Source organism: Gordionus sp. m RMFG-2023, chromosome 1, assembly GCF_954871325.1.
Source record: "Gordionus sp. m RMFG-2023 chromosome 1, tfGorSpeb1-WG-v2, whole genome shotgun sequence".
NCBI lineage: Eukaryota > Metazoa > Nematomorpha > Gordioida > Chordodea > Parachordodidae > Gordionus > Gordionus sp. m RMFG-2023.
Window position 1 is genome coordinate 84,887,622 of NC_088775.1, and position 136,123 is coordinate 85,023,744.

Consider the following 136,123-nt stretch of genomic DNA (forward strand, 5'->3'; position numbering starts at 1 on the left):
CGATTATGACAATTGTAACCTATCTATGATACATCCTCGCTGAATTTTTAATTTAACATGTTTAGAATATATATTTTTAGCTATTTCCTTTAAAAAAATTTGAAAAAGTTCAAAAATAGCGATTATGACAATTGTCACCTATCTATGATCCATCCTCACTGAATTTTTTATTTAACATGTTTAGAATATATGTTTTTAGATATTTCCTTTAAAAAAATTTGAAAAAGTTCAAAAATAGCGATTATGACAATTGTCACAGTTCAAAAATAGCGATTATGACAATTGTCACCTATCTATGATACATCCTCACTGAATTTTTAATTTAACATGTTTAGAATATATATTTTTAGCTATTTCCTTTAAAAAAATTTTAAAAAGTTCAAAAATAGCGATTATGACAATTGTCAAATATTAATGATACATCCTCACTGAATTTTTAATTTAACATGTTTAGAATATATATTTTTAGATATTTCCTTTAAAAAAATTTGAAAAAGTTGAAAAATAGCGATTATGACAATTGTCACCTATCTATGATACATCCTCACTGAATTTTTAATTTAACATGTTTAGAATATATATTTTTAGCAATTTGCTTTAAAAAAACTCAAAAAAGTTCAAAAATAGCGATTATGACAATTACCACTTACCTATGGTACATCATCACTGAAATTTTGATTTAACATGTCTACAATATATATTTTTATCTAATTCATTTAAAAAAGTTCAAAAATAACCATCATGACAAATGGCACTTTTCTATGGTGCATCTTCACTTAAAAATTTTAAAATATAACTATGATGAATAGTTAATCAGAGCATTATAATTTAAAGAAGCTTTAAGTAACTTTCCCGCCTATAATATTAATATATACTAAATGTTATTTGACTTTTGGTCGAAAAAAATGATCTAGATATTGGGTTAGGGGTGAAAAAAAGCAACCCTAACTTTAAGTCGTCTTTAAAAAAAAAGATCCATATTTTGGGTCGGATTGAATAAAACGACCCGATGTTTGAGTCTGAGTCAGAAAAACGACCCAAACTTTGAGTTCGAGTCGAAAAATACGATCTAAACTTCAAGTTTGAGTCGAAAAATACGATCTAAACTTCAAGTTTGAGTCGAAAAATACGACCCAAACTTCAAGTTTGAGTCGAAAAATACAACCCAAATTTCAAGTTTGAGTCGAAAAATACAACCCAAATTTTGAGTCGGAGTTGTAAAAAACGACCCATATTTTGGGTCGAGGTCGTTTTTTTCGGCTTGGACTTGGGTCGGAGTCGAAAAAAACGACCCATATTTTGGGTCGAAGTCGTTTTTTCGGCTTGAACTAGGGTCGAAGTCGAAAAAAACGACCTAAACATTGAGTCGGAGTCGAATAAAGCGAACCGAGCTTTGGGTCGGGGTCGCGACTCGCGGCGTTTTAACAACACTACATGAAAGCATGTATTTCGGCAATGGTTTTGGTCTTTTAAATAAGATTTCTTTTTTTTTCCATATTTAATAATCTTTTGCATAAAAGTAATTAATTCCAATGATATTTGCTTTACAAAAATTAAATAATATAATGTGTTTCATATTTGATTCTCATAATAGCATGAAGACTAGCTCTTGCCGCTAACCTTTTGGTAATGTTTGCCATGGGCTATTACGAAATACCATTTCAATTTGATTTCTAAAATTAAGTTCACGATGCCTTAGATTATAATTTTTAAGAAAAAAATAAATTCTTTTTGATAGATATTGATTTTAGAAATTCAATTATGTATAATAGTTTCAAATAAATAAAAGGCATGATTTGTGTTTCAAAACATGATGACAGCTTCTAGGTAATATGTTTGGCAATATTATTTTTTAACACACACTAATTCACCTACAGTAAAATTTTATTTTAATGAATTGTGAATTGCTTTTTTTAGCTAATATATAAATAAATGTGGGATTGACATATTTATTTTTTGCAAAAGCAAATCTATAAAATCTGGTGTTGACTTGCAAAATGTGTGAAGAGCTATACAAATCAAGAGATAATCATTGTTTGTAGGTTATATTATCCTTGAGCGGTAATTGGGGAAGTCTTCAATCTATCAATTTATAATTTGAATGAATAGTGTATATTTACTATGGTATGAGCTCCTGATCCACCAGCTGACGATTTTTTGGTCAGTTCATATCAATATAAATTTCTTTAAAATTAGAATGTAATTCCTTAAAATTTCATAAAATGAATCTTTTATTCAATTTCTCTCCCTTTTACTTAATTGAAATAAAATGGGTTTTACCAGGCATTTTACGATTGTAATCCGAATTATAAAATTATCCAGATATCTATAGTAGTGTCTCGAAAAACACACCCAGGCTTTATAATATTTGGATTGGATAAAAACACCTTGTTCATTGACCAATTTTTTTCCAAGTATAAATATATATCACATAAATTAGCAATACCCCACCAGTGACCCCTACACTTTTTGAGGGATAGAAGCAGAATACCCCCCTAAAGTACCCCCCCCCCCCCCACCCCCCCCCCTCTCATTTTAAATTATTTTTTGACACCAATTAATTTCAAAAATAATTTTTATTGCATCAATATTTATTATAATATAAATATAATGTAAAAAATATATGCTTTAAAAATATTATTTTTAAATTAATAATTTAGATAAATTAGGGGAAGAGAAAGCAAAAGAATTTATAATTTCATCAATATTTAATTGTTTAAATAAATTATTTTCCATTGATAAAATGGTTAAATCAATTAAGAAATGGATCTTTCATGACACTACGAAGTCTTGTTTTAATTTTACTCATGACCCTTTCGGCAGTACATGATGTAGTAGGAATAGTTAATAAATATTTTTATAAAATTGTTAAATTTGGGAAAGCAGAAAAATTTATAAGCAGACGATAAGGTAAAATAAATGAATAGTTTCTCCAGTCTGAATCATTCATCTCAGAATTATTATCATCATCAGAAGAAGCTAAATAATGTATTAATAAAAATATTTTAATTAAATAAATTTACAATTCTCAGAATCTGACAAATCTTCTTTAATCTCTAGGTCTCGAGTAATAATTACGTCCCCCGTTTTAGCCATTTTATAAATATTTCTAAACATCAACATTTCCTCAAAAACTTGACTTGTATTTAATTGATAAAATTCACAGATATCCTTGATATCATCTTTAACAATTGCCTTTTCCGCCATTCCCTCTGGAGTAAAAAATGATGTTTGACTCAAAAATTTTATCGATTCATCGTTAAATCTTTCACTAAACTGCATAATAATTAAATCAAGTGCAGCATAAAACACACTGATTTTAAAGCTAAAATAAAATATTATATTTAATGATGAAAGTTTATATATACCTCTCCTTTTTGGATTGTAATGTTTGAAGTCTTGAACTTTCAAAATCAAAAGGTAAATTTCTCTTCTTCATAAAATCTTGGGCCTTTGAAAAGACTTCCAAAAATTCAGTGTTATTATCAATTTTAGGATTATAAAATAATAAAAGATAATAATTTAAATTATACTTCTCATATTAATCAGGCAATCTTTTGCCAATTGAATTTGATTTATTGCAAACCCTATATCCTTCAAAATGGTTTGCAATTTTGTACAAGCCAAGCTTGTTATCAACAATATTTTATCCAAAACACATAGTGATAAAATAAAATCAAATTTTTCTATTCTATAGACTAGAGCACTAGCCATAGTGGAAGTGGCAGGATCTTCAGAATCCTTTAAATTTGCCAAAGCTGCCCTCAAAGCATCATAAAGTAGGAAAAAATTTACAATGGCCTTATATGATGTTAGCCAGTTTCTATAAATATAAAATAAACATTATATATCGAAACAATTAAGATAATATTACCGAGTGGTATTCTTGATGCGTAAAAATCTATGTGATTTTGTCAGTAAATCACACTGACATGTTTTGAGCACTTCATATCTTTTAACACCATTAAAATATAGGTAAATTTCGTCTAATATTCCCAAGACATTTCGCAGCTCTTTTACAGATTGACATAATTGAACAACTATTAAATTTAATCGATATAGCACCAAATAAAAGCTGCCTTTGGCGCCTCCGCTCTAATCAAAGCCTGCACTCCATTAATTCTTCCACTCATGTTTGAGGTGCCATCATAGCTTTGCCCCACTAGGAATTCGAGGGGTAGATTCATGGAGCCAAGCTTGGATATTATATTCTTTTTAATATCGAGGCCCGTTGTATTTCCCGTACAATAAATGTCTAATCAGCCTTTCAACGGGCTTAGGTGTCTCGCTATTTTCAACATATCTCACTATCAAAGCTATTGCTTCTGATTTCGATACATCATATGTGCCATCATCTATAATTGAATAGCACCTGTTGAATTCAATCTCCTTTTGAATTTTTTTATAACCATATTTTTCATGGTTTCAATAAGAATATTTATGTTATTATATGATAACAGATTTGAATATAATTTAGATTTTAATCCCTTAATTTTTTTCTCACTTCTTCTTTCTTCATTATCTTGTATATACATTTTAAGAACAGGCTAGAATCTGCAATAAGTTTAATAAGGCTCATCATATTGCCATCTTAATTTTTAATCAAGCATTTATATTTTTTTTGGTTAATATTTTTGGGCTTGACAATGATCTAGAAATTATAAATGATTATATATAAGATTAAATATTTAAATTTTTACTATTCCCTTTGATAAAATTTTAATTTTGCGCCAAATCTTGAAAGTGGAAAAATAATTTTATGATAAGAAATATCGGATAACAAACTAATTTGCTAAACATCGACCATAAAAATTTTTAAAAAAATAAATAAAAAAATTTAAAAAAAAAAAGTACCCCCATAGAAATTTATAGAAGCAGTTGCTTCAGACCCCCCCCCCCCCCGTTGTAGGGGTCACTGTACCCCACCATCTATCTCAATTTATTATTTAAATACATAAAATAATAAAATATTTAAATATCAATTAATGATTTATTAAATAATTATTAATTTTTTTTTACAAATGACTTATGTTTAAAATGCCATATCTCTTAAACCTGGGCTAGATCCCAACTTGAAATTTTCCCTATTTATTAATTAATCCTACAGCTATACACATTAAAAATATTTGAGAGAAAGAAAAAATGGTTATCTGATCATCTCCGATTTTCTATCTAATATGTGACAGTTAAATTATTTTAACATCAACAATTAGACTATATATATATAAATTTAAATAATGTTTCTAGTTAAATTATATCCAAAGATATCTAAAATTAAAGGAAATGCATTTTGCCCAAAATGCTCTATTATTGCGACCTTTAGAGTTTAGAGGTCCTTATCTCAGCCGCTGTTTTGAGTTGGAATCTTTACTCTATTTTTTTCTTCTTAGTTACAATACATGCAAACTTAGTAAAAAATTATAAAAATCTGAAAGGGTTGGATTGAAACTCATGTTGTGTGATGGAACTTACAGTATATATTAGTTATAATTAAGCAGTAATAAATTAAACCTTTGAAGGTAAGTGACGACTTCTTGTTCTTTAGTATTTATATATTTAATCTTCTTGTTTCGTAAATTCTACAATTTATTTTATTTTTTTGGGGAAAAAAATATTCGGATATATATTTATATGAGATTAGTAGGGAAGACCAGGGCTAGTCTTCGCAAGTAGTTATCGGTTCAGCGGTTGCTATTTAAAAACCAGAAATGTTTAGAATTCAATTTTAATTTTAAAATTCAATTTTTTATTAAAATTCATATAAAAATATGATAAAATATAATTATTTAAAAATTAACAATAAAATATAGAGAATATAATAAAATATGTCATATATAAATTTAAGTTAAAAAAAATACAAATGTATATTTTTATAAAAAGAAGAAAAGAAAAAAAACATTAAAAAAAGAAATATCAAATGGCGAGGTCGGGCCATGATGTTTTAAATATTTGATAATTAGATCTAATTATAGATACGGCGATTTTCTGCTTGAGTTTGTAAAATGGAGAAATGTATGATTTTTTTATTGATTTGGATATTGTTTTGAACAGATCTAAAGCTGCTTGTCCAAAAGAGCAGGTTGATGTAGCTGCTATTGGAACAAAGTGGTTTATCACACATCAGGTGTGAGTATTTTATATTTTTTAGAGATTCGGTTCTGTTAAGGGGATCTTGGGAATTATTAGATGGAGCCATGAGATCAATGCATGTAAAAACTCACATTAAAGGCTTTCCCATGGAAAAAGGTACGACGGTTTTGCCGTCAGGGCATTTTTTATCTGAAAAGGATGTAGGTTCTTAAATACAGGGAAAATTGGCTTTATTTAAAAAAGAAGCTATTATTACATTTATTTTATCATGTCGGCTGATTTTTGATATAAATTTACAGTGGAGAGCGTGTCTCCCATACGCGTCTGCCGATTGATTGCATTTATTGCAAATATAATGGTTTAGGAAAGGTACGCCCAAGCGTAAATTGATTGCATAACGAAAAGCGTCGTTATCTATTAGCTGGTTATTTAAAATACTGGGATATAAATCTAACCATTAATGGCCAGAGTTGTTGAAATTAAGAGATCTTAGGAGGGATTTATATTGGTGATCATCGCTCAAGTTGAGGTAAGATAAGGAACGAGATACCAATCCTTGATCCCAATCTTTTTGTTTCGTTGAATCTGGTGGGGCTGTGTTTGGTAAGACATTAATGTTCCAACATATTTTATTTATCTGGGAACAAAATAATCGGATATATATTTATATGAGATTAGTAGGGAAGACCAGGGCTAGTCTTCGCAAGGATTTATCGGTTCAGCGGATGCTATTTAAAAACCAGAAATGTTTAGAAATTCAATTTTAATTATGTAATAACATCGTATAGAAGAGAAAAATATTTAATACTCCTCGGTTATTTAAATATTTTTATGATAAAATGAGCTTTTAAGGTAAAAAATCAAAATGTTTTTACATCACACTTAGGTGGTATTATTGAAATTAACATTATAAGAAATTTAAAAGCCCTCTTTTCACATTTCAGATAGTTTCAAAGTCATATATTATGTTTAAATATATTTTTAGAAGTTATTAATAATAGTAACTAGGGGCTATTAGACTCAGGGCTAGTCGGATCTATCAAATTATGCTTACAAATATGACACAATGCAATAATATAAAATAAGTATTTTTTTGGCTACTATTATACCTTTAAATCAAATCTATATTAAAATGCAATAGAATTAAAAAAAAAAATAATTGAAAATTCTACACATTTTTTATAATTCAAATAATGTCTTATTTTGTAATTTTTATATGAATTATTTTTATGTAAATGTTATATTTATATCAATAAAGCATTGTGCATGAAAATAATGAAATAATAATATTAATTAGTTTATGGGAGGCTTAATAAAATAATTGAATCTACAAGCCCCAGGGTTGGAGCTTGTTGGCTCAAAAAATGACCTTTACTAGAATCAATTTTGAGAAAAAAGGAATACATATTTAAAAGATTTATAGATGTATAAGGTTAGATCATGATATTTTGTAAATTCAAATACAACAATTGTTTTCAGACCTATCATTATTTTGACAAAAATTGCGCTGACAAGTTCTGGCATCCTACCCACTTAACCCCTGGTGATACATGGAGACTTATACACTTAACTTTAAATTAATACATAACTACTACTCTTTCCCGATAAAAATTAAATTAAACCCCCAAAAATGTTACCTATTTCTAGCCCTCTCGAAGTTCTTGATCCTTATTAAAATAATATATTAGTTTTACACCAATTTTTAGAGATATTCATTTACCACTCTCCCCCTTTCCCTCCATTGACAAATATGTTTTGAATATAGGGTTTAGTCGGTATATACTCATATATATATAGAATTATAATAGTATATAAATAAAGACTTTGGCCACGGATTGGATCTTCCTGCAAATCAATCTCATTTCATCGTTGATGATAGGCTGTAAAGATAATTGTTAAAGTGTTGTAGTATTTAGTCGTTTACCTTTATAAAAAGGGGCAATGTGGTACCACATGTTCTCAACACCATAGTTATTTCGGCATTGACTGCCTAAATAAAATTTTGAAAAATAAAATTTTATTTAACAATGATGAGGATTGATGTCAAAATAGGATTAGCCTCATACCCCCCTACAAGGATGCCAATCATTGTCAATTTCTTAGTTACGTTGAGATTCTAAAATGAAAATAGGTTCAAAAAAATAACGAAGCCAAAAATTAATAATCATTGAAATAATAAATTAAAAGAGAAACCGAACCTCTTAGAGCCTACATTACGAAAAATATTTCTCGTGATATATAAGATTAATGTTGTATATCATTTCTTGGTAGAAAAAAAAATTATTAAGGTTTTTGAGATAGTTTTTTAAAAAAATAATAAGTCATCTAATTTGATAAAGAAAAATATATTGCCAAACTATAGGTATATATATCTGCTACTTTTAAGTGCAGTTAAATCAGCAATATATATCGAAAAAGGTGATTGTAGATTAATCTAGCATTTCAACCCATTTACTATTTCGCCTTTGCTGCCTGCCATAAAAATGGTATGATTTAAAGAGTAGAGTAAAAATATAATAAATAACAGTGAGGGATATAAATTTTTTTAAAAATAGAGGGGCGAGGCAAATTTGATTGATATAATTCATGCCTTAGATGACTTCCTATATTTGGGCCTGGTATTTAAAATGTTTACATATAATTATAAATGCAAAGTTGAGATTGTGCAAATTTAAATTCTAGAAGTCAATAAAATTTAATCAATTTTAGTTTAAAATTTATAAATTCGCGAAATTTTTAAGCAAAAAAAAGTAAGTAATATTAATTTATATTTTTCAAATTATAATAAAAAAAATGGACATAGTAATCAAAATGGAAAAATTTTAATTAAATGGTTTAAAAATAATTTGGTAATAATTATAGATTTAAAAATTTACAAAAATTTTAATGGAAGATTTTGGTCTTCATAATTTTATAACTCTAACAAATATTTATAAATTTTAAAGGTTTTTTAAGAAATCATTTAAGTCACAGCCTAAAAAATCAAAATAAATATTAAAATATTTAATTTAATTTAGAAAAAAAATAATTCTATACATCGGATATCTCATTTAAGACCGTTTGAGAAAGTAGACAATATTTTTCGTTAATAGTTACAGATTTATAGTTTTTGCAAAATCCAGTCCCATCCCAGTCTACCCAATACCTCAATTATCAGCTAACTATGTAAATTAAATTATTTGAATTATAAACTTGGTAAACTCGGGAATATTTGCTACATCTCTCATAAATATCGTTTTCCATGACCTTTTTAAATTAATAGGTAGCCTTTATAAAATCTAAGATTGTTTTTTTTAAATGATAAATGTTTGAATCGAGATTTTAAATTACTTCCCAAAAATTCGATTTATTTATATAAAAATAAATTTACTATCAAAGAATGATTGAGAATCGGTTTCACTACTTTTTCGGCATTAAAAATAATCTTCTCGATCATTCGGATCATCATACTACTGTTTAGATCCGCGCGTACTTTAGTACGATATCTATGATAAAGCGCAAAGCGTTCAAATGATAGTTGGTAAAGAAACAAGTAATATATGCTAGAAATGATTGAGATGATAGCCAAATATCGTTTTATAGTAATCATATTTTTTCATATTTTAAAAAAAATAAAATAAATTTTTATAATTAGTCAAATGGGGGACAAAATATTTGCTAATAAATTTTAACAAAAAAATATAAATCGTGAATGGTTGTTCACTTTGTTAGATTTTTTTTAAACAAAAATAATGGATAAAATGCGTTTTTTAACGATTACCTAAATTATCATCAAAGCTAGTTTAGTTTTAAAAAGGAATAAATATATCCTAAATTTTCTATTATATAATAATATATGAAAATATGAATGGAAGGATAAAATAATAATACAAAAAGCACAGTTTTTTTTAAAGGGGGAAGGTGGGAGAGAGAAATTACAAAAATTTTGGTTTAAAAACTTTAATTAAATCTAAATAAGTGATTTTAAAATAGGATATATTCACTAGTGATTTGCATCGGGCCTAATTTTTAAAAAATTTACCGGCCCTGCCAGGCCCGATTTTTTTTAAATATAGAAATTAATTTTTATAATTACTTAAAATAAAAGACATATGTTTATAGCGTTTAGTTTCAATAAATTAAATCAAAAATTTTTATTTTACATAAAAAATTCAATATAAAATTGATAAATTTATATATATTTAATAAATTTATATATATTTATATATATTTAATAAAATTTCCAAGATCCGACCTGACTGGGCCTAATATTTTTTGTTGGCATTAACCTAAAACCGAATATAAAAAGGATCATATTTTGATACTGGGCCATTATTTAATATTTATTTATGCTTTCATATTCTCCAAAAAGGATATTCGTACACTAACCATAATCGAATTAAACGTAATGATAGCGAAAAGACTTAAAGAAAGGCAGGTCATATGGTGCCTAAACAAATTAATTACCGAATTGAAATTAATGATCAGGCACTAAATAATGGCATTGTAATTCATGCTTTCGTGGGCCGCCATTTGTTGTTTATTTTTCACTTTCTTATTTTGCTTATAACTCACTATTTGATTTCGCTGGCGTCTGGTTTGAAGATCATTTAGGATCAATTAAGACTCTAAATTATGGGATAAATTTCAGATTTGATCATCAAGTCGTTTCGCCTGTCATAGCTACGTCATGTCATCGGTACGTATTTATTTTTATTTTTTTTATTTGTTGATTTTATTTATTTATTTTATACAAACAGATGATCCCACCAACAGTCTTAATTTATTTTTAAATAGATTATATTTTTTATTATTTTTAGCGATTATTACTTTTAGCGATTTAGAACTATAAATAATACTGCTTGGACGATGGTTCAACAAGTTAATCATTTTCCTTGTCCTGAAATCGGAGTGCCAGTTATTAAAAAAATTCTCTAAATAAGGGCACTCTAGGATTTTCATGTAAAACAGGTTGAAGGCTATGGATCATACAAGTATATTGTAAATTTTAAAATGGGAATAACTTTTAAAATAATGATAATAACTTAATCAAAGTTTCCTTTTCACTGATTTCATAAGTTAAATATTAGAAGAAGTAAGATTATTAAATTAAGCTAAATTCTTTCTAAAAAAAGAAAAGATATATACTCTTTTGACACTTACATATCACTTACACCTTTCACTCCCCTTTCAGGCAACTAATCCTTATAATTGCCTTATTCACTTATATCTGTTTGTTTTCTGAAGTTTAAATATTTAAATAAGATTATTAAATTAAGTTAATTATACTAAATGTTTTATCTACTTTATAAATTAAGAAAGAATCTTTAATTAGGTTAAAGCGTTGTGTAAATTTAATCAAGAAAGTGTTAATTAAAAAATATAAAATTTAAATGCAGGTTGATCATATGTGGTTCAAAAACATTATGACCAATGTAAACTGGGTTACTCTTTAACACTTACTTTCACTAAGTATCACTAAATATCACAAAATTTCAAGCAACTACTTCATATAAATTGCCTTTTCCTGCTTTGAAAATTTTAAATATTTGAAAAAGTTTATTAAATTATGTTAAATTAAACTGAATATGTGGTTCAAAAAACATTGTGACCAATGTAAACTGGGTGACTCTTTAACACTTACTTTCACTAAGTATCCCTAAATATCATAAAATTTCAAGCAACTACTTCATATAATTTGCCTTATTCAATCACATTTCCCTGTTTTGAAAATTTTGAATAAATTGTGTTAAATTAAACTGAATTTCTCTTCACATATAAGGGCAGACGTTATTTTGTCATGATTCTCTAATAAGTGCTTTGTTCAGGCTTTCTCAGTTTCCCTTATTACCAATTCACATGATTTTTTTTAAAATTAGTGCAAATGTAGGAAGCCATATTAAAATCAATTGTCAAAGTAATATTATTATATTATATAGAAATTCATAACTGAGTTAATTCAATAAATTTAATATCTCCAGGCTTGGGAAAATTTTTTCAAAATTATTATGTGTTGGACTGGGCTTAAAAAATATTTCTCAAAATTAATATTGGCTTGGTTTTCAAAAATTATTAGGGATTGAAATGGGCTTGAGAAAATCTTTTTAAATTATTTAGATCTTGGATGTTTGGAAATTTTTTCCAAATATTGTAGGCTTGAACCTATATTGGGATTTTTTAATGTTAAATGTTAGTCTTATGTTATTATTTTTATAAAGTAATATATTTTACCCGTAGACTAATTGGTAAATCAGAGATTTCCCCTTCATTAATTATAAATTTAATATCTCTGGGCTTGGTTTCAAAATTATTAGGGATTGAGATGGGCTTGAGAAAATCTTTTTTAATTATTAAGATCTTGGATGCTTGGATATTCTTTCCAGATATTATAGGCTTGAACCTATATTGGGATTTTTTAATGTTAAATGTTAGTCTTATGTTAATATTTTTATAAAGATATATATTTTAACTCAAAGAATAGTTTTCAGTAACATACAAAATGTAGACTGATTCTGCTATGCCGACAACATATGTATCCCTACTAAAGATATCACTAACATTCATTATTTTAACAATAGTCTCATATAATATGGGAAAAATCAAAATTTAAAAAATACTAAAATTCTCTTTTCCTTTCTTTCCCTTTTATTTTCTTTTATTATCTTCCCCTTTCTCATCATTTCCCTTTCCTATCTTCACTTTTTAATTTTCTTTTTCTTTATCTCTACCTTCCTTTCCCTTTTAATTTTCCTATTTTCTTTCCATTTAATTTTCTCTTATTTCCCTACCTCAGGTTACACACTCAAGCCCAAGGCTGGGCTTATCAAAAAATAAATATCATTCAATTCTTAATTCAACTCATATTCAAGCAAAAAAAATTATACTGGGTCATATGACGTGAAGCCCAATAAAATCTACCAAATGCAAAATAAAGTTATTCATCTATATATACTAAAAATGCTTATACTTTACATTTTAGAATACATCTATTTTAGCTTCTGATGGATGATATTCCCACTATTTCTAGAGAGGTTAACCTAATATTGACTCCTTTGGTTTAATACATTAATATGTTTTTTAATTATTCTTTTGTTTTTATTTTAGATAACAAGCCATGTCCTAACCTCACTTAATGATTGTACAGGTGGTATATTGACTCCTCATCAGGTTCAATGCATTTACTTTTTTTATTTATCCTTTTGTTTTTATTTTAGATAACAAGCCATGTCCTAACCTCAGTTAATGATTGTACAGGTGGTTTATCCGTCATTAATAAAAGAAAAAGATGGCAGGTCAATGAAAAAAAGAAACGCTCCAGGGATAGCGAGGCCCTACAAAATCTACTAACAACGCAAAATAAAGTTAGCCTTATATATATATTTTTTTTATACTCTTTTATATTATAGAATACATATATTTTAGCTTCTGATAATGTTCCCACTATTTCTAGGGAGTTGAACTAATATTGACTCCTCTTCAGGTTTATTGCATTTATATTTTATTATCTTATTCTTTCTCCGAGTTTGGGAAAAAATTTTGAAAATTAATATGGGTCGGACTGGGCTTGGAAAATATTCTTCAAGATTAATATTTGCTTGCACCTGACTTGGGAATATCTTTTACAAATTATTATGGGGGGCTATGAAAAAATTTTCAAAATTATTATGGGTTGAGCTAGGCTTGAGAAATTTTTTTATAAATAAGGTCTTGAACGCGTGGAAATTTTTTCCAAATATTATGAGCTTGGACCTGGCTTGAAATTTTTTAATGTTAAATGTTAGTCTTATGTAATCAATAATATATTTACAAAGAATTTTGATATTGGGTAAAAGCTCATTTAAATGTATTTTGACTCAAAAAATAGTTTCCACTCTTAGTCCTAATGGGTTGGACTTGACCTAAATGAGGAAGGGGGGGGGGTTAAAAATAATATAAATTGGATATGATTTAAGATAACATCTTTCTTAAAAAAACGAATAAAATTCTCATTCTCCGTCATTTTTGACGGGCTATCTACTAGTATTAATTAATAGCTGATATTTAAAATTCTGCCGTTTATTATCATACTAGCTGACGGTGTATGGTACTAAATATACTTTATTAATAAATTTTATATAAATATTTAGGAAAAAAGAGGTAAAATTGTTGCAATGTATACCGTTAGATATATCAAAATTTAAATTTGGGATGGAAATCATATTGGATAAAATTTAAATAGAGAAGCTTTAAGATTTTTGAATTTTAAATATATATGGGTTATACATTGGCCTGAAAATATTTTTTGCAGACATAGTCAGGCCTAATTAAAAAACCAAGTCCATGTAACATTCATAAAATTTTCCATTTATTTCTATATAACAATGTCTTAAATTTAATCTTATATTTAGAATAAAATTTAGATTTGTGTTAGAAATCATATTGTGTAAAATATAAAATAGTGCTTGAAAATTTGCTAGACAGTGGCCTGAAATTTTTTTTTTGCAGTTTTTTGCAGAAATCGCCAGGCCTGATTAAAAAACCAAGCCCATGTAAATTTCATATTCTGATTTTATTTTTAAATGAATTATGACTTTTATATATTTTATTTCAGTTCTCAACTAACAAAATTATTATGGTCTTTGGCGGGCTTGAGAAAATTTTCCCAACAATATGGTTTTCAGAGATTTACCTATCTCCAGGCTTGGGAAAAAATTATAAAATTATTATGGGTTGGCCAGGTTTGAGAAAAAAAAATTCAAGCCAATGTTTGGTCCATATTTAAAATTAAAAAATTTTCAAGCATATCTATTTTAAATTTTACCCAATATGATTTCTATCACAAATTTAAATTTTATTCTAAATATAAAATTAAATGTAAGATATTGTTATTAAATTACAATAGAAATAAATGGAATATAAAAATTATATTTAAGACATTGTTAAATTACAATAGAAATAAATGGCAAAATTTTTTGAAAGTTTTATGGGATTTGGTATTTTGATCTGTCCTAGCTATATCTGCAAAATAAAATTTATTTCAGGCCAATGTATACCCCATATTTAAAATTAAAAAATTTCCAAGCATCTCTATTTCAAATTTTATTCAATATGATTTCTATTACAAATTTAAATTTTATTCTAAATATAAAATTAAATTTAAGATATATGGCAAAATTTTGGGAAAGTTGCATCGGACGTGGTTTTTTGAACAGGCCTAGCTGTGTCTGTAAAATTTTGAGGCCAATGTCTAGCCCATATTTAAAATTCAAAAATTTTGAAGCACCTCTATTTTTAATTTTACCCAATATGATTCCTATCACAAATTTAAATTTTGATATTTCTAATACCCTTAATGTTCACGGGTTACATTGCAACAATTTTACCACTTTTTATTCTAAATTTTAATATAAAGCATATTTAGTACCATATACACAAACTAACTAATTACCTCTCTACCCCGTCATTCTTGATGGGTTATTAGCTAGTTAAATATAAGTATGAATATATTAAAATAAAAGATTGAATTTAAAGCAATGTATTTTCTTTTAAGGATGAAGGTTTTATTTTGAATTAATTACGATTTCAATTTTCAATAAATGATATAAACTATATAAAAATAAAAAATATATTTTTTCTAAAAAAATGTAATAAAAACTAGTGTTGTTAAACGGCGCAATTTTAGCCGATTTTTAAAAACAGCTAACTACACATTATAGCCAGGAAAATATTGGCCTAAGCGTCGAGATTTATCCAACGGATGTTCAATCCTATGTGCCATCTATGAGCAAAATTTTTAAGCTTGCAATATTTTTCTGGATAAAATATTGAGTTAGATGAAAACTTTTATTTTATTTTATAAATAAATAAAGTTATTAAAAAAGTAAACAAGTGTAAGAAGACAAAAATAAAAAATTTTTTATTTATAATTTAAAGCGAAAAGACCCCTGGTTTAGGAAAAATTAAGATATTTAGCTAAGATTAAAAAATAGACTGGTATTAAATGCAATATTAAAAATTTATATTATACAAATAAACGAAGTTAATCGAAGCGAATTAGCTTTATTAATTAATGATTAAAGAGTGGGTTTTATTGGCAAAAAAAAAATTAATATAAAATAAAACAGAAATTTAAAGTAAAATATGATGGAAAAAAGGTATATAAAGTAACAGAAATAAAAATAGGAATTTATATATTGACTTAAATAAAGTTTAACAAAAGTGGTAAAAGATTTTTTTTTTTTAAAAGAAAAGGAAAAAGAAGGGAACAAGTAGTGTTGTTAAACGGCTCGTTTTGAGCCGATTTTTAAAAACGGCCAACTCATTATTTTATCCGGAAAAATATTAAGCAAGCCTGATGATTTTGTTCATAGAAGGCAAAAAAGACTTGGCATATATTAGTAAAATTTTGAGGTTTAAGCTATATTTTTCTAGTGAAAGTATTGAGTTAGCCTTTTAAAAATCGGCTCAAAAAGAGCCGCTTAACAACACTAGAAATAATTATGTGAGTAGAAAAGTAATAAAAATTTAACGAAATAAAAATAAGAATTTAAATATGTTGAAATAAAATTCATAATGATAAAATTAATAATTATGTATAACGAAGATTGGTTAAAAAGGGAGAAGGTAAAGATAAATATTGATGTATTTAATCAGAATTAATATGACAAGGTTGTAAATATGTGTATTAAATAAAGAGATGTATATTTGGTAGAAATATATGCTAATAACTTTTAAAAATAACGAAACCAACAAAAATCATATTTATGATATCCAATAAAAACCGCAAACTTATGTGTACGATAACCAGTAACAACAACAACAAAGAAAAATCCAAACACATACGTCCGATAAACATAAACAATAAAAGAGAAACGTTAGATAACTGGCAGCACCAAGAGCACTATGATCATAGAGGCTATCATTGATCAATGGTTTATGAATATAAATTAAACAACATTGTGATATTTACCCTTAAAATTCTAATTGGAATTTTTAATTAAATTATCCTATATTATCTATGTAACTTTGTTATTATATGCTTAAATTTTCTCTATTTTCCGGGATTTGACTAAAGGAAAGGTTTATATTATGAATTACTGTATTAATATATTTGTATAATTTTTTCTCCCTTATTATTTTATTTATTTATAAAAATAATTCGGCGCTGTGAAAAAATGTGTAAATTATTTATTAATTTTTGTATGTTTATTTTATAGCAAATAAAATAAATTGTGGAATATAAAAATTAAGTTATCATATAAAATTTCTTTCTAAGATGATAATATATTACAAATATAAAAATATATATATAAGCCCCGTTTTCAACAGTTATAACAAGATCACATTACAAATTTATACATGGCGTAACATCGAGATATTAACGAAAGAAAAAGTGTAACAGCCGAACGAAAGGTTTTTATAAGAATCACAAATTACGTTTCCGCAAGAATAGAAGAGTCTCATGCCTAAATGGTGTAAATTATCGAAAATTTGTCTCACCTTGTCTAAAGTGGTTATAGATTCAGTGTTAATACCCTCAATGTGAATTTCAATTAACATTTGCCTGATATTTCTCAATTTAATCTGAGAAAAGCCTTTCGAGGTGCGAGTCCTTCTTTTAACAAACTTTAAGTCCCCACCAGAGTTGATAAATAAATATTTCCAATGCGGAACGTTGAGCAGGCTCGCCAGTATATTCCACTCATCTCCCTCTACATCTATTTTCAACAAATCGATTATGTTATCTTGATGACCGAGCATTGCTGTTATATTTGTGAAGGGTAAAAATTTCCATGTTGAATTCATTTTCCGGGTCTCTACGGACTGTATAGGGTTGATCACATATTTACCCTTATAGTTATTTTCGTTATCATCATCTCTTTCGGTCGAATGATTTAATTCACTAATAACACTTTTATTGAATTCCTTTTTTATAACCGGGTGAAACCATGCCTTTTTAACTTCAAAACTACCCAAACCCCACATGCTTTCATAATTGTCCACATTTATTATCTTTGAAATGTGCATATCTTGAGTCAAATTGTCAATTAATCGCTCTAAGACGAGTTTATTCTTCTCTATATGGTCATCTTCTTCTCTGATCCCCACGTTGTGGAATATATTAGATGGAAAACGAACAAAGCTCTTCATATTAATTGTAGGGTCAAACGAATTTATTTCACAACCGTGCATTATCAATGCGTTTTCTAATGACCAATCTTTTCCTATTCTAATCAATGGGGAAAAAATATTAATGAAATTAAAATAATTAAAAAGCATTCTTCAAATTAAAATTGCAAAATTTTGGGACTATTTTTAGAATATAAATATTGTCATAAATTAATTTACAAAAATGTTTTTTTTCTTTCTCCCCTCACATATATTTTGTATGAGTAAATTTCATCGCCAAATAGAAATGTTCTTGGACCTATGTAGTCCGACCTAGCAAATATTTTTTTAAAGATTGTTTTGATGCTTAATTCACTAGTAAAAAAAATTAAGTTCAATTATATTCAGCCCGACTCTGGAACGGCCAGACTTTCGCTATTTATCCAGAAAGGATTCTAATATAAAATATAGGGTCAACAATAATCCCAAATTAAAAGTTTTAAATATTTCCTGCAGACAATTCTATATTTCACCGATTCTATAAAACTATACCTTAAATATTTAGAAAATGGAAGTTAGAGCTCATTACATATCCAAATATGCTAATATAAAATATGAGGTCAACAATAATCTTTATTTAGTTTTAAATATTTCCGGCATAAAATTATGTATTCCACCGGTTCTATAAAAGATAACTCAAACATTTATAAAATGAAGCTTAGAACTCATTACAATTAATCCAATTATTGCATTTATTGATTATAGAAAGAAAGAAAGATAGAAAGAGAATAGAAAGAAAGAAAGAAAGAAAGAAAGAAAGAAAGAAAGAAAGAAAGAAAGAAAGAAAGAAAGAAAGAAAGAAAGAAAGAAAGAAAGAAAGAAAGAAAGAAAGAAAGAAAGAAAGAAAGAAAGAAAGAAAGAAAGAAAGAAAGAACGAACGAACGAAAGAAAGAAAATAATTATATCAATCTAAACTCAAAACTATTTTTAAAAATTAGATTTTAAAAATCAGATCCTGTCCTGTCTGGTAAAAAATAGGACTTCTGCAGGTCTCAATTAATTATTATCATATACAATAGATCTTATAGATTTCCTTTCTTATATATATTCTTAAAATATTTAATGATTCATTACCCGAAAGAATACACTAAACAAGGAGACCTTAACTCGTAGAATCTATCTTGACACGTTTGCCAACCCCCGTCACCCAGGTTTCCCATGTACACCATCCTTTTGCAGTCGTATTCAAAAGTGCGACTCAACCTATATAATTATATTAAATGAATAACCGATTTATTTTATACAAATTATTTTAACATTCTTTTATTTGTAAGGAACACAATTTTTATTCAAATTATCTTTGATTTATTAAAGTTTTTAATAATTTGGTATCCAAATTTGGCAAAAAATATTTATATTTTGATCTTTTAAAAACGAAACTGGCTAAGTTAAAAAGCCAAAAAAATCTGAGATTTTTACACCTTAAATGCTTCTACCAAATCCGATATATAAAGGGGTAGTGGGGAGGAAGGGGGAAATCAAAACAATGTTTCTTATTCATGAAATATTTTAAGTCTTAGAAAATTTTAAATCAAAAAACAAACTCGAACATAATCTTTTGTTAAAATTTTAGGACACCCTAAAAGGTATTTCAATATAAAGTGAATTCTGCTGAGGTGGTCAACATTATTAATATTAGTTTATAATAATTATAAGAATAATAAATTGCATTAATTTGATTGATTTTATACAATTAAAAGCCAATTAATGATTTATCAAATATTTATTACAAATTTGTACAAATGACTTATGATTAAAATGCCATATCCTAAACGTCGGCTAAGCCCAACTTGAAATTTTGCATATTTATTAATTAATTCTACAGAAATATGCATTAAAAATATTTGAGAGAAAGAAAAAATGGCTATTCGTTTTTATAATCATTCCCGATTTTCTATATCCAATATTTGACATTTAAATTTTTTTAAACAATATTTAACATTATAAAACCTTAAAGGCCTACTATTTGACTATATAAATAAATTTATGAGATTCTTCTAGCTCAATATATCCAAAGATAACCAAAATTAATGGGAGTGCATTCGACCCAAAATGCCCCATTTTTTAAACTTTAGAGGTCAGTTATCTCGGCCGCTGTTTGGAGTTGTAAGCTTACTTTAATTTTTTTCTTCTTAGTTACAATATTTGCAAACTATAGTAAATAATTTTAAAAAAAGTCTGGGAAGGTCGGATAGAAACTCATGTTGATTTATAGTGGAATTAACCGTACATATAAGTTATAATTAAATAAAAACACATTAAACCTTTGAAGGTAAGTAGAAACTTCTTGTCCTATAGTATTTAGATATTTAATCTTCTTGTTTCGTAATTTCTACAATTTATTTTATTTTTTCATGTAAAATATGTATGAAAATTATTTAATACTTCTCGGTTATTAAAATATTTTTAATGATATAATGTGCTTTTAAGGTAAAAATTAAAATTAACATTGTATGAAAATTAAAACCCTCTTCTCACATTTCAGAAAGTTTCATAATCATATATCATGTTTAAATATATTTTTAGAAGGTTTTAATTATATTAGTAACTAGGGGCTAGTAGACTCGGGGCTAATTGGATCAATCAAATTATGGTTGAAAATATGATACATTATAATATTTATGTAATAATTAATAATTATTTATTGGCTAGTATTTTACATTTACATCAAATCTATATTATAGTGCAATAGAATTGAGAAAAAATAATTAAATATTTAACACATTTTTTATAATTTAAATAATTGTATTTTGTCATTTTTATATGAATTATTTTTATATAAATGGTATATTTATATTAATAAAACTTTGTGCATGAAAATAATGAAATGAAAATACTAAATCTTGGAAGATTTAATAAAATAATTGGATATATAAGCCTCAGAGTCAGAACTTGTTGGCGCAAAAAATGGGTTTTACTAGAATCGATCCCGAGAAAAAAGTAATAAATATTTAAAAGATTTATCAATGTATAAGGTTAGGTAGGGGTTTAGGATATTTCATGGTAATTTGTAAATTCAAATAAATTATTTTGGACCTGTAATGATCTTGACGAAAATTGCGCCGACAAACTCTGGTCTCCAACCTATTTAACCCCTGGGAATACATGGAGATTAATTCACTTAACTTTAAACCCGATGAAATTAATTAAACCCAAAAAGTGTTACCTCTAGCCCTCCCGAGGTTCTTGATCTTTATTCGAATAATATATTCGTGTTACACCAATTTTTAGAGATATTCATTTACCACTCCCCCTTTCCCTCCACTGTCAAATGACAAATATGGTTAGAAATATAGGGTTTAGTAGGTATCTACTCATATATATATAGAATTATAATGGTATATAAAATAAAGACTTTAGCCACGGATTGGATCTCCCTGCAAATAAATCTCATTTCATCGTCGATGATAGGCTACAAAGAGAATTGTTAAAGTGTTGTAGTATTTAGTCGTTTACTTTTATAAAAAGGGGCAATGTGGTACCACATGTTCTCAACACCATAGTCGTTTTGGCATTGACCTCCTGAAAAATAAAATTATATTTATGATGAGAATTGATGTCAAAATAGGATTAGCCTCATACCCCCCTACAAGGATACCAATCATTGTCAATTTCTTAGTTAGGTGGAGATTCTAAAATGAAAATAGGTTCAAAAAAATAATCAAACCAAAAAATTAATAATCATTGAAATAATAAATTAAAAGAACTAGACCCTACATTACGAACAATATTTCGATATATAAGATTAACGTTGAATATCATTTCTTCGTAGAAAAAATATTATTAAGGTTTTTGATATAGTTTTTACAAGAATAATAAGTCATAGAATTTGATAAAAAATATATTGTTAAACTATAGCTATACATCTGAGTGCAGTTAAATTATAGCAATAAATATCGAAAAAAGGTGATTGTAGATTAAACCAACATTTCAGCCCAATTACTATTCCGCCTTGCTGCCCGCCTTAGAAATGGTATAATTTATAGAGCCGTTTAGAGTTAAAATATAATAAATAAATGATAACAGTAAGGTTTAATATTTTTTTAAATAAAGTGGGGCGAGCAAATTTGTTTGATATAATTTATGCCTTGGATGATTTCATATACTTGGAATTGGTATTTAAAATTTTTACATATAATATGAGATTGTGCAAACACTATCAAGAAATGACATCAAAGATTATATTTTAAGTTGTTAAAAGATACTTTTTAAATGGATCTAGATACAGATACATTGTCTAAAAAATTTATCTAGATACAGATATAACTTCCAAAAAGTTATCTTGATACAGATACAATTTTAAATGTATCTAGATACTGATACTTTTATTTTATTCTTAGATAAGGTTTGAATAAACCTAAATTAAGATTCTATTGTGAGAATTTATGAAATGAGCTAAAAAATTTATTGACTCAATATCACATTTATCAAAATATAACTAAAATAATGATTTTTAGATTTTAGTATAATAATTTGTTCGTAATTAAATTATTATACAAATTTAAATGTTGGCTATACCGGCGATAGGCACTTCAACAATCTGCTGTTGTGCATGTTAGTGATGGTTCTATTAGACCTTTTATGATTTCTTTCTTTTCATTTTCCCATCTTTGTGAAATTCTAGCAACGGCTGTCTGTCGGCAAATAATATTTTTTTGTGGAGCTAATGTTTTGATCATTTTTATAAATAAAGGATTTTTAACAATTGAAAATGGCTGAATGCTATCTATAATAAAATCAGTTATTAAATCATCTAAAGTGGTTTGGGTTAAAGTCTGAGGTCTCTTAGAAAAAATATCAATGGATGATGAGCCTAGTCCAATATTTTCTTTAATAGATTTCTTCTCCTTCCCCTATTTTGATTAAGAGTGTTTGATGTTTTCTCTTAAAATTTAAAATTACAATTGTAAACATTTATTTAGTATCTATACTCTTAAATGTTTTACAATGTTGCAAGTTGAGGTAATGCTAACTGAAATTTGTGTATTTTTTGGTAGACGTGGCAAACATTTTACTATCACTATCAGAGATTTGTTTTCTTTATTCTGAGATATTATTTTAAAATATGGTCTATAAATTGGCTATGGAAGAATGTCGTCATTGATTATATCATCTTCTTCATCAATATTAATCTAAAACAAAAATTAATATAATAAAATAAAATACCAATATATTTTTTATATAAGTTTTAATATTATATATATATAATTTTTTCATATGAAATAAAATAAATTTTGTATTTTTATTTATAATATAAAAAAGCGTTAAATAAAATATATCAAAATGTATCTTAAAAAGTATCTAAAAGATACAGATACCTCTAAAATAATATCTAGATACAGATACTTTAATGAAAAATCTATCTAGATAATACTCCATTTTTATATCTAGATACAGTATCTAGATACTTTAACAACTCTCTATTTTACAGAAATAGAATTAATTGATAAATAACATATTTATTAGTTACCGGATATATTGGTTACTATTATATTTTAAGTAAAATATAAAAGATTTTATCCAATTAAATTTTATTTTTTAAGTATAGTTTTTATAAAATAAATTTACTTTAACATAATATCTTAATAATTATTTGAAATACCAATAAATAGAATATCTTGTTTGATAATAGCGCCATCTATTAGATTGATTTTTATTGAAAAATAGTTTGTTCCATTTTTTTAAAAGGTGCATGTTGGTTTTTGATTTAAGAAATAACTAAAAAAAAATTATTGATTGACATGGCGATCAAAGAAAATCTGATTCGCGGATGAAAAAGTAATTTAATTACTATTAATTAAAACTATATGCATAATGTCAAAGATTTCTATAAACGCATGAAGAAAGCACAAATATGGGTATTCCAATTGGATATGGTAAGGAGTACAAACAAGTTGCTTACTACATTAATTTTCGATATTCAAAATAATTTTTTGTTAGTGTATGTACCCCAGGTGTATTATATATGTCCAGGTTTTTTTTTTACTTAAGGGTGTGGCCTAAATATCTTATAATAAATTAAATATAATAACTTTAACAAAATATAGAGACATACCCTATTTTTAATGCAAAATTGAAAATGAAAATACAAAAGTTCATTATTTTTTTTAATTCCAGAAGTTAATAAAATTTAATCAAATTTATAAACTCATAAAATTTTTACGAATAAAAAAAATGGAATCAAAATGGAAAATATTTAAATTAAATGAAAAGTATAAAAATAATTTGGTAATAATTATAAATTTCAAAATACGAAAGTTTTAATAGAAGATTTTGGTCATGTTTTATAATTTTATAACTTTAACAAAAATTTATAAATTTTGAGGTTTTTATGATACATTTAAGTCACAGCCTAAAAAATCAAGATAATTGTAAAAATATTTAATTTACTAAAAAAAAAATTTATACATTGGATGTATCATTTACGTTTGAGGTAGTTGACAATATTTTTTGTTAATATTTACAGATTTATAAGAGTTTTTGCAAAATCCAGTCCCACCCCAGTCTCCCCAATACTTCAATTATCAATCAAATATGTAAATTATATTATTATTATAAATTATAAACTTGGTAAACTCGGGAATATTTGCTACATCTCTCATATATATCGTTTTCCATAACCTTTTTAAATTAATAGGTTGCCTTTATAAATAGTATAATTATGTCGGTAATTCTAATAAGATGGGTTTTTTTCAATGATAAATATTTGAATCGAGATTTTAAATTACTTCCCGAAAATTAGATTTATTTATATAAAAGTAAATTTACTATCAAAGAATGATTGAGAATAGGTTTCACTACTTTTTCGTTGTTTAAAATAATTCTTTCGATCATTCGGATCATTATACTGCTGTTTAGATCCGCGCATACTTTAGTACGATATCTATGATAAAACGTAAGACGTTCAAGAGATAGTTGATAAAGAAACAAGTAATATATGCTAGAAATGATTAAGATGATAGCCAAATATCGTTTTTTATTAATCATATTTTTACATAATTTTATATAAATAAAATAAATTTTTATAATTAGTCAAATGGGGGACAAAATATTTGCAAATAAATTTTAATCAAAAAAATATAAATCGTGAATGGTTGTTCACTTTGTTAGATTTTTTTAAACAAAAATAATGAATAAAAGCGTTTTTTAATGATTGCCTAAATTATCTAAAGCTAGTTTAGTTTTAAAAAGGAATATATCCTAAATTTTATATTATATAATAGTGTATGAAAATATGAATGAAAGGATAAAATAATAATACAAATGCACAGTTTTTTTTTAAAGGGGGGAAGGTGGGAAAGAGAAATTACAAAAATTTTTGTTTAAAAACTTTAATTAAATTTAAATAAGTGATTTTAAAATAGGATATATGCACTATTGAAATTAAAAATATATATTAAAAAAACAAATGAGGATATATTAAAAAATTAAATTAAAAAATCTATGATGAAAAGCGTAAAAAAGAAGTAAAAGAAAAAAAAATATTAAAAAAGGGGTTCATATCACCCTAGAGAAGAGTGAATACTTAAAAAATTGGATCGGCATGACGAAGGTAAAATCCTTCATTGGGGTCCTCTGAGATCTGTTCTTATTTTTTTTCCTTTGATTTTAATGAAATTGAGGGCCTCACTTCCAAACTTGCCTAGGGTATTGGTAACGATTGGTTTGATCACAGTGGTGGTGAGGCCAGCGTATTTGTTTCTTTTAAGGGATTTCTGCCATCGATGACAGAAAATTTGAGGTTGGAATTTGCTGCAAAATCGACACAAATATGGTCCCAAGCGAGCAGGAGACCATTAGTCTAGGGAATGAGGGATATACCATCGGTATGGCGTTTTCGTTTGAGTGTTTTATTTTATCTATCCAATTCCTCCAATTTTTTAATTAAGGGTTATTTAATTTCTATTTTTTATACTTTAATGTAATTTTTGTTTTACTAAAATAAAGACTCATTAATTTAAATGACGAAAGAAGTAAAGGCTAAGATTTTTGAATAGCAGGCCTAAATACGATATACTATTACTGTATATCAAAGGGGTTTTAAAGGATGGACGAAAAATGTTATTAGTTTGATATACTTCACCAACACCAGACCTTTTTTACCCATATAAACCTAAAAAAAATTTTAATTTTGTAGGTATCTCCCTTATATAGCCGAAGAAATTACGAACCGGGCCTAAAAAATTATTTAAAAAATATTCATTGGCGATTTTGAGAAGAGAAAACAGATGAACTTATACATCATGCTTTGAACTTTGGAAATTTATTCCTAAAAATATAAAAATTAAATGTAAATTTTATTAAAATCGAGAATTTACCGACACCTTACGATATGTATAAATTCCATCCCAAAAAGAGTTTCAAGAAAAAGAAATCCCAAAAGAAAAATTATAAATTAATCTAGATACAACATATAAAAATACCTACCAAATTAAATCTCTATCATGGTTATAAGGAGAACTTAAATTTAAAAAAATGTTTGCTTAATTTTGTTCCTTACCAACTCCTACATCAAAATTTTACTCTTCAAATATATTTTAACATTCCATGATTATAATCGTATTATATGTAATTCGCACTTTATCAGAATATTTTTTTTTATTATTTTAAATTCAATCATTTATAATTATTTGATTTAAACTATCACAATTAAATAATTTAATTTAACTACTGTTGTTAAACGGCGTGATACAAGCTGATTTTTAAACTCAATAGTTTAGCCAGAAAAATATTGCGCAAGCCTCAAGTTTAAGCTAGTAGATGACCAAACCTTTGTGTCAATGAGAAAAATCTTCAGGGATTTAAAAATCGGCTCAAAACACTAAATTTGTATTTGAATTGAGATACTTATACTTATTGAGGTAACAAATGGGATCTTAAATATTTAAATATTTATTTAAAGAGTAATTATAATTTTGGAATACATATTTTTGACAAAGAAATTAATATTGCATTTTAATTAAAGTGATCTACTTCTAAAAATAATAAAGGTTAAAGTTATTTTATAGACTTATTTTATAATGATCTTTATGTAATTTGGTACTTTTTATTTTTGAGGTTAGCAAGATATTGTATTAATAGCGTTTATTTTTATTTTCAACTAAATTAATATGATCTCAGTTATAAACCGTTCTATAATTGTTCAAAATCATAATTGTTGAAATAATTACATTCGGACCCTACTATTATATAATAGCCGAAAAAGGAAGCCAAATATGGACTCTTACATCGTGATTTTATTGAGAAAGAGATTCAATTAATTTAGAGGCATTAATATCTCCCAAAATATCGATGATTGATGAGTTCCTATAAATATATTTATTTACAGGAAGCTCTGTTTAAATCGTTCGTCAAATACAATTTTTCCTTATTTTTGTATTTTTCACTCAAATTTCCTGTCTACATATTTTTTATCATAATAAAAAAAATTCAACATTAAATGCTATTTTATTTATTGGAAAAATATTACCCCAACATTTTACCATTTGTTGAATAAAATATTGTTTGCCTTTAGGAGGTTGCCGTTCGGGTTGAGCGTTTCAGCGCCTATATTTCAGCGGACTATGGCGGCCGTGTTTCAGTGTTTGGAGGGGGTATTTTATTACATGGATGATGTGTTGATAACAGAGATAACGCCGGAGCAGCACAATAGAAGGCTGGAGAGGTGTTTCAGAGGATACGAGAGAAGGGGTTGCGTGCAAGTAGAGAGAAAAGTGTATTTGGGGTAATGGAAGTTGTCTATTTGGGGCATCGAATAAATAGAGTGGAGGTACGGCCGTTGGATAAAAATATGGTGGGAATTGGAAGTATGGTAAAGCCTCGATGTAAGGCGGAGGTACAGTCCTTTGTAGGGATGGTAAATTACTATCATCGGTTTGTTAAGAATTTCGCTGAAATAGCAGCGCCGTTGTACAAGTTATTAAAAACGGGGGTAAAGTTTGAGTGGGGCGATGAACAGGATGCCGCGTTTGAGGGTCTGTAAAGGAAAATTGGGGAGGAGCCAATTTTGGTATGTTTCAACAACGAGATGGAGGTGATTCTCGCGGTAGATGCGTCCAGTAAAGGCGTGGGAGGGGCGTTATTACATGAGATAGATGGGATAGAGAAGCCAGCGTTATTTTTCTCCAGAGTGTTTCGGGATGCGGAAACGAGATATTCCGTCATAGAACAGGAGGCTTTGGCAGTGATTTTTTGGCTGACCAAGAGAGTATTTAATTGGGCGAAGGTTTGTGGTATATACAGATCACAAACCTTTGATACATTTGTTTAAAAAGGATAACAAGGAGCTGATAATGTCTCCGCGGTTGCAGCGGTGGTTTTTATTGGTGGGTAGCTGTGATTTAACGTTGAAGTATAGAAGGGGACGAGAAAACTACTTGCCGGACATTATGTCGAGATGTGGGGCAGGTGAGGAAGTTGAGGACAACAGTGAAATGGTGGAGGAAAAAAGAGAGATGGCTATGGTAAGGGCGATGTCGAGAATTTTAAAGGGTGGTCCCGTGAACTGGAAGGAAATTCGGGCTTCAACATTGAAAGACAGAGATCTGTGTCGAGTAAAGGTGTGTATAATGGGGCGTAGGCCATGGCGAGAGGAAGATAAAAGATACCAGAATGTAGGAAAAGAATTAACCGTATTGAATGATTGTGTAGTACGGGAAATAGAGCGGTTGTACCTATCAGGCTGAGAGAAGCCGTAATGGCAATGTTGCATGCGGGGCATCAAGAAGTAGAACGGATGAAACAATGGGGTCGCGAATATGTATGGTGGCCAGGAATAAATGAGGAAATAGAAAAGCTGGCTAAACAATGTGTAGTTTGTAATACCGGGGCCAGTATGCCTGCGAGGGATAAAAAGAGTACATGGCCGAAAGCTTCGGGTCCTTCTGAGGGTGCACGTGGACTTCTTTGAGTTTGACCTGAAAGAGTATTTCTTGGTAGTTGACGCATACTCCAAGTGGATAGAGATTGAGGTTGTAGGTGGATTAACAACGAAAATCGTGGTCAGAAAGTTGAAAATTTATGGGCGAAGTTTGGAGTGGCCAAAGTAATTGTGTCCGATAGAGGTCCGGCCTTTAGTAGCGAAGGGTTCGGGAGGTTTTGTGTGGAAAGTGGGGCGAAACATGTGCTGGCGCCGCCTTACCACCCGAGCTAGAATGGTCAGGCGGAGCGGATGGTAGGAATTTTAAAGAGTTGGTTGAGGAAGGCCAAATTTGGAGGAAGGGAAGTATGGGTATCGGTGGCTTATTATAATAAAGGCAGGATAGGGACGGAGTTGTCGCCGTCTGAGAAATTTTTGGGTCGGAGAACGTGGATTGGTTTGGATGCATTGAAACCAGGGAAAGAGAAGGAAGGGGAAAGGATTGAACAGGAAATTGGTGGAAAATTTGAGATAGGCCACACAGTGTAAGCAAGGTTGTATGGGAGTGAAAAGAAGTGGGAATCGGGAGTGGGGGTCGAAAAAATGGGTAGAATGCTGTGCCGTATAAGGTTCCCGGATGGAAGAATAGGGGTCCGATATGCTAGCTGAGGAAGGGAATTGAACCAGGGCAGTTGAGATCGGGGGAAGTCGAGCCTGGGCAGATGGAGTCTTAGGGGCAAGGACAGAAATAAAAAGGCAGTGAATGACCAAAAGTTTTTATTATTTTTTCCAGGGTCATTGCAAAATCAACGGGTTCCTCTTTTCCAGGAAAAAAAGAAGAGATATGGTATGCAATCTTATGCGTATTGATTTTATATATATAAATATATTCCTGCTTAAGAATTTTTTTTAATCGCTTATAAGTCATAAAAATATGGTATTTATTTTATATTTTTTTTATCCACCAATATTAATATTAGTGAATATGTTTCTACGTACATCAAAATTTTTGTAGATCTCATAAATATATAAGAAAAATATGATGATTATATCCTAAGCCTAATTAGTGCACTCATTTTTATTTCGCCAATCAATTTAATCTTAGTCAAAATTATATATTTATTTTATATAGTGTTGTATCGTTTTTATTTTATTGACGGATTTATTTTTGTAGAAACTTTCCAAGAAATAGGACCCAAATAAATGGTAAATAGTAGCACCCACGTATTGAAATAATTTGTTTGTAAATATAGTGGGAAGGGTGAGTAAGCTGTGAGGGTTGTAGGTAATTTTCTTTTTCTGATAGTTTTTGTAAAAGTAAAAAAAAAGGAAATAAGGTATTAATCATTAAGAGTAAGATTGATGGGTTTACGTAAGAAAAAAAATTACTTTATAGCGTTTTCTTTTTCTGATAATTCGTGTAAAAGCTTTAAAAAAAACTTAAATTAATCGTTAATACACAAAAGTTAAGAAAAACATACTTCATAGTAAAATGGTTTATGGTGGTTGAGAAAGAAAATTATTATTTTTTTATTTGGTTTATGTTTCGAAAATTTTTTTTTGTGAAGTTGTTTTATATGTTTGAAGATTGTTTTTCTATAAAGTGTAATGAGATGGGCGGAAGAGGGAGTAAATTTTAAGAAAATTTTATTAATATTAAGGAAATTGAATTAAATGGAGCAATATGTGATATATTAAAAAAAAGGGGGAACAAGAAAAGTTTAATTTTGAGGTAAAATTCTATGTTGAATTAGGATTTTTTTTTTCGTAAAGAATAATTCAGTTAGGATAATATCAAAGGAGTTAAATTTTTTTTTTAAAGGTGGCAATAACATACCTGTAATGAACAAGTTATTATGAATTATTTGAGATTTTTGTTTTGTGCATTAAATGGTTAAGGAGTCGTTTTTTTAGGTTGTAAGATATTTGAAATAATTTAAGGTAAATTTATTTGATCTAAAAGTAATTTGGTATATAAAATGGTGTAAATGGAAAGTGTTTACCATTGTTTTTAAAGTGAATGGGAATAGGTTTTTGAGAATAACCATGAGAATAGGATGTAAAAAAAAAGAAAATATAAACGAATATGTATGTTAATGTCTTGTATTTATGTTATAATAAATGAGATTGTTTTTTTGGGAAAGAGAAATATATTTGTTTTAAAATTTTTTTTAGAGAGGAATAGAAAAATGATTTATGGTAGGAGTGTGAGATAAAAAGGGAACGGGAATAGTTAGTTTGTAGTTGAGTTTGTCAAGGTTTCATATAAGGAATAAGATTGTTTCTTGATAAGGAAATAAGGGAAAATAGTGATGTAAGAATCAAGGTTTCTTATGAAAAAGAAAATTATTCTTTTCCGAAAATTATGGTTAGATAGCAAAATGATGTCTTAGAAAGAGGTGAGGGTTGGCAGAGGGAACGTAAATAATTTGTTTTGAGTTAAAAAAAATTTGTTTAAAAAAATAGTTAAAGATTATTTTTTTTTGGAAAATAGTTTGATAAGATCTAAAATTAAAAGAAAGAATTATAAAATCTAACAATTAGTAATAATCGAGATAATTTTTTTTGATAATTTATCCATTTTAAAATATCCTTATTAAATTAGTAATTAGCTAATATAAAATTGTTCATTGAATAATTTTTGATTTTTAGAATTATACAAATTCAATAATTCGATATATAATTTAAAAAAAATAATCCACTAAAAATATATAATTTATGATAATATAATATCCGATAGATGGTGTAATAGATTTTTAGTTTTTTTAATACTGATAAAAAAATTCTAATTTTTAATTATTTTTTCCATGAATAATTTAGTTTGTTTAAAATATATATCATATAATGTTTATTTGTTGATAAATAAAATATTTTCATTAAATATAAAAAAAAAATATTAAATTAACCATAACTTCTAGAATTATCTTTAGAAATGAAATATTAATATCAATTCTTAGTATTATCATTTTTTAAATATGAATATTATAATTAATATTTTTTTTCTACTCATCCTGTTGATGTTAAACAAAATAAATATAAAATGAGATAAAATTTGGAATTTTCGTCGCTAGTCAATTCTCAGATTAATTATTTTATTTTAATATTTTTAAAGTTTAAACATTTTTTATTTTCGCAACTTATTTTGTACTAAATTTATTTATCATTTTTTAGCCAATTTATTTTTAAATATCATATATTCATTTGTTTTTTCTTATAAAAAAATTAATTTTAGAATATCATTAAAAATATATATATATAAATAGTATCGTTTTATTGTAAAATAACTTAGGTTTTAAAATACCTTCTATCATTGTAAATATTGAACGTTGATGAGAAAACGGTAAAGAAAGATATTGGAAAATTATGATATTAAAATGCTGCTTTTTAAAAGGAAGATTAATGATAAATAACAAAAATGGGATCAAAATCAACAAACACCGTAATGTGTGTGCATTCTTCATTGCATTTAAATCAAGAACGATGTTACCGTGAATTAAAACAAACATAAGAGAGATGTCTCTGTTGATTAAAGATTAACTTCTTATTACCATGAACTAATGAACACCGGAGTTTTGTGGCGAGCAAAGTAACCTGAATGTTCAATCCATAGCTCAATAAATATCAGCACTAGATGGAATAATCTCCACCGGAATTTAGTCTTGCTCCATCTTCGGTTTCATTGCTTATAAATTATAAGTTGCTCGACACATCTTGATTCGCCTAAAGGTCTGACTTTTATCTATCTATGATTTTAACGCACAGATAACTTGGATATCATAAAATTTAGGTGTTCATTGGTCGATGGTGATAAGAAGTTGGCATTTAATTTACTCGGGCATCTCTCTAAAATAACATATATTAAGCCAATTCATTTATTTATTTTATTTATAAATTTGCTATTGGAAAATTTTGACATTATCAAGTTCGTGCTTTGGTGGTCTATATTTTATATGGTTCTTTTTAAAAAATTTTAATGTGAAAAACAATATTTTAGTGTTTTGCCTTACTATTTAGGTTCATTTAATATTGTCTTTTTCATAACTTCATTCAATAAATTATTTATATTTAATAATTGTGGGGATTTATCAATTATTAGTATCTTGAATCCATTTCCCATAAAAATATTTAATGCTTAAAAAAAATATATACCTTTTTTTTTACATATTGAGGAACATAGGTAAAAAAAAGCTTGAAAAACCCATGTTCTTAAAGTAACATTCGTAATTATGGATGACCACGATAATTCATTTATAATTCGTAGAAATTGTTTATTGTTTTCCCACTTTTCATTTGATTCTTTCCGTAATAAACTTTTATCTATTTCTTGTTCTATTTTTTTTCAACCTTCAAACCTTTAACTACTGTTTTTCATTCTGATTACAAGACTTCTGCAATTATTAGATCTGGCCCACTTTTTAAAATGTTACATTTATTTACTCATCAATTATCCACATCGCTACCTCTAGTTTAGAATGGCTCGATTTATCTAATTTAAATAAAGATTCTAGCTATAATGATATTAAGCAAGTCTGAGATTTTAATAGATGTGGAAATATTTCTGCTATCTATAAGAAAATCTTAAGGCTTACCTAATATTTTTTGGAGTTTAAAATATTATGTTAGCCGTTTTTAAAAATTAAACTGTTTAACATCACCAATTACCTCCTTTTTATATATACGTCACACAACCTAGTCGATGGTATCATAAAACTAAAATCAATGTGAAATTTCTCATGGCTTTCAAAAATTTCAAAAATATCCATTCAGATGTATGAGATGTAGTCACTAGTAATATTTTTAACCTATGAGGTAAGCCAGATATCAACGCAAACTTGACAACAAAAAATTTCATTAGTTTTTACCAACCAATGTGGCATAGTCCACTTTAACTATTCGACGATCACCCACACATACCATTGATATTCCCATGTTAGTTCATCGAATATCGCGATAACACTGTTGATATCCTCTGTTAGAACAAGCATCACATTACTCAGTTAATCACTAAACCTACAAGATAGGCATAATTACTCAGAAAATCGAATAGTTTTTAATTAAAATAATTTATAAAATTTTGTAATTATTATAATTATTGATTCCTTTCCTAAAAACTATGATTTGATTTATTAACAATGTAATTATGATTTTATAGAATAATTATAATTACATGATTACAACACTAATTCAAAATTATAATTTTTTTTATAGAGATTGAATAAAAAGTCGAATGTTAATCTTTAAGATGAGTAAGCACTTTAGGTTGAATATCATTAATTGGATTTGAGGTAGAAATAAAACTCTGGTTGGAATGATCATCATTATTGTTTTATCTCAGGCTATTTACTTTAAGAAATATTTATTGAAACAGCTTCTAATATTATTAAAAAGAGATTGTCGGTTATCCAAAAAAATTCTTACCATGTGGATTATCAATTTTTCAAAGAAAATTGCAAGTTTAAAATATTATTAATGGGCCAATAATATCTATTTTAGAGAAATTTCAATGGGTTGAGAGTCCTGCCGGCCTCATGAATTTCAAAATCTTTCTTCCCCAATGAATATAATTTTTATTAATTCTTGTTTTATATTGAAAATTTTTCTGATATTCATAAAAATTATTAAAATGAGAATAATCAAAATTTTTATTTTAGTTACAGTCAGACCCGGTTAAATGCGAAGTGTTTGAACTGAAAAATTTATTTTTTCGCACTTATCCGATTTCTCGCAATTATTAGATTAAATATATTTTTTGTTAATAGTATTATTTTTAATAATATATTATTTACATATATTCTAAGCATTAAAGCTATTAAATTAATATACACATATTGCATTATTTTAAAAAAATTTAAAATGATTAAAAATATTTTTCTCCAATTTAAAAAAAATTTCTTATAAATTTGATAAGTTTAAGATTATCCAAAATATACAAATCAATTCACAAAAAGATTTTTTTTCCAAATTTTATACAATCAATTCTTTTAGAGAAACATTTAATAAAATTATAAAAAATAAATATTGTCTTTGTTACATCTTACAACGTTGTGTATACTTTACAACACTTAAAAGTCTTAAATTTATTCTTGTAAATAATTACAACAAAATTTAATATAGAAAGCTAAGCAACTTAAAAGTTGTAACAAGAAATATAATATTTATACCTTACCTTAAAACATGCTAACTAATAATCCTTTAATTTATGTAAGTAGACCCTGCTAAATAAATCAATCAATGATGAATAAATCAAATGAGTGAATAGTAGATTATCTAATTCTACTAATTGAGAAATATTTTAAATTTCTATTTGAAAACACTTATAAATATTTAATTTATGAATTGAAAAATTAAAATTACACATATTTTATTAAGTATAACTTGCTAAATAAATCAGAATCAATCAATGATGAATAAATCAAATGTATGAAAATGAATAGTAGATAATCCAATTTTACTCACTGAGAAATGTTTTTAATTTATGAATTGAAAAATTAAATTCCTTTATTATATTGAATCAGATAAAATTTTAATAAAATTAATTAATTTGAGATAATTTGTAATGAATGTTTAAACAGGTCTTCTACATAGACTTATTAATGAATCATGGTACTTTAAGTTAGAATATGCTTAGTGGATAAAGATGCCATATCCATTCATAGCTTTGCTTTTATTAGGTAAATAATCAGGTTCGGATATCTCGTTTATACAGGCGCGTACGCAGGAATTTAGTCTGGGGGGGGGGGGGGATAATAAAATTTTTTAAGAAATATTATTGTTTTTTAAAAATATCAAGCATAAATTTATTAGGACTAATAACTATTTCTATTACACAATTTTAAATTTATGTGAATTATAAAAAAATTATATGTAAAGAATCATTTAAATGACCCAAAATAGAAATTTGAATATTTTGAGCCTTTACACAAAAAGTTTCTTGGGAATATTTTATATGTTATATATTTACAATGTAAAATCCAATCTTCGTTGTGATTGAGCTAATTTTTCAATTATCTCATCCTTGCTAGTCGTCAAATGCCTATGAATATTCAAAAGATCCAAACCTTTCAATCTACTTTCAGATGTTGTACCTTTTCAGAGACCTGCAGGCCCGGCCTCAGGCTGGACAGTATTTTAATTTTTTTAAATATATCCGGGCCGGGCCCAAAATTTTTTTAAAAAAACACCCAAGCTGGGCTTGTAAATTTTTTTAAAAAAACTCAGGCCGGGCCGTAAAAAATCTTTAAAAAAAATCCGGGCCGTGCCCTGCAAATGGTATGGGAAGAGTTTATAAACCCTTTTAATACATTTGGAATTTAATCTAAAATGTGTTTGAAATAATGCAGACCATCCATAGCATTTTTTGGGACTATATCAACTATTGTTAATCTTATAAACATATTTATTCAGCTAGTAAGGCATCATAAGATACTTTAACATCTTGATAATAAAAATCTAACAAATATTTTGTTTTCTATCACTATCTGAAAAAGGTTGGGAAGGCTTTTGTGGAAGTAATATTTGCAGATTAATAAGTGCTGCATGATGAATTAAAAATTCATTTATTTGGGTTATAAATGTATCTGTATTTAAGATATACTCTTCTACTGCTCCTATATTAATGTTTTAACGATGAGCTTGCCTTGCTACAAGTCGAGTCTTCATCAACATTAACCTTAATTTCCTTAAGTTCTGATAAAATGCTCTCCGCTATTCTCATCTTCTTAATCAAGTCAATGTCATGTTTTTGAAAAGAAATACTTAAAATAGTTGTATAATTAAATAATACATTCTAATGAGAAATAAAATTTGGAATAAGCATTGAATCCAATAATTTTCTTGCTTCTGAGGAAATATTTCTTTCAGGCCATTGTGATATTTCAGTAATAGCAAATAATTGGCTCATCTAACTCCTTAAAAGCTGTTACTGCTTGATGGCAGAGATTCTATCTCGTTGGACAATGTTGCAATTTCTTTTTCCTGTTGGACAAGAAGTTTCAGAAATAATAATTATTTGACTAGAAATTTGAAAATGGTAGATAAATATTACGCCACTAAAAATTTGAAAGTAATAAGTAAATATTACGCCGGAAAACTTGAAATAGAAATTAATTGATAAAATAACTTAGTAGATAAATGTGATAATAAATATAATTAAATATATATTTAATATGAGATACGAATAAATATTAACAAATATAAATTAATATAAACAATAATATTTTTGAAAAATATATCCGGCATCTGCATTTTGTGGCTTGGAGAGGGAGGGATTTGTCCCCCTGCCCTCCCCCACTGAGTACGCCTATGCGTTTATAACATTTAAGTAATCACTTTCTGCACTATCATGCCTTTCTAGAAAATTAAATAAATCTTATTATTTAAAAAAAAGTAAACTTTCCAAGATCGGTGCTCCCTCTTCCATTGCAGACTGTGTGTAAAATATTTTTTCTTTTTCTAAATCATGCTACAAAAATTATAGATATTTTATTCTAGCATTACAAGGCCATTCTGGCTGTAATTTATGCTCCGTATCTGTGCTAGCCAAATTAATAATGCTGCCAGTGTGTTCGGAAAGCTAATTTTCTTAATTGCTGGTGGTTTATTTATAAGACGAGATGATAATTTCGATTCTAAAAATTAAATTTTCTAATAACAATTTAAGCATAAAATAATAATTACGTGATAATTTGGCCTCAAATAAAAAAAAACTATCAGATTGGGTATTAAGAATTTAAGGGGTTGACGTAAAGTCAAAAATAATTTTTTATTTAGTGCTAAGCTAATCTCCAATTTAAAAATCACCACTTCGCAATTATCCGATAATGATAGCGTTAAGATATAAATGGGACCGCATTTAACCAATAGTTGTCAATTATCCGATTTTCGTTTAAAAAAATATTTTTACATTGTGCCATTGTAGATTTTAACAAAATGGCAGATCTTTTTCCCTTTAAAAATATTTACACTTATACGATATACAATTAAGCGGGTTTGACTATAATAATGAGATATAAAATAAAAAAAACTTTTCCTCTTACAAATTTTTGACTAATTATTTAACATTTTTTAGCAGGGGAGTTCACCCCCTTCAAAATTTAGAAAGATCCCCTTAGCCCACCTCGCAATTTAACAAAATAATGGATCCTCTTAAATATAAGATATTTATAAAATAATTAATAAATAAAAAAATTATAATAAAGGTTATCAATACTTTTAGAAGCGGCAAATTACACAAAAATATTATCCATTGTCCATTCAAGGCTTCAGAATTTTAATATAATAAAAGTTAATTATATCCATACTCTATAAATCTGTTCTATTTTAATGTTATCACACAAAATTTTACAATTAATTATATAAATTAATTAACGCAGTTATAAGATATTAATAAAATTATATTACAATGATATCTAATATTATTTATATTTTTAATTAGTAAATACTAAAATTATATATTATATCCTTATAATATATGCCTATAAAATATTATCTTTTGAATTCAGTATAAATAAGATTTTTATTAATATTTACCTCTCTTTTACTCGAGTTATTAAAAATTAAATAGAAATTTATTATATTGATTATCTAGTCTTTTTTGAATCTCATCTTCACCAAATGTCTTTTTCTACACAGGTAATTTTATTTTACACCTTTTTATTTTTCCGAATTATTTAAAGATTCTTATGTTTAATTGATTATTAATTTTATTTGAAACCATTTAATTGTTAAAATTCTTCTTCATGTCATGAATGCTTATTGTGAATATCTTTATACAAATAATATACACTTTACAAAATAATATTTAATATGTTATATTAATTTGCCATTTAACTATTCTTATGTTTAAAGAAATTTGTGTATTTTAATTATTAACATACCACATTTTTTAATAAAACTTAATTTTCAGTGAAATAATTAAGCAATTTCAAATTATACATTTTACTTGATTATAAAAAAGTATTTAATAATAACATGGTATAAATATTTTAAATATATATATCTTAATCAGTATAATATGTTCATTAGTGTATCTACATTAGTTTTATATCTTTTGAGAGGAAGAATACAAAATTAGAATACCATATATTTATTTGTAAAAAAAATCTCTGTAAATCATGAGTGGGATAACTTTAAATACTTTAAGAATCTTAGGGCAAATATATTCTACAAAAGTTTTCAGTATAAAATAACTTAAATAGATTGATTTAACAAAATATATATTCCACATAAATATTATAATTATAAACTACATTGTTAATATTGACCTCAAATTTATTTTCTTATTGAAAATATAATAAATCAGGGTTAAATAATTGATATATTTTATTTAAATTAAATCAAATTTTTTAAAGGTGGAATTTTATATGGGCAAATAGTTGCCTTTTATCTTATAATCAGTGATCATTAATAAAAAATTGATACCATTTAAATATATATTAACATATTATTTATGATTCAATAAATGTTTGATTTTTAAAATAAATATATAAAATTTATGTTAAATGCTTAGATTTTATAATTCACGATATTTGGAATAATTAGAGTTATAAGTTTTGTTTTTAATTATGCTAAAATTTAAATTGATTTTGGGCAAAAATATTTCTTATTCCTTCATCATGGAATAAAAAGAGATTACTTGGAATTCTGTTAAGATTAAATTTAAATATTATCAAGCAGCCCTGTCTGTACATCTAATATTTTGATGATGCCTGCAAAAATTTGTCAATATATTAACATATTATTTATGATTCAATAAATGTTTGATTTTTAAAATAAATATATAAAATTTATGTTAAATGCTTAGATTTTATAATTCACGATATTTGGAATAATTAGAGTTATAAGTTTTGTTTTTAATTATGCTAAAATTTAAATTGATTTTGGGCAAAAATATTTCTTATTCCTTCATCATGGAATAAAAAGAGATTACTTGGAATTCTGTTAAGATTAAATTTAAATATTATCAAGCAGCCCTGTCTGTACATCTAATATTTTGATGATGCCTGCAAAAATTTGTCAAAAAATGTAAACACCTCTGGGGTCAGAATTTGTACAAGTATCAATTTAGTATTATAAATTTCAGAGGAGAAAGTTTTAAATCTCAATTTTTTTAAGTGCACATTGGGGTTGTTAAAAAACCCGATTAAAATTTTAGCCAAAATAATATTATGTAAGTCTAGAGATTTTGTTCATAGATAGCAGAAAGGTTTGGAACTCTATTTGCAATTATTGAGGCTTACATAAATTATTTTGGGCCAAAATCTCAACAGGTTATTTTAAAAAATTAACCTGAATTTGTCAAAAAATGTAAACACCTCTGGGGTCAGAATTTGTACAAGTATCAATTTATTATTATAAATTTAGGAGAAAGTTTTAAATCTCAATTTTTTTAAGTGCACACTGGGGTTGTTAAAAAACCCGATTAAAATTTTAGCCAAAATAATATTATGTAAGTCTAGAGATTTTGTTCATAGCAGAAAGATTTGGAACTCTATTTGCAATTATTGAGGCTTACATAAATTATTTTGGGCCAAAATCTAAACAGGTTATTTTTAAAAATCAACCTGAGTCAAGCTTTTTAACAACCCTACATAATACACAATTTGATCAACCCCCCTTCCCCCCCCCCCACGAACCAATGCTAAATAAAAGACAAAAAAAGACAAACAGAACATTACTTTAAAAATTCTATTTGTTTACTTGAGCATTTTTTTTTAAACTTTATTATCCAAAAGATCTAACATCAGATAATTGAAATCTAATTTTAACAATCTTTAAATGTGTTTGTAATTTTTTTTTTATCTTCATTTAATTTTTATTTTATTTGACTTAATATTTTTTTGCAATTAAAAATTTTGAGCCAAGCATTGTCCATTCATAGATTGGTCTTGCTCTACCCACGTTTCGATATATTATTATTTTTGTCTAATTTGATCATATAATACGTATAGTAATCCAAAAATTAATAGAGCATGTGACAATATTTTAGGATAGCCTCTTGTAAATATGTGTATGGTTGTATTAGGATATAGAAACCACGGGGATTCCGGAATCTCGATTTCAAATCATTCATGGACGACGAAACTTTTGAACTATTCTAATTTATATAAATTAAATAATACACAAAGATTATTGGTCAAAATGTTTGGGCTTACAGTTAGATGCCGGAATAAACATCCGATAGAACTGCCATCAGTAAATGATAGAAAATCGAGAGATAGTGTTGTTAAACGGCTCGATTTTTAAAATTAAAAACGGCTAACCCAATATTTTAGCCAAAAAAGATATAACGCGAACCCGGAGATTTTGCTCATAAATGGCAGATCGGAACATCTAAACGAAATCTTGGGATTTACTTAATATTTTATGGCTAAAATATTGGGTTAGACATTGTTAAAAATGGATGTCGTTTTCGTTAAACAGTACTTACCATATCCCAATACGACATATATAAAACCGTTTCTCTTTTAATAATTAAAAGTTTCTTTCTCATTTTTTTAAAAAAAACTTATAAATCATCTTATCAATATATATTATATAATATTTTTAAAAATATAATATAATATATAATTCTTTGATACCAAAACAAATCGAAATGTAGGTCGAAATTTTTGTGTAAATATAGAAGGTACTTTGTTTTTTTATTTCTTACAAAACTTCCAAATAATGTAAGAACAAGTTGTTTTTTTTTCAATTTATTTAAGAGTTCCTTTTTAAATTTATTTTAATTTTATTTTCCTCGTTGATAAATGAAAGCAATATAATATTGGACAAATATGGTATTAGTTTAGATTAATTAGATCGCAACCAACTCACAATGTTATTATTTATTAGTATAAAAAACTTTTTTTTTCAATTTTTTTATATTACATCTTATGGAAAAGATTCCTAATTTTTATCACAATCATATCTCATTTTTTTTAAAATATTTAAATTTCTTTATTAATTAAGCATCAAATTTAGAACACTAATATTAAAACACTATAAAATTAAAACTACAATTTCATAATTGTGTTCACAAAAAGGAACCATAATTATATCTAAAAATTTTTTGAATATTAAAAACCTTGATTTTTGGGCTCTGTCCAAGTATGCAAATAAAAATTTCCAAGGTTTTACAACTTTCAAGACTTTCTTCTTCCATTAAAATATTCAATATGTTTGACTGGGATGAAATGTTTATTTATGATCAATATTTGATAACTATTGAACGTAGAGTGTTGAATACCCGTGAATCTATCAAAGAATTACTAGCACAGAAATAAATTTAATGTAACTAAGTATATTTTTTTTCGAATAATGTAACTAAGTATTTATTTTTTCGAATAGCATCTTAAAAAATAATAACAATATTAAATCGAATCAGAGGCCCTATAATCTTGAAGCATTTTAAACATCTGTTCCAGAAACTTGGCCATTCGCCTTGGGATTATTTTTTTGATTGGCCGAACAAATGGAATTCTCATGATATGAATTTTGGATCGTTATCCGAAATAATTTGCCTTGGTACCCCAAATCTTGCATACCACCCCGTTAACCTTCTTATTATGTCGGAGTGGTGATCTTCAAACTAGCTACCTCCATTTATTTTGAACACGAAGCAACTTAAGCTAACAAAACGAAATTCAAATGGTCCTGCTAAGTCTATATATAATTTCCAAGGTTCATGGCTTACATTCCACAGAGGTACTTGAGTTATTTTAGGCCTGTGTGTCTTACACCCGGCACAACCAATAATATACTGCTCCATATTCTCAAAACCCGGTCACCATCTCTATCCGCTGTTAGTCATTCCGTCGATTAAAATAATTTATTAGATCAAGCTCACAACTTTTTGTCCTTCAACTTTGTTGAATTTGACTAGTAAACGTTTATTTTACCTTAATCTATCCTCTGACAACATCTGTTATCTAGATCAATGAGACAAATATGGTAGGTTAACATCGATTTGTTGCATCTTCCTTGATCGGCAATCTAAATAAAATGTCAGCTATGACATTCTCCCTGCTGACCCTACAGGTAATATCAAAATCGTTTTGATTCATCTTCCAAGCCCCACCTTTTTAATTAACATTGGGTCTTCCAACGGAAATGATAAGATCCTCATATTTAGGATTATTAAGGAAGTTTGCGAGAAAACCTACAAGACCACACAAAATGTTTATGGATTTTAATATTAAAATGGCCGAAGGAGATCTTTTTAGTGGAATTTGTTAATAAACTTGCATCAATGGGTTTAATGTAATTATGGGTAGAGATGTCACTGATATATTGAGGGATCAAATAATGTCTGGCATGGATTTATCTAATCTCGAAAGGGATCTTTCTTAGAGGGTTTAGATAAAGATGGGAAATATATTACCATCGAATTTATTCTCAATCTAGCGCTTTACGTCGGATTTAGAAAAGGAAAAAGATAAATAATAAAGAATAAAATAGGTCGGAGCAAGTTCTCCAATATATATATAGCAATGTATAATAAAAATCATAACGAAAAAAATAAACAGATTCTGATTGGCCGATACAAAATGTTTTTTTTGTCAACATAGAATATATAATTTATTCAAAGAATATTATAAATTTACATAAATATAATTCAAACCTTTAGGATCATTTAGACGTTAATCTCAAATAATTATGACGTGACTTAAATTGAACAATCACAATTTTTTTTTTCATTTAAACTCTGCTCGAACCATATTATAAACCATTTTATGAGCAAGTTGAATTGACATAAATGACGAAAATAATATTTATTTCTATTCATATTAGATCCTATAAAATCGAATGCGAAAAATTAATGTTGTTAAACGGCTCATTTTGAACCGATTTTTAAAAACGGCTAACTCAATATTTTATTAGAAAAAATATTATGCAAGTCTTAAGATTTTGCTCATAGGTGGTACAAAGGTTTGAACATTTACTAATGAAATCTCGAGGCTTAGACAATATTTTTCTGGCTAAAATATTGATTGAGTTAGCCGTTTTTAAAAATCGGCTCAAATCGAGCCGTTTAACAACACTACGAAAAACGAATTTGTTGTAGGGCCTCACCCTACCATACACTAGCTCTTGATAATATATGGCCATTTCGAGTAATCATTTTACTCTAGTATTTTTCTAAACCGCCTAAACAACTATCGATTTTTACATCATCTTGATATCTTACATCTGGTCTGGTATTAAAAGGTTATTATCATGTTAAGAGCAAAAAAAAATAATTAAGTTTCGAAATTAATTATTTAATCCATTTTTAAAGAAAACAAGGAAATAATATGACAATTATTTTTTTTTATAAGAAAAAAAAATTCCATATTTTAAAATGTGATATATGATATTTTTTTGGCTAAAATCTTGAGTTTGTCACTTTTTAAAAACATTTTTAGCCTAAAAAGAGGTAGCAATTTTTTTTCTCTTTCTCTTCGTAAAAAATGAATTTAGATTTTTTATCTTATCTGCCTTAATATTTTTTTATTTTGGAAAATATTAATTATCACGTCGAAAAAAAAAATAAATTAACGATTACATTGCCAAAATGCTCTGCATATTCGAAATTATAAAGCAGTAATTTTAACTTTAAAAATTCAAGGTTTAATGATAACAATTAAATGTGAATGTAAATGTCACAATTATTATTGACTATTTATCCTTATTAAACTCATTTTTTTCATTTATATGTTGTAATATATAATATTATGCATATTATATAATGTGATATTTTGATAGTTATGCAAATTAGATGGTCCTTTTGTGGCGTCCTTAATTTTTTTAAAATAAATTTCCGATATTTAAAATTTCTGATTTCAAATGATGACTTTTTTTAAACGTGGTAAACTTAATCATAATTATTTTTTTAAAAATTGATTATCGTCCTCATAATATATATTGCCATCCTAACATTTTATAATCATAGACATGAACACACAAAAACGATTATATTTTAAGCCAGATAGCCACCTGTCACATTACGAAATAAGGAGGAGAAATAGGCATCAATAACTTATACGCTGAGCATAAACTAATATTATACCTTGAAGAACTACCTTTCATTTTTTATTGGGTAATGGCTAAATGTCTCCTATTTCCGGCCGGATCTACAGGCGCGAAAATTCGTTAACATTATGGCCGTTTTTATTTTATATTAGTTTATTTCAAATTTGATCTGCTATATTTTTTAAAACTCTATAATAATTACCCAACTATAGTCCTCATTAACCTTATTCGTTTTCAATATATTTAGATAATTAATCTATTTTTAGGCTGAGTAAAAAAACGGCTAAACCTGATATTTTTAGCTAAAAATTATCATCCTTAGCCTGATTTAAAAAAAAGTATATCTACTTTGATGATAGCATATATAAATTAACTTTTTCAATGCTTGAGGGTTGTAGATTTAGGGGATTCAGCCCCTTTTTAGCTATTACCCAACTATGCTTTTCGTTTTCACCCTTGTTTCTTATTATTTTTTTGTTAACGTCCTCTTTGGTTTTTAATTTTCATACAATCTCTTTCACATTATAATATCATTATTAGTGGATTGTGTGTGGTCCGGACCGGCCCGTCGAATTTTTTTACAATGTTTTTTGGCTCAGACTGTTTCGATGCCACTCTTAATATAAGTTTTAATAGGAAAAAAGATATAAATTTGTCTAATTTTTAAGTTTTATAAATAAAAATATATAACCTGTGGTCCGACTAAGGTTGGCCAATTTAAATCAGTTTGTTTTAAATGATTTAAATCAAAAATGAAAGATAAGGACTTGGATAAGCAAAATCTAAATTAAATAAAAATTGCACTTATAATTTTCTTAATTCTTATTACCTTACTAAAATGTATATCTTAATTCTATATATCTTAATCTTGTATTAACTATATTTAAAAAAACTAATTTTTATGCATTTTATTTTATGTTCCTAACCGATTCCTAAGCTTCTAGTAAACAACTCCAAACGATACCATTCATTTGGGTCTACTTTACTATATTATCCGAAAACATAATTTTAATAAATGGCTCTGATCTTGCTTAAAACTTTACAAAGATAGATGAAATGTCAGTGGATACAGAAAGCCCTCTGTATTCCATTGCCTTTTCCATTTCATTGATTGTTAAATTTGAACGATATTTCAGGTTTAAAAGGTAGGATAAGAAGTGTGCAGGAGTTTAAGCTTGATTGTATCATTTATTAAAGGATAGTTGATTATTTCTTATTTTTTTATTAGCATGTAAGGTGTGAAAAACTTTTGTAAATTCTTCCGACCATTAAGAGTTTTAAATTGGGTTAATTCTTATCCGGTTGAGATTAAGCAATAGCATTTTAGTTTGAAAAATTAAATTTCATTTGGCATTTTTATTTGAATCAGAAAATTCTACAATAAATTTATTTTGGCAAACAATTGATAGATAAATTTTTAAAAAATAATTGTATTATATCTATTGAAAAAAAACAAAAGTGCCCCTTACTCTCAACCCTTCCCTCTCAAAAATATAACTTAACAATCCAAAACGATCCTTTTAATAATATTAAATAAATAAAATACACATTACTACAAATCCTCTTTATTAGTCAAATATATAACATTCTATTTCAAAAACATATTAAATCTTCCCAATCAATCCCGTCTTCATCCAATATCATGTCTTCTTCACTCCAAATCGCAAACAAAGAAACATTTATTGTTCTTTTCTAAAAACCACCCATGTGATCATTTCGTTTTCCTCCCATCCACCAGGAAATCTAATTCCCCTGTCAGAAAATAACTGACATTTGATGTATTATATTAAATTTATTTCTTCTTTTTTTCAACAGCTACAACAATATCATCAACTCTTTATTTGAAAAAATATCAAATTACAACATATCATTATTTAATTTTTTAACAATTTCCTGACTTGTTCCCTTGAACATTATTCCTTTACCTACAAGATAATATTAATCTTAAATTAAAAACTATATTTTACAATCTTAGCCTATAATTCTTTAATTAAAATTTGAATTATTTTTATTTGGTTTAAATCGCGATTTAAAATTAAAAAATCACGATTTTTACCAACCCTATGTCCTACCCGTTGTTTGGCCTGGCCCGAACTTTTTTGCCCCGGGCCGCGCCGATCTCTAATCATTACACCATATCATATAATATGCATAATATACTATAATATCGAATTTTGTACAATATATTGAAACGATTAACATCGATAATAAATGAAAACGATTTCTCTCCTCGCTTAATTACCTACATTTAAAAAAATATAATAAATATAAAAAAATAGCTAAAATGTTATAAAAATAATAGCAGTTCCTTAGCCAAAATTACATCGTTAAAAATATTGATTGCCTTTTTTTAAAAAAAAGTTATAATAAATTATGATTTGATTTCCAATATGCGGTAAAAACAAAGATTAATTTTATTTAAAGTTTTTTTTATAGTGACCACCTGCAAAATGTCAAAAGAAAGGTTCCTCGCAGGGGTCTCAAAACAGGTGTCAATAAGCTTGATTAGTGCAACAAAATCTCTCCATTTGAGCCGATTTTTTAAAAACGGCTAACTAATATTTTAGCCAGGAAAAATATTTGCCTAAGGTTCGAGATTTTGCTAATAGATGTCCTAAAACTTTGTGCCATCTTTGAAGCTTGCGTAATATTTTTCAGGATAAAATACTGAGTTAACCGTTTTTAAAATATTTTTATTTTACCATGCTTTAGTTATTTTGCTATTAAGACTTTTTAAATTAGCTGGGGTTTTTTAAAAATTTTATTATTTTGAATAGTTTTCAGGGTTTGGTTTATTATTCAACTAGGTTCTGATTTTTTAAAATTATACCATTTTAGGAGCCAAGTTTCAGGCTTGGCCTACGGGTCTCTAGCTCCTCATTTTTTTTTATCCATATGCATTTTATACTAATAGGTACGGATCTCAGCTCATATAATAAGGTTGAATTAAAAGTTAGTTTTCAAAAGTAACTACATTTAAAAAGTATCAAGTTACATTGCAAGTTGCTTTTATAAATAATTTATTTGACCCATCATTTTTTAATACAATTATTTTATTATACAAAATTTTAATCAAATAAATTAGAATAGAAATAATAACTTAATTAGAGAAATAATTTCACTGATAAAATGTACAGCGCAATTATTATTAAAAATATATATTTAGGACCTACGATATATATATAAATATCACAATATAAAATTTATATATCATAAAAAATTTTTATAAATTTTTATTTGACTTTTATCAATATTGCTTTTCTCCAAAATATTAGCTTCTTTAGACTAAACAAATTTTTTTACAGGAGCGCTTTATGTAACCCTGATATTATATGTAATTTGGGAAATGATCATATATATATAGGGTTGACCTTGGCACGATTAAATCAATTCTTTTTTAAAAAAACTTTATCCATTAGTTTTAATTTGAAAATAAAAAACATTTTATCACATATACCTCATTAATTACTTCAGCAAATAAGTTTTTTTTTATTAAAGAGATTGAAAATTTATTTTTTGAAGATTGAGGATCACATTGAAGATTTTTAAAGATCGAAATCATTTTTATTTGTGATTTCATCATGAAGATATTTTTATGCATAAACATCACAAAAAATTTTAGGCAAAATTTGATCAAATACTTGTTTAAGAATTCTCAAAAAGATATTCAGATGAAATTTTATTTTATTTTGAAGAGCATTATAAACTCTGGTTTTCATTAATTGTTAAATTTTATTATAATAAATGATTTTATCCTGAAATTATTTTATTATTCTATAAAATTTATTTTTAATCAAAATTCTTGTAATTATTGCTGCTCTGTTTAATTAATATTTATTATATATTCTGTTGATACAAATACTAAGAGGTTAATTCAGATGCAGTTTATAAATATGAATTTAATTCTAGTTTAAGTAAAAAAAAAAATTTAATTTAATTTTAAATAATTCAAACATTTTTAATTATATAAATATCGGGGGCCTGCAGTAGTAGCATTTGCACGGCCCGGCCCGGATTTTTTTCAAAGAAAATTTTCAAGCCCGGCCTGATTCTTTAAAAATATATTATATTTATTTTTAATTTTCATAGGTAATAAGAGCGATTTAAAATATTTAGTTTTAAAATATACGACCCGGCCCGGGTATTTAAAAAAAATTTCCCGAACCGGGCCTGCAGGTCTCTGATAAGTATACTCCACAGATTATATTAAATTATCTTAAAATGGGTAAATATATAATACTCTTTATTTTGGATCAATTCAATATTGCTAATTTAACATAACAAATTATAAAATAGATGTAAGTATATAATAAGATTAACTCATGTTCCATATTAATAATTTAGCCTCGGGAGATTTTTTTTGGAAGGATTTTTTTTTAAAAAATAATGATTTTAGCACCCATCATATAAAGATAATAATTTTAAAAAATATATAATCTAATCTCGGTCGGAGCAAAAAAAACAATTTAAAAATTTTCTTGAAATATGAATTCGAAAGAAGAATTTCCATATTTTTAATATCATTTCTTACTATTAAACGGCTTGATTTGAACCAAAATTTCTAATTTAATATTTTATCCACTAAAATATTACATAATCTCGAAGTTTTTTTCTCTTAGGTGGCACAAATGTTTGGACATCTATTAGCGAAATCTTGAGGCTTAGGTAATATTTTTCTTGCTAAAATATTGAGTTAGCAGTTTTTTAAAAATCGGCTCAATAACATCACTAATCTTTTTCCTTAAATACTAAAAATGTCAACCGAGCAATTTTGAATGGCATAAAAAAAATAAATAACTTTTTAAATATAAATAATCAGAATATTCTGTTCCTTTGAAAAAAATAAGAGAAGAAAATATTATTATTGATAAATTTTTATTTGTTTCTATCGACATCAGATCGATCATTTCTATAAATATTGTTCTTTAATCCTAATCCCACTTTAAAATTTTTTTTAACAACTAACTACAATACAAAACGCAAGGTTTTCAATAGATACATATTTTATTAGTTATGCCAAATGTCGAAATATGCTCTCATAATTTAGCTAGCTCGAAACTAAATAATTTTTATTTAAAAATATAATCTATTTTATTTTTATCATCTTTTCTCTAAAGGACAAACGTGGTATTCATTTTTTTTTGAAAAAAAAAATATATAACGATTTGATTTGACGAAATATAAATTTTCAAATTAATAAATCTCTTTCATTCGTTCATCCAAGGAACAGTTGTGGCTAATTGTTAGGCGGCTTGATTTGAGATGATTTATAAAAACGTCTAACTCAAAATGTTACGCAAGGCCAAGGTTTGGGCATCTATAAGTGAAAGAAATATCAATGCTTATGCAAATATTTTTCTGGCTAAAATATTAAGTTATCCATTTTTAAAAATCGAGTCGTTTAGCAACACTATTGGCCTTTGGTTAAAGAATTGCTTACATTCAGTCTTTAGGGTTGGTTAAATCACTCAAAAAATTATGTCTGCTCAACTCAGAGGTTTTAAGACCATTTTTTAGGTTAAAAGCTCGGCTAAACCGTAAATGGATTAGTCAAAGTTACTTGATTAAATAAAAAGTACTAGGGACATTGATCAGTCACCTCATTCCTCCTCTTTACATTCTACTAGGATTCGAAATGCGTGGTAGGATAATCTTCGCAGGAAACTATTTTACCAACCCCATTGAACAAAGAAAGAAAGAAACACTATGCATTAAAGATCAGATATAACTCTTCTTTTTTGTTTTAAAAAGAAATATAACTACTGGTCGACGCCATTTTTGTCATTTTTTTCCCCCATTCATTTCAATTTATACACACACAAATTTGAATTCCTTGGGGAAATAGAAGAAATAATTAACGATGATGAGAACAAATATTACTTACCTTAATTATCTTTCTTATATCAAAAAAAAAATTCATAAAATTTTTCATGGTGCGATGTTTGTGTGATTTTTTTTATTACTTTATTACACATTTTATAAAAGTATTTATTTTACATTTTATTTACTATATAATATTTTATATTTTTTGAAAAGTAAAAAAAAAAAATATTATGCAAAAGGTCAGAATCCTCGTTTATTTTTGTAACATTGATAAAAATATTTTAAAAAAAAATAAGATAAAATATTATGCCTCTCTTTTCCCTTTTCCTATATATTTTTTCAGCAAATATATATAATTTTTTAATGTAATAATTAACTCGTTTTTGAAAATTAAATTTTTAACTTCTTAATTTTAAATATGTTTTATGTTTATTTTATTTTTTGGAAATAATGTTTATTAGTAATTGGTTTTATAAGTAGAGGGAGCATCGATTGAAAACGTTGGTAATTTTTTTTCTAGCGCCTCGAAATAAACCCGACAGACATTTAAGTTTGAACTCGATAAAACTGCGATTAGAACCCCGGTTAAATAAACCTTCTTAGACATCAACACGATTAAATCTAGAAATTATGTTTGTACTTTAATCTATTTTGCCCCACATGTGATTTACCCTCTCAGCCAATTTCATTTTCTTTTGCCGATCATCATGGCGTACGTATGCCTATCTAAATAAATATGAAAATCTGAATTTTTTACATTTAAAATCAACCGATTTGTCCCCGTAACATGTCAAAATCTAGATTTTTTTTAATTGAAACGTCAAAATTATTATTTTTTTTTAAAAAATTAAAGGGTCCGAAGGATCCGGAGACCATATTCACGAAACAGGAGAAAATCGGGAAGGGTTCTTTTGGGGAAGTTTACAAGGGCATAGACAAGCGCACTCAACAAGTGGTGGCCATAAAGATTATCGATTTGGAGGAAGCCGAGGATGAGATCGAAGACATTCAGCAAGAGATCACCGTGCTATCCCAGTGCGACAGTCCCTTCGTGACCAAATATTATGGGTCCTATCTCAAGGTTTTTATTAATAACGTTTATGTTTATATATATTTTTTTTTTCATATCGGGCTCAGACCATGACCGATATCTGATAGTTAAACCCGTATTAACTTGCATTCATTTTTGTATCTTCGTGAATTCGCGCAAACTGCTAATGTAGGGTTTGACCGTGACTATTTACTGAACCCAACGACAAGCTTTTGCTATTATTTTTGTTATACTGCTAGTTGACTGTATTCCATCCAATTTAGCCAATAGAAGTATTTTCCCGAACTAGAATCTATTTTTTCACCTTAAATCCGCGAAAGATTGAAAATCCTAATTGGGATTGTAATTTAAAAATCCCGATCAGAATATTACACCAATTAATCGGTGGGAAAATATTGGAGATTCTTATAATGTGGATCGTTTTAAATATTCATTTACTTCTCATAATTTTCATTTTTCCCCTTTGAAACGATTTACAAAATACAGCTGATCGTGATCACGAATAAAAAAAAATCTCTAGCAAACTTGAAAATGAAAATAAAAAAAAATATACTAACCCTGGGCTTGAAAGCCAGGTTTTAAAGGTTAAAACCGGAGCGATAGTATTTTTTTACGAACCTATCGCGAACCAACATTTTATAAATGGTTCGGATTTGCGAATCAATTTATATTATAGCTAGCTTAATTTTTTTACAACCTTATTAATCTCTAATTATCTATATATATATATTTTGTGTATTTTTGTAAGAAGAAATCTCAAAAATTATAACGAACTTATCTTTATACGATATGATAATCACATTTATCGATTGGTTTTGCTACTCAAAAGAAGTTACTTTATCTTTTTTTTAGCATCGGATTAACTTAAAAATAAATAGTATTATTATTTTTTCTTTTCCAATTTCGTGATTAGTTCTTTATTCTTTTATTTTGCTTAATTTTTGGTTGTCGATGTATTATTTATAGTATCCGTAAAGTTACTCATTTTGCAGTGGTCAATATTTTGTTGGACGGAGTATTTTAATTGGTTCATTTTTATTTCGCCTAGGAATCGGTTTGAATGCTCGTCACATAAAGGGAAATTGAGATGGGGGGAGGGGGGTGGGCGAAAGAATAAGAAAATATTCTTTCGGGAATTCGTAATAATTAAGTTTATATTCGAACAATTACAATTTAGATTTATTTGTTTAGTGGAGTCCGGTGACACTTTAAATTGAGACCCGGGCCTTGATCTTAAAATAATTTTTTATAAACCTAGCCCTGCCTGGTTTTTTTTCAAGAATCCGCTGATTTGGAGTTTATACTTACAAATTCGGACCGAGCACATAAAGAGTTAACTATATAATAAGGGGTAATGATGTATATCGAACGTTATTGATTTTTTTTAATGCATTTTTATTAAAATATTATATATAGCTTGTAATTTTTAGCATTATTAACAAAAAAAATTGTTCATTTTAATAAAAATTTTGTTGTTTAACAAATTTGTTTATAAATAACCAACGCTATATATCATTACCCATATAATTATTATTATTTTTCGTGATATAAGGTGTTTTGAATAAAAAAAAAATATTTTTTTAATTATTTACAAATATAATCTTGACTTCTTTTATACGATTTGACCGCTTTCGTGCCCAGAATCAAATTTACATTTTTTTTTCTTTTATAAACATATGTGACAAATAACATTATCATTCGTTCATTCAACCCCGGCTCACTTTTAGCACATCAACGATTTCTTATACCTTCCAAAAGCAAAAAAAAATTATTGGATGACGAATAAAAATGTAATTCTTCAAAAAAGTATTGTGAACAAATTAAAAGTCTGCCAAATAATTAAGCTAATACCTTACAGGCTTACTTAAATTATGTTATAAATTTATCAACATTAATAAACTTACGCGTTTATTTTTATTTGCTACAATAATATTTCTTAAAGCATTTAAAATGCATAATATAAATATAATATATTTTAAAAATTGTAAAAGATAGAAAAATAATTTTGTTATTTCATACCTTTTAATTTATATATATATATATTTTTTTAATCACGACGGCATCTTCAACACGTTTTACATTTTTTTTATTTTGTCATTTTAAAATATCTAATAATAAATTTAAAATAAAGTAACAACTTCTTTAATTTGAAGCGCCAAAAACTTGAAGATTTAAAACCGTCTTTCGCCCAACTGTGTTCCATAATGAACGCGGTTTGGTTTGAAGGTCGGGAATGCGTTCTTATATCTATTTCTAAAAAGGAGATAGCTATCGAATGAATACTACTATAGTTTATTCTTTTCTCCCTTTTTTTCGTTTTGACTTTAATCTTTAACCATCAGCCCTAACCCCCCCCCCCCACTCACTCCCGATAACTATTTATCAGAGCTGTTAAGAGTTACTTTTTAAAGAGTATCGGCTTAGCTACTATCTTTAAATTTATAATTTACACTTTAAAAAAATATATATTATCTCTATAGTCTAGAACGGCTGTCATTTAGTAAATCACTTTTACCCTTATATAAACAATGTACAACAATCGCGCCTCAGGGTAAATGGGAGGATAATAAGAATTCCATTTTTTTTAAAAAAATTTGGTTTTGATTCCATTTCTTGAAATTAAAAAAAACGAACTTCCGTTTCTTAGATTTGACCATATGGTTCCCTTTCCAAATTCTGTTAATAAACTATGAAAAAAATTAAACATTATACGAAAAATTTTTTTCCCAAGTGAGCCCCAAGCTTAGTATCAAACCAGGGTCTAAATAACTTTGCCGCATTTCAGCCTAGGTGTAAAATCTATTAACCACACCTGCCACGTTTACATCTTTTATGGAAATTAACTCAGAAAACCTATACCTATCGTTCGATGGGTGAAGTCACATATCTATTTTTGAAGCATTTCATTTTTCTTTATTTTTCGGCGGTAAAGGACTGGCGCTCAGATCGATCGGTAGACAATTTTTCACTCACATAAATAAAAAACAAACCTATTTTTTAAAATTTATTTGTACTCGAAATCAAAAGGGAAGCAAACTTTGGATCATAATGGAATACCTTGGTGGGGGTTCGGCCCTTGATCTGATAAAGCCCGGCCCCATCGACGAGGCCTACATCGCCATAATGCTCAGGGAAATTCTCAAGGGTCTCGAGTACTTGCATGGCGAGAAAAAGCTGCACCGAGATATTAAAGGTTAACAAAATAAACAACAACAATTTTTTTAAAATCTTCTTTAGTGTGTGGCATACATAATCTTAATTTTAAACTATATTCCCTAGTCTATTTGAGTCGTTATACCCACACCGTCATATATTATTTATTATGTTTTACGTTTCTGATTTTTACTTATCCACCATTTCAACATTTTATCCCATTCAGTTCCATTATATAAAACTACTTTAGATGATTTGATTTAAAAAATTTTTTTAATTATAATGATTACTTTTAGAAAATCAATTTATTTTAAATAATGCTAAGTTTTATAGTTTTTGTTGTTTTGGCATTTGAGATTTTAATTGAGGAAGAAATAAAAATTAAAAAAATGGTTTTCATTTTATTTTTCATTTCAAAAAAACTTTTTATTTCAGCTAAGCCTGATAAGCCATAAATTATAATCGCTAATTATGAATTTTTAAATGAAATAATAAAATTTTAAATAATTAATTATTACACGAATCGAATGGTTCATTAACATTTAAATATACATATATCACTACTAATTACATAAATGAAATTATTACTAATCTTTTATTAGCCTATTTTGTTACATCTTAGTTGCGCCTATTCTTTTTTTTAATATTTTCAATTTCTTAATATTCCATAGCCATTTCTGACTCCACTTTGATAATCATTACACTAGACCTAGAGCGATTTTTTTTTAAAAAAAACATATTACACTGTGATTAAATATATTTTAATTAAGCAAGTAGTATCATTTCATTCAATTTAAAGATCAAAGCATTAAACGATATATATATTATATATAAGAAGGAGGGTTTAACAAAAAATCTTCAAATGAGCTATTCAATCGAAAATTATTTTTAAAATAGATCAAGTTAACTTCTTTTTTTTAATCGTAAAAAAACAAATTTATGCATAAAAATTACAAAAAATTTGGGTAAAATTTCAACAAAAATTCTGCTTGAGAATTTTCAAAAAAATTTTATCAGTTTCCTTCTCTGAAAGAAAGAGAAAGAGTGAAGGACACCCATATTTCTAATCCGATTTTTTTTTGTCTATTTTAAACCACCTCCTTCTAATTTTTCCAAAAAAAATTTCGTTCCCAAAAGTTACCCAAAGTAAATGCTAATTAATGGGATAAAATTATGATTTGAAAGAGAGTTTTTTTTTTAGTTTTTGCAATTTCTGTGGGACGATTATTATTATTCGATGCGGCGAATATACATGAGAGTCCCAAGCTAATTGAATGTAGCTTTTTGCCCCTGTTAAGGCCTGCCGAATTATAAAACTCGGGGCAGACGGGTTCGTGGGCCTTTTCTCGGACCCGGTTGCATTCAGACACTGAGTCTAAATATAAATAAATATCGGACCTGGAAAATTATTTTATTTTCCTGACATATTCAGTTCTTTACATCCTCCTCTTTCCATTAAAATATCCTACTTTTTTCAACAGTCTGAACTTGAATTAGCGTCTTCATCATGTTTTAATCCCAAGATAGTTTTGGGTCTTTAAGACGAGTCCTTATCCCTCCTTATAGCTCGGATTTGGGCCATGCCAGCTGTCAATTTTCTTTATTTAACATCTCTTTGCCTATTTGAGAAGTTCAAGTTAGTCATGACCTTCCTCTGGTTCGTTGACCCTTCACTTCGAGATCGTAAAATAAAATTCTGAATGGAACTTGAATCTTTATCTTCTTCATCATGTTAATCCCAAAATAGATTGGGCCTTTGTGGCAAGTCCTATCTTTCTATATAGCTCGGTTTTGGGTTATGTCAGCTGTCAATTTTCTTATCCAACATGTCCTTGCCGATTTGAGAAGCCTAAGTTAGTCATGGCTTTCCTTCAGTTCCTTGGCCCATCACTTCTAGATCGTATGAAATAAAATTTTGGATGGGATTTGGATCTTCGAAAAACTAATAATAGACGGAGCAGATCGATCGATAAATTTTTTTTGCTAGGATCGAGTCGGACCTGAAAATAATTTGGCTTCGAATTTTAGCAATACATACAAACTGTTTATTTTTAAAAACTTGAAATATTTATCTAAATTTAAGCTAAAAATTAAAAATTGAGAAGATCTGAGAACGTGTTAATTTTTTTTGAAAAAAATATAATCCCAACTCCAAATATTTATCAATTTTGGTAAAAGTTTCAAGACCAATTCAAAAAAAAAATAATTCTGCCCGAATAATTGGTTATCACAGTAGAGCCTTGCATATTCAATTTTTTTTTCTGCCTGAATCCGGACCCAAATTTTTATAAATTTTCTAGCCCGGTCGCTGCAAAATAACGCACGTTATAAAGTAACGGCGTTCCCACTCGCAGAAATCAGGTTACGGCGCTAATATTCTAAAAAAAAGTGACCTATGACACTTTTTACGTTATTTATGTTTTATTATATTATATTTTAATCATTTTTGTTATTGCTCGGATCTAATCCCTTAATATTCATATATAAAAAATTTTATAAATTTTATAAAAAAAACAATATATAAAAACTGAGTTTTTAAAGAGAACATTGTTAGTAAGGATATTATTATGCTTTATCTTCCTACATTACCTTAAAGAAGTAGAGAAAATATTTATAACCTAAGGGAAGAAATGAATCATTTCCAAAAATCAAAACCCTTAAAGCACATATTGAACGGGTGTTTAACTCAGTGCAACAAAAAGCGGTACTGAGAGTATCTCAAAAATACTTAATTAATCGTCAGTTATATTTATAGTATAATAAATTTTTTAAAAATTCTGTCCACTATTTATTACTTTGTATATTATAATTTGGGATTAGAATGCCACTTTTTTTAAAAAAAACAAAACCAACGTGAATGTTACGAGTTACTATTTTACAATATAACGCCAAATGTAACGATGTTGAGTAACGTCTACAGTATAACGCCATTTCAAAATTGATTAATCTATTTTGTTAAAAAAAATACCTAAAAAGCCGCGAACGTACTTTTGGCCGAAAATGGCGATGTAAAATTAGCTGATTTTGGAGTGGCTGGACAATTGACCAATACAACTAGTAAACGGAACACTTTTGTAGGTACGCCCTTTTGGATGGCCCCCGAAGTTATCAAACAGTCTTCCTATGATTCAAAGGTTTTATATTCATTGATTAAAACATGTAGCATTAATTGATATTTAAATACCCATATCGGAATATCACTAAGAACTTGGGCTCAGAGCGTAAATCCCATTTTAAGATTAATCTATTTCTTTATTTAAATGATATCATTTTTTTACGTACTAATTTTAGTCTCCTAACCCTGCATTCACGGTTTGCGCGAATTCGCGACGAAATGCACAAAATATGGTGTATTTTTGTATCATTCGTCGTGAATTTTGTTTTACTTAGCCGCAAATTCGCGCTAACTGTGAATGAGTGGTAACACTTATATTAATAGTAAGGAAACTTATTTTTATCTTTATTGTCCAACATTCAATTGGTGATTTGCTAAAAGTTTTAAAGAAAAAGGATCAGTGCCCGAAATACGGTTTCATTATATGAAAACAAATAAAAAGGAATTTTCCTCTATTGTTTCTTATACTTGATCACTTTGTAAGCGAAAAATCAATAAAATATAAATAATAAAACCTGTGTCAACTAAAAATGAAATTTTATCAGATAATATTATAACTTCGCGATATAAAATTATTTTCCCCACAATAATAACATATATATTTTTTTTAAAAGATTAATTAAACGCGTTAAATGAAGGTTTCTCCCCCTAGTTTTGTTAAACGGCGCGATTTTTTAAAAAACGGCTATCCCATTTATTTTAGCCAAAAAGTATTACGCAAGTCTATAGATTTTGCTTATTGATTGCAGTAAGGTTTGGACATCTATTAACCAATTTTCTAGGTTTGCATATTATTTATTTTGGCGACAATTTTAATTTAGAATCCGCGAAATCTAGCCGTTTATCAACACCAAGTTTCACTTTTTTGAATATACCAATTTTGTCCAGAATCTTGCATTAATTTTTTGGGATCATATTAGCAACATATGTTATTTATATTCCAATTTTTTAATAAAAATCACTCACTTTTAAAATATTTAAATCTCCTATTAGAAATAGTCGCGTCTAACTTTTTTAGCGGCGATCGTATAGCTGTTACTACCAGCAGCATTTAACGTTAAAATTACTATTAAAATGAGATTTTGATAAATAAAGAGCATCTTCTTTTTTTGGAGGTATGGAAGTATTAATATAGCTGCAAAAATTAAAGTTCATATTCAAATCGCAAATCGCTTTATTTAGACATAATATTTTTAATGTGAAATGAAACAATGCATTTCATAAAATTTTAGATTCTTCATCAACTAGAATTAGGTCACAGTTAGGTGATCTTGTTATTAAACGAATATATTTTCCATTACAGACCAACATCACTTACTAGCAGTTCAATTGAAAATGCCGGAATATTATTTTTCCCCCTGTTTTTATATTATGAGAAAATAATTTCGCAAATTAATTCAAAATGCACCAACTAGCGGTGAGAATTTTATTTTCATATAAAAAAAATCTCCCCCCGAAAAATATTGGTTTCCAAATAAACTTTTGCCAAATTCCCAATCAACGGGTCTGAATAAAAGGTGATTTATAGTGATGTTTGCCCAAATAATTTATAAATATTTTTTATAATAATGTTTTTTTGGATTTTGTACAATGGATGGATGCTATGACCGTAATTTAAAAATAGTTTGTTAAAAATCTAAATATCTGCCATTATATTTTGACATTTGTGGTCTAGAATGTTTTTTTTAGTAAATCATTAATTAAATGAAAAAACCAATCAATATTGGTAAAAATCTCGGCAAAATTCGGCCGGGCCGTATAATTTCCACAAAATATATTTTATGGGTCTGGCAAAAAAATCAAATAGAAAATCAAATTTTACATAATTTTTTTAAAGAATACTATTTTTTTTTTAAATTTTAGGCCGATATATGGAGTCTTGGTATAACTGCTATAGAACTAGCCAAAGGTGAACCTCCATATTCTGACCTGCATCCCATGAAAGTATTGTTCCTGATCCCCAAAAATAATCCTCCTATATTGACCGGCGATTACACGAAGTGTTTTAAGGAATTCATCGAAGCTTGCCTCAACAAAAATCCCGAAGACGTATAAACATGCATGATCACATATATTTTTAAAATTATATTAGATTATCCCTTTTGGCTACGGCCTATCGCATCTTATTTCTTTATTAAAAATCTAGGACCAATCACTTAGGACACCCTTCTTTCTTATTTTTATTTATAATTTTTTTAGAACTAGGACACATTGGTGCTTATTAAATCAAGAATCTTTGGAAGGAAATATTTCTTTCTTTCACGTTTTCGGGAATTATTTTACTAATATTAAGCATATAGGACGCCGCATCGGATCATTTTATCACGGTTCGGTCCGACACGTGATAAAAATTTTAAAATTAAGTTTAGCCCCCACAAATCCGTCGAATGGAGCTGATTCCTACTTGTCTACATATTTTTTTTATAAACAAAGAAGCATATTAAATTAACCTTAATCGTGACTGCCTATTTTTAAAGACCGGATATTGATGGCTGATAATTTTAAGATTTAAAAAAAATATATAAATCGATATGTTTGTAACTATATACTTTTTTGATGCGCGCTAATTTATATATTTAACCTAAAGGAAGCCCATGGTATACATTTTTCCCATATCCATATCCATATTATTAAATTTTAGTTTTTGCATTTAAAGGGTATTAAAAAGTTTTTAATACGTTATAAATGGTTATACTGTTTATTATTAGTCGCCAAAGGTCACTTCAATGCTTAAAACTTCTATAAACGTTTTAAAAATTAGTGCAATTGTCAATTCTATACACACAACTTGTATTATGTTTAAAAAAAGCGTCCGGACGCCACATCGCTGCTCAAGCACACCTTCGTACGCCGGGCTAAAAAGACCGCTTACCTAATGGAGCTCATTGACCGTTTCCAGCTCTGGAAGCGCGCTCACGCTCAGAGGCGCGCTCATAACCGCTTACTTAACGACGCAGAACACGAGCACGAGGATGACAACGGAGAAGACGAAAGCGATGACTATAGGCAAGGAGGTACTCTTTTTGACTCACTGTGATTATTACTCTCTATACAGTTAGATTATTTCATATTTTCGGTATATTAAGCCCCGTCATTTTTATGTAATTTTTAGGGCTAAACATTTGTTTTAACGATTATGCTTACTCACAGGCGAACTCAGGCTTATTTCACTTATTAAAGTCACGTCTAAGTTTTTATTAATTTTAAATATATTGGATACATTCTAATTCTCATGAACATATTTTTTTAATAGAGAAACTTAATGTTTTTAAAACACTGTTATTTTTTTATTAAAAAAACATAAAATTTATTATTATTATATTATTAAATGGCAGATTATAGCAGCAACAATTCACAATCTTCATCATCTAGCAATTCTAGTAAAGGTACCTCATCCCTCACAGACGAGGAAAGCAATAATAATAATGGGCGTAAGGCAGAATTTGGCAGAGATGGGTCAGGGGGGAGACAGAACAAAAAGAAAAAGAAGGCGAAAATCAAGGTGGGTGTTAACGTTGCGCGTAAGGAAGGAGTTGATATGTTAGAAAATGGGTTAGGAGACCCAACGATACATCAAGCAGACGTTAACAATAATAAAAGGTTCAATTTTTTTTCTTAATCACCACGAGGAAAACATGAATTTTTTATTTTTTTAAAAATGTTACCAACTATTTTAGTAAATCCAAGTTAAAGAACCATATCGATGAACCCTGGAATTACGAAACGGTTCGAGGCTTCGCCAATCTTCATATTCATGATACTCATAATTTGGAAAGGGTAAATTTAATAAACTATTTTTAAACATTTGTTTTTTTATATTAAATTGTCACAATATCGTCTGCTGAGGTGTAGTTTTGTTAAACGGCAATTTGAGCTGATTTTTAAAAACGGCTAACTAGATATTTTATCCAGAAAAATAGCATAGAGATTTTGCTCATAGATGGCACATAGGATTGAACATCTATTGGCAAAATCTCGAAGCATAGGCAATATTTTCCTGGCTATAATGTTGAGTTAGCCGTTTTTAAAAATCGGCTCAAATCGAGCCGTTTAACAACACTATTGAGGTGTTATATATCCATATTAAAAAATTTATCGATTGATCATTATTAAAAAAGTATAATTTTTGTATTTTCAATAGCAAACACAATGTAATGATGCGAATAAAGGATTATTCTAAAATTATATTTTAAGACTTTCCTTCTGGAAATGTCGTGGATATGAAAGAATTTAGCACTAAAGAATTCATTAATCGAATTTTAAAAAAATGCATTTTGGAAAAAAGTGGAGATAGAACACTGATTCTCATTCGACGATATACTTCTAATATCGTTATTGATTTTTTTGAAAAATATATGTAGATATATATAGAACCTTCCATCTTTAAATGATCAAGCTACAGTTTGTTATTAATCATTCTTAATTTATTAATTATTTTTTATAATGTAAATTAAATGATATTTAATTTTATGCAATATTATTCTAGTAAACTAATGTTTTATATTATATTTTTTTTGAATAACATTCTAAAAACTATATAGAAAAAACAATTTAAAAAAGTAAACTTAATAAATATAAAAATCTTATTATTAACGGTTAAAATATCAAGGCCAAACTATTTTTTAGTTGGGTTCCCAAAAAGGAGACAGTTATTTTTTAAACATATCTATACGCATTTTTTTTGCGTGGAAAGAGAAATTCTCTTGGTGCATTAGTAAATGTCTTGATTTTTTTAATATAATAGTTTTAAAATTTGTATGATAAGGGAGATTGTAATATATGAGATTGTTAGTCTAGTACAACTATTCCCCAAACTGCACTGTGTATGGTATGATCAAGAACGGATTTATAGAACTAAGAAAATATATTGATAAAATATCATACTTCAGGGGCAACCACAATTGTGATAAAAAAATTTAAGATATGACTATTTACAGATCTACTTAAAGGCAAACTTTATTAAGATTGGATTAGAAGAGATGTTCTCTATGATAAAATGATGGGCCATAATCAAAGGCCGTTGCAAAATAGAGCAATACATATAGGTTAAGTCACCAGGAAGATTAACAAATAATACTACAATAAATATATTCGATATTTATAAATAAAATATTTAGGAAATTTGCTACTGTTAAAAGCAAATAAAATAATAACTTATAATAATAACACTTGCACATTAAATTCATTATTATTCATGTCTAATTTATAATCTACTTGCTATTCTTCATCCTTTTGACATCTTCCAGACGACACACTTTTAAACGCCATGATCTTAATGTTCCCGTCATAAAGTAACCCATTGTCTTTTCAATGAAACTGCTAATTTATAAGATGCGGGGGGAGGGGGGACCTAAATATAAATCTTGCAATTTAGTAAGAGGTGAAACAACTATATCTAAATAGGCTTATCAAATTTTTTGTTATGCATGTCGATTTTCCTAATATTCCTGAGGATCCATATGAAGCGAAAATTTTTATTCCCCCATTTGAACTTGTCTTTCAATCCATATCTTTCTCAAGTCGATCTATAAGTGGTATTACTTATACATTTTTTTATATCCTAATTGTTGTTGCCTGCCCCCCCTCACTTGAATATAATATTATTATTTATATATGTGTATTTTCTTATTCTAAAATATCTAATCCTAACTCATACATTATTTTATGTATTTTTAAAATTAAAACCATATATCAGAAATGCAGTAAATACCACCTTTCTATCCTACACATCTATACCACCTACTAACACGTGTTGGCCGATACCCGATACCGTGAGTATCAGCGTGTCTATGATGTAGCGTTATCTTTTTCTTCTAAATAAGTTTTTAAGACTAATTTAGTACAATCCTGTATTCATTACATTAAACTTTAGAATGCCTATTTTTTTTCCAATAGTTTCTAAATTATAAAAGTGGGGTGAGATTCAAATAATGACTCAACGAAATATAATAATTTTATTGCTAATGTTACTTTATAATATTACTTATATAATTTCTGGTTTTTCTAATAATTCGCGCAATGTCTTGGAGGGCTGATATTTATTAATTTGTTTTGCGATGCATATAGAGAAGAAAATTCACGATTAAAAATTTTATTCGAAGATCAAATAGTATAGTTGCACATTGTTTGGAACAATTAAAGAAAAATCAAGATAAACGGATAAAAGACGGATCTGAAGCGGTTCTGGTTGACATTCACTGCTTTTTCATATCAAGAAAATCTGCTATTATAACCTTTAGATTTTTACAAAAACATCGGGATTAGTATTCTTAGAAATGGAACATTATATAAGGAGGGGGGGGGGGAGATTTGACCACGGAGGTTACGAATAAATAATAGGAACATGGTTCAATTTCAAACATTCAGATATAACTGGCATAATATTATTTATTCTAATGATAATAAATTATTTTGTTAACTAACACCTGACATTCATCTAATAATCATCTCTATCAACACAATGGTATTCCGATCATCTTTCCTTTTATCACCAGGTCTTGAAATTTTGGGAATTGAATACAACCAATCCTTTACTGAAATGTTTAATTTTAATAATCTATGCTTATTATATTCATATCCCAAATCTTGTCATTTCATCTATCCAATACTTTTTCTTGCTTATATAACATTATCTAAATTATCTTCTCATAAAGCACTCATAATTATTAGGCTCTTAAATAGATATATCCTTTAAATGTTTATTTTAATATTTGTGTTATATATATTTTTTTTAAATTATAATAACTCTTCTTAAATATTTGACATAAAACTTTTTATCTTTTTATTTTACAGAAACCGAATATTCAATAATATCATATCCCCGAATTACAAAATAAAATAATGTCCAAAATGAATATCTAAATATGTCCAGGGCTTAAATAAATAAAATCTGAAAATAAATTTTAAAACATCTTTTATTCTTAAATTAAATTGCGGAAAAAATATATATTCATTTGAGGCAAAAATCAATGATCAATAATAATTATAGGTCAAATAAAATTTTATAAATAAAAGATGAGATTAACTTACAAACATTAGAAAATAGTGTTTATTCCCGTCACTTATAAAGTATATTTTTTAAATTTATACAAGGCCACCCACCACCCTGACATTATGACTAGATCACGAATCGACGAGAAGTTAGCCCACCACGACCCCAATATCCAGAATACAAACCTCCTTAAGGACCAACACATCCCCCAAGAAAATAAAATCAACAAGGTTTTAACATCTTCCAATGATTCTTCCAACTCCAAAATTTCCGAAGGGCTTGTCGAGACTTCTCAGTCGGCCTACCATTATTACTACACCATAATCAGACCTATTCTTAAAGAGGTTTTTTTTTTATATTTAAATTATTTTCGGGGCTTTAATAAGAATTTCACAAAACCATGGTTTGAACAGGGGATTTCTCGCCTATTTTTCATATAAATATCTCATGGAAGTTTTTGTTATGATTCTCATATAAATATCTCATGGAAGTTTTTGTTATGATTCGAATCTTCTAAGAGAAATGGTAAACACTAAAAAATGGTTTTATTTACCATTTTTCGATAGTTAATTTTTTTAAAATAATTGACAATATTTTATTGCAATAAATGGCGTTAAAGCTTGTTTAGTTTAAATAAAATTTCATCGTTTATTTAAATAAATTTGTACCCTTTTTTGACTAAGAAAAATTTGTGTATAATTTCCAATAAATTATAATTTTTTCCATTAGCTTCTTTTTTATTATGAATCAATTTAAGTCAGGGCACAACAGACTCGGAAAGCGTTTGACAAAGCTTCTAAATGCTTTACCTCGCATTCACAGTTAGCGCGAATTCGCAGCGAAGATAATTAATTTGTTAATTAAAAAATAATTATTTATGGAGATATTGTTTTTGTATTAAAAAAAAACTTTAAAAGTTTTTATTCTTGAAAATGACGGAAGATTTACCTTTTAATTAATTGCCATTTTTTAAGGTAAAATTTGGTCAAAAATCTCTATTCTTCGAAAAAATCTTCGAAAGATTTTTGTTTTTTTCACTTCAAACTCTGAATAATTGTAATTTAGATAAAAAATTTAATGGGGTAAACAAAGCGAAACCTATAAACAAGCTTTTATTCCGATTATTATAAAATCGTGAACAATTAGTATGATAATTTATATTTAAAAAAATTGCTCTCACTATACATCAATAAGGAAAATTAAGGAGATTGTTAATTAATGAATTATTATATATATGGATGGTTTTTAAATAACCGAGATAGGTACGGGTTTAGAATTTGGGCTCGTTGCATTAAATCTCTATAAAACTTATAAATGATTTTCCCCTCCAGCTTAAGCACCTATACTTCAAGCAATACTTATACCAACAACAGCAACAAAACAAGGACGCAAGTCCTCAACAAAATATCGCCGAAGCCAAACGGCAATTCCATTACGTCGAAAATTCTTTGAGAGACCTTAGAAAAGCTTTTGAAACCGGCGAGAGGGTATCTCATTCCCTCAATAAATCTTCGTCGCTTCACGCGTCTAATACAAATTCCGATTATCTGACCTTCACTCAAAGATTTTTGGCCACTCTCTTCCATCAGCTTATGCCCCAGGCTCAAGCGGTAATTTGCGTCATATTATATATTAACGAGAAAAAACTAAGGTATATTAATACCTTATGCTTACGTACAAAGTCTCTTTGTTCTGAAAGGTGATAATTCAAAACTATCAAATAATAAACTGCTTTACTAATTTCATTTGTGTATTTGATATTTTTATTTTACTCATAAACATTCCCCCATTCATATTTAAAACACAGCAACAAATTCTTCCTCCAACAACGCAACAGCCCCTTTCTCAAACCCACCATAATAAAATGAGTTCTAATCATAATCAGTCAAATAATAATCCTACATTCGCACCGTATAAGCAACAATATTATCCTTCGTCAAATATCAATCCAATCACGAGTAACACTTCCAACCTCGCCCACAACAATACAAATCAACCGTCTTCCCAACACGCCGCAAAAATTTCTAATAAGTCAAATCTGGATTCGTATATCAGCCCCGCTAATCACGAAAAAACGTTATTTGGTAATGCGCACACTCCAGAGTCAGGTCACCAGGAAAGCGTTCCGAATAACTCCTACACCGATAACTATGCCAATCATAGCAACAGTAGTATCAGGTGGAGAGAGATAAGCGACCGTCTAAAACTCAACAACGCCAATAATTTTATCAGCCCCATGGGCAACACGAGTTTCAACAATATGATCCCACCTATTCACAGCAATGGCAATGTTATGACGAACCACCCTACCAACGGTCCTAACCTACTTCCGACCTGTTCTTCCTACCCCGCAGCCCCCGCTGGTTATACCCCTCAAGTCAATCACCAACAAAATCCCGTTTCCGATCCCTCTCGGAAAATATTTCAATCCTACATTCAACCTCCTTCCAAAATAGATTATCACCCTCGTTCCAACAACTTCCCCAATAACATGAATCTTTCCGACTATAATAAATCTAGGAACGGCGGCTTAATTAGCAATCACCCCAACGTGGTGGTCACTAGTAGGCCTTATTCTGCGGCCGCATATCCCGCCAATGTTAACCACGTTAATCATCATATGAATCAACACCATAATCTTAACGCTAATAATATAAATAATAACAACGTTCTATCCAAAGTTAAACAGCAATACTATAGAAATAAGCCTTGAAAAATTTTTGGGAAGTTTAATTTAAACTTAAACCGAAATTTGATGTGCCCGGAAATTATTATATGGCCAAAAAAAGATAAAATTATATTTGAATTATGGAATTCAGATGTTGCAATTCGTGAATCTTTCCTAATCTATATAGATTTTGCTCATATTCCTTGTGGATATGTTTAGACAAACATTTCTAATCTTACGCAAAAAGTTATTAGACTTTGTAGCCAAATTTTAATATCTTTATAATTTATTAAAATATAATATATTAATCTTTCTTTGTGAAATAAAAAACAATACAATACAAATGATAATTTTTTTACAAATTTGGTTGATATTTTGTTATTCGCTAATTTTTAAATCGACGTAATTTATTCGAAGAAAATATAAATATTCTAACAAAATTTTATGACCATATGAAGAGAGTCATCTTTTATTTGCGTAGTGTGGCGGCGTTTATCAGCACCCTTGGATAGTTGGGTTTTTTATTTAAAAAAACGCTTCCAAAGAATATTATCATTAAAATAGCAAAATATTTTTTTATCTTAAATTATAAATTTTATATTTTTATAAGTGTAAAGACTTGACGGATAATGATAAATTGTTGATTTTGATTTTTTAAACAAAATAATAAAAAAAATTCTGAAAATTTTATGATGGCTTTTTATTTATTCGAATAACATTTTACCTCATAATTCATCATTTCAAAACTCTAAAAAACGTAAAATTAATTTTTGAAAATGATACATTTTAGGTTTGAAATGTTACTTTTTTAGTTTTTTTTAATGATACTTTTATGAGGCAAATTGTTATAAAATCGATATTGAAAATATCAAATATTAGAACTTTCAAAAATTCAATCATGATTGTTTTTATGATTTATAAACAGATTGAAGTTATATATAAATTGTCTATCTTGCTTTAGTATTTCTTTTAAAATATTAAAATTAATTCGAGGGTTACTTTTAAGTAGTGTTGTTAAACGGCTCGTTTTGAGCCGATTTTTAAAAACGACTAACTCAATATTTTCGCCAGAAAAATATTGTCTAAGCCTCGAGATCTTCAATAATATATGTCTAGATCTTTGTTTTTTTTTCTATGAACAAAATCTTCAGGTTTGCATAATTTTTCTGGATGAAATAATGAATTAGCCGTTTTTAAAAATCAGCTCAAAACGAGCCATTTGACAACACTACTTTTAAGTGTAAAGGGCTTACATTTTTTTTTCTTTGTCCAAAGCCTATTTCAAAAGGTTTAAATAATTTTTTAAGGAAACCTAATGATAAAGTTTTGAAAATTTCACAATAAGTAATGATCATATTGTTATTTTTATATTTTTTAAAAAAAGGTATCGTTTTTTGGCTAAAGTTATGATAGATTTGATATACAAATTTTTTTGATGTTTTGGGCAACACAGCTTTGAAATGTATAAAATCACAAATTAATTAAAATACGTATATAAAATTCTTTAAAAAAAAATTAGATTTGACAAGGGGTGTTTAGGGCTTTGGGATGTCAAAAAATTATTTTTAGTTTTTTTTAGAATTTCATTTTAAAATTTTTATTTTCAAATCCTGTTCTGTCCCTGAAAACTAGTATTGTTTAAAAACCTCAATTTACCCTATTTTTAAAAAACGGCCAAATCATGATTTTAGCCAAAATAGCAGTATCTAAGCCTCGAAATTTCGCCAAAGGAGGGCCAAACATTTCAGCTACATATTAGCAAAAATCTCGAGACTTTGATAAATTGGTGGGTAAAATTTTGATTAGCCTTTTTCAAAAAATCGGTTATATCGAGGCTTTTAACAACGCTACCGAAAACGGCACCACATAAAAGCTGCTATCAGCATAATCACGAGATATCGGCTTGATTTAGAACGATGTGCTCCATTCATGTAAGTGTTGATCAACTTTTGCACCGGTATATTGTTGCAGGCGGATTCGGGGCATGTCCAGAAGCATAAATCTACTTTCCTCCCTTCTATGTATTGGGGTAGACAGGAGTCTACGATTTTGAAAGGCGTGCAATCCCTGAATATAATCACACCTAACATTGTAAATTATAAATGAGATAAAGTTCTGTTATAGTAAGCCTGGACCAGGCCAATTATTTTAAAATTCTAATGTATAGAAAGCATTTTGGCGTCGGCACAAAAATACGAATAGAATATTTCTATTATTCTTTTGAATCCAAAATTCTTTATTCGTATTCCTAATTCGATTCAAAAATTAAATGTTTTAAAATTTTTTTTTTAAAGAGGGAAAAAGAATTATTATAATAACAAAAAAAATGATTTAATAAAATATAGAAATAAAATAAAAAGTTCTTCTAGAAAAATAGTTCAATATTTATGAATAGCTTTAAATATCTACAAATGATTTCAAATATTTTGGAATAATAAATGTTAAGAAATTCGATCGAATAATGAAAACAATATTTTTTGACGTATAAATGTCGTTATTATTCATAAAATACTAAACGATCTAATTGAATAAAATCTAATAATTATTAAACCTCCTTTTCACATTAGCTTATTCTGTATTTAAGGTGACAAGTCATTTAAAAAAATATATTCCGATAAGTGTGACTGGGCTATGATATTAATTTACCAAGAATAATACCATCTCTAACTTTAGATAGTATATTTGCACACTGCAAACATTACGCAAGTAAATTATGAACATTTGACAATCCATCAATAAATATTGACTTGCCAATTGTATTGATTTACTCTTTCTACTAATAAATATGTAAGACGCTAGAGCCGGTAGTGTATTATCTGGTCTAATTACAATACATTTTTTATACTAATATCCTATTTTATTAAGTATACTTATTTCTGATATACATATGTAAAATGGAGGGGGGGTTGAGCGCTGAGACGGATGTTTGATTCCATAAAGTAATTGCAATAGGAGATGTTTGGATGAAGTATTTTTTAACGAAAATTTTATTAGAGGAATTCTTACAACTAACCAAAAATGATGGGATATTAGATAAGCAAAAATCGAAGTACTAATTAATATAAAATAACTATTAATGCCGTGTCTTAGGACGGCTTTATCGACTTAAAAAGCAAAACGAGAATAAAATAACAATGCCACCAAATAGTTAAACCAAACTAAAATTGAATGTCCCAGTGTTCAGAAGTTCTTTAGATACTATAGAGAAATTAAGTAGACCCAGCTAAGAATTCAAAAATGCTATAAAACGAAAAATTAAATATGCGGTATGAAATAATTTGAAAACCTATGTTTGGCATTTTGATTGTGTAAGTGAAGCAATAACTCGCGTTTATTATACGATCGCTGCATGCAGAAGGAGGTAATTGACCAGCGGCGCAGCCTGGATTTTTGAGGGAAGTGCATTGAAGGCATTGGAAGTTATTTTCTATATAAAAATTTTTTTTTAATGCTATACCTAATTTACATTTTATAAAAAATATTTTCTTAAAAAAAACCATTAAACGAAATATAGATATGGTCCAAATTTTGAATGTGAAATCTAATATTTTATAAATCCATAATGCATATTTTAAAACAAAATGGTGCTCGCTACTTTTTTAAAAATAAAATTAGTTTTTATTAAGCAGTGTCTTAACTTTGACTTGTATTATTTCTAAATAGTCGACTACATAGCTTTATCAAAACAATTTTTTTTAAAATGGTTATTTAAATTTAGTCCACATTTAAAATGAAACGGAATAGGGTGTCCTAGTTCAAGATCTGAATAAACTGTTTTAAACAGAAGTTTAAAAAATAAGATGGGTCAGTAGGCTTAACGCTATTTATATATACAATAGGAAACGAACTAAATATTTAAAAGAAAATTCACATCACTTAAATTATATTTTTGCAAAATATATAATATTATATTCATTATTTCATGCAAATCCTTTGAACGGTTTTAATTTTACTAATGTTATTTTCTAAATGCCGTATATTTGAGCCCCTCTCCCCGATATATATAATAATAACCTGTAATTAATCAGAAATAATTTTAATAAAATCATTCCTATCAATAAGTGTCTTTATAAAAGTTACTTTTGAAAAGTACGTTTCAGATGATTATTAACTCATTTTTTAAATTTATTTTTTACTTACAAAATAATTTTGCGATTCACAAATGTTAATCAAATGAATCTAATGAAAATAAAAAATTTTAAAATAGAAATGCACTGCAAAAAAATAAAAAAGAATGTAATATATTAAGAACACTAAAAAAATATATATATCATAGTAATAATAATATTTGAATCGAAAAAAGTATATAAATAACAGAATATAATATTTAAGTGCTTTGCGTCTAAAAAATTGGGAAAAATACGTTTTATATCTGCTTTTAATTGTTGTCAAAAGTGTTCATTTTTTTTTCACATAATATAAGTTTTCCTGAGCATACAAGTGAGATATTATATTTAATAAACAGTGATTTTAGATTTGAGAAATCATCTAAAGATAATGAATGATATATAAATGTTTTACAAATCTTAAAAAGTAACACTTTGTCTTGACATTCCAAATAAATATTGCAAGTCGAATTTTTTCAAAAGTAACTATTTACAGTTACTTTTTCATGAAAATTTAACTAGCTTAATAATATTACTATTGACCCTTTTATGAGGTTTTATGTAAACAGCTGACTTATTTAAAATTCTATTCTTCTAATTATAATCAAATGACCTGCAAGATTTGACAGATATAAATTATTTAATCTTTATTAATAATAATTTTTAATATATCTTAATCCTACATACATATCTATCAAATCTTAAATTAACCCTAACCCATATCATTTTAACCATTATTCATACTCCTTACTTTAGATACTTGTTTAATTTTAAAAATGTTTCATCCAATTAAAAAAAAAATCTTCAATTGAACTATCTTTAAGTTGAGTTATTATCGTAATGATTGACATGTAAGTGAAAACTGAGTAATAATTTTTTCTGCCATTAGATCAATTATGTTTATAGAAACCGCTGAGTTAAACCCCTCTCGGTAGGTAGACGTACAGTGTCAATAAATTTCCTAAAGATTAAATCAGAGGGAAAACTGGCCAACCTGGGTAAACCTGGAAATCGCCATTAAACGGAGAGAAGAAATACACGATGATCAATATCTAATAAATTGTATTTTGAAAAATATATAGCCTTGAATTTTATATTAATATAATAAATTAATTATAAATTTCGTTTCTGGCAATATATTTTTGATTTATATATTATTATATAAATTAATTATAAATTTCGTTTTTTATGGGTATATTTTTGATTTCTAGTCAAAAATTTACAGAAGCGAAACAGAAATACTAATGGTGAGGGTAATTCCTATTTTGAAAAATTAAAAGGACCTCAAAATATTTTTTTAATTTCAATTCAAACATCGTTCTTCAGAAGTCCAATGGCGAGGATAGAATTTTTTTGGCAATATGGGACAAGGTGTTTAAAAAATTTGGAACTATTTATTCTTAGCCAAATCAAATGAGTCCATAAAATCATTCTTCTTAAATAATATTTTTTTTATTTATTTCATTCCTCTCAGTACCCTCACTTTATTTTACTTATGAGATCTATCAGTCGCCGTTCAATAAAACAGATTTCTATCATTTTTAATACACGTTATTGATTTAGACGGTTAGTAATGTTAAAAAGCCAGATTCGAGTCGATTTTTAAAACCGGCCCGATTAAGTTTATAACCAAAATAAATGTGAGCCTGGAGATTTTGCTCATAGATAGCTGAAAAGGTTTGGACACTATTAGCTAAATATGGAAGCTAAATATCAGCAATATATCTACAGCGCCCAGGCGCATTTTTGTAACTCAGGACTATATTAGATAAGTGTATTAAAAATTTTGTGATATATTTCGTGATAGTTTAATAAGTTACACCCTAATAATTTTATATGGTAATTATTATTTTTCACACACTAATAATGAAATTAATATTTAAACGTCTACTAATTAATGGTTGAAATGAAAATTGAGGGGTAACGGGAAAGTTTTTTTTTTTATATAACTATATAATGATGATAATAAATTATTTATATATTTTTTCGAATTATTTATCTATTTTCATAAATCGATTTCATATAATATTTTAATAGTATTATTAATATAAATGCAATATATTTATAATGGTTATATTTTTTATGAAGATTTTTATATCATATAAAATATTTTTTTTAAAAAAGTATAATTTTAGCGAATATTTTTTTTGGAAAAAGCAAGTAAATTGAAATGACTCCTGCAAAGTTTTGAGCATATAAGGGTCATTAATAATTTCGTGATAGCGAAAAGAAATAATTATCCCATTTTTAAAAATGGTAATAATTGTTAAAAAAAAAATAGACATACAATTTTCTTTTTTAAATGAAAAAATAAAATAAATGTCGCTGCTATATGCTATGCAGGGCTGTAGCCACCAGTTAAGGGGAGGGCAACTGTTTACTTAGGAATAGTGTTGTTAAAAGGCTCGTTTTGAGCCGATTTTTTTAAAAACGGCTAATTAAATATTTTAGCCAGAAAAATATTGCCTAAGCCTGGAGATTTCGCTAATTGATGTCTAAACCGTTTGTGCCATCTATGAGCAAAATCTTAAGTCTTGCGTAATATTATTCTAGATAAAATATTGAGTTAGCCGTTTTTAAAAATCGGCTAAAATCGAGCCGTTTTTAAAAATCGGCTAAAATCGAGCCTAAACAACACTACTTAGGAGGGTCAATGCTTTTTTGAAATACTCATATAAATTTTTTTGCTATTTTTATTAAAAATTCGTTAACATAAATGAATTAAAAGCTAAATTCCGTATTTTTTCCATAAGCCATTAATATCAAAAAAAAAATTACGTCGTAAGTGCTAGATAGAACTCTCTTTAGTTCGGAGAATGAGACCTCACAAACATTTATACAATTCATTAAATGCAAAATTGTGTTTTTTTATACACGATATTTACGATATTTTCAAAATTATTATTTTTTTAACTTCTGAAAGCTCATAGTTCTTTTGATATTTTCATTTCATGATGCCACGTTTCTATATTTAAGTTTGATATTGATTCTAATGGGGGCATTTTATCTGATATAAAATAATCAGGGTCAAGATGGAATAATGTATTAAAACATGATAGAAGATTATAATCATTTTGTGTAAATCTTTTAAAAAACGACTTACATAAATAATCAATAATTTTATAATAATTCTTATTTAAGGAACTCCATTTGAAGTCCTTTACACAATCAAATTGCAATTTGGTATCGACTAAAAAATCATGAAGGTTTGTACGTGTTTTACGTACCCTTGATGATTTTTGAGATATGAAATTAAATTTTTATATAAGTTTCTAAAGTCTTAATTCTTATCATATCAAAAGAATTATCACTTCTTTTATTTTTTAATATATTAATTATGGGATGAATACAATTTTTAATTTAGTGGATCTATTGTTATTAATACTTATTTAGTGGATCTATTGTTATTAATTCTTCATAAATTAAAATGACCAGTAGAATGTAAATTTTATTAACCACTGAATCATGAATGGAACTTCTAAATTAAGAGTACTATTTATCAATAGTCTCAAAATTCTTATTAATAATGTGAGATGTTTCTAAATGACCAGTCACCTTCTGGTCTAAAAGTCTCTTAAGAGTATGGCCTGTATATCTACAGGTTAGTTAAAATATTCAAGAATATTATAATATAAATCATATGAAAATATATATGACAAAATTTTTAATATTTTTTTTTATTTGTAATCTAATTTTAAAAAGAAAAAAATAATATTATAATAATCTAGTAGGCTGTGCTAAGGTTGAAAAGAAGTCCTAATCGGGTCTATTTTTAAAAACGGCCGATTAAGATTTTTTGCCAAAATAATGTTATATAAGCCTCGAGGCAAATAGATGTTTAAACCTTTGTGCCATCTATAAGAAATAATTCCCCGAAATTGATTATCTCAAAATTTTTAAATATTTTATTTGAGGATTTTTATTTCGTTGTTATATTTATAAGGGGAATTTTTTTTTTCCTCCTATTTTAATAATTTTGTAATTTTTAATATCTTAAAAAACGGGGGTTTTGTTTCCGGGGAATTATATTCCTAGATTCATAAATATAACTGAACATACTCTTTTCAAGTAAATAGAATCTTCCATACGTCTCATTTTCAAGACCATTTGTCCTTATACAAAAATAATGAAGCGTGGCCCAAATTTAGGCTCGGGCTTCTTAAAAATAGGAAAACCGCACGGCCGAGCGGACTAAAAATAAAGGGTAGGGCTTAGTTTCAAAAATGACAAATTCAGGTTAAAAAATATTTTAATTTACAGAACACCCGCCATAAAAAGTGGTAAATTTCCTTCCGATTTTTTTCCCCATCAAATTTAATGTGTATTTTTTTAAAAAAAAAATTTAATCAATCAGAATCAATTTAAGATATTTTTTTTTTGCATAATAGTAATAATCAAAATTAATTATATTTATATATAAAAAAATATATAAATTGCCATGGAAATTTAAATAATTTTTTATGGCTATCACCATCCGATTAATTCAGAAATTATTATAATGTGTGTTTTGTTTTATTTTACATTAAACATCACGGTTTATCGAATTATTAATGAAAGAAAGAAGAAAAAATTATATTATATAATAATAAAATTTATATCTCCAATTTAAATTGAAATCATTAAAATATATATATTATATATATATATCCAAAAAAAAATTCTTATTTTATATATTCCAAATTGGTGTTGTTAAACGGCTCTATTAGAGTCAATTTTTAAAAGCGGTCAACTAAAGATTTTAGCCATAAAAAATGTTGCCTAAGTCTTGAAATTTCGCTAATAGATGTCCAAACCTTTGTGCCATCTATGGGGAAAATCGTCAGGGTTATGTAATACATTTTTGGATAAGATACTGAGTTAGCCGTTTAACAACACTAAAATGATTTAAAAAAATATAACCTCTAAAATGAAGCCACATAAAAAAGAAAACCTATCCATAATCGAGAAACGTTTTCGCTTCTAATGCGGGCATGTAAATGTATTTTACGGAGGTCTTCATAAAATTTTATTTTTTAAAAATTTTTCGAAAACCAGCACTTCTAAATAGTATTTTACATGTTCAACTTTTTCAACATCCGTGGGCGTCCTTTTTAGTTTATATTCCGTCCTAGCCTAAATTTTCTCTAAGGATTTGTGAATTAATGTTATATAATTTCAATTGGTCACTAATTTCAGGAATGCATCTTGGACAGGCAAATATGATCGAGTTAATTCCTAAATTTCAACGGGGTAATTCGGACGGGGTAATTAGTGTCGTAATTGAGCAACATTATAATATAACATTAAAATAATTGATTTGAGGATAAATTAAGTATTCCATCTCCTTTGATTTATATCTACCTTAAAAAAATATATAATGATATTTATGGCCTCATATTATTTTATTTTTTTTAACCTTTAACAAATTTATAAAATAATTTAATTCATATGACATCTAAAAAGGAAATATTCCCGAAATTTCGAGATTAAATTGAATGTTTTTTTGTCAAAAATTGTTTTATATTAATCACCTTCAAGATCAGCGTGTGAGGAGTTAGGCAGATAATAAATTTTTTTTAAAACTAGTTATGGAATATAATACTAATAAATTTAATTCTGACGGGTATTATGATATAACAAAGCTGAACTAATCCTGCATTCACAGTTAGCGCGAATTCGCAAGGAAGTATACAAAATATGCTGTGTTTTCGTATGCTTCGCCGCGAATTCGCGATAGCTGTGAATGCAGGTTAAGTACTAATTTAGAGACGCTTCCCTATTTACCTCCCACGCCTTCCTTTCCTTTCTTCCTCGCAATCTCACACTTGTATTCGATAACAAGATATATAATTCGTAAGATAATCAATACATTAAATAGCAGTTTCAAAATCAATTCGAGTTTTTTTTTACTTTAAAATAATAAAAAAAAATTTTATATCGAGGGAATAAAAAAGGAGACAATTTTCAATAATTTATAATTCCTTTTATTAATAAATACCAGAAAAATACCACTATCAAATCCAAAGAATTTTGGATATTCATAAATCATAATGTCATCATCATTACAAAAAATTATAAATATTAATGTTATTCATTCATTAATAAATATATCAATTTTTCTCCTAATAAGAAAGCTTGAAGATGCATAATGTACTATATATATATATTCATTAAAAATCACGTAATATATTTGAAATTTTTTTATCTGATAACGAGTGTGTGATTATAATTGTTAACTAGGGATTAGTATAAAATTGACTATCTACAAAGCAGTGCAGCAAGTAAAAACATGATAGCAATTTATTAAACAATGTTATATAAAATTTTACACCCATTTTTTAAAGATAAACTAATCCTAAACAATATCTGTGTCTTGATTGGATCTATCTTGCCAGATTTTCATTTTATTGGCGGAAACAAATTTGCTATTAACAGTAGAGCCAACCCATAACTCTCCATGAAATAAAACTGATGACTTAGGGGAGAGGGGGTCAGTGTGTGACACAAATTTATATGATAAAACAAATTAATTCTCCCCTTTCTCTTACAGTTCTCTCAACTCGAAGAAGTTTTTCTTCAAGTAGTTACACTAATGCCAGAGTAACTAGTCCGACAACAAGAGGTCTAGCATACTTGCCTTCAGTGAACTACGTGTTAGGGAAATAGTCAATTCTAGAAATGCGTTTTGGCAACAGATTTATACCCCCTCCCCTTCCATACTCCAGAAAAATATTTTCAAACCACTATCTCCTTACAGAAGTCTAAAACTTAAAAAAATCGAATCTTTATTTAAATAATTTCTGGTGGGCGGACAAATAATTTTTGATTTTATTTCAGTTCTGGCTTTTTCCGAGATTTAAAAAAAATTCGTTAGGGGTCGGGTAGACACTTTTTTTTTGTAAAAGTTTTGGACCAAGTCGGGCTTAAAAAAATTACTCCCAAATGCTGATAACCAATTAGAATGGAACTACTAATTTTCTTTCAAAAAATCGCAAAAAGAATAAGAAATACTCTTTTCCTTAAAAATTTGCTTGGCGTTATTAATAAAAATTTTGACAAAATTGTGTCACTATATATTGTGTGAATTATTTTATCACTATTCGATTTCCTAATAAATAGAGAAACTCAGCAAATTAAATTTGAAAGGATGTTTATTTAATATAAAATAAATATCATTCTTACATAATAATGAGTTAATTTATTTCCTTTATATATATATATATATGTGACTTATTTTTATTTCAAAAAATGTGTCAAAAGGAAAAGTCATAACATAAATCGAATAAAATTTTGAAATTTAATTACATTAATATCATTCCTACGATATAACCAAGCCAAGTTATTCTTAAGAAATTACATTTATTTTTTTAATCTTGTTTTTGTAATTCTCTTTATATTATATAGTATATACTATGTATACACTTATATAGAATACAAATCCATTTAATTTTAAAATTCAATTGGTTATATTTGATAAATAATTTTTTTTAGTAGTATCAAGGTATCATTCAACTCTCGATTAAATGATTTTATAAGTCAGTGACATATCTGGAATTTTACTTAGCATTAATAATATCCAGTATTCATAATTTTGGAAGACAACAGCAGATTCTAATAAACTGTTTTTTTGTTAAATTAAAATTATTTTAGAAAATCAAATTTCATGATGCCACGAAGACTGATTGTATTATTTTAAAGAATGGAGCAGGATTTAACAAAAGTCTTCATAAAAGCGTTTATAAATTTTTTTCCCCAAATTGATGATCAGAAAGATTGAGGATTTTTTTAAAGATCAAAATAATTTTTCATAAAATATTTGTGAAATTCATAATAGATTTTTTTATGCATTAAAATCACAAATTTTATTTACTTATAAATTTTTTTTAAAATTTAGGTAAAATTTGAACATTTTCAAAATAATCTTCCTTTCTTTAAAAAAAATCTTTTGAGATCAAACTCTGGATTCAGCAACTTCCTTATGTACAAAATATTGCTTTCAATTTTATAAAAAAATAATCATTAGGTGGCCTTTGAAATATCTAAGGGTCTCCCCTAGTGTTGTTAAATGCACAATTTGAGTCGATTAAAAACGGCATGATTAAGAGGTAGAAAGATTTCTTCTATTTTGCCAAATCTTGAGGCCTATAAATAAAACTATTAGGCTAAAATCTCAATCATGCCAGTTTAACAACACTAGGTATCATCCATAATACGTCCGATGGAAGTGAGATTTGTCATTTTACAAAAAAAAGATCTGTAATTTTTTAAATATTCTCCATTATATAATGATTGCAAAATCTACTGAAATGATTACGAAATCTAAAAAAAATATTTTTCAATTATAGAGATTTCCTATTTGATTTTGAAAATTAAGAATGTAATGCATTATAAAGAAATGTGTCTAATTTATGATATAACATAACTTTTTTTTAAAGTATAGTTGTCTGCGTATATTTTATCCGCAACCAAAAAAAACAACCTATATGAATCTTATAAGTCATTCACTTCCTGCCGATCTCTAACGTATACGATATTCCCGGATTGTCTTGGGGGGGGGCATATTTCCGTAAGAATTAGTGCTAAGATCTTAAATATCATCTTTTTAATCTTTAGCTTCCAGTAGTAATAATGGTGTTCATAGTGATGACTTATCAAGATCAACAATTCATCAATCATTAATTTTTACCCTAATTTTATTATATATAGAAAAAGCAAATATTGCAATTATCCGAAAGAAAAATGAAGAAAATAAATAAATAAATATCTAATAGAGGAATATAATAAAAACTAGTTATCTGCATCGGATCTAATTTTTCAAGTCTGGCCCGCCCGAAATTTTTTTAAAAAGGTTTAGCCGGTCCGGCCCGAAATTTTTTTAGAAGGCTTTGTCGGCCCGGCCCGAACCCGATTTTTTTTTTAAAAAAATTTACCGGGAAGGCCCGTCCCGAATTTATTTAAATATAGAAATTAATTTTTATAATTTTAGATAAAATTTCTCAACTTTATAAATTTTGTTAATTTCAAAAAATTGAAAAAAAAATATTAAAATAACATTAATTCGAAATTATTAAATTTCAATAATTCGAAAAAATTATTTGGACCACTCTTTTATTATGTGAGTAAAGTGGAGATCTGCAAAAGTAAGTCCGGCCCGTACCTGGCCTGGCCCGAAAGGGCTTCGAGCCGTGTCTATATTTATTTTTTCAGAAAATTCGGGCCGGGTCGGTGTAAATTTTTAAAATATATATAAATTTATTAATTTTATGTTGAATTTTTTTATGTAAAATAAAAATATTTGATTTTATATATAGAAACTAGATTCCATATAACATATATCTTTTATTTTGAGTAATTATAAAAATTTATTTCTATATTTATATAAGTTCGGGCCGGGCCGGGCTGGGCAAAACTTTTTAAAAAAAATTTAGGACCAGGCTTGAAAAATTAGGCCCCATGCAGATCACTAGAGTAAAGTTCCAAATTAAGAAATTATAAATAACATCTTTACATTTTTATTTGGATAGAAATCTCTCTGATGTCATTATTGGGGGAAAAAAATGGAATTGTTTTATTAACAAAATTACAAAAAAATAAAATTTTAATCTTAAAATTTAATCTTAAGATTAAGAAAGAGATAGTTTTATTTCGTTTGAAAATTTTTATATCTTTTTTTTTTTGAAAAATATATTTCGGCAATTATAGTCAAACAAGAAGAGTATAAAAACTAATTTAAAAAAAAGAATATCAAGGAGTAGTATTTAATTATATTTTAAAAAGTCAAATGATATATTAGGAGAAGTGTATAAAGCTAATTAAAAAATATAATAATTAAAATTATGTTTCATATAATATAATGTGTTAATATGTTCTAAATCATTCTATGATTTTACCGCATATATATATAAACAATTCTAAACAGAATAGAATAAATTACTCAAATTCTGATTACCTCAACTTAATTTAAAATAGAAATGATAATTTCATTTCACAAAAAAAGAAGATAAATATCGAAAAACTTTGTATCTTTTATTACACAGAGTTGATGTTCTTCCTAAAATTTACAACAAAATCTCATTAGGGTTATTTTATTACATCATCATATAGATGTGATAGATAATTCCATAATAACCAGAGACCTACTTACATAGTTACTATTTGCATGGCCCGGCCCGGATATTTTTTTAAAAATTTTTTTGCCAAACCTAGCCCGGGATTTATTTTTTCCGACAAGCCTGGATGTTTTTAAAAAATATATTCTATTTATTATTAATTTTTATAGCTAATAATGGCGATTTAAAATATTTCATGAATATACGTCTAAAAAAAATATTTTTTAGGCACGGCTCGGTTATATTTGAAAAAATTAAAACCGGGCCGGACTTGCCTGCAGGTCTCTTATAATCATGGAAAAATTTAAATTCGATAGTGAATTTGTGGACTAAAACAAAGTTAGAGAATTCAGCCATATTTTAAGAGATGTGGATTAGTATTTAATAGGATATTTGTTGAGCTTTCGCCACATGACAAATAGATGTTAAAGAATTGTTTATATAAAATAATTCATAATTCATTCACCTTTTTTTACAAAAAAAAAATATTGATGTTAGAATCAGGCAATTTATTAACCAATCAAAAACGATTATTATCTTCTACATTTTTTTTTACTATTTAAAGGCAGAGTTTAAAACAGACATAAAAATTATTAGCGTTTTTTTCTATTTATTTTTATAATAATTAGTTGGATTTATCTTTAATTTTTGGTTATTATTTGACATCTAGCTTAATGTTCATTCACATTAGCAAACAAACAAAAAGATATTGATAGAAAACAGTTTTTTTGTAAAAAAAATTACATAATTCCTAAATTCTTTCCCAAATTTTAGGATAAATTGATTATTTTTGTCAATAATTTTGCTTAAAACATTTTTATTCAATTTATATAATCGATTTTTCATATAAATTAGAAAATACACAAAATGTTTATGATAAATATTGTCTGAAATTTGTAGGGTAAATATTCTGCACAAGCTGGAATGCATTTCCGGGCAAATTCTCTCTTTCAAATTTAAACCGTCAGTAAACGATGAACAAAATTGAGAAACTCCGAATTCCTATAGATACCATATCCAATATGCCATGTATACATACTCTTTTTTGTATCATTTTTTTGTATCAAGATACCTTTTAATTGCCATATAGGCAAGACTCTTTTATAAAAATAATGACGAAATTTTAGTTGATTTGTTAACTTTTGGATACAATGTATAAAATTATAGTATAAAAGCATTATACTAAAATCAATGTTTAATAAAACTTATAATTATAATAACTAATTTGTATAACTAATTTTTTTTTGAGATTAAATAGGGGGGGGGGGGATTTTTTGGCTTAAAGTGATATTTAATGAAAACAAACAAATTTGTGATAGAGATGAGGGGGAAGGGATTTCCTAGCTATTTATTTATTTTAAAAAAAATATGTAACTCTTCATTCCCAGTTTAGAGAGAATCTGCGCTGGAGTATACAAAAATTTATGTAAAATTATTACATTATTTATATCATATTTCGTGTACGCGAATTCGCGATAACCATGAAACGGGGTATGATATAGCTCAACGGATTAATTTTTATAAAATTAAGATTATATCTTGCAATTTCTTTTAGTCACAAAATTACATGGGGTGATTTATGAGTCACAATAGATAAAAAATAAATATTTACTCAATATTTATGCAAATTCATAAAATGATGTTTTATCTAATATCTAAAAATTTGTAAGAAAAAAATATTTCAATAATCCGGAAAATGAATAAATGGATATTATCCATGAATTTGAAGATATGAAAAGAAATTGGCTTTTGACTAATTGATTGCGGTTCAACTCGATGAGATTTCCATTAGGACAGCTGATTTATTTAAATTTCTATTCGTAAATTTATAATAACATGTCAGAACTTGACAGGTTATTAAAAAGAATTAAATTTTTTTAAAAAACGCCATTCTAAACCCTAACCCATATACCTCTAACCTTCTAATCCTAATGCTCCTTACCTACTTCAGATACTTAATTTAATTTTAAATAAGTATTTCGTCCAATTAAAAAAATTTCTTTCACTTGAACATTACTTGAGTTGAGGCGGTTACAATGATACTTTAACTTATAATTTTTAAAATATTTACAGGAAATGTTCCTTTGAAGAATCATTAAAAAAGAAATTAAAATCTAATTTGATACCCTCAATTAAAATTGTTTATTTCAACACATGTCACGAAATGTAATATACCCGAGTTTTCTGGACATTTTTTTTAAAAAAATTAGGCTTAAAAAAATATTTCTTTTTCCGGTAAAATTTTCTGACAATTATTTAAACCTTTAGTAACTTCCTGATAACCGGGATGAATATAGGCAAGTTCTTCGTCCTCGTATGACGTAGCCGTTAAATTTTTACTCCTCTTGTCCTTAGGATTCTTCGAAACTTGAAATGTCTTGGAACTGAATTGGAATTGATTCCCAGGCGATTGAGCAGGTTCAAGAACTGGGTAGAACATAGAAAAACGTGCGAATTTTGAAATGGGGAAATCTTCGAGATTATTCGCGATCTCAGCTCTTTCATCCTGATCTGAAACAGAGGAAGTTATCAAACAAAAGCACACTATTAAATATCGGTATTTTAACATAATTAATATTTTTTTTCTTCAAGTAATTTTAATTTTCTCGAATCAATTTTATGAGATTCTTTGGTGGTAAATTATTTACACGTTCTCATTTTAAACATCTTTTCTCTATCAATTTTTTTTTTTTGATCCACCCAAAAAAAAAAATACAAAAAAAGCTACCAAATTTCTAAAAAATTTTACTTTATATAAAAAAAAATATTTATAATTTATGATGAAATGAAATTTATTCTTAAAATTTATTATTAATTTTTATGTCAACTTATTATAACTATAACTATATGTATTTGTTAAAAAAAAATTTTTTCAGAATGAATTTTTTGTAATAATAAGGGAAAAAAAATATAAAAATAATTTCATTTTTATCCGATATAAATGTAAGTGTAAGTTTCTAATAATGTAATATATTTTTTGGATATATATCCATTAGGTATAGTATATATATATATATATATTAATTAAAATATGTGTCAATTTTAAATAATTAAATTCGATTATGAGCCTAGTGTAAATAGTAGGATAGGATTAATTAAGATAAATTTGGTAAAAAACCTTCAAAATGTAACAAATATATAGTATGAGTTAATATTATCATATAACAATAATAATAATATAGATTATTAATATACATTTAATATCCATTATATATAAAAGGGAACTTCGAACAAGAATGAAGAGGTTTGATAAATCGATTATTAATTAGTGGTCTCATGAAGTATGTTTTTAGGATGGAGATATGACATATAATTATTCCTTCAAAAAATATGAATCAAATCAAAATATTTGTATTATTCGTATTTGGTTCATGTTATCGGATCGAATAATTACTTTATTCGAATACTTGCGAATCAAATAATTCCTTATTCGTATTGGTAGAAACATTATAATTATTATTCGATTCGGTGAATATTCAATTCGATTCAAAAATTTAACCATAAAAATAAAATTTAAAATAAGAGATTTATAGATTGTGGGAAGAAAAAAAATTAAAAGTTCCGCAAAGAACCTGTTAAATAATTAAAAAATAATTTGAAATGTTTATGAATAATTTTGAAAAATTTAAGGATTAGAAATACTTAAAAATTATTTTCTAATAATATACTATTAATTTTAAAATATGCCAATAATTTCGATTCATTCAATAGAATAATGGATAAAAAAATTATTGGATAGATAATATATTTCCCTTATTCATATTCGATATTCTTCATAAATCGAATCGAATAATATCGAATTACGAATAATTCGATAAACATTTTTGGATATCGGCGAATAATTAAATTGGGCCAAAATATACAGTTCAGTTTAAACTGTGTAGTAGTCAGATTATTCTCAAAAAAAAAACCATTTCACCTTTGCCCCCCGGTTTTCTTCACGAATTATATGTGAATATGCATTATAAAATTTCTAATTTTCTAAAATTATTTGGTTTTCTAAAAAAACAATAATAAATAATAATAATTTTTAAAAAAAGACACCTAAAATTCGGATGAATCCATAATTAATAACGCGAAGTTATATATGGACATGTCAAAAAGTATTTTGTCACGAATTGTCAATTAGTTCTTAAATATATTTTATTAAAAGTTAGACATATTATTTGGTTTTCTTTCGCAAAATCTAATCGAACAAATATATTTTTTTTTATTAAAATTAATTATAAAATTTTGTCACTTTTTTTTTAAAGGCCATTTTAATTTAATAAATTTTACACTGCCTCAGAACCCTGATCAAAAATATGTTATAATTTTAAAATTACTAAAAATTGAAAAATCCGGGTCTGACGATTTTGAAAAATATATCAATTTCAAAGTTGGTAAAAATCAGATAATGGAAGCATTCAATATTTATCACTCCCCCTCATATTTTTGATTTTCCATTTGTAACAGTCAAAATAAAGTGTCAACCAAAATATCCGGGTCGGGTTGCCGATAACGGGCTTGAAATTTAAATCCTGCTCGTGCCCTAAAATTTTTATCTCTGTAGATCTCCGATAAAATAATAATATAAAAAAATTGTCCCTCTCGTGGTTGATGACTTGAGTTTAATACAAAATTTGAAGGCAAGGAAAGCATTATGGAGAGCTACAAGGTTTTTGAAGGAATTTTCTAACGGAGAAACTAGTCCATAGCAGCCTTGAATCGATTGATTGCAAAGATTGATGATACCGGATCAGATTCACAGCTTAAACTTTGAATTATCAAGAGCAAATGGTCAACAATTAACTTTACTAGGATGGTTAAGGAGGCCAAAAGTCCTATACTATCAATATTGTTGCTCTAATCTCAGAAAGTGGTTGAAGATGAAAGAAATCTTATTAGAATTACAAACCCCTTCCGCCACTTTGTGCTCCTCATTTAAAGACTATAATTCTCGGATTTAATATAAGAGCTTTCAATTTTGGAATAATTTTAAAACAACCCAGATTTTTTTCGCTCTTATTTTATGTCCCATATTTTAGGCTTAGATGGGTTTAATCAATATCTAGACTATTATATTTGAAATCTTTAATAATATCTGTAGTAATCCAAAAGTAAAAATTCCTGAGATTGTCTAAAACAATAAGGATGATTTTTCCAGAGTTTCACTTCTACCTCAAATCCAATTAATGATATTCAACTTTAGATGCTTACTCATCTTAAAGATTAACATTTAGAATGTATAAAAAAATATATGAATAAGATTGTAATTATGTGATACGTGAAATTAAGCGCACTAGCCCTATAATGTCGTATATATATCAAAATATATATATACAACAGAGCAACGCTTGGTTCTCTCAAGAAAAAACCCATCTAATTGGGATAGAAGATGGGAACTAATTAAATAATTAAGAGGACCATCCACGTTTTATTGGCAGGCCGCGGTTACCTGTGCGCGCAAGAAGCAAAACCTCTTACTTAAACGCCCATGGGAAATAAAAAGAGAAATAAAAGCCCATGCCCGATTAAATAAACTTTTTGGTTACAGGAAGGGTAATATTGGCTATTTTAATTTTATTTTAATTTGCGTTGAGAGAGATCTTTACATATATATACTAAAGATACTAAAAGGTAATATAGATTGACTTATATACACCATATAGTATTAATATAATAATATTAAAAGAAAATAAGGTATCAGAACTTACGTATAGGAAAATAAAATCGAATGATCGTCCATGAAGAGTGTAGAGAAAAAAAAAATTGGCTTTAAATATATAGATGAAGTGATGATGGGGACAGGGAGGAAGTAATGATGGGGACAGGGAGGAATGGATAAAGTCACAACGTATTATCGTGGGGGGAGGTTAGTGGTCAATAAGGTAATTGGCCTTTATTTTTAACAGTTTATTTATCGCGTTTTTATTATTATTTATCTGGGTGAATTGCGTTAGGCTAATATTCATCTTTACGATATCTGTTAGGGTTTTGTTTAGCCAGTACGTTTTGTATTTGTAGTAGCTCTTGTTTTTGTATATCGAGAGCCAACTAAGGGCCTCAAATGCTAAATTATTATCCGCGTTCCTCATAATATGAGCAAACAGTTGAACTCTTCTCTTTTTGAGTTGGACTGCTACCGGAGTATGTTTGGATAAACTCCATAGACTTACATTTGAAATGACTCTAGGATATATATATCCATTAATAAGTCTCAGACATCTATTTACAAACACCTGAAGCTTCTTTATCTGGGCCTTGTTGACATCCCACGTATCACTTCCATATAGAAGAATAGGAATGATCATAGAGTTGAAAACTTGTAGTCTGCTCTTAACCGAGATCTCCCTGATCATCCATAATTTAATATATTTGTAAAACACTGCTTTCGCGTGTTTCAATCTTAATTCTACCTCATTCTTTATGTGTCCTTTATTATCCAGATTTACTCCAAGGTACTTAAACTCCTTAACCGATCTAATCCCCAATAATTCCGTTGTCCGTACCAGGTTTGTCTCTGCCCATGGAGAGGGCATAACGACTGTTTTATTCATGTTTATAGTTAATCCTATCTCTCCACTATAAGCTTTAAGTATATCAAGAATACAAGAGGCCTCCTCTAGAGATTTAGTAATTATTACTATGTCGTCAGCATAGGAGATTATACGATGTTTCAAGTTTAGGTTGTCGCGACTGGATAAAGTTAAAAGATTAAACGCTCCCAGCGTATCCGCAATTATTTTGTTCATAATGATGTTGAATAGAATTGGAGATAAGACGCATCCTTGCTTAACTTCTTTCCGCACCATGAAGGATGGAGATTGAATATTTTCTACTTTAAAGGTAGCCATCAATGAACTATAGTGGTTACTCAGGATTCTTACTATATTTACATCCACACCACTATCTGTTAGGATTTTCCACAGAACCTCGTGTTTTATGCAATCGAAAGCTTTCCTAAAATCTACGAAGATGAATAGAAAAGGGAGCTTATATCTATAGCATTTCTGTAGAGTGATTTTTAATGCTAGTATGGGTTGCAGGATATTTCTGCCTGGTCTATATGCACAAATATTGTTTGATAACAGGTGGTTTGTAGAATTTAATATACGGTTCCTTAGAAGTACCATGAATACTTTAGAGGCGATAGATGTCAGCGCAATCGCTCTATAGTCGTCAAAAGTAGAAGGATTAGGAACCTAAGGGAAGTTGCAAATGAAGGATAAGTTCCATTCTCTAGGAGTGACACCAGAAGCCCAGATCTTGTTGAAGACCATAAGTAAAAACACAGAAATGTAATCAGGAGAGACTTTTAAGTGCTCCGCTTTAATGTTATCCAGTCCCGTCGCTTTGTTGTTCCTTAGTTTAAGGATAGCCCTCTTAATCTCCCCAGTTGTAAAATTTGAACTAGGAGGAATTTGGTCGCACTCTGTAAATGAAACTAGATGTTCAGAGTTAAACATATACGAATAATGGTCCAACCAGAGCTTCATCTGCTCCTCGGGGTCACATATAATATTGTTATTTATCTTCAGTTTCGGGAGACTTCTAAAGTTCGAAGATTTGCAGAAAAGCTTTAATTTTTTGTATGCATCGTACAATTTATTGCACTTCATGTCTACTTCGATCTTCTTAGCCTTCTCAGCAACATATTTGCGCCTATCTGATCTTAGGAGTCTTTGAATTTGTTTCCATAAATCCTTGTCCCTGTGACTCTTAGATTTCAATTCAGCAATCTTAGACGCCGTAATCGGGGAAACCCAATCACTGACGGGAGGGCCTCTAATATTCGTGAAGTCCTTACAAGTAGACAGCAAGATACATTTAAAATCACTCCAACATTTTTCTAAAGTTGAATTTTGATTGCTTTGCAAGAATTGCTGAATATTCAATGAGAGTCTGGTAGAAATCGCGTCCTTGACTAGTGGGAGTTTTAGATGGTTAAAATTATCTTTAAAATCTAATTGTCTAGGTAACCTATCAGTGGCATTACACCTTGTGTTTTTGTTCCTCCATAGGTCGCTTTTAATCATTAAGCAACCTACCACCATTTTGTGGTCAGAAATATTAATGGTGGTCATTGCTTTAACATCAAAGAACCAACTGTGAATATTTGATAAGATAAAATCGATCTGTGAGGAATAATTATTCCTATAAAAGGTATAAATGTGTTGATTTTTGTGTTTGAAGAAAGTATTTTCAATCTTCAGACCATTATTTTTGCATAATTCAAGTAGGGAAAGGCTGTCCGACCTATTTGGGCTAATCATCGTAAAATTTCCAATAGTTTTGTTTTTTATATACATCTCATCTTTTCCTATTTTGGTATTAAAATCACCTAGGATTATCATATTGTATCTCTTTGGGAGTGTATCAATGACGTTTACTAGTTCATCGAAGAAATGTATTCTTTCCTTTAAGTTTGGGGGTGTATAAATATTCAGAAGTATTGTTGGCTTAAAGGCCGTATTTAAGTAAAGGGCCGCCATCCTTTCAGAAATTAGGACAAATTTTATGATATATTTAAATAGATTGTTTTTTACTAGAAAGGCGGTACCCGACCATTTATTTATAGTAATACCCGAGTTTAGCAGAGAAAAATCCCTAAACACTGCTTTCATATCGTTTCTTAGGTGAGTTTCCTGTAACGCGATTATGTCAATATTCTCGTTCGAGAGAGTAGTTTGATAAAAATTTATATTTTATTATGTAAGCCGTTTATATTATACGTAGATATATTTAAGGGACCTTTAATTTCTAACATGTTTGGGGAATAAGTTTGTTTTATGGAAATGGGAGCTGATATATCTGGGACTAAAACCTCTATTCCGACAATACGCTAGAATTCGGGTAAGTACGTTAAAAAATAGAGGAAAAATGTTTGGTTGTTAAATACAAAAAAGAATTTTATATAAAAAACAAATTTTAAATTTAAGAATAAAATTTTACTCAAGTATAAAATAAAAGGGAAAATGAAATAACTATTTATTCGGAAACGAGAGAAACGGTCTCTGCTAAACTCGGGTATTACTATAAATAAATGGTCGGGTACCGCCTTTCTAGTAAAAAACAATCTATTTAAATATATCATAAAATTTGTCCCAATTTCTGAAAGGATGGCGGCCCTTTACTTAAATACGGCCTTTAAGCCAACAATACTTCTGAATATTTATACACCCCCAAACTTAAAGGAAAGAATACATTTCTTCGATGAACTAGTAAACGTCATTGATACACTCCCAAAGAGATACAATATGATAATCCTAGGTGATTTTAATACCAAAATAGGAAAAGATGAGATGTATATAAAAAACAAAACTATTGGAAATTTTACGATGATTAGCACAAATAGGTCGGGCAGCCTTTCCCTACTTGAATTATGCAAAAATAATGGTCTGATGATTGAAAATACTTTCTTCAAACACAAAAATCAACACATTTATACCTTTTATAGGAATAATTATTCCTCACAGATCGATTTTATCTAATCAAATATTCACAGTTGGTTCTTTGATGTTAAAGCAATAACCACCATTAATATTTCTGACCACAAAATGGTGGTACGTTGCTTAATGATTAAAAGCGACCTATGGAGGAACAAAAACACAAGGTGTAATGCCACTGATAGGTTACCTAGACAATTAGATTTTAAAGATAATTTTAACCATCTAAAACTCCCCCTAGTCAAGGACGCGATTTTTACCAGACTCTCATTGAAAATTATGTAATTATAATTACTCTATAAAATCACGATTATTTTGATTAGAAATCAATTATAATTTTTAAAAAAGGAATCATTAATCAATTACAAAATTTTGTAAATCATTGTAATTAGAAATTAATCAATTTTCTTAGTAATGCCCATTTATTGTGTTTAGTGATTAACTGAATAAATGTGGTGCTTATTCTGAGAGAGGATATCAACCCTGCTATCAAGATATTCAACTAACTTTTAGATATCAAAAGTATTTGAAAGTGATCATCGAATAGCTAAAGAAGTTTGAACTATGTCATATAGATTGGTAAAAACTAATGAAATTCCTTTTGTTGACGTTTGCGTTAAGATTTACTTCATAGGGTAGAAATTAGTAGTTGTCTACATCTAAATGAACATGTTGGACTTTTTTGAAATGAGAAATTACGTTGGCTATATCTTTAGCACAAATCACTAAGGTTAGATAATTTTAGTGTCCATGATACGATCGAATAAGTTGTGTGAGAAACACGTATATATAAAAAGAAGGTTATTAGTGTTTTTATGGCTCGATTTTTAAAAACAATTTTCCCAATTTTTTGGCCAAAAAAAATTAGGCAATCCTTGAGATTTTTCTCATAGATGGCAAAAAGGTTTTGACATCTATTAACGAAATCTCTAGGCTTGCGTAATTTAATTTTGGCTAGAATCTTAATTCAAAATTATAATGATAAATCGAGCCATTTAACAACATTAGAGGTAACGATGTGGATAATTGATGAGGAAATGAATGTAACACTATTGGGAAAATAGTTGCAAAGGTCTTCTAATCAGAATTAAAAGCAGTAGTTAAAGGTTTGAAGGTTGAAAAGAAAAATAGAACAAGAAATAGGTAAAAAGTTCCTTACAAATGGAATCAAAAGAAAAGTGGGAAAAACGATGAATAATTTTTACGAATTGGAAAAAAATCATAGTGCTTATTCATATTCATGAATGTAGTTTAATTTTTTAAGAACGTGAGTTTACAAATTTTTTATTTACCTATGTTCCACTATCTAGTAATGATGATTAATTAATTTTTACGTAACTGTAATTCCGTTGCTTTCATGGTAATAGTTTATATTTTAAAATAGAATATCAGCATTAAAAAAATTGAAAAGTATTAGTTTATGGAACCTTTATTTAACGGTGATGAGTTGTCTAGAAAAAAATAAAAATTGTGTTACTGAAATTTGCGCTCTATTTTTATATTTAACAATACTTTACTATTTCTTTAATTCCATATAAATCACAATATTTCCCATAGTTTATTTTCAAAATCAACATCAAATTAAAATCATTTCTATCTCATAAAAGTTTTTTTTTTCATTTCAATAAAACAAGAACAATCATATTTTTCTCGTATAATATATTTATCAAAAGTCAAAAGTAAACAAAAAAAATACCAAGTGTTTTAATATCAATTCTCGATAAAATAACTAATAAATAAAATATATTCTTTTTGATTGACATTTTATAATATATATGTACAAATATAATACAAAACTACAACAATTTTTATATTTAACAATACTTTACTATTTCTTTAATTCCATTCAAATTACAATATTTCCCATAGTTTATTTTCAAAATAAAACATCAAATTAAAATAATTTTCATCTCATAAAAGTTTTTGTTTTTCATTTTAAAACATAAAAAAATTCATATCGTATAATAATATTTATTAAAAGTCAAAAAAGTAAACAAAAAAATACCAAGTGTTTGAATATCAATTCTCGATAAAATAACTAATAAATAAAATATATTCTTTTTGATTGACATTTTATAATATATATGTACAAATATATATCATAATAATACAAAACTACAACACGCCCACCCTTCATAGGCCACGTGTTCCATTATCCCTAAATATAATTACATATATTCGCTTCATTTTCATAATCTCCAAATCTTCATTTATTTGATATCATTCCTTCATAATCTTCAAGCCTTTCATTTGTGTCATAGCTCTTGGTCAACATTACTCCCATATTTCAATCATTTTCTTATCTTCCAACACATCCGGGTTATATGTAACATATATGATAAATATATTTTCAAAATATTATAATCAAAATATATGAATCTAAATATAACTTCTTTCCCAACATAATTACTCAATATTTTGGTCTCAAATGAAATTTGAATTTTCATTTACATACTAAACTACATATTATAATAAATTTGTGATCTACGCTATTATTTGTTATAATTTAATATAATTATGTAAATATAATGTTGTAAAATTTAATAATAATATGTAAATATAATTTTGTGACATGTATATAATATTTTGTTAACATTTGTAAATACAATTTTGTGACATATATACTATATTCTGTTAACATTTGTAAAATAAATTTTGTGACATATATACACTTATTTTGTTAACATATTTTAATATTTTCTTTTCTTTCACATTTGGTCCTTTAAACCAATTAAGAACACTACTTTTTTTTTTAAACAAAAATAAATATATATACACTCATATTTATTTCTTTTCACACCACTGGAGATCGATTATCTTATTTAAGTTTTTTTTTATTTTCTATTATAACTGTTTTATCAAAGATTATAATAATAAATTTTTATCTCACTTAATTCACTATTCCCACTGGAAAATTTTTCTTTTATTTAACTCATTTTTGCACATGTTAATTTAAAAAATATGAATTTAATTATATTTAAAAGTTTGTATTTTAAGTATTTTTTTATATATTCACTCATATTTTTCTCAAAATTAATTTTAAATCACAATTTAAAAACATAATTCCATAATTAATGGAAAACATTATATAAATTTCAATAATTAAGCATTTATTGAAACTATATCTACTCATATTTTCCCAATAATTAATAATTTAGAATTAATGGAGAACATTTAAGAAATTTTCATAATTTATATACATATATGCACAATATATATAAATCACTAATTAAATTCCCAATCAATTTAAACTTAACTTTTCTCAATAATTAAGCATTTATTGGAACTATATTCACTAATATTCTCCCAATAATTAATAATAAATATATCTAATTTAATAGAGTATTTTTTAAATATTAATGATTTATAACCAATATATACATTTATATGGTATTCATAATAAATAAAAATTAACAATCAATATATTCACTATTAATTCCTTACTTTCATATGGTCGTTATGACGTATCCCAATATTTCCGTCACAAAATTTAACCTTACTCATTTTTAATCCAAAATTTTCAAGTACAATACCTTTCTCCCATTTCTGATCTTTATTATCAAAAATACGACCCCATATTAATTCTCCCACCGGAAATTTTATAATGGCCTTTTCACAAGGTAATATTTTATTACTTCCTTTTGGTGTTAAAAAATCCAAAAGAAATCTTGTTCTCCTATTCATAAATAACTCTACAGGAGTAATTCCCTCCTTATTTTTTGAATTATTGTAAAATAATTGCGCTAACCAAATATCACTTTTTTCTTGTTTAGCCATTTTTATCCAATTTTTTACAATAGCTACCATCCTTACAGCTTGCCCATTCGAGCTAGAATGATAAGGTGGAGTAAGTATGTGTTGTATTTTTAATTCATCACAGAATTGTTTAAAATTTTCACTTATGAAGGCTGGACCTCCATCAGACACTATTTTGTCCGGCAAACCAAATCTTGCAAATAATTCACTTAATTTATTATTAACAATTTTAGTTGTATAACCATGTACCTCTGCATATTCTATCCACTTTGAATCGTCTCTCTAAACCATCAATGACATGTAATAATGCAACTCCTACACCTTTATTGGATGCATCAACAGCAAGAATTATCTCCAAATCATTGTTAAAACACACTCTCTATAACAATACCTATTAAAAGCGATAAAATAAACCCCCGTTGAATTAAAACGGTTATAATTTATTTATAAAAAATGAGGCGTAAAAGGGTATATTTTATTTAAGGTTAAATACTTTCGTGTAAATTGGATTTAAGCCACTAATGATTGTTAAAATCCCATAATTATTAAATATCAATAACCTTTTATATGAAATAATGTAAACCACAAAATATATGGAACCTAAATAGTAAGGCATTGAATTTAAAACTTTACAATATATGGCATTTAAAAATTGATCGGCTACAAAATGATTAAATTTGTGTCAACAAAATAGGTTGCGAAAAAATAAGAAATATTAAAACTTCAAAAATTTTTAGACATATAATTAAATTGAGAATTGACATTTGTGATGAAACTCAGAATATTTTTTGCATTTTATATTTATTCAGGTTAGTATCGACAAAATGAGTATAAATTATTTATTATACAATTTAAAAATTTGTTTTTACTGAGAATTGATTTTAATATTTCGACTATTTATAAAAATAATTGTAGGAGCTATGGTTATTTTAATATTTTTATTGATATATTTTTATATAAATTAAATTACTCAAGAAAAAGTGAATTAAAATTAATATTCTTTAAATATCATTATTATAATAACTAAAAAATATTACACCATCTAACGGATATTATATTATCACATAAATATATTTTTAATGGGGTATTTTTTTAATAATTATATATCTACTTATTGATATTGTATAATAAAAAAATAAAAATTTATTCAATAAACAATTTTATATATTTAGTTTATTACTAAAAATAATAATATTTAAAAATGTAAAATATTAATAAAAATATATTTTAAAAATAAATGTATTATAATTATCTTAAATTACATTTTACATTTTATTGATTGCGTATTATAATTATCTTAAATTACATTTTACATTTTATTGATTGCGTATTATAATTATCGCAAATTAATTATATTTTTTGATTAAATTTTTAAAAAAAATAAAATTAATAAAAGATAAAAAAAAAGGAGTTGTAAAAAAAAAGAGGAGTTGACGTAAGTTTTTTTTTTAAAATAAGAAAATTATTATCAAAAGTTAAGTGTGGAAATTAATTAAATTTAAAGGAGTTGAAACAAAATAGTTTGAAATAAGAAAATTGCGTTTAAAGAGTTGATCGTTTTTTTTTATTAAAAAGTGTTAATAAGGGAGAGAAATACTACATTGGTGCCGTGACCAAAACCCAAGTGTTGTGAATTGTTGAATAAATTTTAAAGAGTTGTATTTGAACAAAATATACAAGTGTTGTAAATTATTGAATAAATTTTAAAGAGTTGAAGTTAAACAGAATATACAAGTGGGTTGAAAAATTATATTGTAATTGTATTAACGGATTTGATTTAATAGAAATTGTTGTTAAATTGGTATTAAATAAAATTACAGGAGAAATTCGAAACGAATTTAACGAAGAAAAAGTTTGAGTTGAATATATGTATAAGTGTATATTTGGAGTATTTACGTTATTAATACTGTCTTATTTATTAACACTACAAATTATTAAAATATTTATTCTAAAGGTGATTGTCAATTTTTTGTGAGATGAAAAGTTTTAAATTTATAAAATACTGGGAAGTTCAATATAATATTATTGGAGCGTTGCTGGTGTTGGGTATATGGATGTGTAGTTTAATCCTAGGAAGGAGGACTAGGCGCAATCGAAGTGTTAGAATCAAAGGGCAGACTTTAACGATAGAAGGAAATAATGGAGAGGAGGATGTGATGGGAAAGGTAACATGGTTGCCAGTGCAGGAATTAATAAAGGGTTGGACTGATAGTGAGGTATTAGGTTTGTCAGAAAATAATTTAATAAATAGACGTGCTGAAGGTGATGTATTTGGAAAATATGGGTATAAAAGTCAAGTGTTGAGACCATATGGAGACAGAGAAAATCTGGTGAAAAATAGAACGGAGATGAGACCGAGATTTAATTCTCGAGGGAGAGGAGACATAACTTGTTATAATTGTGGTGGACAAGGACATATGGTTAGGGATTGTCAAGAAACAAAGTGTTTTGGATGCGGCAAACGTGGTCATATAGCACCCTTTTGTCCGCAGAAACAAGAAAGATTGAGATGCGCCGGGTGCGGGAGATTTGGTCATAATAAAGAGGATTGTAATGTAGATAGATATAATACAAGGGGTGGTTTCCCACAAAGGGGAATGGATCAACAAAATACTCCCATGGTACGAACTATAGAAAATAAGAGGAGCGAAGGAATAATGGTGTCGAAACATACTGAGGAAGGAAAGGCGTTGAATGCGATGTGTTTTAAATGTCGGAAGGAAGGGCATGTGGCTAGAGATTGTTTAAATTGTTGACTATATGATAGTGTGGATAATATAATTAAAAGAGGGCAGGAAAAAGAGGTGAAAAATATAAAATCCAAGGATGTAATTGGAAAAAGGAAAGAAAAAGGGTTGAAAAATATGTATTACAATAGTAAAATAGAAGAAAAAAAAGATATAAATATGTTACAAGAAGGGAGGGCGTATGATATTTGTCCCAGAGTGTTGTTAAATTTTAATGGAAATTTTGTGCCAATGTTATTTGATACAGGGGCGGCGATTACAGTGATGGGATATGATACATATCAAAGTGTGTGGCCAGATGGTAGAATTAAAAGAGAGGAAATAAAGGTTCGACAATTCGATGGATCAGAGATGGCAATAATGGGAAGAGTCGAGATTGAGTTGATGATAGAGAGCAGAATAGTAGTGTTGGATTTATGGATCATTGATAAAAGAGTTGAAACGGTTTTGGGATGGGAATGGATTGTACGCATTGGTCCATGGTATAGTTTTTGGGGTGTATTTGCATGGTGTGGTATATTTTTGCCCATTGTAGGTGATGATGAAAATGAAAGTATGATATATTCGGGTAATCAAAGGTTGCCAGGGGTTGAGACTACATTTAATAAAAAGGAGATAGGAGAAGGGGAGGGAAGGTTTGAAATAAGGGAGAGTTTTAAGGGGGAAATAGGTGAGAATTTTAGGGGGGGGGGAAATAAGAGAAAATTTTAAGGGGGAAATAAGGGAGACTTTTAGGGGGGAAATAGGTGATAAGTTTAGGGGGAAAATAAGGGAAAAGTTTAGGGAGGAAATAGGGGAGATTTTTAAGGGGGAAATAGGGGAGAATTTTAAAAGGGGGACTTGGGGAGAGGATCGCGAAATGTCATGCAATGGGTTGCAAAAAAGAGAAATTGAGTTGCGAGGAGAAGAGCTGGAGACGGAAAAATTGAGAAGTGAAAAAGATATGGAGTTAGGAATGGCGCGAGTGCGGGAAGGAGTTGAGAAATTAATTAACAAATATAAGGAGATTTTTGACGAAGGGTTGGGATGCTTAAGGGATTACGAAGTAGATATTAAATTAAAGGAAAATAGTGTACCAAAATTTTGTGCGTTGCGAAGAATACCGTTTGAATGGCGAAAGGAGGTGGAAATAGAGTTGAATCAATGGGTGAGAAGGGGCATAGTATGTCCAGTGGAATATAGTGAGTGGGCAACGCCCTTAGTGCCTGTGAAGAAAGCAAATGGGAAGCTTCGATTGTGCGCAGATTTCCGGGTAACTTTAAACCCGTGGGTTGTAGAAGTAAAATATCCGTTGCCACGGATTGAGGAGATATTGGCCAATTTAAAGGGGAGTTTATATTTTTCCAAAGTGGATTTTTCCAATGCGTATTTACAACTGCGAGTGAGGCCAGAGGTGAGAAATTTGTTAACAATTACTACTCCGCAAGGGTTGTATGCATTTTGTAGATTGCCGTTTGGACTTAGCGTATCGGCTCCAATTTTTCAGCGGACCATGGCGGCTATTTTTCAGGGGTTGGAGGGGGTTTACTATTATATGGATGATGTGCTGGTGACGGGAGTAACGCCTGAACAACATGAACAGAGGTTGGAAGAGGTGTTTAGGAGAATTCAGGAAAAGGGTTTGCGAGCAAGTGCTGAAAAAAGTGTGTTGGGGGTCACAGAAGTTGTGTATTTGGGACACAGAATTACAGGAAAGGAGGTGAGACCCATAGATAAAAATATGGTTGAAATAACAAATATGTGTAGGCCAAGTAATAAAGTGGAGATACAATCATTTTTAGGGATGGTCAACTATTATCATCGATTTGTGGAGGATTTTGCGCAAATAGCGGCACCATTATATGAATTGTTGAAAAAAGGAGCACGTTTTGAGTGGAAGAACGAGCAGGAGGAGGCGTTTAAAGCGTTGAAATGTAAGATTGGAAAGGAACCAGTGCTTGTGTGTTATAACAATGATTAGGAGGTTGTGTTGGCAGTGGATGCATCCAATAAAGGGGTTGGTGGAGCCTTATTACATTATATAGATGGGTTGGAAAGACCGGTTATATTTTTCTCCCGGATCTTTAAGTCACCGGAGACGAGGTACTCGGTTATTGAAAAAGAGGCGTTGGCGGTAATATTTGGGTTGACCAAGTGTAGGGAATATTTAATTGGGCGGAAGTTTGTCATATATACAGATCACAAACCTTTAGTGCATCTTTTTAAGAAGGATAATAAAGAGTTGATGTTATCGCCAAGATTACAGAGATGGTTATTATTGGTGGGTAGTTTTGATGTTCAAGTCAAATATCGGCGTGGGAGAGAGAATTATTTACCGGATATTTTATCCAGATGTGGAGCAGGAGAAATTTGTGATGAAAAAAAAGGGGATGAGGAAGAGAATGAGCAAGGGTTGATTCGAACGGTAGCGGCAATATCTAGAGGAGGACCCGTAACATGGGAAGGGCTGAAAAGTGCTACATTGAAGGATCGAGAGTTGACACGAATTAAGGCGTGTATAGCGGGTAGAAAACCATGGAGAATTGAGGACAAGAGGTTCAAAAATGTAGAAAAAGAGTTGACAATAATGGATGAATGTGTGGTGCGAGGAAATCGTGGAGTAGTTCCGAGGAAATTAAGGGAAGCCGTGTTGAACATGATTCATGCTGGGCATCAAGGGGTTGAACGAATGAAACAATGGGGAAGAGAATATGTGTGGTGGCCCGGAATGAATGAGGAGATTATAAATATAAGCCGGGGTTGCGTGATGTGTAACTCTTGGGCCAGTATGCCTCGTAGAGATAAAGAAAGTGTTTGGCCGAAAGCTACTCAGGCGTGGGACAGGGTTCACATCGACTTTTTTGATTTTGAGAACAAGATCTATATACTTGTGGTGGATGCTTATTCAAAGTGGGTAGAATATGAGGAGGTGAGAGGTTTAACGACGCAAATGGTGATAAAAACATTAAAAAATCTGTGGGCCAGGTTTGGGGTTGCAAAAATAATTGTTTCGGATGGTGGGCCAGCGTTTGTAAGTAGGAATTTTGAAACCTTCTGTGCTGAAACGGGTGCGAAACATATATTAGCTCCACCTTATCATCCGAGTTCCAATGGTCAGGCGGAACGAATGGTGGCGGTAGTAAAGAGTTGGTTAAGAAAATCTAAATATGGAGGGGGCGAGATTTGGATAGCGGTAGCGTATTACAATAATAGCAAAAAAGGGGAGGAAAGGTCTCCAGCGGAGAAATTTTTGGGGCGTCGGACTCGTATGCTATTGGATTTATTGAAGCCCACGCCAGATGAGTTGCAAATGACAACGGTCAATGATGAGCAAGTGGTGAATAAGACCTGCGGATTTGTGATAGGTCAAAATGTGTGGATCAGAAATTATGGAGGTTCAAGGAAATGGGAGTTGGGAATAATAATGGAGAAATTGGGGAGCAGATTATATAAAGTCAAGTTTGGGGATGGAAGAGATGGTATAAGACATTCCGATCAAATACGGAGGGGAGTTGAACCGGGGCGGTTGAGATCGGGAGGTGAAGTGTTGAGAGAGAAGTGAAATATCAGGAATAAAGAGTTGTAATATATAAAAGAGGGGGTGAAACAAGAGTTCTATCTTTGAATTTGTAATATCTAAGGACAAAGAGTTGCAAGCCTGACTAAAAGGTGGTAATATATTTTTAAAAAAAAGGGGAGGTAAAACAAGAGTTCTCTCTTGGGAAATTGTTAATGTCCAAACAAAGAGTTGGATAATCGTATTCGATATAGACATATATATCTTAATGCGTAGGGTTTTCTCATTTAGGGAAAAATATCAGGACTAAAGAGTTGTAATATGTAAAAAGAGGGGGTGAAACAAGAGTTCTATCTTTGTGAATTTGTAATATCTAAGGACAAGGAGTTGCAAGCCTGACTAAAAGGTGGTAATATATAAAAAAAGGGGAGGTAAAACAAGAGTTATCTCTTGGGAAATTGTTAATGTCCAAGGACAAAGAGTTAGATAATCTTATTCGATATAGATATATATATCTTAATGCGTAGGGTTTTCTTCTTAAGGGATGTGTAATTAAGGGAGTTGACCAAAATATATCGCGTTGGTTGACAACAGTATTTATATATTATTACGGGTTGTCTAATTACCGAAGTTGATTTAAATATATCATTTGGATTAAATATAGAAGGAGTTAATTAAGATATATCGCTGTGGTCAATAACAGTATTTATATCTTATTAAGGGATGTTTCTTATTACGAGTTGTCTAATTTATTTAATTATGGGATGTTTTCTTATTACGGGTTGTTTAATTTATTTTAAAATTTTTTTTTAGGAAATTAATTTTTATAATTAATTAATCAATTTGTGGAGTAAAAAGAGTTGTGAACAAGGTCGTTGTAAAAAAAAGGGGGTTTGTTTGTAATTGAACACAAGGGAAAAAATGTAAAATTTGGGATGTTTGTGGAGAAAAAATTACAAGAGATGTTAAAATTTACGAGCGTGGCAAGTGTTGGCAAAATAATTATGGGGTGTCACGATGTTTTGAATAAAAGAAATTGGCGTTTATATCATAATTTTTTTTTATATAATTAAAGTATTTTTGAAAATTAATTTTTTTTATAATTAAAATATTTTTTTTTGAAAATTAACATTTTTTTTTAAAGAAGAATTTTTAAAATTTAAAAATGCTAGTACATAAGTTTATATATTTACCCGGGATGATCATCAGAATAAGCGTGTTTACGCAAAATACTGAGGAGCGATTATCCGAATTCCCTACGCCGGCGGTTCAATCCAGCCCGATACGAAGAGGACGGAATCCTCCACGGACTTGTTATCTCTGCCAATCCCGAGACCACCTACAAGATCGGTGTCCGCGGAGACCGAGGAGACAACTAGAAAGACAGCCAACCCGGGATATCCAGACGGGACCAGTAATACAGGAGGTACCTGTGTCAAGGGTGGCGCCTACGGTAGCGGAAGCAGTTGAGACTACAAGCAATGGACTGGTGGAAGCACCCGATATAGTGGATTTAGAGATGACAGATTTAGAATTGGACGCCTTCCTGAGGGGGGAATGAAGAGATGGTCTTCTGTTGGCGGCGGCGTATTATAATTATCTTAAATTACATTTTACATTTTATTGATTGCGTATTATAATTATCTTAAATTACATTTTACATTTTATTGATTGCGTATTATAATTATCGCAAATTAATTATATTTTTTGATTAAATTTTTAAAAAAAATAAAATTAATAAAAGATAAAAAAAAAGGAGTTGTAAAAAAAAAGAGGAGTTGACGTAAGTTTTTTTTTTAAAATAAGAAAATTATTATCAAAAGTTAAGTGTGGAAATTAATTAAATTTAAAGGAGTTGAAACAAAATAGTTTGAAATAAGAAAATTGCGTTTAAAGAGTTGATCGTTTTTTTTTATTAAAAAGTGTTAATAAGGGAGAGAAATACTACAAAATGATAGTTTATTATAAAAATTTGAGATAATTCATATACCATTATAAAAAATTAAAGTGATATTTAGTTTTGAAAAAATTATAAAATAAGAAGCGATAAAAATTGTAGAATAAAAATTTTTTTAAATGAAAATTAATAATATTTTTATTCTTATATATAGTAGCAGAGAAAAGCTTATGGAGAGGGGGGGGGGAGTATTTTTCGTAATAAAAAAATTATATTTGTACCGTTTTTAGTTCGATTTGTACCATCTACCGTTTTTGAGATATTCAAAGAACAAAATGGGAGGCCAACTTCACGACAGCCCCCCCCAACTTTTGAACTTAAAAATAAAAAGTGAATAGGTCGATAATGATTTGTACCGTTTTCAGTTCGATTTGTACCATCACCGTTTTCCAGCTATTGACCGTTGAAAATATAGTGCCAAAAATAAAAAACACTTAAAATTTTTTTTTTAAAGTTTTTTAACGTACAACGGTAGAGAATTTTTTTCTCTTCCTAATGATGCCTCAAAGCTTTATCTTCATTATTTATTTCGGAATCAAATTTTAAACCTTATATTATAGCGTCAAGTTAGCCCCCCCCCCCCCGATATTCAAAATTTGAGATTTTTCAAATTTTTAAACGGGATTGATTTGTACTGTTTCAAACTCGATTTGCACTATTACCGTTTTCCAGCTATTGACCGTTAAAGATATGGCGCCAAAAATAAAAAACACTCACATTTATTTTTTAAAAATTTTTTTAACGTACAACGTATTGGAAACTAGTGCTTTAACCTCAAAACAATCTAAATCACACCTAGAAGATATCTATCATGATATATATAAATAAAAATATAAAATATGTATAATATTTAGGATATCTTAAGCTTAGATTAAAGATGATTAAGATAATAATATTTTCTAAGATGAGTTCCACTTTCATTGCTAATTTTTAAAAATATTACTTCTAATATTAATAATATATTTTTTAATATATAATAGTACATAAGCAGTTTATATTAAAAATAATTTTTCTTTTTATATATTTAATTATAACATTTTATTGTCCAAAAAACAACATCAATATTGGAAACTAGTGCTTTAACCTCAAAACAATCTAAATCTCACCTAGAAGATAACTATCATGGTATATATAAATAAAAATATAAAATATGTATAATATTTAGGATATCTTAAGCTTAGATTAAAGATGATTAAGATAATAATATTTTCTAAGATGAGTTCCACTTTCATTGCTAATTTTTAAAAATATTACTTCTAATATTTAATATATTTTATAATATATAATAGTAAATAAGCAGTTTATATTGAAAATAATTTTTCTTTTTATATATTTAATTATAACATTTTATTGTCCAAAAAACAACATCAGTATTGGAAACTAGTGCTTTAACCTCAAAACAATCTAAATCTCACCTAGAAGATAACTATCATGGTATATATAAATAAAAATATGTATAATATTTAGGATTTCTTAAGCTTAGATTAAAGATGATTAGGATAATAATATTTTCTAAGATGAGTTCCACTTTTATTGCTAGTTTTTAAAAATATTACTTCTAATATTAATAATATATTTTTTAATATATAATAGTACATAAGCAATTTATATTGAAAATAATTTTTCTTTTTATATATTTAATTATAACATTTTATGTCCAAAAAACAACATCAGTATTGGAAACTAGTGCTTTAACCTCAAAACAATCTAAATCTCACCTAGAAGATAACTATCATGATATATATAAATAAAAATATAAAATATGTATAATATTTAGGATTTCTTAAGCTTAGATTAAAGATGATTAGGATAATAATATTTTCTAAGATGAGTTCCACTTTCATTGCTAATTTTATTACTTCTAATATTAATAATATATTTTTTAATATATAATAGTACATAAGCAATTTATATTGAAAATAATTTTTCTTTTTATATATTTAATTATAACATTTTATTGTCCAAAAAACAACATCAGTATTGGGAACTAGTGCTTTAACCTCAAAACAATCTAAATCTCACCTAGAAGATAACTATCATGGTATATATAAATAAAAATATAAAATATGTATAATATTTAGGATATCTTAAGCTTAGATTAAAGATGATTAAGATAATAATATTTTCTAAGATGAGTTCCACTTTCGTTGCAAATTTTTAAAAATATTACTTCTAATATTAATAATATATTTTTTAATATATAATAGTATAAGCAATTTATATTGAAAATAATTTTTCTTTTTATATATTTAATTATAACATTTTATTGTCCAAAAAACAACATCAGTATTGGAAACTAGTGCTTTAACCTCAAAACAATCTAAATCTCACCTAGAAGATAACTATCATGGTATATATAAATAAAAAGAAATGCCCTTATTCTTGTTGAAATAGCGAAGGATCAGGGGAAATGTTTTAATATTTCCCTTATTTGATGCATCTGTTAAAATAGCATATGGATGCCCTTCTTTCAAATCGTCTAGAATTGACCTCTTGGATTCAGATCCTAACACATTTGTGATAGCCTTGCTCATTTTTGTCCTACCACAAGTAAAGTTAGCACTTATTTTGGAGTCGTTAAATATTATGGGGAAGAGATTCGACCCACATTAGATTGCTTTAAGGTTAAAGCACTAGTTTCCAATACTGATGTTGTTTTTTGGACAATAAAATGTTATAATTAAATATATAAAAAGAAAAATTATTTTCAATATAAACTGCTTATGTACTATTATATATTAAAAAATATATTATTAATATTAGAAGTAATATTTTTAAAAATTTGCAACGAAAGTGGAACTCATCTTAGAAAATATTATTATCTTAATCATCTTTAATCTAAGCTTAAGATATCCTAAATATTATACATATTTTATATTTTTATTTATATATACCATGATAGTTATCTTCTAGGTGAGATTTAGATTGTTTTGAGGTTAAAGCACTAGTTCCCAATACTGATGTTGTTTTTTGGACAATAAAATGTTATAATTAAATATATAAAAAGAAAAATTATTTTCAATATAAATTGCTTATGTACTATTATATATTAAAAAATATATTATTAATATTAGAAGTAATAAAATTAGCAATGAAAGTGGAACTCATCTTAGAAAATATTATTATCCTAATCATCTTTAATCTAAGCTTAAGAAATCCTAAATATTATACATATTTTATATTTTTATTTATATATACCATGATAGTTATCTTCTAGGTGAGATTTAGATTGTTTTGAGGTTAAAGCACTAGTTTCCAATACTGATGTTGTTTTTTGGACAATAAAATGTTATAATTAAATATATAAAAAGAAAAATTATTTTCAATATAAATTGCTTATGTACTATTATATATTAAAAAATATATTATTAATATTAGAAGTAATATTTTTAAAAATTAGCAATGAAAGTGGAACTCATCTTAGAAAATATTATTATCTTAATCATCTTTAATCTAAGCTTAAGATATCCTAAATATTATACATATTTTATATTTTTATATACCATGATCGTTATCTTCTAGGTGAGATTTAGATTGCTTTGAGGTTAAAGCACCAGTTTCCAATACTGATGTTGTTTTTTGGACAATAAAATGTTATAATTAAATATATAAAAAGAAAAATTATTTTCAATATAAACTGTTTATGTACTATTATATATTTATAATTATACATACTATATACATTAATTATACATACCACGAACACAATCACGAAGATGCTTAAGTTCCACCACCTCAGGAATCACTGGCACTGATTTCTTGAAGAAATTCTTAATTGATTTTTGTTTCATACCAGTTGAGGTTGTTGAGGTGCCAATACCAAATATGATGTTGCTTTTTGGACAATAAAACATGTATATTTTAATTAAATATATAAAAATAAAAATTATTTTAAAAAAAAACTGCTTTTGTACTATTATTTATACACACCTTATCGTCGATCTAGAATTGGAGTGATCCACTTGTGCCAATGTTTAAAATGTGAAAATCAACATTAAAGTTTAAAATCAAATACGCAAAGGATGCATGCAACCTTCTTTTTTTTCTTGCCAAAAAAAATGTCCTACTTTTGTTGTCCATTCCATAAGCATAACTATTTTGGTCTCCTTATTAAACCTCAAGATTATAAATTAAACTGAATCAGGTATATTATATATAAATTTTAATTATAATATTTAAAAACACAAATTTTACATAACTATTTTGGTCTCCTTATTAAACTTCAAGATTATAAATTAAACTGATTGAGGTTAATATGCTGCTTATGTTCATTAATTGAGAGAAAAATTAAAAGTGAGAAATATAGGGTTAGCATAAATCTTGATTTAAAAAAAATGATTTAAATCTTGATTTTTTTGATTTATATCAAAATGATAATAATTATTTAAATAAATGTAAGAATCATATTAAAAAAATTTGCCTAGGACTGGGGCATATAGAGTAAAAGTAATTTTTTAACATACATTCATTTAATTATATTACTATACAATAATATCCAGTTTATTGATTAACAAAACAAGTACTTTCTAAGCTTATACTTATTATATTTTCAATATTATATATATATTTGCCTATTTATAATAAATATTAATTAATTATTTATATAAAAATATTTATATCTTACATTGATTATAATAAATTTAAACAATGAATATTATAGTTATAAGAAAAAGTATATTATTTATTATTTACAAAAAGATTCAATCTAATTTGAAATAGATTTTATAAACTAATGAAGCTAAAAAATATCAATGTACATTTTTATTTGTAAGAGAATAATTCAAATTGTAGCATGTTATAAAGTAAGATTTTATTTGGTTTTATTATAAAATGATGAGAAATGTGTGATAAAAAAAGGATGTTTGTATAAAAGATGACATGATAATCATAAAAACCATATGTGTTGGTGTCCAAAATAATATCATTTTTATGAAAACAAAAAATTGATTTCGAAATTTTGTAAATTTAAAATAAAGTAAAAAATTATTTAAAAAGTATTCCCTGTGGGAATATATTCTTGCAAAGTTATATTAAAATATCTATTAATTTGGCCAGAACAGCCATTTGAAATCATTTATAAAATTTTATCAATGTTTAGTGCTTAATATAATATTTTAATTTTACAGTAAGATAAAATTATTAGCAAAATAGAACATTTTAACTTAAATCTGTTTGGTATTGGTTTGGTATATAATATCCACTTTCTAAAAGTTCTATTCTTCTATGAAAATGTCGAGTGGAGCACTGCAATTATAGAATCTAGATAACGATATAAAATATATTAAGTATTAAAATATATTTATAATAATTATACATACTATTTATCTTATCTTATCTAGCACGTTGGTCATAGACCTGCCCAAAATGAGCGAACGTGAATTTTATGAAGGCCCACCCTTCATAAAATTATGCCGATTTATTTTCTCAAGGATACCAACAAACCTTGTACCCAGTTGTAGTTTAACTAAATGAGTGCAACTTAACCTTTCCGATATTGTAATTGTAATTTAAATAAATAATAATATAAGGCATATATATCTTATTTGTTTATTAATCTTGAATAGTTATATTCATGATAAGGAATGAGTTAAGAATATTTGAATCTATAGACATCAAAATTACATTTCATTTGTTGGGTTATATTCTTCCAAAAGATGAACCGGAAAAACTTTGCCATTTGGGATGGATACTAACTTCAAATTTTGAAAATGTCGAATGGATATGGATTGGATGGAGAATTTAAAATTAGCGGAAAAATAAAATAAAAGAACTAGACATATTTTTCGAATAAATATTTAAAATTTATTTTAAAAATATAAAAATAATCAAATACTGTCTCTCAAAATTATTATTTATATATTAAAAACCTTAAAATGCTAAAAAAAAAAATTGTGGGAGAAATTAAAAAATTGTGGGAGAAATTAAAAAATTGTGGGAGAAATTAAAAAATTGTGGGAGATTTTTGTGGGAGATTTCTAATTGTGGGAGTTTTGTGGGAGTGAGATGTATGTGGGTAAACTAAAAAATTGTGGGAGACTCCCACTGATGGGGGGAGGCATGGCAACCCTGGTCTGAACCAAGGGTCCAACCACGGGTCTGAACCAAGGGTCCGACTACGAGTCTGAACCAAGGGTCTGTGCTCCGAGCAGGCCTGAATACAAAATTGGTTTTTAAATTTTACACAACCAAGCAAATTAACAACCCTACAACAACCATATTTATTTATATTATATCACCAAAACAATATATTTTTGTAAAACAAAATTGTAATATTTTTATTAATTATTAATTTTTTTTGAGAATATTATTATCGATTCAGAGAATTATTTTTCCTTAATATAAAAGTAAGAAATAAATTATTATTGTGATTATGATTTTTAGATAAAATAAAAATTAAAGAGCTTCACATTAGGAGTTTCGAAAACCACAATATCAAGGTGAATTTATAGATTTAAATATGATGGCATTTGTTGAATTTTAATTTTGGTAGGTTATTTTATGCTAAATAAAATAGTTAAAATTATATTTGTCAAGTAATGTTAAAGATAGAAAAAATGTAAGGGCCTATCATTTAGACATAATTTTTTAAATAAACATTATTTCATAACTATTCATTAAATTTAAATACGATGATATTTATGTTATAAATTTGATCAGTTATAGCCCATAACTCCTAGAGCCATGTTCATCCTAATCTAAGATTTGTATAAATAAAGTATCATCTATCAAAAAAAAAATTAGAAAAAAAATTACCTTTTTTTATTATATTCATTGGTATTTGATATTAAAGAACTATTATTAAGCTTCATAATAAAATTTAAATTATTTGTCTAACATAATTATTTCTCGAGATATTTTCAAATAAATGAGGCGCATTTTGTCAAAAAAGTACCATTTTTCTTCCGCGCTTTAAACGCCCATATAGCCGGTAAGCAGTGTTGGGAGATAAAATTTACTTTTTTTCTTAGTTATAGTATATATATTACCAGTATGCAAAATTTAAGAAAAAAATGAAAGGGGTTGGGTTGAAACCTTGGTTGATTTTATATGGAATTCACCATATATACAGGGTTGGAGTATCGCGGATATTTGTATCTTGTATCTTTTTTAAAATTTTGGAAAGTATCTTGTATCCAGTATCTAAGATACATATTATTTAAAAGTATTTGTATCTTAACCAACTTTGTATTCAAAAAGATACAGATACTTTAAAAAAAATTTATATTGGTTAATTTAAATAGTATTAAAATTTAAAATGATATTGTTTTAAGATTTAAATGAAAAATTTAATCAAAATTTAGATATTTTAAGATAATTTTTGATATATGACGTTGGTCGTCATATAGCAATTTGCTAACAATAGAACTACCATATTTGAATCGTTTTATATCTGTCTATTTTAAAATTATGGAAGAAGAAAATAGAATAATATGTTTATCTTCGTCTTCAGATGATTCTTCAACCGAAAATTATAACAATAAATTTAAACTAAGCATACTTAATGGCAAATTTTTGAAGTACTTCAAGATGATCATAATAAAGAAATTCATCGTGACTTTGGTATTGACGAAAAAGTTATAGCAACTGTTACAGATAACGGCTCTAACTTTAAGAAAACTTTCAAGGAGTTTGGATATTCTATGGAAGCTGTAGAGAATGACTTTGACATCAATGATGATGAATGTATAGAATTCGAAATCATTGAAAGTATTATTTAATACTTCTTTAAAATTTATTATGATATTGTAAATTTAGTAAAAAAATTTATTCAAATAAAATTATTTATTTGTTTATTTAAGGGTCTAAAGAAGCCTCAATAACATTGCCTCAACACATTCGTTGTTTGTGCCATACGATAAGTCTAATTGCCACAACAGATGTCGAGAGAGCTATTATCCTAACATTTCTAAAATTCATCATCCTGCAATAGCTAAATGTACTAAGCTATGGAATGCAAATAATAGGCCTAAAACTGCAGAACTTATCAAAGCAGTTTTAGGAAAACAATTAGTTACACCTTGTTGCACTAGATGGAATAGTTAGTATGATAGTCTTCATAGTTTATTAAAATTTAAAGGCGAACTTCCTAAATTATGTCAAAAATTAGAATTTCCTAAATTAAGAGATATTGAAATTCAATATTTAGAAGAATATTGCAATATAATGGCCCCATTGGCTATAGCGATTGACAAAATACAGAGTGAAATCAACTGCTAATTATGGAGAATCAGCTCCAATTTTAAATGTCGTTAAAAAAATTACAAATTTAATTCAAACCAATCTACAATTTTGCAAACCATTAGCTGTTGCCATAGAAAATTATCTAAATAAAAGATTTAAAAATATATATGATTTTGATAACAATTTTAAGAGTTCATTTTTGGCAACTATTTCTCATCCCTATTTTAAAAATCGTTGGATTGATGGTGAAAAAGAAAAAAAATACCTTCAGAATTTGTCATTACATGAAGTTTTAATTGTTTTTAAAAATAATATTGAAATTAATACTTCAATAAAATCTTCAATTGATGAAGATGATGATTACTTTTGCCTTAAAAGTACCACATCCAATTCTAATAATTCAATAAATGATATTGAAATAGAGGTCCTAAATTATATGAGATGACAGGCGGAGTATAAATATGTTAAATAGTTATAAATATATAAAAGAAATATTTATTATAAATATAACACAATATTACCCTCCTCAGCCCCCGTTGAAAGATTATTTAGCTTTGCTAATATGATTAATAGACCAAATCGTCAAAGATTGAACGAAAAATTAATAATATTAAAAAATAATGCTGATTTATTATTATTTACTAATTATATAATTACTAAATGGAATATCGCATTATCTTTTATAATAAATTTGTTATTTTCTACATATTATTTTAAATATTTTTTTATAAATTTATATTATAGATAAGAAAATAAAGCTTTATACATTTTTATTTTGACTATTTAAAGTTTTTTAAAAAAGTATCTTGTATCTTAGATACTTTTTTTAAAAAAATACAAGTATCTTGTATCTTATATCTTATTGAAATTTTTCTAAAGTATCTAGTATCTTGTATCTTAAATACAAAATTTTATAAAGTATCTGTATCTGTATCCGAATACAATTTTCTGAAAATTTGCCCAACCCTGCATATATATATATCTGAATTAACTATATTTGTCAAACCTATATATCGGTAAGTATTGGAATGAATATCAGAAAATACAACTAGTTCTAATTTTTTTAAAGTAACTAATTACAGTTTATTCAAAAGAAATTATTTAGTTATTTTTCCCAAAAATATAACTAATCACTTTAACAAAAGTATCATCGATAACAATTAACATTTATTTAAGGATGATCAAAATCAATTAATTTTTTTAATAAAAAGGTTTCTAATGTTTGTTTAAATTAAAAATTTTCCAAGTTATTGGTTCGTTTTAAAAATATTATAAATAAATAATGTGCACAGCACAATGACACAATTCCTTCCTTCCTTTTCTTCCTTCCTTTCTTTTCTTCCTTCCTTCCTTCCTTCCTTCCTTCCTTCCTTCCTTCCTTCCTTCCTTCCTTCCTTCCTTCCTTCCTTCCTTCCTTCCTTCCTTCCTTCCTTCCTTCCTAATTTAGGCAATTTTCTAATTTGAGTTGATGTTCTTGATCCTTGAGTACTCAAATAAGACAAGTTATACTTTCATTTATAATTACACTGAATTTCTTTTCTTTTTAAACTATAAATAAATACTTTCCAATTAATTTTTCGAAAAAAAATGATTTCTTTCCCCTTGGGGCATATTTCTAAGAAAGTATTTCTTTCTATATATTTATAATAAATAAACTTAAGAAGTATATCGATATTTTTTCCCCTGTCATTTGGTTTTAATGTCTTAATTTTATCGAAAATTGAAAAAAAAATTAAATATTTTTCCATTCATATTGAATATAATGATATTGATTAATCTTATCTTTTTTAAATATTTATTACAGAGAATTGAGCAAGAATCTATGGCATATATTCCTGCCCTCCTTCCGAAGTAAATAATTTTAGGAATTAGGAAGAAATGGAGATACAAAAATGCGAAAGCGCCGCCATTATATATGAGATCCAACTGACAGTTTGAGTGAATGGTAGTAGCTTATGTAGGATTTAATGTTTGTGTAGGGAAGTGGGGGGGGGGGGGTGGATATTAAATTATATGAATTATTCTAGTAGCTATTTAAGAATATTTTACGTTTAAATTTCCTAAATTTATTAAGAGTAGTGACCATAAAATATTGACAATTATTAATACACAAATTAAATATATAATCGGCGTATGCATTATAAAATAAATTATCGAAAGAAAAGCGTTGTAAAAATTAAAATTTGAATATATAAATTTTAATTATATTTTTAAAATAAATTTTAATTATATTTTTAAAATAAATTTTAATTATATTTTTAAAATAAATTTTAATTATATTTTTAAAATATTGTTAGAAATTTAGATTAATGCATAAAAATATTTTAAGAATTATTGCATGTATATAAACTTACAAAGTATTCATTAAATAAATTTGGTGTATTAAAGAATGGGAAAAATTATAGTTAAGAATCAATCTTCTTTGGGAGTGAGTTAATTTTTCAATGACTTCACAGTGCTTAGTGTCCGTTCCCTATGTATATTAAGAAGGGTATCACTCCTTTAATCTATTTTCAGAGATAGTACTTTTATTAAATAGTTCGATTTGAGATTATTTTTAAAAACGGCTAACTAGTACCCAAGTTTGAAGATATTGCTCCCGGGTGGTACAAGGATTTGGACATCTATTATCATATCTCGAATCGAAGGCCTGGACCAAATTTTTCTAACAAAAATATTAAATTAGCTCTTTTTCAAAAATCGCACAAATCGAACCATTTTACAACACTAATTGGTAAATTTATTCTTGTTAAAGAAGAAAATATTATTTCATTGGTAAAAAAATATTAAAATATTTTTAATATATTAAAAAAATAGTCTAAAATGTGTTTGAAATTAAGCGAAGCATCTAAAAATCTAAAACATTTTTTAGAAATCTTTTATACCATATTGCGAATCCCCCCCCCCCAGATCATTTATTCTTCTCTTGTCCTATCATTTAAGATTATAGCCTGCACTAGATATTATCCGACCTATCCGAAAAATTGTTTCAAAGATAAGAGTCTGACCTGAAAAAGATTAAATTATCATAATGAAGAAAAATATGATTATTCGAGGAAATCTAGAAAATAACAAATGGTAAGAAGGGAAATTAAATTTTTTTCCCGTTTTTTTTGAAAAACGGCTCAAATAAAATAATTTAGATACCATTTAATTTTGAACAAGTTCCCTGGATACGTCAACGTTTCTAACTGTTTTAAATTTATAACATATATCCGTGTAGCATTTTTGATGCCACTTCAAAATTTGTGTTAATATCATAAAGATTTTGAATGTCAGTCATTGTTTACATTTACTTCGATGTCGTTTATAATTTTGTAATATAATCAATCCAATCGCTTCTTAATTATAAAAAAAGGGGCACGCAATGAATGATTACAGAAATATATAATTTTTGTTTGAAGTTTTGAAACATTTTGAATTTATCAAGTAATTTTTTTTTATATATAAATATATAAAGAATATCCAATGAGATGAAATTCTAAGAGTCACTGATTATCTATAGAAAATTATCAGTAATAATATTAATTTTTGACACATTTTTAATTAATAGTATGTCAAAATTGTCACCTTGTCATCTGACTTTTTTATTTGTGGTATCTGATAGATCACATGACAGATAAGAGGTGACATGATACATCAATATTTATTTCTAACAGAATATTATCATAAGTAAAATTAGACCTGTGAGCCGACAAAACTAAGACGCCCGTGGCGAGTTTTAAAAATCTAATCAGACGTCGGCCTTGGGCCGCTTTTTAAATGTCTTCAACACAGATGGTACATCTAGCACCGACATTAATTTTTTTATAATATATACTTTTTTTTAATAGTTAATTTAATATTTTTTTAAGAAAGACTAATTAAAATATACACAAAAATATGTTATTTTTAGATCTTTATTTAAAGACTTATAAATTCAAATTCAATATTCTATTTGGGTACTGACTCGGGAAAACCCGATAAGCGTCACAACTGTGAAAAGGCGCCTTAGGAGCTTTGAACTTTATTGTAGGGTAGCGGTCAAAAACTACTCTTGAGCAAAAAAAATAAACTCAAGCGATTAGACTGGGCACGAAAACATTAATTTTGGACATCCAACTGGTACCACGTCTTATGGAGTGATGAGTCAAAATTCGAAATCTTCGGCTCTAAAAGAAGGCAATATATCCGCCGCTCAGCTGGAGAGCGAATGAGCGAACACTGCATAATTCCTACAGTCAAACTCGGGGGAGGGTCTGTTATGGTGTGGGGGTGCTTTGGTTGAGGACCATGTGATTTCTTCAGGAAAGTGTTTGATCGTGAATAACTTTTTATTTCACAAGATAATGACCCAAAGCATACATCCAGGCTATGCAAAGATTATTTACAAAATCTACAACAACACGATATTCTCGAGTTGATGACTTGGCCATCCCAATCTCCCGATCACAATCGAACTTTTATGGGATCACCTTGATCGACAAGCGCGAAAAAGCCCACTAACCTCTCATTCGCACCTTTGGGAAGTATTGGAGAGAGAATGGAACAATATCACTTCCAAATATTTAAAAAATCTCATCGAAAGATTACCAAAAATTTTTGCAGCAATTATTAAGAATAAAGGTGATCATATTGATGAGACCAAAATTGGATCTTAAATTATTGCTATGTCTTTAATTTTTTGTAATTTTATGCTATATGTAAACTTATAAATAAATTCGATAAACATCATATTGTGTGTTATTTGTCTTATTTTTAGATAAAATGTTAAGAAAATGCAGGGTGGGCAATAACTTATGGCCGGTAGTGTATATATATCATATTTTTATCGAAACAAATGTATCAATATATAATTTACATTTTAAAAATATTTTTTTTAAATATATTAAAAACTTAATAATAAAAGCTTTGAAAATAAATCTTTAAATTTCAACATGCTAAGGCAATGAAAATTATTAAAACACCGAATATTTTGGATAAAAAATTTTTGATTTCACCTTGAAAAAAATTTTTTTATTCCTAAAAAAACTAAAAAGGCTCAAATAAGATTTAGAAATTTAAGATAATATTTTATCAAAAATCTTACTTGATTCTTACAGAAAATCAAAAAAATTGTGATTTTTTTTATCCCACTAAATTAAATTTCCAACATATTTTCTTTCTAATATTTAAGAACATGATGTTTATAAGTTCGATTAATTGTTTTAACTTCTTTAAGTCAAAAATTATTGTTTTTCTAATAAATTAAATTTATGACATATTTCTTTGTAATATTTAAATATGAAAAGCTTATTTAGTTTGCTTTTCCTTTTTTTCTCAACATGTTTTTTAAATTAATATAAAAACTTTATTTGTTTTTACCCCCTTTAGTTGATAGTGCTGTTTAAAAGAACTCGATTTTATAAACGGCTCGTGCATAAATATTACCTTGGCTAAAATTATATAATATTATTTGACTAAAAGATCTATAAGTATGCATAATATTTAACTAAAATTTTAATCGGTTTATAAAAATTGGCCCAAATACGAGCTTTTTATGAACACTAGTTGTAAATTTAATAATTTTCGCAGAAAAGATATTTTATTTTCGTTCTTGCTCGTTCTTGCTAATTCGTAAAATCCTTTCAAAAGTAAGTTATTATTGTATTATATAACTATATATTTTCAAGGCCGAGAAACATTATTTTATTCAATTTTTTATTAAATAAAAATTAGAGATTAAATATCTATAATATTTAAAACTAATTTATATTTATTATTAATGAAAAAAAAAATATATATATTTACGAGCTTATTATAACTCAAATTTAATAAATATATCTTCAGAAGAGGGGGTTAAATGCATAAATATTAAAATATTATATTAGAACTAATGATTAATGGTTAACGCTTTTTTTTATATATTTGGATGTAGATAGATACATGTGGAAACTTAAATTTTTTCAAAGAGAACGATAGTTTATTTATGTTTAGAATCGAAACCGCAAACTTTTAAGATACACATTGCTGTCATTCGTTATCGATCGAAATTTTTTAATTTTTGTTTTCTTTCATGTAAAACATTATCCAATATTTTTGAAATATTGTGATTTGACCTATAATCGAGTCATAACTACTTCATGACTAAATACTGTATTGCTGGCGATATTCATTGAAAAATCTTCATTTTTGAATGCGAATATTTACTTGTTAAACATTAGTTTAAAAAATATTAATATTATTGTAAATAGACCGAATGCTGACTCAAAATCCCTATGATTGAATATTAATTGGGCACAACCAATGTGTAAAATTGTACCTGTACAATTTTCTCCTCTATTCACCCTATTTTTGGAAATATTTATGGGATGATGTTTTGCATGTAATTATAGCGACAAAAACAAAAATAAACATTTTTGCATGGATTTGATTAGCAATGCAACTATTCATCGTCCAGTTTGAGTTCCACAATCGGTTAAGTCACTATTTTAAGGGACAATGTTTTACTCTTAAACATAAGCATTGAAAATAAAAGTAAAGATTTTTCAATGGATAACGCCAGCAATGCAGTATTTAGTCATAGGATCTGTTTTGAGTCTATTTTAAATATTTTGTTCATAATTATAGTGACATAGAACAGAAATAAACATTTTTCAATGGATGTTACTAACAATGATGCTCAATAAAGTATTTAGTAAGATATTTTATATATTCTGGGTTCAATTTGTTAAGGTTATCAAAACTTCAAAAAAAAGATGACAAATTTCCCTGAAATCTTAGTTACTTTGAATTCGAGGGGCGGTATAAAAAAATTTGCTATATTTTTGATCTTCGCATCGAATTCGCGCTTAACTTTGAATTCAGGTCTATTAGGTGAGTTTTATTATTGGTCAGTTAATAATTATTAATTTTCAAGTTTTTTTTTTAAATTGACTTGGGCAATTATCTAAATCAAATGGGGCAGTTTAAAAATATAAAATATTCTTCCAAAATTTTATTCTGGTAGATCTTTTGGGGACTTAAATTCTTATTTTAGGCTGTGTCCTAAATATATTTAAAAAAATCCTCTAAATTTATAAATTTTCGCAAATTAATAGGATTATGAAACATGCCCGAAATCTTCCATTTAATATTGTTTTGAAAAATCAAAATAAAGAAAAACAAAAAAAAACCTAACCAAAAACCAAAAAAAAACATTAATGTAAAATAACATTGCTATACCAAATATTTTAATGATACTTACTAGTATAGTTGGGTTACTAATATATTTTTATAGCCAATTTTTTAGCCGAAAACTATCACTTTAGCTTCGGGGTATTTATTATAAAGGTATCAGCATATTTGAGAGAAACTAATATAAATTAAAAGGCCTTAATGTTAGCAGATTTTCTCCGGCTGACGCCTGAAGATAGCGCCGAATTAGACGACATTTAGCCATTACCCATCTATACTTACTAGTTTTTTTCATAAGAATTACACAAATTTATAAATTTTAAGCAAAATTGATCATTATTTTATTTTTACATTAAAAAAATAGCTTATGTTAATTCTTCAAAATTAAAAAATTAATTAATCAATATTTTCGATAATTAGGACAGCCTTAAAACCATTTTTAGGTTTACTCCATGCGTGCCAACTCCTCTTTGATTTGTTTAATTTAGTTAATTGCCAATGAATATTCAGGTAAGAAATTGTAAGGATATGTAGCCAAAAAGGATATGAAATATATTCTTTGATCTTCATTATTTTATTGCAGATCCCTAATTCATTCCCTTTTTTTAAATTAGGAAGTATCCGCCCCTCTTAATGTTATTTATAAATTTTATTTTTCTTACTAGGCACGCGCATATCTTAACCACCAATGGAAAGAAAGGAAATAAAAACTTTTAAGAAATTACGTGGTATGAACGAATTTACTACATCTGCAACTAACCAATTATATTTCATTATAAAATCATATCAAAACATATTAAGGAACTATATAATTAAAATATAGAAAAAATTATATATTTTGCTTTCAGTGCATTTATATAAAATAATTGGGGGGGGGGGGGAATATTTGGTTAAACAATCAAATTTAATATTAAGAAAAAAATATATTAAAAAAAATTGCAAATATGATCATCAGTTTATTCCAAAGGTTTCTTTCTTATTCCATTATTAACGATAACGAACCCCGATAAATTTAATTAATTTTTTATAATAATTTTGAAATTTATTTATATTTCCTTTTCCTTTTTTTTTCCTAATATAATGATAAAATATTTTTCAAATAATTATTATAAATATTTTAAATTTTAGAAATTGGAATCCCAAAATCATAATTTTAAATTATATTTTCTTGTATTATAATTTTATTTTCGTTACAAATAAAATTTTCGCTTAAAACTTATATCAATATAAGGGATATTATTTTTCTAAATCAAGATGTTTCATGTTATCACTGAGAACATCAGTGACTGGGAACGTAACGCGAATTTTTGTATAAAACCAATTAAAAAGTGGGATTTTCTCACATTTTTAAGGATAGTGGCAATGCCAATTCTTTTGTTCATCGGAATTTTCGGAAATTCTTTAACGATTTATCTTATATCAAAAATCAGGAACAAAAGTTTAAATTACTATTACCTCAAGTGGATAGCTTACTTAAATATAATAACAATTTTATTCTATTGGACTTCTGCAATTGTTTACATAAAGACTTATGTAAGTTCCCCGTATTTTAATAACAAATTTTTTGTCCATTTTAATTCTAAATACACCTTAATATTTATCAATGGATTTTATGCCGCTTCAGTATTTTGCCTATGCTTGTTATTGCTAGATAGGTATGTTAGCATAAAACATCCCAATTTATTTACCCGCTTTGAAGACTCTAAATTAATGAAATACAGTCCATATTTCATCCTTATTTTATGTAACATAATATGTTTTTCTAGTTACTTCTGGTATGATACGAAAGCCTGTTATTTAAATTCTAAATATATGACCTCTTACGAACTACCGGATTTTAAAAAACAGTCAATTAAATATTACAAAATCTCAGTTGCCGAACCGGGTTGGGCTTCAACTTACGATTTAATCAGAGAAATAATACTGTCAATCACTCCAGGTGTTTTCATATTATATTTTGGTGTATACATCACGTACGAACTTCGTTCATTCTTTATAAGAAAAACTCAGCTGATGAATGAAAATAAAGCCCTAGATGCGAATATCGCTTTAGCTCATAAGGAGTGGAAATCACATTTTTTACGAAATATTTCGGCTTTCCTCTATTTTATACTCTACTGTTTATGTAATATACCGAATATATTGGTTATAATATTTCGCGCAAATATAAGAAACGCGTTGAAGAGGTCGAACCCCTCATGGCTGGCCAAGAATATTACAGAAATTGCTAACATCTTGGAGGCAGTATTCTTTACCCTAAGCTTTTTGATATATATCATTTTTGATAACAACTTTAAACACGTCATCAGAAAGATTGTTCAGAGAGCTATTGGAAAAATATACCCAGAGTTCCAAGGCACAGAGACCGCTACTAGATATACCATTTCACAGACTAATGTCGCTACACTTTAATTTGCTCTATTGATTTTATTAACATGATTAATTATTTGATGAAATTCCTTTTTTTTAACAAAAATTTTTACTTTATGTAAAATCTGAATATGGAAAATTGAGTTGTTATTATATAATTTTGATATATTGAATAAATGATCATTAGTTGATTATTTAACCACCAGTTTATTAGAAGTTCATTTTAGGTTACTCTGTAAATATAGTATATGGTCGTTATATTTACCTTACCTTTAAACGCTCTTCGCATTTAACTATTTTATTTAAAATATCATAAAACAGTTACAGTGAAAAATTTCTAAAATTGATCAATCGATATATAATTTATAACACAAATCCTCAAATTCAAACAAATAATTGCACATAAATTATTATTAATTATTCTATAAATAAAATATATTGTACCATTTATTTTTATACAATAAACATATTTTTAACATTGAAAAAATCATTTGTTTTTCAATGTTTTCATCAGGTTTAATGTTGTCTTCGTAACTTTGTTACACTCTAATATTATTTTGACAAGCTTTTAGACTAAAAAAAGAATTCACTTAATATACTTCTGAGTTATAAGCTTCAACTTAACCATTGAGACACTTTTTCTTATTTTTTAGGTGGATATAAATTTGGCTAAACTTGTTTCTGAGTTGTTCAAATTTAGGTGATTTAAACAACAACGAATAAACACTTATTTGCCGAAAAATAATGTGCTAAGACAGATGAGTGTAAATATATTTTATAAACAAGTTATTAATGTTTAGAAATATTTAAGTTTTTCCAGAGATTCATCTTTAGAAAACCTAAACATTAAACAGTAATATGATAGAATTAAAATGATTAAAATTAGACTCTTTTTAATTCATATATATTTTTCTTCTAGTAAATTTAATTTTTACACAATTTTTATATTCCCATTTTAAATATAGATTGGCGCTCAGCTTATATATTCATATTCGAATATTAGCATTGTTAAACGACTCAATTTTTAAAAATGGCTTAACCCAATATCTTAGCCAAAAAATATTACGGAAGCCTAGGAGATTTCGTTAATAGATGCTCAAACCTTTCTGTCATCTATGGGCAAAAAAGACTGTTCAATACTTTAAAAATATATCATTTACATTTATATTAAATCATAATATTAAATTACAAAAAAATAAAAATAAAATAAAATTGTAAAAATATAAGAGTAATAATTTAAAAAGGAATTGCGTTATGATATCTATTGATATATGCAGATCTAACTGCATTGCCATCCACGGCTCTCTTTCTTTACCTCCTCCCACCCAACATACAATTTACTACAATAATTATTTTTTTTTATTATACAGTTTTTTTTTTATATAGATTTTAATTTACAAATAGTTTACATGATATTTTTAAATTAGGTATATATGTTTTACTTTTAACGTTCAAAGTATTATTTTAAAATTGCGATATTTTATATAAATCTATGATATTTTTCACTCATAAAAAAAAAAAAATTTAATTAATTACTTTAAAAAAAAATAATAGTAACGCCATTACCTGATTGCTAATGGTTCAACGATGTTATTTTGGTAAACTCGTTTATATTATATTGTGTAAAATATAATATTCTATAGATTTTTGTTATTGAAGCTTATTATCATTTTGCCTTCTTCTTTTTTTTTTGGATCTTAACTAAAATACTCTTTTGTTCTTGTTTTAACCAATCTGAAATTATTGATGTATTTTGTTTTTTATTTACGTTACCGGCAATATTCATTATTGTCTGATTAATATTTTCTGAGTGACAATCAGTTATTTTGTTTTTAAAGCCATTTTTCAATTCTAAATCCATTTCGCTCGTATTTTTTTAAAAAAAAATATGAAAAATTAGATTTTGCCGTAAATGTAGAGCTTAGCCGGAAATTCACATAATACGCAATATATACTTACAGTGTATAGACAATTCCATAAGATATTGATCTTAGTATCAGATTACGCAGATTGCCTGTAAAATAATATATTACGTTTCTTATTAAGGAAAACATAAACGGCTCAATTCCAAGTTTATAAAATTTTTTTATTTATTAAAAATAAACTATTTATCTTTTAAATGCAGGAGAGGGATATATTTTAATTTTTATTATCTTCTTAGAATTAACAGAGATCTTTTTTAAAATAATTTAACATAAAAATGCAAAAATAAAATAAAATAACAAGAGGTTTTAAAGCAAGTGGGGATTAAATGATTGAGTAGAGATTATAGTCTTGTTAGGTTTTTTTAAAACGGCTAACTCAATATTTTACCCAGAAAAAAATTACCTAAGCCTAGAGATTTCGATAATATATGTCTAGACCTTTGTTCCTTCTATGAGCAAAATCTTCAGTCATGTGCAATATTTTTCTGGATGAAATATTAAGTTAGCCGTTTTTAAAAATCGGTTTAACAACACTAAGAGATTATATTAAAAATATATTGGTCAGAGAAACTATGACCTATGCAGGGGCTTATTTTCCCTCCAAATGCACAAAATTCAGACCACGAGAGAAAGGAGAAGAGAATCTGCGTCAAATTTTATAATTAATTGCTAATAAGGAAAATTATCTTTCTTCTTATTTATATAGTGACTAGAATTATCGTTATACTAAGTATTTGGCACTAGTAAATTTCAGAGTTAGTGCTTCAAACTGATTTTTTAAATTTGAAGTTTAGTATATGTAATATTTTTTTATTTTTGCCTATAACTCTGTTTCTGTTTTATGAGTGTTGAAATAGATTACGGAATTAATATGTATATTATTCAGGCCATAAATATTGGGTTGGGATGAGGCGTCATAGATTTCTGATTAGTAATTACATTTACTCATTTGATATACAAATTCTCTGATTTGTTTATTTCCTAAATTTTTTGCCTTATATCTTTATTATTGATGGATATCCTGGCCTTCTTAATTTCTCTACCTTAACCATTAAATTTGCAATCATTATTCCGCTTAAAGGCCAGCTCTTGATTATAGTATTTTCAGCCATTGTTCTGAACGGCAGCCTTAAATTGAGTAAGCTGGAAATTTTGGGTTTTGTTTGGATGTAGCAATTAAAATTGATGGTTTCATTGACTGTAGATTTAATATCCATATTTAATTAATTATATTATTTAGTAAATATATTTGATGTCATTTACTAAATAGAATTAATAAATATTTTTTATTTTTTATGCGTTGATGACAACCCATTTACCATCAACATTAAAAACAAATTATCTTGGAGCATAGTATCCATATTTATTTTCCTACCAAAGTAGATGTAGATCTCGTTGATCTTGGTAATTTTATGAAAAATTACGTCAATGTCTCTCAGATATCCTATACAACTAGGCAGTTGAGGTGGAAATTTAATAAATATATATACCTTATTTTACTTTTTAATTACAATAAATTTTTAATTTATGATATATATAAATATAAAATATCTATATATCTTACATGGTATTAAAATGTATTTTGGTAGCGTGAAAGATAATGGTAGGCAAGGAAGTTTGCTATAGTAAGAATTTGTAAGATATATTTTGTTTTATTTTAAATAATCACAATATCGCTATTCACAAAATTTCCAGTTATTATCAATTCTTTCAATCTTCTCGTTATAAACAAAAAAGGACCTCCAAGTTGAAGTTTTAATTAGTTTTCCAATGTTGCCAGTATATAACCAGCCATTCGAATCAATGGTTTCACGAGTTTGCTGGGGCATGTTAAGATAGCCCATAAAAACATGTCTTCCTTTAATAGCACCTCTCCTTACACGTCTTCAGCTTCAGCTGAACTACCTTTTTTACAACACAATTTGTAGCATGTGAAAATGCCACGTTACAGCCATTTTCTTTATTTGTAACATCTTTATCCATTGAATCTTCTTTCATGGGCTCTGGAAGAACTGGTCCTCAGCTTCCTATCTAAGATAAGCTCAAGTAAGAATATTTAACGCTAGCTGGCCCCGTACACTCTGAAACTCCACAAACTTCTTGAATCTTTATAGCAAATGATTCGGTAATATTTAAAGAGGTAGGGTAGAGGAACAAGGGGCTCCCATGCTGATAAAATAGCGACAGGAGCTAAACCCTAGGGTTGTCTTGATAAGGAAAAATACTAAGCAATTGGTGAGATAATGGCCCCAGGAAGGGGACGCCTTGCTTCTGCGTCTTCCTATAATTTTGGCCCATTCAAAAAAAGTATATTTTAATACCTTAAATTGATTTATTCTTTCTAACAACTTTATCGGCAAATTTTTCCCATTGTCGAGGTACACCAATGAATATAGTGGGCTTGACTTTATTTAAGGTCTTTAGCAAACTGCTTTTCATGGCATCTGTCTTAGCAAACCAAATACTGAATGCCAATTCAATAATAGTTTATTGATAATTTGGGCAGCGATATTTAAAGGAAGGTAACACTATTTTTTCTTAATGTTTTTGGGCATTTATGTATTTTAAAAAAGTTATGGAAATCCATATCAAATTGTCGTGGCTGATCATGACACCCTTAGAAATTCCGGTAGTATCTGAGATGTATATCAAAGTGCTGCAATTATTGGGTTTAAGAGATTCCATCTTTTCGTTAACATATCCTTGGATGTCATTTCAGAATATTTGTCGAGATCAGATCATTTAATATTTTTAAGTATTTCATATTGCCAAGTTTTTCTTCTGATGGAAAAGAATTTTCTCGATATAGAATGATAGCCTTTAGGTCCTGTAATTTATCTACTATAGCTAACGCCCATTTGATTCAAATCTTCTACCACATAAATATTTGCTTTAAAATCAGTCATTATATTCAAACAGGCTTTAGGTACTATCAATGAGCGATTATATATGGGCATCGTATTGTAATAAATATTGTTTCGCAATTATACACTTTCATTTATCTAAACTGAGGTGGTAAACATATTTATTTATATACTCTTCAAGCAGGAATCAATTTAACATTAAACTATTAAATATGTTATTTATCTTTTTTTGTTTGATTTATTAAAATTGTGCCAGCGCAAACCAGATAATTTTTTTTTATAAAATTTTACTTGAAAAATATTTTAATTTTTTTTACAAGTTTACAAAATACAAATATTAAAGTATATAAAAATAATATTAAAACATAATCAAATCTTATAACTTATAAAAGATATGTAAGTTACTCACGACGATACACAAATAATCAAATTATATATAATATTTACTCCTTTTAATTTTATTTATTTTATAATAATATTTTAATTTCTAAGGAAATATCTAATTACAAGCATTAGAGGTCGATAAAAAAAAAATTTTTCAGATTATATTATAAAAATAAGGTAAAATATGACATATAAAAAAAGCATATCAATTATATATATAAAAAATGTCGCCTTAAAAATAATGTATTTTATTTTCTATCGTAACGAGAAGTAAATGCTCACAATGATTTAGAACATCAAATTTTCAATAATATTTTCTGGTGGGTGTAGAATCTCTTATTAGGATTACTAGTATTGGATAATATTTTTTAGCTTTTAAATAGTAGAATGGGCCTCGCCACCGAATATTACAAGAGTATTTATCACATATATTATTAAGGTGACATTTAGAAGTGAAGAATAGCATAAGTGGAAGGATTTGATACAGATAAATGTGATAGCATCTAGTATCTTACAACCCAAATTACCTGTTAGTTTCAGGTTATTAAATTTTAAATACATATTATTGAAAGATTTAAAGCAAGTTTAGAGAGCTCGAGGGAGTATGTTTATTAGGTGGCGTTCATTGAGGAGAAAATATTTAACCCGCAATGGACATATTTTTCTTAAATATACATATACGAACATAAAAGTTTCAAAAAAAAATAGCAACCTTAGTAAAGTCACGAGAAACGCAACCTGTAACATTATCTACTGCATCGATGATACATTGCATTCCTTCAAAAATAAACAGCTCTCAGGATCTTCGTCATTTTTTATATTAACGTACCTATCCCAATTATAAAAATGAAGTCTTAAAATAGAACAAATCGCTACTAGAGAAAGTCTTCTATATTCAACACGAAAATACTCAACGACATCAACCTGATACTCTTTTTGGGTTGGCCCTGATAGCATTTCTATACACTTTTCCATAATTAATATGTAAGATACCCAAAGATAATTATAAGCTGAATCAAATCTCCTCCTCCCTCAGTGCACAATTAAAGATACATTACCACTCCCCCCCCCCACACACTCTTATGTAACCTGTATAATCGTTCTCATTGGAACTATCTGCTAACTTTTGAATTTGTAAATGCATTTAATTCCATTCACCGTAATAATCTCTTCATCCCAAATAGTTCTATAAAAACGTTGAATATTCAAACAGCTTCTGAAAAAAATGTTATTTTTTTAAACTTACAAATTAAATTTACTTAAGATATCGAATCCTGGTTCTGCGGCAAAATTTCTTAAACTTAATTTACTTGGTTAGAAAAAATAGAAATCAAATATTATTTTTCTTTCAAACAAATGATTTTTTATTCATAAATTTTCATAAGAATATAATAGTGTATAATAAGTGAGTATTTTCAAAATAATATTATTATTTATTTGTTACTTAACAATATCCAAAAACATTATGATTGGAATTAATCAAAAATAATTATTTTATATTGTGTATATACTATTAGAAATAGATATAGACATATGAGTATATTGAAATGAAGTTTTTAGTTTTTTTAAAAATATGAAAGAGTTTAGGTAGAAAGGAAGAAGTTATAAAATAATTAGAAGAATTGATTTATAAAATCGGTAAAGTGCGAAAGATGTGCGAAGTCTTGGGTTAAAAGGGGGGGGGGGGGGGTGATTTTTAAAGAGATAAAATATTTGAGGCTAAAATAAAATTATTAATATATGGGAAAGTTTTTTATTTAACAAATAATGATAATTATTTGTTATATAAAAAAAAGAAGAAATCTATTGTATAAATATTTGATTTAGATGTTAGAGTCTTATTAATTCATATTTTTAAGAAAATTCATCTTTACTTGTTTCTTTACTGTCAGTGTATAAGGATTCAATTATCTGAGCATATTTTTTTAATATATAAGGACGTCTAAGTTTCATGGTGGGTCCCAATTCTCCGCCAGCTATAGTAAAATCATTCTCCAACACGACCCATTTTCTAATGAGAGCGGCTCTACTTACGGATTTTGCATTAGCGGCTTTCATTCTATCATTAATATAGTTTTTTAGTGGTAGTGGCATGTTTTCAGTCAAATTCTTAAGCGAAAGAGGTTTCTCAAGCGATTCCGTAGAAGAACCTTGATTAATTAAATTTAGGATAAATGTTTCAACTGAATGTACCAAGGTCTGAGAGCATAAGCCGGTATTTATGTCCATTTTGGTCTTGAATGTTAATATGACTGACAAAAATTTTCTGTAGTCACCGATCACCATGACGTTACTGACTATTTCCCATAACTGCTCTTTGATAGCGTTTTCGATGGGTATCGGAGCGATATTTTCCCCACCTGCAGTTATAATCAATTCTTTCAATCTTCCAGTTATAAAGAGGAAAGGACCTCCAGTTGTTGTTTTGATTAGCTTTCCAATGTCTCCAGTATATAACCAACCATTCGAATCAATTGCTTCTGTAGTTTGTTGTGGCATGTTAAGATAACCCATAAAAACGTGTCTCCCGTTTATCAATATCTCTCCTTCCATGTCCTCATTTTGAGATGAACCTATGGTTTTTATATCACCATTGACAGCATGAAATTTTGACTCGTCGTGACTATTTTCTTTTCCGAAATTATTATCGTATTTAACGTCATATTTAACTGTAATGTCTTGACCCCTTATATTCTCTTTCAGAGGTTCCCGCTTCAATATTTTAACCTTAGTTCCTGGAAAAACTAACCCACAACTTCCCGTCCAAAATAAGCCTAAATTGGGATAATTAATGCTAGCTGGCCCTGTACATTCCGAAGTCCCGTAAGCTTCTTGGATATTTATAGCCAACGATCCGAAAAAATCTAAAGTAATCGTGGGACACGGAGCTCCCATACTGATAAAATACCGACACGAGTTCAAGCCGAGTATTGTCTTAAAGCGAGAAAATACAAAGCGGTTAACTAAATGATATCCCCAAGGAACGGGGTCGCCTTTCATTAATGCCTTGCTTCCGCGTCTTCCTACATCTCTAACCCAGTTGAAAAAGTATTTTTTAAGTCCATATATTGATTTATTCATAAGTTTATCGGTAAATTTTTCCCATAGTCTTGGTACCCCCATGAATATGGTAGGTTTGACTTCTATTAAAGTTTTTAGCAAACTGCCCTTCATAGCATCGGGTTGAGCAAACCAAATACTTGATGCTGATTCGATGGTCACATACATATCAGTTATTTGGGCAGCTATGTGGCTTAAGGGTAGATAACTAATTATTCTTTCAGAATATTTTTCGGCTTTTATGTAGTTTGATAGGTTTGTTGAGGTCCATATTAAATTATCATGGCTAATCATGACACCCTTAGATATTCCGGTGGTACCTGAAGTGTATATTAAAGTGCTGCAATTATTAGGTTTAAGAGATTCGATCCTTTCGTTTAACGTATCCTCGGATGTCATTTCAGAATATTCGTCGAGATGGGACCATTTTAATATTTTTAAGTGCTTGATATCGCCGAGTTTTGATTTAGATGGAAAAGAATTTTCTCGATATTGAATGATAGCCTTTAAGTCAGGTAATTTATCGGCTATGCCTAGAATTTTAATCATTTGATTCCAATCTTCCACCACACAAATATTTGCTTTGCAATCCATCATTATCTGCAAGCTGGCTTCGGCGCTGTTCGTAGTATAAACTCCGACTGATAAACCCCCTGCAAATATGGCAGCAAAATTGGATGTAACCCATTCTGGGGCATTGAATCCTATTATTGCCACTCCGTGAAACTTCTCCAAGCCTAACGATATAAATGCCCTAGCCACGCGTCTTATATCTCGTAAATATTGAAAATAAGTTACGCTTTTCCACCGTGTTTCTTCCCAGTCATCTTTGTAATAATATGCCATCGCTTGGGGATTTGAATCGGCAATTAATTTAAACTTTTGGGGGATGGTGATGGGTATTAGATCGTTTTCTCCACAAATTTCAATGATAGATAGACCGTGGGGAGAAACGTTATGATAAGTAGGTTTCGATATGGGGTCACATTCTGTCTTTAATTTTTGGATGGAAACAAGACAGTTTGAATTTTTTTCTGCGGGTTCCCTTGGACTAAATGTTTTTCTAGATAATTCTGTAGAAATAATTGGGGGGAGATTATTCAAGTGGGAATTTTGGATACGTTTGTCAATAGAAATAGGTAAGTTATGGAGTGAAATATTAGCAACTTCCATTTAGCCTTTTTTTAGACATCCGTTTAAGATCGAGATATCAAAAGCAGGGTTAAGTTTTCCCTATCTAAGCTTTTTTGTTTGAATACTGACAATTATTGCGCTGCTTGATAGATTCCCCAGATTCATCTAAAGAATTTATAGGCATCATCAATGAGCCATTATATATGAACATAATAAATGTTGTTCTTTCATTTATCAAGTTAACGTTTTAAATATATATATTTATATTATCATCAATCAAAAATCAATTTATCATTAAATTACAAAAAATAGAGTTATTTACCTTTTTTTTTGATTGATTTATTAAAATTTATGCCAGCGCAAACCAAATAATCTTTTTATATAAATTTTACTTGAAAATATTTATATTTTGTTTAAATAAATTTATAAAAACAAATATAAAGTATTGTAACTATAAAAAGAATATTTACATAAAGCTATGATATAAATATATTTAAAAAACCTCAAAATTTTAAAACTTTCGTAACTTTATAAAATTGTGAAACGTATCCTAAATCTTTCCTTAAAATTTTTTATAAGTTTTGTAAATTTTGAAATTCATAATTCTTACCAAATTATTTTTATATCTCTCATTTTAATTTAAATACTTCCCATTTTGATTAATATAACTGCCAATTTCTTATTATAATTTGAAAAATATAAATTAATTATTGCCTACTTTTTATCGCAAAAATTTAACAAAACTTTAAGCCAAAATTTATTAAATTTTTATATTTTTCTAACTTTAAAAAATTGATAAATTTACTTAAATTCCAAAAAAGAAGTTAGGCTACTATTTTATTTTTATATTAAAAACAGCTTACCTCTCATTTTTCGTTAAGTTAAGTAAGTTAATTAATTATAGTTTTGATATTTAGGTCATTGCTTAATCAAATAGCATAACATGTAAAAGGTATTACACAAATAATCAAATTATATATGATATTTAATCACTTTATATATTTTTATAATAATAATTTAAATTTTTAAGGAAATATCTAATTACAAGCATTAGAGGTCCTTAAAAAAAGAAGTCGCCTTAAGAATAATATTTTTTACTTTTTATCGCAACGAAAAGTGAATGTTTAAAGATTTCGAACTAAAAATTTTCAATCATATTCTATGGTGGATGTAGAATCTCTTATTAGGATCATTAGTATTGGAAGAAATTTTCTCTTAGCTTCTTAATTAGTAAAATAAGCCTCGTCACCGAATATCACAAGAGTATTTATCAAATGTAAAATAAAGGTGGCATCTAGGAGTGAGGAATAGGATAGATGGAAAGATTTGATACAAATGAAAAAGTATAGTTGTATGACTGTGGTGGGGTATTTGACTATGGTATATTTGATAGCAACTGATATCTTATTACTACCGAAAATACCTACTAGTTCCAATTTATAAACTTTAAGAATTATTGAAATTTAAAGCCGGCTTAGCGACTTCAGGCGAGTATAGGGTTTGTTAGGTGGTGTTCATTGAAAAAAAATTTAACCCCCAAATATTTATCTAAACTGGCGTTTCATTTAATAAATAGGACTTTGAAATGTGGCGGATATAAATCAGCTGATAACACGTCATTTTGGTGGTCTATATAATTTATTTATTTATTACGTGAAACCATAAATTTTCTATGGGAAGGAAGGGAGGGGGGTGGGGGGAGGGCATAATTTTTTTATACTAAAATAATTTTTTTTTTAGAGGATTAAAAATTTATTAGAACTAATCATCATATAAAATACAATACGATTAAAAAATATTATAGATGTATAAACCGGTATGTAAATCACAATTAAATATATAATTAAACATTTTAAAATTATTTAAAAAGTTAATCAAAATATCATTCATAAACGAAAATTCTTCTTTGCGATTGTGCAAATTTTTTTTTATTAATTTGTTCTGTGTTGGGAATTAGATCTCGATGAGTAAAGCATGTCTATTCAATTAATTTTAAGATTTCGTACTTTTGATATAAGTTTAATTCTTCTGTAATTAAGAAATGACCCTCTCATTTGTGCTAGTATTAATTGATATCATTGCCAAAATATACAGTAATTTTAACATATTTGGAAAACTCATAATATATATTTTAATGTATGCAATGCTTCCACTATATTTCTTGGAGGATGAATTTTCCATACCATTTAAATTTTGAAATTAATTGGACTTCCGATACATTTATTACATTTATACCCTCTGAATATAATTTATCTAAATATTTGATTTTTCAATATCAAGATTTGATATATCCTCAAATCAAAGGAAGTTATAAGATGTAGAATTTGTATATTGGATAGTGCTAAATGATAAATCACAAATTGTTTATTCATTTGAGTCAAAATTTTAACCAAAAATGAAATAAAAACCTTTATTTTATAGAGTCCACGTTTGGAACGATTTGTTTCTTTGTGAAATACAAGGCCTGTGAATCTCAAGTTCATATAATTTTGATTTCAGCTAAGCAATCACATTAGCCTCGAAAAATTCCTGGTCGAAATTATCTCTTGGTCTTGTAAGTTGTAATATAATAAATAATATTCACGATTCTCATAACTTCAGCCAAATCCATTTTTTTGAAAAATATTGTATAAAATTGTTGTGTAATAAATGAGAAAAATCGCCAGTCATATTAAATTTAATAATGTTATTAGTTTCAGATAAAATATTTGTTTCGTGTGATTCTGATATTTCTCCAAGGGCATACAAAATAGGCTCTCAAGATCCAAAGAATTCTGTAAAAGCTTTATGTCGAAGGATCCATCTTTTCGTGCAGTTTTTATACAGTTATTTTCCATGTGGCACAAGAAACCTCAGAAATTATTATATTCAGCAAATTCTATCTATTCGGATATCTGAACATTTCATACACTCTATTAATTTTCTAATAGTAGTTAGTTATAGGTAGAGATAAATTAAATAGAATTTTTTTTGGTTGATATAATTATCTTATATCCATTAGTGTTTAAGGTTTAAAAAAATATAATTCGTGAGATAAAATATTAATATAAAAAAAATAAATATTTTTAATTAATTTTAACATTTTGCTATTATTTAGAATAGAATATAACCTATTTGATATGGAAACTTTGCAATCATAATTCATGAAGTCCTTATACATTTTTCCATAATTTCTTGCTATGGGGAAGGAAGGGATTTCTCCTCCCCTCCCACCCCCCCCCCCCCAGCTAGCTACGCATCTGGCTTAAGGGAGAGGGTTAGAATGGCACTGATTTATTCCTTAAATATGCGCCAACTTTTATATTTTTCATTTCTTAAAAATATTATTAAAATTTGGGCTAGATCGAGCTCTCGGACCTAACCGGTTAAAACTGAAATATATATGTTTCAGGGCTTTTGCTTCAGCATTTTATAAATCTAAAACATATACTCTCAAAAGTCAAGACGATCGATTTCTATATGTGCTCAAACTACCTATTAGAATCATGTGTCTCAATCTGTCCCCAATATTCTCATCATTTAGATTTATACTAATACATTAAAAATTGATCTCGCATTATCCATTGTCCGGAATCCAAATTAAATTTTCTTCCGGAATTCGCTCTTTTTTCTCAGATCTTTTGATATTCGATTTATTTATCTAGGCTCTTAAAAACTAGGATTCCAATATATCTTCACTCATTTCTTTCTGCATCATTATTGAAGTAGTAGTGGTAATTTACCCTTGGTTATTTCCTTGAATTTTTATTATCGAACCTCGGGATCTAATTGAAATAAAATTTGCCATCTTTGATAGTTGGTGCCAATGCTTGAAACCATCCTGAGTCAAATTTCAGAACAATTAAGAATTTCAATAAACCACCGTACACGTTGCAACATCGTATCTTCCTAACCTTGCACTCTTCTTAACACTTTCACTTGGATGCAAACAGAATCCTCCCTACCGTATACTCTAAAATCAATCATCCTAGCAATATTGTCATAAACTTATATAATCCAAACCCCTACAATATCCAGCATTTCGTAGAATCCTTAGTTTACACAGCCAACGCAAAACCCTGACTTGACTCTAATCTTGGGAGAAGGGCATGCCATTCAATTATCCCTGTATTGACATTTTCGGGAAATCAAACATATATGGAAACTCCCTTGAGTCATCAGACAACAACCAACGAAAAACAATATTTTAAATTTAAAAAGAGGCGAATTTCGTTCCCGTGGTCACATCCATAATGAAATACTATCCTTTCTAAATAAAATAGACAAAAGAAAATGAGCATTGGCGATTTTAAGGAATAATTTATTCTCAGCTTGAACATTTATTTAATATGAATCAAACTTTTAAACATCAATGTGTTCATTCTAAAAAATTTACTTAAAATGTCTTTGTTTTTATAGATAGGTTAGTATAATTTTCTTGTTAATATCTAGTCATTCAAAACCTTTTTTTTAAATTTAATTATTTTTTAAACAAACTTTAAATTCTTATCATATCATATCACATCATATCAAATCAAAATAATATAAATATTATATGTAATAAAATAATATTAAATACACATTGTAAATTTGTTATAATTTTAATAAAAACAAATGTTATAAAGATTTGTTTTAAAGATTATTTTTCTCCTTATTCGAGTTGTTTTTTTAAATTTTAAATAAATAAGGGATCGCAAAAGTGAAGTCAATTCTATTGATACTTATACCAATATTTCATAAATATTATTTTAAGTGTCAAAATTTCTTCAACCCATTCTACCCCATCTCCCTTCTTCCCAGAAATTGCATACAATATTTCACTAAAGAAAAATAAGAAAAAGTTATTTTAAAAAATAATGACTATAATCTTCAAATATTATCAGAAAAAGAAGAAGTATTTTAAATCCAATAGGTAGGCATAAAGTCCTCCAATATTCATTATTAGTACAAAATTCACTGAATAGTGCTTTCCCTCACTTTTAGCAAATTCCTGGCTGGGCCTTAGTAAATCTAGGCTAAGACTGGATTCATAGTAGTTTAGAATCCGAATATAAATCGGAACGAATGTTGAATCTATATATTATTTTTCAATGAGATTGACATTTGATGGAAGGGAGATCAGGCGCTACTATGAATGCAGCCTTAAAGGAACCACGAAACGCGAGGGCCTTATATATAATTGCTATAATTTTCCAAGTCATTTTAGATATATATATATATATATATATAATATTAATTTTAAAAAAAACAAATTCTTCGAAGCCCAAAGTTAAAAACAAATCAATTCAGCTTCCTAAATTTTTGTTCATTCTGATAAATACTTATTTTAAATTATTATATATATATATATTAAAATATTTCATATTTGTAATTATAATTTGATTGACCCGACAAGCCCTGATGATAGTACTTAATTCCTAGTTCCTAATATTAATATAATAATACCTTAATATATTTTAAGCATGAAAATATGATTATGAAACTTTCTGAAATGCGAAAAGAAGTGTTTTAAATTCCAGATAATGTCAATTTTATTAGTTTTAGATTCTCCATATTTTAATGCCACCTAATAATGTTGTTAAAAACATTTTGATCTATACTTAAGAACACATCTTATCATAAATAAATTTTAAATAGCTTGAGGTGTAT

At 27.5% G+C, this 136,123-nt stretch overlaps 4 protein-coding genes across 4 annotated transcripts; 1 reads left to right on the plus strand and 3 right to left on the minus strand.

Moving 5' to 3' along the window:
* Window positions 1-38,584: 38,584 nt before the first annotated feature.
* On the plus strand, window positions 38,585-68,507 carry LOC135922211 (serine/threonine-protein kinase TAO3-like). Its single transcript, XM_065456627.1, has 11 exons — window positions 38,585-38,704; window positions 51,741-51,968; window positions 54,966-55,131; window positions 58,068-58,225; window positions 60,070-60,255; window positions 61,016-61,220; window positions 61,542-61,806; window positions 61,884-61,983; window positions 65,299-65,541; window positions 66,529-66,807; window positions 67,005-68,507. The coding sequence occupies exons 1-11, from the start codon at window positions 38,687-38,689 to the stop codon at window positions 67,908-67,910; spliced, it is 2,754 nt and encodes a 917-aa protein (XP_065312699.1). The 5' UTR covers window positions 38,585-38,686; the 3' UTR covers window positions 67,911-68,507.
* Window positions 68,508-69,260: 753 nt separating this feature from the next.
* Window positions 69,261-84,680, minus strand: LOC135922212 (uncharacterized). The gene is made up of 3 exons (XM_065456628.1): window positions 84,322-84,680; window positions 71,152-71,292; window positions 69,261-69,948 (listed from the first exon to the last, which is right to left on the minus strand). Exons 1-3 carry the CDS (start codon window positions 84,626-84,628, stop codon window positions 69,713-69,715), a joined length of 684 nt encoding a protein of 227 aa, XP_065312700.1. The 5' UTR covers window positions 84,629-84,680; the 3' UTR covers window positions 69,261-69,712.
* Window positions 84,681-89,243: 4,563 nt separating this feature from the next.
* Window positions 89,244-90,533, minus strand: LOC135930855 (uncharacterized). Its single transcript, XM_065467650.1, has one exon. The coding sequence runs from the start codon at window positions 90,531-90,533 to the stop codon at window positions 89,244-89,246; it is 1,290 nt and encodes a 429-aa protein (XP_065323722.1).
* A 37,622-nt stretch (window positions 90,534-128,155) lies between these two features.
* On the minus strand, window positions 128,156-130,534 carry LOC135930856 (long-chain-fatty-acid--CoA ligase ACSBG2-like). Its single transcript, XM_065467651.1, has one exon. It carries the CDS (start codon window positions 130,532-130,534, stop codon window positions 128,156-128,158), a length of 2,379 nt encoding a protein of 792 aa, XP_065323723.1.
* Between the last annotated feature and the right edge of the window lie 5,589 nt (window positions 130,535-136,123).

Excerpts from the sequence above, each read along its gene's own strand:
- LOC135922212 (XM_065456628.1), bottom strand. The coding sequence starts at position 84,628 with ATGTTAAAATACCGATATTTAATAGTGTGCTTTTGTTTGATAACTTCC. Across the intron at positions 71,293-84,321 it reads TTATCAGGAAGTTACTAAAG|AAAATAACTTCCAATGCCTT; the intron begins GTTTAAATAATT and ends ATTTTTATATAG. Across the intron at positions 69,949-71,151 it reads AATCAAAATGCCAAACATAG|GTGTGATTATATTCAGGGAT; the intron begins GTTTTCAAATTA and ends TTACAATGTTAG.
- LOC135922211 (XM_065456627.1), top strand. Across the intron at positions 55,132-58,067 it reads GCTGCACCGAGATATTAAAG|CCGCGAACGTACTTTTGGCC; the intron begins GTTAACAAAATA and ends ATACCTAAAAAG. Across the intron at positions 66,808-67,004 it reads TTATGCCCCAGGCTCAAGCG|CAACAAATTCTTCCTCCAAC; the intron begins GTAATTTGCGTC and ends TTTAAAACACAG.
- LOC135930855 (XM_065467650.1), bottom strand. The coding sequence starts at position 90,533 with ATGGCGGCCCTTTACTTAAATACGGCCTTTAAGCCAACAATACTTCTG.
- LOC135930856 (XM_065467651.1), bottom strand. The coding sequence starts at position 130,534 with ATGGAAGTTGCTAATATTTCACTCCATAACTTACCTATTTCTATTGAC.